Source organism: Talpa europaea (genome assembly GCF_964194135.1).
Source record: "Talpa europaea genome assembly, chromosome: 6".
Taxonomy (NCBI): Eukaryota; Metazoa; Chordata; class Mammalia; order Eulipotyphla; family Talpidae; genus Talpa; species Talpa europaea.
In genome coordinates, this window is record NC_140072.1 from 36,921,881 (window position 1) to 37,066,059 (window position 144,179).

At 40.9% G+C, this 144,179-nt stretch overlaps 2 protein-coding genes across 2 annotated transcripts; both read right to left on the bottom strand.

Annotated features, from left to right (window-relative positions):
* Positions 1 to 34,783: 34,783 nt before the first annotated feature.
* IL1RL2 (interleukin 1 receptor like 2) lies at positions 34,784 to 64,735 on the bottom strand (the record flags this gene model as incomplete). Its single annotated transcript, XM_084234793.1, has 11 exons — positions 34,784 to 35,187; positions 36,821 to 36,982; positions 42,271 to 42,414; positions 44,700 to 44,836; positions 45,574 to 45,703; positions 50,949 to 51,023; positions 54,720 to 54,879; positions 58,866 to 59,061; positions 61,171 to 61,405; positions 62,232 to 62,301; positions 64,721 to 64,735. The coding sequence occupies 11 exons, from the start codon at positions 64,733 to 64,735 to the stop codon at positions 34,802 to 34,804; spliced, it is 1,710 nt and encodes a 569-aa protein (XP_084090919.1). The 3' UTR covers positions 34,784 to 34,801.
* Positions 64,736 to 78,174: 13,439 nt separating this feature from the next.
* IL1R1 (interleukin 1 receptor type 1) lies at positions 78,175 to 104,028 on the bottom strand (the record flags this gene model as incomplete). The annotated part of the gene is made up of 10 exons (XM_084234953.1): positions 103,727 to 104,028; positions 96,255 to 96,489; positions 95,958 to 96,147; positions 94,664 to 94,832; positions 92,660 to 92,725; positions 90,488 to 90,605; positions 89,723 to 89,874; positions 80,245 to 80,388; positions 79,090 to 79,257; positions 78,175 to 78,593 (listed from the first exon to the last, which is right to left on the bottom strand). The coding sequence occupies exons 1-10, from the start codon at positions 103,785 to 103,787 to the stop codon at positions 78,175 to 78,177; spliced, it is 1,722 nt and encodes a 573-aa protein (XP_084091079.1). The 5' UTR covers positions 103,788 to 104,028.
* Positions 104,029 to 144,179: the final 40,151 nt, after the last annotated feature.

Consider the following 144,179-nt stretch of genomic DNA (forward strand, 5'->3'; position numbering starts at 1 on the left):
TAATGAGAACTATGGTTTCAACAGTTTGAGAATTATGCTTTCACATTGGACACCTATTCTCAGAAATGAAGTTCTTACCACCCAATCTGCCAGTCAGAGAACATAAATGGAGAGTCTGTTCAGGTGCCACGAAGTATGGCCCAGGACACAAGAATCAATAGCTACTACTCAGGAGTCCTGGTATCTGCTAAAGGTTTTGCCCGCAGCATCCATTTAAAATCACATCTTTTAGGACCACCATCTACTTATTGGATATTTATGTACAAATCCGTCAAACTTATATTTTGAGAAACCATGCACACATTGTTCTGGAAGATTTCTGAAATATGCCAAACTTAATATAAATTCATCTCTAAGAAGCCAGTGTTCAACTATTCATATACTCTTTCACTGAAAGAAATTTCCCAAACCTAACTGATTTTATATACATAATGTGTTGTCGACTTATAATTTACATAAATTCATAGATTTTAACTGTATTTTGACAAATACATAAACCTATATAACCAACACCTTGATCAAGATATAGATCATTTCCATTAACCCAGAACTTCCCTATGCCCATTTACTTTAGTTATATCCTAAATAATAACAAATTACCCCCCAAACTTAGCAAGCATTCTGTTTTATTACCTTACATGCTTTCTGAGGGACAGGAATCTGTCAGGGACTTAGCTGAGTGGTTCTGTCTCAGAACCAAGCTCAAACTAGTGGCCATGACCACTTCATTTAGCATTTTAAAGATTGGTTCCATTATTTCCTGACCTGCATTGTTTCTGATAACAATACAGTTATCTTTATTGTGGCACATGTAATGCATTTTCCTCCCCTACATCTCCATATCACTGGTTTTCAACACTTTGACTAAATTATATCATTATTTTGTGTTTAATCTACTTGTGGTCATTAAGTATCTTAACTGTGGATTTGTTTTTGATCAAAATTTTTAAAAGTCCCATGATTATTTCTTTCAATATATTTTTACTGAAATCTCTTATTTCATTCTGAGACTGATTTCACATATCCTAAACTGCTTAATATTGTCCTAAAATTCCCTGAATCCCTTTTATTTCTTTTCTTTTCTTTTTTGCCTTTCCCCCACTTCTATGCTACAGTTTCTCAGTTTCTATTACGATGTTTTCAAATTCACCAATTTCTTTTTCTGCATGATTTAATTTGCTGTTATACACATTGATGACCTTTTCATTACAGATGTTATTTTTCTTAGTTATAAGATTTTCATTTGTTCTTGTTTCTTTCCTTTTAGCTGCCATTTTCCTATTTACAATAGTTGTCCCATCTGATAGCTTACTATGGGGTATATTTTTGTTTTAAACTTTGAAAGTAATTATAATAGGTATTTAAAAGATCTTTAGGTAGATAATCCCATCATCTTTCTCACAACTGTTTCTTCTATTGACTTATTTTTTTCTGTTGGTTGGGAGGGATCATAATTTTTTTTGTTTGTTTTTTGAATGCTTCATAGATTTTTATTGTATGGTGAATATTTTGAGGCTATCCTGTAGTTTATCAGAAATCTATTTACTTGAATTTCCAGTAAGAAGTAATTTGCTTAAGCATCAGCTTGATCCTTTGAAAGTTTGTTACAAATCTTTACTAGTGTGGGTTTAGAGTAGACTTTACTAATGGTAGATTAGCTCTTTATATGCAAAATTTAAACAAGGTCTCTCCATTCTGACTGATCAGAATTTGAAAATGCCTACTCTGAGAATTTTGGACTCTAGTTTTAGCCCAAAGAACTTCTCCATGCATGTTTTTGCTTCAAAGTAGGATTGTGCCAGCATTCTGGACCTCATTCTATGCATATACAGCTTGATATTCTGCCAAATCCCAAAATGTCTCCTAAGCAGATTTGTGTTATGTAGTGTACATCATTTCCTTTTTTTCTAGCATTCTCACTCCCAAAATTCAAGCCATCTCCAACCTCAAGTCATTGTCCTCTCAGCTAAGCATGGCCACAGTGATGTGCATCTGCTCTGACCTGCACCACAGTTTAGAAAGTGCCTCCAAGTGAAGAGCTCAGGCAATGTGTCCTATAGAGTTTTCCTTCTTTTGAAAGGTATGCATTGCCTGTTGTCCAAAGTCTAGAAGTTGTTCATAGTACTATCCACTTTTCTGATTTTTTATGATCAAAGAACTAGATCAACACCTACTACTCTCTTCCTATTGAAAATCTATTTTTAGTATAACAATTTCCCCTCAAAATTATTTAATAGATCACTGCTGCTAACAGAATAAAATTAAAGCTCCTTAGCCTGAAAATTGGGTCCCACATATTTTATCTTCTACTTCTTTTCTTACCAAAATATTCTCCACAAAAAGTATTTCATGTTTTTCAGTCCAATTGTTAGAATCACAGTCTTTGGATCAAATATTGCCTGAACTTTGGGTCTCTGATCTGTAAAACAGAATAATCATCATTACCTACCTCACATGAATTTTAAAGAAAAAAATAAAATACTATATATAGTATTTTTTAGTATTTTATATAGTATTTTATTATTTTATAATGTCTGTTTTTTAGTAGAAGCTCAACCACTCTTGATATTAAGGTATCCATTCTATTTCCTAGCTACACTGTAATTTCTCCTAAGAGCATATTTATAACTATTTCATCTCTTTATCTTTCCCATAACCTAAAGCTATGCAATAGACTACAACAGTTAAAAATACCAGCCTTGTAAATAATGTTTGTACTTTCATCCTGCAAGTTTGCACTGAGTAAGAGTGGTGTGAATTAAAGACCAAAAAGCAATGAAAAGCAGCAAGAATACCAATGGGAACATAATCAGGTATATTCTCAGCTTTAGCAGAGCACAAAATCTAATGCCGGAAACAGACACTGACCAAATATTTACAAAAAGAGCAAAAACAGACCCAAACATGAAAATTATCTCTATGTTCCTAATTTATTTTACATTCTGTTGCCAAATTAATTATTTCTACTAAAATGATTCAGTGACTTCCTATTAACTTCAAATAAAGTCCCAAATTCCTCTAATAGTGACAGCTGTCCTGTGGACAATTACGAAAGCTTACACAAAGAAGACCTGGCCTAGAGTCACGTGGTCAAGGAAGATCTCCCTAAGGAAGCATAATTAATCCGTTAGTTGCAGGAAGAGTTGCCATTAACAGGGTGAAGACAGGAGGAAAGTGCATTGCGCACAATGGAAACAGTACAATGTGTGATGGCAGGAAGGAGCATGGCAAAAACAGAACTGAAAGAAGGGCAGCAGAACTGGAAAATATAGCAGAACTGGTACAAGATGAGGGTGGAGATGCCTTGTAGACTCTTCAGGGTCACATACAGAATTTTGATCTTGAATACAGTTGGAGAGTTTTAAGTATGGAGGTTACCCAAGAACAAATCAGAAATGTGTGGAGATAAATGGTACATATCAGTGTTACTATTGCTGCATAACAAATTACCCCCAAACTTATCAATTTAAAATGACCTCTTTACTATGGCTGATTACTGTGACTGATAGCTTCTGAAATTTGAACAGGCCATGGGGGTGAAAGGTAGAGAGGGTTGGATTTGGTTTGCTAAGATTTTGTTGAGGATTTTTGCATCTGTGTTCATTAAGAATATTGGTCTGTAGTTCTCTTTTTTGTGTGATGTTGTTGTCTGCTTTTGGTATTAGAGTGATGTTGGCCTCAAAAAATGTGCTTGAAGAATCCCTTCTTTCTCAATTTTTGGGAAGCATTTGAGAGGGATGGTGTTAGCTCATCTTGATGTTTTGGTAGAACTCACTAGTGAAACCATCTGGTCACGGGCTTTTGGTTATTTTAGGAGATTTTTAGTTACCATTTCAATTTCCTTGTTTATAATTGGTTTGTTCAGGTGATTTGTATGTAGCTGATGCAGTCTCAGAATGTTGTATATATCTAATAACTTGTTCATTTCTTCCAGATTATTCAACTTACTGGAATACAGATGTTTATATTAATCTTTTATGACCCTCTGTTTTTCTAGGATGTCTGTTGCAACTTTTCCCTCTTTCATTTCCAATTCTATTTATTAAAGATTCCTCTCCCACTTTATTTCCTCTGTGAGCCTAGCTAGAGGTTTTTCTATTTTTTTTTTTTCCAAAACCAGAAGCTTCTGGTTTCATTGATCTTTTGGACTGTTTAATTTCTATTTCATTTATTTCTGCTCTAATTTTATTATTCCCTTTCTTCTTTGGGCTTCTAGGTTTCATTTGTTTGTTTGCTTGTTTGTTTCTTCCTCACTAGATCCTTAAGGTGAGAGGTAAGAGTATTTAGTTCAGTTCATTCTCATTTTTGATGTGGGCCTGTTTTGTTATGCTTCCCTCCTACTATTGACTTTGGTGCATACCATTGGCTCAAGGAGATTGTGTCTTCATTTTCACCTATCTCCAGATATTTTCGAATTTTTTTCTTTGATTTTTCCATTAACCTAGTAGTCATTCACTATTATGTTGTTTGCTCTCCACATAGTACATATTTTCCTGTTTTATTTTTTGGCTGATTTTTGTTTGATGCTATTTTAATCAGAGAAGACAGATAATTTCAATCTTCATGAATTTTTGACACTTGTTTTATGACCCAGTATGTGGTCTATATGGAGAATGTTCCATATGCACTTGAGAAAAATGTGTATTCAGCCTTTTTTTTTTTTTTTTTTGGTGGTGGGGGCAGTGCCTTATAAATGTTTATTAAGCTTGTGTGGTCTAATTCCTCATTTAAGGTTATTGTTTTTGATTATCTGTCTGGTTGATCTGTCCATAGATGAAAATGGGGTGCTGAAGTCCCCTACAAACTTGTGTTGGTGCCAATGTCTGTTTTCAGGTTTGATAAAGCTGGCTCCTATATTTTGATGCTCCTTCATTGGGTGCATATATATTGATGAGTGTTGTGTCTTCCTGATGTAGTGATGTAGTGTAGTGTGCCCCGATGTAGTTAATCATTATTTAATGTTCATTTCCTTCTCATGTCATTACTTTTTTTTTAGCTTGAAGACTATTTTATCTGATGTAAATATGGCTCTCCCTGCCTTTTTAAGTTTCCGTTTGCTTGTAGGATTGTTTTTCAAGTATTTACTTTGAGCCAATGTTTATCTTTGAAACTTAGACATATCTTCTGGAAGCAGCAAAAGTCAGGTTTTATTTTCTGATGCAACCAGCCACTCTATGCCTTTTGTTTGGTGAGTTCAGTTGATTACATTTAGATCACTTCATCCCGTGAACTGTGAATGTGAACATCAAGTAACAAATTGTATGCTGCTCCATGCATGTCTGTGAATGACTGCAAAATCTCCATGAGTAATGATTTGGGGATCTCAAATATATTTTTGCAAATAGGCAAACTCCCAAAAACCAAGTCTGTGAGTAAAAAGATGGACTGTATATTCTCAGAGTGTTGAACATAGCCTGAGTCTGCAGGCTTCCAAAACAATATGATGAGTGGATCTTTAAGCTACTTAGAGACTGTAGTAGCCCCAAGGAGCTGGAAAGACAAGATTAGGGGATCACTAGTATACTAAGTTTTAGGCAGAAGTCCTTAATTTTTCTTGCTTTCATTCTGTTTCTCATCTAGGAGTATACATTGCAAAAATTCTGAGTTCTAGTTTCATTGCCAGTCTCTCTGTTAGACTTTACTGTTAATGGGACTACCTCCTGCACTTGGGTGAGCTGCACACCAGCCCTCAAGCACAGGGGAACACTTTCTGCCTTGAACATTTACATTGATTCTAGATCAGTAGTTGCATAATTTCTGAAAAACTTGTGGGTTTCAGGGACCCAAACTGTGGGCTGAACCATTAGAGATTTTTATCAGATTTTTATAGAGTCTAGGAGAACTTATAACATAGTAAATTAGCCACCTTTGAGGTTGACATTAAAACAAACAAAAACCTCAACAGGAATCTAAAGGAAATTCCAAAAGATTTGTACTATTTCTAAGAACACTGTTGACTTGGACACTCAAGAAAAAGAAAAAAGAAGGAAAGAAAACTAAAAAGCAAGTCTTGACCCTGTTGTCAGAACAGATGCAGTGTTACATACTTTATGGTTTTTAAAAGAAGAAAAGAGCTCTAACACAAATGACTGGATGTTCACATGAATATTGCATTCAAGAAGAGAGGTATTTTGTTAGGAAGAAGGCAGGGATCTTAAAGGACAACATAGACCTGAAGAGAAGGGAAAGAGAGAAGCACTGGATTCCATTCTTCCTAAATATTAGGGAAGGCTTTTGAGACAACTCAGAAAGGGGAAATTGAAGATTACAGAATGGACAAGGATGGCACCCAAGAGGGAGCCCAGAGTTAAGAACTTCCAGGAGGTGTTTTCCTAAATTCACCATTAGGGCATTAAAGTATTGGAAATCCTCAGCTAAAGATAAATGAAGTGGTTTGTGCATATTTAGGCAGAACTGGAAGATCAGGGTAGAATCTTTTAAATGCTGTTAGATGGGGCTCTTGGTACCAAAGAATATAAGAAACAGTCATGGCTTGTGTCCCAAAACACACTCTGAGAAGACTGTGAGGCAAAGTCTTCAAAAGACAATCAGGGATAGTGAAAGGGGCAAGCAGGGCAACCAGGCAAGAAATCCCCGCAGGCCCCACGGGCAGCTTCACTGTCCCACAAAGTATCCATCTGCAAAGTAACTATAGGAGGGCCACTAGGTTTTAGCACAATGTATATTTGCATAAAAGGTGGGGGGAATAGAACTCCTCTAGGCTATATTCTCAGATTCACCAAGTAGAATAATAGTTTGATGTATGCATTCCCATAATAAACAAAAACTTCAACCCCCATGGGAACTCTCTGATTACACAGACAGACAGACAAGCAGGTAGGCAGGCAGACAGACATGTCCCCACACTACCCCTCACCCCCATTTGAAAGTTATGAAACTTTCTGAAGCTAAAATGTCATAAAACACAGAAGTAATTGCTATTTATTTAGGTGGAAAAACTTTTGAGTGTTCCCAGACCCAAAAAATAACCTACAAACCATACCAAATAAAACAAAATAACACTAAAGTCTAGTAAAAGCAGAAATAATATGTTATATACATAACATATTATGTACATATTATGTATGGGAGGTGTTTCAAGTAGGGGAGAAAGGAAGGATGCTTTGAGGAGTCAAGTCACTTATAATAGTGATTTAAACTTGGTCACAGAACACAATAATGAACATTAAGCTCCATTACCACTGGTGTGTCCTCTCACAAGCCTGAAGCTGTTCTTAACCTCAAAATGTCAAGATGCTGGCTGAAGTGCCAGCTTCGTGGACTCAAAAAAAAAAAAAAATTGTTGTTGTTTTAGGGACCAAGAAATTCCTGGAGAGCTGTTTTATATGTAAATAGCAAAGCTTGCTTTAGAGTTCTTTTTTTTCTTCTCATTTTTTTTTCCTTTTCATATTTTTTCCTAATTTGCCATATAAGGACCAAGAGGAGAAACAGGTTCAAGTGGTTTCAGGCTTTGACCAAACCACCTGTGCATAACCCACCTCTGTTGCTTACCGGCAATGTGATCTTGGGTGAGTTATTTAGCATTTTAAACCTCAATTTCCTCATCTATAAAGTGGAGGTAACCAGTGCATCTCCCCCAGATTATTGCAATGATACATGAGAAAATGTGTGTAAGGTTCTTAGCCCATAATGAAAGTACCACAAATAGTAGTTATTCCTTTATATGAAATAGGGTATGGTCTTTTTTTTCAGAAGTTTAGAAGTTTCCAACTCTACCTCTTAAAAGACAAATGATTATCATGGACCAGACTTTTTTCTCAAGTCTGCTCACTTGTGTGCTCTCACAGGCGTGCATGTAGGTGAGCTAGCAATCATTGTCTTCAGAGAAGAATGCAATAAAGTTACTTTTTAAACAAACTTGGCATCTCTGCACTGAAAGGGCTCCTGGGAGAAGTGACTGTGCCCGGGTAGAGAGGCTTGCTGGTGGACCCACGCAACACCCTCAAGGTGAGAGTATACACTCGTGACCAGTCCTCAGCATAGTGCTTGTCTGTTGGAAAACAATGAATACGTGGTACAAACCAAGGGCACCTCCAATGCCACTGTTCATCCTGACGGCAGTGGCTATCTCTAGCAATAACCAGATGTGGGGGCCTCCCCTGGTGGCGCAGCAGTTCAGCGCTGGGCTGCAAAGCTGCCCGCAGCCTTTGCAGCGCCGGTTCTATCCCCGGCCAATCCTCGGCCGCGGGCGAGGGTCCCACATGGCGTGCAGACCTCTCCTACCGCCCGCTGCTCCCCTCAGCAGTGTACTTTGGTTGATCTGCCTGTTCTGTTCCCCGCTCTGGCTTTGGTGAATTCTCTCACCCTCCCGTGCTTCTGACTGTACCCAGTGCTTGTATAAATAAATAAATAAATAAATAAATAAATAAATAAATAAATAAATAAATCTTTTTTAAAAAATTTAAAAAAATAACCAGATGTGGAATAGCATAGCCACATCAGCATCAGACTCCAGATCCCCTTGAACTGAGGAAACAGGCAGTGTCTATAATAATTGGATACCATTTTTAAAGGCAAAAAATGTGCCATTATTTAATAGCCTAATTCTGACCAAAACCAGAAATCCATATTGATTTTCCAGGGCCATTCAATGAAAAGTCCATGGTGAAGAGGGTCATTGAAGAATCGTTCCTTGGGCTCTCGAATCTTTATGCAGCATAGTTTGGTGCCTGTTATCTAATTGCTAGAGCAAGAATTGTTGACAACAGCCTTTCATTTGCAAAGAGCATAGGCAGGTATCTGACTGGAGCCAGGTTTTTATTCCTCACTAGCTTAGAGAGATTCATCATCATGGAAATATCAGACAAACCACTACTGAAACCCCAACCAGAAAACTGTTAGAGAATATACAGCAAGATTGTCCTCCCCAGTTCTTATTTTTTGAACATGCTACCTCATGTTCAACAGGAAGTCTTAGTTCCAGAGATTTATTAATAAGTTAATTTTTCAACTAATTCAAACTCAGTTGAGAACTTATAAAGAAAGGGAACGGTGAGGTTTCTTTCATGTTGAATTTTCAATCCTTGCCTCTTAGGGAATGGTCTTCTAAGGAGCTGGGGAGTTCTAAGGAGCTGGATGAGTGACTTGCTGCTGCATTCTTTAGGATCAGAAAGCTTATCATATAAGGCTGTTTGGCTAGTATGCAATGACATCAACACATAGACAATCAAGATGAGTGCCTTCCAGGGAAAATTGAGAAGATCCACCACAATTAGGGGCATCTCCTATAGAAACAAAGGTGTTGTGACTTAAGCTTTCCCTGAATATTCGACAGAGCCCTAGGCAGGAACTAACACTTTTGTGTTCAGAGCAGCTGCTAAGGTAAGTAAGCTCACATATTAAACATGCTCTAGTTTAATGCAAAGATAGCGCCACAGCTTCTACACACACACATACACACACACACACATAATAATAATAATAATAATTGGTGGGGAAAGAAGGTGTTAAACTTGGGGGTGGTATACTGCGTTCAAATCATAGTAGCCACCATTTATTGAGACTTTTCTATGTGTCAACCCTAAGCTCAGTTCTTCACATATATTAGCCCATTTGCATGCCAAAAGCAACTCTGAAATTAAGGTATTATTAGCACCCTTCTAATAGAGGAAACTGAGGCACAGAGAAGTAGTAGTCACACAGTAAGAGGGAGAGTCAAGATCCAAGTTCAATTACATGACTTCCAACACCTTAAGGTATTTCTGCCTACCATGTATTTGTGTTGGGGCCTCCCTGGTGGCCTAGGGGTTAAGTCTCAGTGCTATTACCGTATCCTTATACTTCCTGTCCATTTCTGTCAGTGTTTTAGGTGAGTATCTGTGGCTACAGGGGAAGGAAGAAGAGGTTAAGTTTAAGCAGTAATCTTACCAATAACAAAATTCTGTTGTTTACTTTGCTTGCCTTATATTTATAACTAACCTTCGGTAGCCTTGAATAGATTATATATGTAGGCATGTGATGAGAATGGTCACACATCAGATTCCTGCTCTCTAGAACTTTCCATTCCAAAACAGTCATAGTGACAGCATTTGTAGAGTCAAGGTATCTTAACATAAACACATATGCTTAGAGAAGTATATATATCATAAACCCACAGAATAGACTATTCAAGAAACACTTTTGAAAGCAAAAAGTCAATGTTTCTGGAAATGACAGATGGCCTCAGAGCTCTGTCAGCATTTTCTCAGATTTCTTGAACAAACTATATTTTTTAAATGATAATGCATTAACCCAATATTGTAAAAGATCATGAAATAGTTTCACACTTAAAATAAAATACAAAACAATGATGATGTAACATATTGTGTGGGAGACAAGGGCAATCTGAGGTACATGACATTCCAGTGACTGATTCAGGTTAGGCTAAATGGGTGATATGCTCAGGCCTGATGTCCCAAGGCAGACAATGGTGGTGAGGTCTTAAAAGTAGGGGTAGTTGACAAGGGGTATTGGGCCTCATAGGCAGCATGGAAGTAAGAGGAGAGAACATCTTTCTCCACCACACAGGCCCCCTTGTTGCCCTTGACAATGGAGGTCATTAGGCCCAGAAAGATTCTGGGATCACTCCTGACCCAGGGAGATCAGGTTGCTGGAAGGCCTCAGGGGCCACCTCCCAGGCTGTGAAGGGACTGCTCACAGGTATGGCCATCTAGGATCAGCCCCAAATGCAGCTTCATCTCTTGTCCCAAAGCAATCATGTCATTAACAACCCCAGTCAGGTCAACCGATTCAAAGGATAATAAAGAAAATGTAAGTTAAAGATGTAAAAGCATCTAAGAAAGTTTTCTGGTGAGAGATGGTGGGGGTGGATGAGCAGGTAGGAAAGAGAAAACTGGAGTATCCCCTGGGCCAACCAATCTGCAACTAGAGGGCTGGGAACAGCTGTTCCTGAGTGGATACTGGAAATTGGAAGGGGGAAAGCTCTGGGGGTGGGATGCGGGAAGAGAGTAGACAGTGACCAGAGCTATGGCCTCTGCAAAGTTGAGCATGGCCCAAAGGGGCTGTGCCTGGGTCAGGGGCCCAAGCTCCCCTGGACTTCTCCTAGTGACATTTCAATCAGGTAGACACCCACAGCAACATGGTCCTCAAGAGATCAGAACAGCCCAACTCTACCATCCAGCTCTAATAGTCTTCTCATCCCAGGAAGGATTTTCTCAGAGCTAAGAATCCTCAAGCTTTGGTGCAGTCCAGGAGTCCCTCAAACTCCTGGACATCACCATCTGGACATGAGAAGGATGAAAAAGACCCACAGGCACTTAATTCTCATCTATACCCACATTTGGGAACTACACATCTAGTATGAAGTAGCAGCTCTGGGTTGTATTCTTAGCAAGAACAATTCAACTTCTTTATATCTCCACAACTATTTTTAGTCCAAAAATAAACACTATATATCATCAATGATAGTAATATGACTGCACTTCCTATTAATCATAACTCTTAAGAATTCCCATTTTATTAACTGAGTCACAGAAGAAATTTTAAAGCAGGGTGGGGGAGGGGACCAATAACTACTCCATTCAGTGAATTATGTCTAGACTCAGGGCAAGTTTTTAGGGAACTGAGGGCAGTGTGGTAGCTAACAGGCATCAGCCAAGGCCTGGGACTGAGAAGCAGCTCAGGGCTCAGGCAGTGGATCACCATGGGGGAGGGGGCAGGTGATCATGGCACTGCAACTTCACTGGGCCCAGGTATTGGGGTGGGAGGGGGCCTGGGGAAGCCCACATGAACTGGCAGAATGTTCTATCCAGGCATGAGGTCATGGTCCTCATGTACTGGCAGCCTTGGGACCTGCCTGACAGGCAGTGTGGCTCTGAACCAGGACAAGGACTTGCAGGGAACCAGCTGAGCAACAAGCAGAAGCTGAGAAAAAAGACGGTCATTGACAGTAATCCCTGTGACTCTGGCATATTCTTCCTGCATCTGCTTTATACACAATAAAGTGACCCTCTTTTGAGAGTGGTGAGAAAATGACTCCCCTAAATTTTTAGGGAAACTTCCCAGGCCCAAAAGCTCCAGAAATGATAGGAGCCCACTAGTTTTCTAATTCCAAGTGAGGTGCTTTTTTACCATGACCCCAGCAAGTAATAAATCACTCTAAAGTAAAGGCACCATCCACTGAACATCACCTTTTATGTTCTACTATTGTTACCATCATTATTGTCAACTGACAAAAACCTGATAGAACCTTAACGTCATTATCTCCTCTAATCATATTATTTAAAACAGGGCAAAACCCTGAAGTTTAATAAAATGAAATAATATTGTGGTGTAAGGGGGACATGATGTGAAACCCAGGTCTCCCTCTTCAGCCCACATGATTTTTTTTAATGGGTATGATAACATATTCATAAATTCTAGGCTCAGGAGCATTAAGAACCTTCATGTTGTTGTACAATCATTACCACTGAAACTCTGTACCCATTAAATAATGATTCCTTGTTCTTTCCTCCCCCAGCCCCTGGCAACTGGCAATCTACTTTTTTTGTCTCTGAGTTTGAGAATCCTAGGCACCTCATGTAATGGAATATACAAATTTTTGTCCTTTTGTCACTGACTTATTTCTCTCAATGTCGTATCCCCAAGGTAAGGCAGCACCACGACAGAGGGTGATTTCCATCCCACAACCTCTGGGTTAGGGCCCAGCATTTTTCCACTGTGCCTCTTTCCACGTAAGCCCACACTCCTGATTTCACTATAGATGATGCTATGGCTGAATCGTGTCCCTCCACCGGTTCTTCAGCCAAACCCCCAGTACATATCAGAATGTGACTGTATTTGGAGACTGGATCTTGAAAGGGCTAATGAAAGTTAAATGATGTCATATGGCTGGGCCCCAACCCATGACCGGTATCCTTACTGGAAGAGAGATACCAGAGGGGGTGCCCACTGAGGAGAGACCCTGTGAGGACACCGTGAGAAGACAGATGTCTACATGTTGAGGAGAGAGCCCTCAGGTCAATCCAAACTGCCACACCTTGATCTTGATTTTGCAGCCTTCAGAATGGTGAGAGAATAACTTTCTACTGTTTAAGCCCACCAGTCTGTGGCACTATATACTTGAGGCTGACCGTGTTACTAAACGTGAAGAGCTGAGGTTGTTCTCTGGCCCCTCCCAACCAGCAGCAGAAGGGTGATTTGCGGGCATGGAGGCAAGTGGTTACTTGATTCTACGTTTATGTAAAGAAAGAAAAGGATGTGGTTTCTGAGCCTGCCCAAGACCTGGCAGTGGATGACCTTTCAAAGTTTTGAGTTTCCCCTAAGACAGCACTGCAGCCTCCCAGAGATGGATTCATTGGCCCCATTCACTTCATGGTCACCAAACTGCACCTACCCTCAGGGCCAGTAGCACCAGCCATGCCCCGGCCCCACCAGTCCTCTCCAGCCTGCTGCTTCTGGCCCTAGGAGAGGGAAAAGGCCCTCAAGAAAGTTCCATAGCCTGAGAAATAAGCTCCACCACCTGGAAAATAGCCAGGCTCCTTATTAAAATTACGAGACTCTTTGGCCTCAAATTCAGAGTAGTTCTATACTTTAGTGTCTGAAACTGTCACTTTCTAGTGCCATAATTTTGTGTCATTTTTGCCTTGCAGCAAACCAAATACAAAAATTCTTATTTTTTTTCCCATTCTAAGACATAAATTCTAAAAAGCAGCCTCCAGATGGGTAGGAAATCTAGTGTCCTTGAGAGGAGTCCAGCAGAGTGGAGACAGCTGAGTTGGACATGTGGCTTCAGAATGTGGACGAGAAGGTCAAGCTGAGCCTCAGGCATGGGACTGAGAGAACCTAACAGAAGCTGAAGAGTCTCAATGCAAGCTTCCCACGAAACTCAATCAGGAAGCTAGTACCCCCCAAAGTACGTAACCCGAAAACCAGGAAACTGAATGAGAATTCCCAATACTGGAAATAAGATTAATTAATTTTCATGTAAGGAAAGTTCAAAGGAGCATCAGTCACACTGTTGATGCCATAGGTTCCCAGGACTGAAGTTTCAACCAGAAGACAAAGCAGATAAAGATACATAGATTCCAGGAAAGAAGTTCATGTTTACTGAAGAGAAGGAAAATAAGGGACTTTAAGGGGAGTAGTCATGAGGCTGAAGAGAATAGATTGGAATGAAATTGGAGCATAAGAGGAGAACAAAAACCTAAAAGGCAAAATGTTATTGCAAAGAGGAAAGTCATAGAGCTGTTGCTGCAGCCTCTATGAAGAGCAATCACAGGGCTGGGTGATCAGTGGCTTCACACATCTGCTAAGCCTGAGCCCTTCTATGCCAGTGACTGCTGCACCCCCCCCCCCTGCAGTGGCCTTCAGGGCTAATGGCTGTTGCCATGGTCCCTGAGGTCCGGCGTGGGCAAGGAACCATGCGCGCAGGGGGAGAACAGCAAACTCCCTAAGATGCAGAGAAGCCGAATGCCTGCCAAGAGATAACGACCACCAGAAGCCGCCACAAAGATGGTTAAAAGAAATGCTGACCACCTGGAACCTTATCTCGCTTTCTCAAGGCCCACAAACTTTATTCTGCTACAACTGTCTCTCTAAAATCTTTCCTTTTTCTGGTCATTGATTGCTAATTAAAAAACATACATAGTTTAGGGCCTCCCAGGTGGCGCAGCGGTTGAGCGCTGGTTTGCGAAGCTGCCCGCGGCCTCTGCGGCGCCGGTTCGATCCCCGGCTGCTCCCCGGCCACCGGAGGAGGGTCCCACATGGCGTGCAGACCTCTCCTGCCGCCCGCTGCTCCCCTCAGCAGTGTACTTCGGTCCTTCTGCCTGCTCTGCTCCCCGCTCTGGCTCTGGTGAATTCTCTCACCCTCCCGGCTTCTGACTGTACCCAGTGCATGTATAAACCAAACAAACAAACAAACAAATAGATAAATAAATAAGACATGCCTCTAGAAAAATTAAAAAAAAAAAAAATTTAAAAAAAAAATAAAAATAAAAAACATACATAGTTTAATAATTAGGCTAATGCAAATGAAACATTACTAAACACTGCGTAATAATAGAATTGTTAGTTTAATAATCTTTCTATTATGTGCTTGACTTTAGTACCTATGATATTAACTGCATTATAAAATAAATTCACCCATGACAATTATGAGTAAAAATGAGTAGGTAATAGTGATAGTGCAACTAGAAAATAATTACATAGAACAGTAGAAAGAATTTATAGCCTGTCCAATTAGGAATGAGGCTAGGTCCAGATGTAACTTCGGACATAAATCACTGCCCTGTCAATTAAGCTAAGCCTATGAGCAAACTGATCTCTTTGATGTTCACTGTTCCTATGCCTTTAGAAAAAACATATATATACTGACCACTAGCTTAATAAAGGCGCACTCAGATTTACACTCTCTCTTGAAGTGTGTCTGTTTGTCATTTCTTTAGCCGAATCCCTGACCACCCTGCGCAGTCTCTCAACCCTGAGACGGCCTCATCGTCTACTGCTGTGCTGGTCCGCGGCAAGTGACTATCCCAGCCCGAGGTCACCTGTCTCCTCAGATACCCTCTGCGTGAATTATGGTACACAGGAAGGATTGCACTTTTGTAGATGGGCAGTTCTAAGAAGAAACTGACAAAAAGGGGAAAGTGGCAAATTTCTGTGAACGCAGGGCACGCTATCTCCCTGTTTAATCTTGTGAGGGTGTCAAAGGGGAAGTTAACCAGTATCAACATCACAGGGACCTTCATTTGGCAGTGGGCCCAGGGTGGAGCTCCCACTGGGCCAGGCATCTTCCGGTTCTCTGATCCTGTTTTCTCAACTGGTTACTAAATAAACACTAGTAGATGCACCTACTGATCAGCACAGTTACGAATTTATTAATTAAACAAATTAATTAAAACAAATTAAACAAAATTAAAATAATTTTTAATTTATTAATTAAAACAAAATTATTTGTTCTGGCCAGGCACTGTGTTATATCAAGGAAGCCTTTATCAGTGAAATAAAGTTTCTCTCCTGACAAAACTAACAAATCCTTGTTATCAAACTGCAATCAGACACCTGCCATAATGCTCACTGACTGGTCCATTCGCCCCAAGCTCATTTCCCCCGCATCCCCATGGCATCTTTCCAGACCTCTATTTGGTTTGAAAATCCATTCTCAAAAGGCTCTTAGGAGCCCAGGGCCTCATTTCCTGGCCATTACAAATGGCCATCATCTGACTGCCCCTTCTTTTTCCCAACTCAGATTCTCCCAGGATCTTCTACCATATTCTCCTTCTCCTCATTCCTCCTCCCTGAGAGGTACATTTTTTAAGGCTTCCTCCACAGTAAGCGCCTCTTGTGTGTGCTGGATTAGACCTCTCAATCCTTCCAGTTTCCACCACGTGTTACCTCGTGAAGGATTCTGTTTCGTCTCACTCATGCATCAGTCCCTCACATGCCTCCTCGCACTGCCTAAAGATGGTCTTGCTTCTCCCCATCACAGCCGACCTGCCTTTAGGTTCACTTTCTTATGAAACTGCTGCCCTTGCCTTCTCTGTCCGGTCTCGCCTTCCCTGTCTCTTCTACCACCACCTTCGCTACCCCCATTACAAGCCCAGGCTTTGGACACTTCAAAGCTATTTTCTGCAGTGATGCTTGCATTTCTCATTAAAAGGTAATAGAAGACCTTCCAATCAGTGTGCGAATGCATCTCAGGTCTCATCTATTCTCCACTATGATATTTGACACTGGACCACCTCTTTGAAACTTGACATCTGTGGCTCCCATGACATCCACTCCCTTCTTGGTCTCTCTCCCATCAGCCTGATTGCGATTTTTTGATTCCTTCAGTGAGCCTTCTCTCCACCCCCACAGATTAAATGCAGGTATTCTTGGAAGATCTGTCCAAGGACTTCTCCCTCCAAGGACTCTCAGGAATTCTCACAACTTCAACTATTAGCAAATACCAATGGCTTCAATACCCATATCAAAGTCCTTCTTCTCATCCAGTCCCACTTCACCCTACTTGCAAATTCTTTCCTGCTCCTACATAATTGCATGGTACTCAACCACATCTTTTATCTCTCACTTAATTGTCTTGATTCAGGCTTTTACCATCTCTCACTAGAACTATTGCAGTAGATTCCTAATTATCCTCCAAGCTTGCTCTGGTCTTAACGTACTCAATTTAGTTTCCTCCTTAAAAGCTGGTGATGGTTTACAAAGTCCATGGGATAATGTCTAAATTCACCACTTAAGAGTCTTTGCTCTGAATATATGTCCCTGTTCCAATTGAGCTGTGACTTTGGAGAAAGTATTTACCTGCTCTGGGCTTCTTTTGGCTCTTTGCTTCCCTCCCAGGTTAGAACTTCCTATGTAGTGACAATTACCAGGTACACATTTGGAATAGAACCAAGAGAAGAGTTAGGGGGGTAAGCATATATATCTGGAAAGTGCCAGATTAAAGAATGATTTTAAAATAATGGTTTTGACATCTAAGTATTCTACTTCATGATTTCCACTAAAAGTCTAGTTTCCATCCGCCACCTGCAAGTAACCTCTCTACCTAGGCCCCTCAGCCTCCTCCCCTCTGGTAGCTAACATTCTGTTTCCATCACCTAAGAGTTTGCTTTAATTTTGTTTTGTTTTATTGTTCCATTTGTTTCTTTATCTTTTTCTTGAACAGATGAGTGAAAGTATATGGTATTTGTCTTTCTCTATCTGGTTATTTCACTTAATAAAATACCCTTTAGGTCCACCCATGTATCACAAATGGCAAATTTCAGCTTTTCATTTTTTTTTATAAAGATTTATTTATTTATACAAGAACCGGGGTACAGGCCAGATGCACGGGAGTGTGAGAGGAATCACCAGAGAGAGAGCAGGGAACAGAATAAGCAGACTGACGAAATACACTGCTGAGGGGAGCAGCAGGTGAGACAGGAGAGGTCTGCTTTGCCATGTGGGATTCTCACTGGCTGGCCAGGATCAAACCCGCACTGCAGAGGCTGCGGACAACTTCACAGTGCGGTGCTCAACCGCCTGCGCCACCAGGGAGGCCCTCACCTTTTCCTAACTGAGAAGTATTGAGTATATATAAACACTAATTCAAAAAATATATATGCTCCCCTATGTTCACTGCAGGATGATTTTCAATCTATTTCAAATAGATTTTTCAATGCTATTTTCAATAGCATGATTTTCAGCATGATTTTCATTCAGTGCCCATAAATAAATGAATGAATAAAAATTAATTTTAAAACAAAATTAGCTCTGATAATACAAGTAACTTTTTCTTTGGGGGGGAGGGGAAATGTACACTTGTGAATTAAAATATGTCCCAGTAGCAATTAAATACAGTATCTTTGTGACTTTAAGAATTCTTAGTGAATAATAATAGGAAGATACAATTGGAATTTGTGTTTATTTTTGATTATATTTATTTCTTCAGGTTTAAGAAAAAATGTCACCTTGTGTGATGTGTCATTGCTCCAGGCTTGTTCACAGAGAGGAGAAAAGCTGTGTATGCTGGAGAAGCTGAAGGCCTTTGAGAGACCTGCTGAATTTGCAATTGCAACCAATGACTATTTGCAGTTACCATTTTACAAGAAAAAGTGATTTTAGCACCTTTTTTCTGAGAAAGGAAACCTTTTTTCTCAGAAAGGAAAGAAAAGTTTCTTGCTTTGTTATGTACGCTTTTAGGTACTACCCGAAATGTGGTTTTAAAAATTGCCTGCTAATTAAATCAACCAGGCCACTCCCACCAGTGAAATGAAAAGCGTTATTTCTTTACTATTCATCAGTCAATGAGCAACTTTGAAAAGAGCACGTCTTATCATTTCTGGAAGCAGCACCAAACATGGCTCAAGACCCACAGGGCTGAGAATATAGAAAGGAGGTGGGGGAGGGGGGAAGTGGTTCACGCACCTCAAGGTTCATATCTCATGCTCCAGGCAAGCTCCTCACTTCCCTTCACCTTAGCCTCGGATGATCGACGATTGACAATCCTGGCAGCCATTCTGCTCATGGATATAATTAGGCCAAAGAAGAGAGCAGTTAATAGGGTTCAGAGAAAACAGATGAGCCTCATTCAGCAGACGACCTCAGCCTTTGTGACAGTACTGATAACTCTTCTGCCTGTCTGCCCTATTTCTTCTTTTTAAACTAACAGATAATATTGGGCCTCCCTGGTGGCGCAAGGGGTTGAGACGCAAGCTATGAAGCTGACCGCAGCCACTGCAGCACAAGTTTGAGCCCCAGACAGGGAGCAGCCCACATGGCGCAGCAGACCTCTCCTGACTCGCCCGCTGCTCCCCTCAGCAGTGTACTTCAGTTGATCATCCTGTTCTGTTCCCCACTCTGTCTCTGGTGAATCCTCTCACCCCTGGCCCCGACCTCTGACCTGTACCCCAGCTCTTGTATACATAGAAATAAAATAAATCTTTAAAAAAAATAGATAATATTTATTATGTACTTATCATTTAACAAGCATGCTTTAAGTACCTTACATGTATTATTTCATTTAATTCCCCGAATACTCCCTAGGTATTATTATTTTTATTCCTTGTTAAAAATTGATCCAGAGAAGTTAAAAACTTAAGACCATACAATCTGTAAATGAGAATCGTGAGGTGGCCACACCTAGAGGCAATGCCACAGGTGATTCTGAGGGGTTCTCAACCTCAGCATGATCGACATTTTGCCCTGGTAATATCGTGTTAGGGGCACTGCCCTGGGCATTGTGGGATATTCAGTAATATCTTGAACGTTTACTCACAAGATGCCAGTGACCACCAAAATCCACCTACTTGTAACAAATAAAAATGTCTCCAGTGGGAAAATCCCCACCCCACCCCCAGTCCCCACACAGGGAAGCACCGCTGTTCCAGAGGAGAGCTCAGCTCTGGAGGCAGCTGGTGCCACAGGTGAGGAAAGCATCGCAGGTGGAGGCCTTGTCTGCAGCACTAGGGTCCCAGTAGTGGTAACAGCAATGACAATAGTGATTATCATTTGAGAGCCCATAGTCTGACATCAGACACTTGTTTTTATCCCAAAGACTCTTGTTTTATCCCAAAGCATATCCACAAGAAGGCATTATTTTATCTTGAAGACCAAAACACAAAGGCTAAGCAGTGTTCTTAAGGTCACCCAGATGCTGCAGCACCAGATTTGGATCTGAACCTGGTCATCCATGCTCTTTCTATTACTGTGGCAAGCTACAGAATGAATAGTGATAAGCCCTCCTTCATTCATTTATTCCAGAGATTTGGGGGAGAGGGCTCCGGGTAATGAGGGAGGAGCAGGGAAGTATACCATCATTGGTTCAACTTTAATTTCAATTTACTAACTATAGAAAGCATTTATTTGGCTAGGTTACACTGACTAGATATATAAAGTGTTGCTCTGAGTCACTGAGTCATTTTATAATTAAAACCAAAACACAGACATCATAGAAGTCCCAAAGCTAATGTGACTCTTTTTATCTTTCCAAGGTGAGAAACTTAAAACGTTGATCAAATGAAAAATATGCATTGCTTATGGTTGTTATCAAAAGAAGTATCTGAAAGAAGAAGAGGCTTCTATTTGCCAGAATTCTTTCAAATGCAAGAAACTAAAGGGCAGTTTAAGCAAAAACATGGAAGATTTAACTCCTGAGCTTAAGAATTCCAAGAGAACTGAGGCATGATAGGATGCAGAGTCCAACCATGTTACAAGTCTCACTTGCTCTTTCCGCTTCTCTCTCTTTCTATGATTCTGCTTATCTCTGTAGCTCTTCATTTTGGGCAGCATGCTGACGAAGTCCGCTTGTGGACTGGCAACTGGCAAAACTACTTCTGAGAGAGAGGTGAAGGTGGGATAGGGAAGGAGCAGGCTATTTTCCCCATTATTCTAAGGAAAAGAATCTTAGAGCTTTCGGGAATCACACATGCTGGGTTACAAGGCTGTCTTGGAGATGTGTGCAGACCACACTATGTTAGGGTTGACCAAGCCAGGGTCATAGACAGCAAGATGGAAGATGGAGTTTCCTAATGGAATCAAAAGGAGGGTAGGAAAATGTATTGCTCAGACTCAAAGTACAGTCAACCACAAACCTGAATGTAGCCTAAAAATAATCTGCACTAGGAGGTAAGAAGAAAAATCACCATTTGGAGCATCACAACATGCAGAATTTTGTATTCAACTTAGACATGATTTCTAATAAGACATTATATTTTAGAAAGATATTTAAACTCTCTGAAAAATTCAACTCACCCAGTTGCAAAATGTACATCAGAAGAGTGGTATGAGCATTTGTATGGCGAGTTCCTGGCACATAGTAGTTGTTCAACAAAATATCCCTGTATTCATCTGAAGTATCATTTGACAATACCAGGTAGAGTTCACTGTGACACATTTATGTGTTCACACAAAACACCCACATTTGTTCAACCTTGCCCTGCTTTCTCCTGGTTTTAAAGAACATACACTGCCCCCATGACATCCCCATTAATATTCTTTCTCCACAGCAGCTCAAACTGAATAGTCAATGAATAGGTAGTAACTACCATTCAAGTTAATAAGAAGCTTTTATTTGGAACATAACATCGAGGTCTTTGGTGTGCAGGGATAGGCCTTTCCCAGAACATTGAACCCAGAGTGCCTGACAACAATCAAAAGATCCTACATTAGTGCTCAAGGTGAACCAGATGCTGATAAAGTCACAACTAAGTCACCTTGCTTTGTTTTACCAACATAGTATGGGCATTAAGGGGCAGGCAGAGTCAGACTAATTTCAAGCTTTTTTTTATGGTAAAATATACAAACATAAAAGAGGTAGCTTTTAAATATATGGTTCTGTAACACTAACTACATTCACAAGGTTGTACAGCCACCTCCACCATCCATCCCCAGCATTTGTTCATCTCCAACTGAACCTGTACCATTCAAATGTGGCTTAATAATAAAATGTTTCACACATGTAATAAAAAATAAAGAAACTAATATATTGAACACACATGCACCCACCACTCACTTCCCCACATTATCACTTGTATACTTGCTTCAGATTTCCTCCTCCTCCCTTTATCCCTTTTCAAAAAATGATAACACAATTGATACAGCTACAGATACCAGATCCATTTCACTGTCTTCCTCCCCAAGGTAGTCACAATGTTCATTATTTTTTAACCTTTATAAACATTCATAAATCATATATACGATCATTTGCATGCTGTTATATTTTACTAGATATATAGCTAATATAAATATTGTGTGTATCCTGAGGCTTTTTGTCAACATTGCCTTGAACTTTACACAAGTGAATAGATTTTCTCATATTCACTCTTCTTAAACTATAAAAAAACTGTCAATGTGGAGGTTCAAGCATAGCTTACGCGGTCACCTATTGGTGGCTATATTGAGTGTGTTTCCAAAACAACGCATCAGTGAGTGCTCTTACACCTATGTCCCTGCTCACAAGTTACAGAATTTCATTCGGCTACCCCTAGGTCAGCATCCTTCACCTCACCAGCTATTGCCAAGTGCTCTCCAGGTGACCCATCAGTGACGGAGGAGTGTGCTATTGCCCCAAGGCTTCGCCAATAGTGTCAGATCTAAACTCTTCTCGTGTGTGGAAAAGAAAAATACTGGATGGTGTCACTAATATGTGGAGTATAAAGGAACTAAATTAATTAGTCAGATAAAGACAAGCTGAAAACTACCCTTGAGAGCTAACTACAGAGCTGAGACACCAAGGGTGGAAGGACAGGGTGGGAAGAAGGAGGCAAAACAGTCTGTGGTGGTGGGGCCTGGGCGGTTGGTGGTGACTGAACTGTGGTGGTAATACCCGAGGGGGATACCCCAATGCTACCTCGTTAAAAATAATTAAAAAAAAAAAAAGTACACTGTGCTCTGTGGCAGTTCCCGGTTCACAGGTGACACTAAGCTTTCCCATGTGGCTCAATCATTTGGTTTCCTGTCCTGGTTTGGTTTTCCTGTTTATATCATTTGCCCGCTTTTCCACTTGCTTTTTTTCTGTGATATTTAGAAATTCTTTTCATATTCCAGCTATTTATCCTCTGCTATTATGTGCAAGTGTGTGTGACCTAGATTTTCTGTTTTTATATCACTTTTGGGAGTAAAGAAATGTTTGTTCTTAGGAAAGTTAAATTTTCAATATACCTCATTTAGAAATCTTCCTTTTGATCGGTTTAGGTTCATATCCATATTTATAAATGACTCTGGGGAATCCTTTATGAAAACCCACTTTTCCTTTTGATGACTTACGATTATTATTAACACCTTTTGGGGCCTCCCTTGTGGCCCAAAGGGTTAGGACGCAACCTATGAAGCTATCTGCAGCCTCTGCAGCACAAGTTCGATCCCCAGCCAGCCAGGGAGCTACCCACATGGTGCAGCAGACCTCTCCTGACTTGCCTGCTGTTCCCCTCAGCAGTGTATTTCAGTCATTCTGACTGTTCTGTTCCCCACTCTGTCTCTGGTGAATCCTCTCACCCCCTGCTCCTCTGGCTGTAGGACACACCTTTTATGGTGTGTCCTCTGTCAGAGAATTCATGTATATTAAATTGAAGCCTCATAGCAGCACAATAACGTAATTTGTCCCCCTGTCGCAGATGAGGAAAGTTATGCCCAGTGCTGATAAATCATTTGTGCAAGGTATCACTAAGTGACCATCCATAAGGCATACCTGTGTCTCTTTGTTTCTGCAACTTGAGAGATCAGTGTCTTTTCATTCACCACCTTTCCCCTTTGTCTCTGGTGAGGTGCTTTCCCAGTCAAGCCTGCTCCAATCTGTCAGGACTCCCCATGAAACTGGCTTCCAATCCATGACCCTTACCCCCCTCCTTCCCATCTCTTTTCTTACCCAACTCTGGTTCTTGAGAGTTTAAACTCATGCCTGAGTGTGGGAAAGAGCCAGAGGCAGCTGGTGTCTCGGGACAGAGCTGTGCTCTCTGCCAAGCTGGCTGGACTAAAACCCTCCAACAGGCATGTCCATTTTAAGGTGAACATTTGGGTGAACAGTGGGTGACTGGGAGGAACAGTCACCCATCTCATGCATCTCTGGCATAGCCCCTGGTGGGGGTGTCCAGGAAAAGCAGTGGAGCCGGCCTACTCCTGTGCCCTGGAGCGCCCACCGTGCTACCTGAAACCTCCTGTGCTTCCTCATCTGAAGATCTGTGAAAAGGAATCCAAACCAGATTTTTTCTCTTGTTCCTGATTTTCACTGAGTCTGAGGCGAAGAAAGGAGTTATTTCCCCACAACCCAAGTACAGACAGCTCCACCCAAAGGCCCACAGAGGCTACAGCGGGGCACTGGCACTGCCCACACCACTCCAGTGAACAACCACGGCACCTCTGGAGAGAGGCACAGGTCACCGTTTGTAGAAAAGAGACCTTCCTCTCTACCCTCCCTGGGGCACGGGGGCAGGGGGTATGTTGAGGGAATTATTTCTAAAACTTGGAATGTCAGCAAGAAAGAGGGATTTCAATCCCTGTCGTGCATCTGCTGGGCTAGTAGCTTTACCAAACTGCCCCTGTGGCTCTGAAATACAGAAAAGTAGACTTGAGGAGAGGTGGCTTGGCGGGGTCTGTGAGGAGGACCAGGGCATGCTCCCCCTCACACGTCCGCACAGCTGCAGGGGTTCTGGATTCTAAGCAAAGAAAGACAGATCCATGGCCACCTACGGACCTGAGAGCAGACCATGGCAGGAAGCTGGGCCAGGAGCTCCAGGTACAAAAAAGTGCAGACAGTACGAATGTGATATAAGGACGCCCTTGTGTGACCCCCCCACAACCAACCAAAAGGATAGCCACATCACCCCCAGGCCCACCATTGCCAGCACTTTTGCTAGGTGTGAGCTCCTGTGGGTAAGACATGAAAGTGTCCCCAGCCACCCACCTGAGGTCAGGGGATAATGAGCAAGACTGTGGTGACGATGCCGCAGTGGGAGAGGGGCCACTATGTGTGGTCAAGGGTATAGATACCTTTTTTTCCATCTTTCTCGGCTCCAACTAGGGTAGGAGAGATGGAGCCAAAGGAGCGAGAGGCGCAGTCAGCACCCCACACCCACCTTTATTCTAACCACCGCGGGCTCTGAGAGGGAAGACAAGGCTGACTATGAACTACAGCTGTGTCCTATAACCTCCAAAGGACTCTTCAAAGAGCCAAAAGTGACTACAAAGCTATGAAATCTGGCGAGACTATCTTTAAGGGAGCGTCTGCCTAATAGGAAAGGGGTTTCACCTTTGGGGAAAATGTTTTTTTTAACCACTCTCATTGAGCTCAATTACCTGGGCAACACCTCTTCTGCCTGCTGCAACAGTTCACGGAGTAATAAGATTTCATTTTACGCTTTCCCTACCTTGAGGGCCATCTTTAGAAAAGCCCGCAGCAAAATGCTTACCAACCAATCATGTAAAAACCTTGGGGTTGAGTGTTGTGTCTTAAAGGATCATTTTTGGTGTGTTTCTGGGGCCTGGAAGAATGTAGTGTCCCTGCACCGGTCTGTTCTCAGCGATGTACTCAGCAGCATGGATTCTATTGCGTTGGGTCAAGTCAACCTTACAATTCTTTCTAGAAATCCTTTGAAAAAGAGACAAATTACCAGAGCGCCCCCTACAGGACACTTAGAGCAATTGCGGGAGTCACTTGCGCAGCCTCTGACCTCACTGATTTCGTGCCTTTGTTTTAATGTGCTGATCTTGTAATTCAGGTTAGATTAGCAGATACCTCCCGGGAAAACCTGCAGCGTTCACTGCATGGCAGGAAAACCTTGTGAAAACATAATTAACGGCTACTGTTGATTTGGGTGGGGGGTTGTGTGTTGGGGGGTGAGGGCTCTGGAGCTAAGTAAAACAGCTGAGGACAAGCCATTCTTCAGATTGCTCTCTTATTAGCAAAGCAGAAACTTCCCCTCTCCTGAACTCCTACCACCCCCCACCCCTAAAAGGCGACCCAGAGGCCCCCAGGCCTACTCTCTGTGCTCATTTTAGGTTGTCCTGTAGAAAAACCACTCTGAATGATTCATTTTACAGTACTCCAAAATGACCTCTCAAATGGGCATGTCTGGTGAAGGGTTTAGCCTTGGGTTTAATTTAAGCTAGCCAGCTTGGCAGAGAACACAAGTCTGTTCCAAGATCCCAGATGACCTCTAGCTCTTTCCCACACTCAGGCCTGACAGCGGTGGGGAGCCAGGCCATGGGTGGGGGTGGGTGTTCTGTTTGGGTCAGTGCAACCTTTTCATTTAGGGAGGTCACATGCAGGTGACCACATTCCCTTGTGACTATTGATCTATCTAGTTGAAACTAGATAGCTATACATATAGGCATATACAGATGATGCTATAAATATAGATACACTGATGACAGAGATAGAAATAGAGGTTGAGATACAGACACATACAGATACGTAGGTAGATTAGTGATTGCTAATCAATTTATTTTCTCTTCTGTGAGTTCCTTTTATCACTCTGCTCTGTAGTTCTTGCCTCCTCTGTCCACCTTCCCTGCTCTTTCTTTCTGCTACCTCAACCCTCCATTAGGACATCAGAGCAGAGACCATGCTGTTTTGCTCATCTTTGTAGCACATGGGAGGCCCATTTCCTGAATGAATTGAAGGGGACGTAAACTACAAAAGGCAGTCTGGGGCATTTGTCACAGCACTATTAAATGATACCACGATGCTCTCCAAGTGTTTTCTGAATTATCTACGGGCATATCATGCGTGGGTGCGTTTCACTTTATTGTGCTTTGAAGATATTTATTTTTTTTACAAATTGAAGGTCTGTGGCAACTGAGGGTTGAACAAGCCTATCAGCTTCATTTTCCCAGCAGCATGTGCTCCCTGAGAGTCTGTCACATTTCATTTGGGTACGGACACTTTTTCTTAGACGTAATGCAATTGCACATGTAATAGACTGCAGCGGAATGTTGTCATTACTCTTTTATGCCTGAGGAAATTAAAATATTCATGGGATCAACTGTATTACGACATTTGATTGATTTCAGTCCTCCTCATGCAGTCGTAGCTCCAAGGTGCATCTGCACAGTACAGGGCACTCACCTTTGCCTTGAAAGGTGAAGTTTGGAGAAGGTATTTGTAGGAGGGGAGGTGGAAGCTTCCAGAAACCCAGGCAAAGAATGTCTTTTGGATTCAGTTTCTATCCTTGAGAGACACTTGGGAAGGTCACACACTCAGTGCTGGACTGCCCTCTCGGATTTCTGGGAGCTGCACTAGGCAAGGTCCTGAAGGAAGATGGGTGTGAGGGAACAGAAATCTGCCACCTGTTTCATATTTGCCCGTAAACCCCAATCTCAGATGATGGATACAAATAAAGTCAGGCCAGAATATCCTTATCTTGTGCAGGGTCACACAACAAACTTGGAGAGAAGAGAGGCCAGTAGAGAGGTCGTTGATGCTCCTGCTCCCCACCACCCTCGTTGCCAACATTCATCCATGCCACAGACCTCTTTGGGACGCCCACTAGGAGCCAGTTATCTGCCCATGGGTCCTCTACATAAGGCAATGGCTATAACCTGATGCATAGACTGGCTGTTGGACTAGTTAAATGCTGGGACACTATTTTTACCCAGAAAAACAGAGACCCCGTCTGTCATCAGTGAGTCATTTGTGAGCATTTCCAAAACTAACCGGTGTTGCTTGAGAGAGAAGAGTTGAAAAACTGAGGAGGGGGGACCTCCTTGGGGTGTAGGGGTTCAACACAGTGCTACCAAGTTATCACCAGCCACTGAATCACAAGGTCGATCCCCTGCCGGCCAGGGAGCTACCCACATGGTGCAACAGATCTCTCCTGACTCACCCGCTGCTCCCCTCAGCAGTGTATTTCAGTCATTCTGCCTGTTCTGTTCCCCACTCTGTCTCTGGTGAATCCTCTTCCCACCACCCCCTGCACCTCTAGCCTGCACACCAGCTCTTGTGTGCATAAATAAATAAATCTTTAAAAGAAAAACTGAGAAGGGGATGGACGTTCAATCCCTTGCTATTGGCCACCTCCTGCCCCCAATAAAGTCCCCAAGCATCTGTTTTCAAGAGTATCTACACCCTGTCAACTATGGGTAGCGAAATGAAGTCAAAGAGGGTGACATCCAAGCAGAACCAGGAACATTCTCAAACCGCAAACCTCTACTACTTTGGGGGCTCTCAAACTCCTCTCCATTGCAGTCTGCCTGACTCAATCCCTTACTCCATCCTCTTCCCATGGGGCCCTCAATATAGAAAAACCCACAAACACAACATCAGCTCTTTGACTTTGGTTGGGGTTGGGGAGAAAACACAGTCAGGTTTTGCTGTTGCCTTGTTTCAGCAACTTATTCCACGAGAGCAATGCAGGAGGCGAAACGTTTCTCCCCTTGCATTTGGAGCCCAGGGATGAAGAAGTATGTTACTGGGTCCTTTGACAATAAAAACATTCCACCCCATCTTGCTAATCATTTCTTTTGAAATGTGCAAAAACATAAAACAAGACATTGCCCATTGCCATCACTAAAATAGGAATTGAAACTTGAAGCTAAGGTTTGTCCCTGGGACTCCCTAGAACACTTCACTTTCTGGCATCTTACAACCAACATGGTGTGAGTCACAAAAGGTACCAGCTCTGAGGGGAATTTGGACGATGTATCAGATATCTGAACCTGGGAGTTCTATTTCCAGTCATTTTTCCTCACAAGTCATCACATGAAGGTACTATATTTGCAAAAGTAACAATTGAAAACAACCCAAAGAATTAGTTACATCAGTTTGAATATATCTAATTAGTATGCTATGCAGCCAATAAAAATTTCAATATGAACTTATATATTTCTTGGTTTGTATTTTTGACATTGGTAAGTCAGTATTTTATTGGGGAACAATTTTAGGTATGTAGTGCAAAATCAAATTCATATAAATATCTATATATACACTGAATAGTTACTAAATAGTATTATATTTGATGTATATTACCACACTATATAATTGCCTGTTTTATGGATTTTTCCAATGAGCAAATCAAAGGAAAAGAAAAGTCTACTTTATCTTCAGCCTTATTTTCTGGAGATTTTCAAACATACGCAAAATTGAAAGAATAATATAATGAAGCCCTGTGAACTTTACTCTTCCATCAATTCTCCCATGCCTTCCCCTTTTCCCTGCACTGAATTATTTCAAGGCAAGTCTCTAACATCCTAGTATTTTATCCATAAACATTTCACAACAATGCTACCACTATTATATCAAAAACAAACAACAAAAAAACCCTTACAGTAATATCATGAATTATAATCTACAATATATAGATGGAATATATACATTATATATGTATTATAGGTATCACAGAGCAATAATCTATCAATTAAAAGAGAAAAATAAAAATCACTCCCTAATGAGTTTATATTTTTATAGAATCGGGTTTTTCTTTTTTTAAAAAAAGAGATTATTTATGCATACAAGAACTGGGGTACAGGCCAGAGGTCCTGGGGGTGAGAGGACCCACAGACAGAGTGGGGAACAGAACAGGCAGAGTGAATGAAATACACTGCTGAGGGGAGCAGCAGGCCAGTCAGGAGCGGTCTGCTGTGCCATGCAGGTCACCTCCCTAGCTGGGGATCGAACTTGCGCCGCAGTGGCTGTGGATTGCCTCACAGTGCTGAGTCTTAACCCCTTGCGCCACCAGGGAGGCCACAGAGAATCGGGTTTTTCTTAAGATGGAACTACTCTGTGAAGTAACTCGGTTATATAAGGTAATCTGGGCTTACCATATCCATAGTAATACCAGTAACTTTAAGTAGGATCCCCACGTCCCCATTCATTGGACAGATGGCTGCAGTCTCTGAAGCCCAGGATTAGAAACACAATGGCAAACTTAAAGATGGTTTTATCTCAAGCTTTCCACAGGGGAAGAAGAAAAATAATCTAGTCCCCTTAGTTTGGTGACCCGCAGAGGCTGACCTGTGTGCCCTGCAGGCACGCGCTAGCCTTCTGTCTGTTGGTCTGCCCCAGTAAGTTCCAGCCCGCAGCCCAGCGGGGACCACGATGGAGAGGCCGGCCCCAGCGACCAGCAGAGGGCGCAATGGCGCCGCGGGGACTTGAGGAGGCCCGGGGCCCTCTAGTATCTTGCCAAGGTTTGATTTCAGTCTCAGGAGAGAAAATACTTCACTATTTCTCATGGATCTTCACCACAGGGTTGCTTTCTTCTCTTGATGTCATTCTTTTGCACAAACAGGAAGTTTTGTTTATGTTCACTTAAAATCTTGCTGCTAGGAGACTTCTGCTTCCCTGTGGGCACTTGAAACAGAATTGACCCAGAAGTTAGATAATCAGAAGAGTGAAGTAAGTTCTTGATAAAGCCTTGACTGAAAAAAAGCAAAATATCGTGACTGACTGGGGTGACCAGTAGGCTGGGAAGCTGGAGCTGTGTTTCTCAGACTGTTTTGGAAACATGAAAGTTGGTCATTAAGCACTTGCCTGGGATGTGACCAATATTTTGAAAAACTGGAAGAAGCTAAAACAAAATAGAATAAAACAAATAACGTAGAACAGATTCATTTTTAATTCATAGTGCGTGGCCCAAGATTCATTGCTTATAAACGATTTTATTTTCCAGAAAGATGCTAACTGGAGTGGGGAGTATAACTCAATCTTATTGATGACAACAAAGAGAAGGGCAAGAAAATACAGAGGAAAAAATGAGAATCAGAGAGGTGTGGGGACATAAGACCTTGGACTCCAGATTTCCCCGGGCTTCAGTTAAGGGACAATATGTATAAATCAAATAAAGCAGTTGATGCCAGTGACTCAGATTGAGAAAAATTGCATCCACGGAGTTGAGTAAAGGAAAAGAAAACATTATACCACATCATCCTCACATTTTTCTGTAACTACAATTGCAGTTTGGTTTTACCCGATTTTTCAGTTGACCCCATTACCAGGGCGATGCTACAAACCTCTAAGTATTTCAATAGTGACAAATGGTTAGCTAGTTGCAGAAAAACAGTTTTATTTGCTAGATTGATTTTTTTAAAAAATACTAATTTTCACATGAGGCTGCTAAATAAACAAAACTGATTTATGTTTCAAAATTGAGAATGAAATTGATTTCAGGAACTTCTAATATTTGCAACAGTTTAATTTTTCATGGTGGTCACAGGGGAAGGGACATGGAACACTTACGCATAGGTTTCCAAGTGGGATTCAGCACCCCCATGACCTACAGGGATGCCCCCTAGTCTCTCCATCCAATTTTTCTTTATGAATGAACTTAACTGGGTCTCTGAACCCCAAGTCCAGCCCAAAGCTGCAGCAAGGAATTGTTGGTATGGAATGAAGACAAGGCGTAGAGCCAAGCACGTCGCGCTCTGCCAAACATTTGTGTGCAGTGTGTCCCAGGCAGATGTGTGAGACTGCTGCTGGCTCCCTTAATTTCATTCTGGGCCTGAATCAGAAAACATGCTCTTTCTCCCCACCAGGGTAGAGGTATGGAGGATTAAGAGGTCTCCTCCTGAAGACAAGAACGTGTTCATCCTGTTGTTCCAATCATCTAGTGGTATATCCCTCTGGATCCCATTCCTTTTTGTTATCCCTTCATGTCCAGTAAAGTCTTCCTGGTAGTTGCAGAATTCAGCTGTATTTCTTAGAATTCAGAAGGTCAGGCCAGTGTATCAAACATGGGCAAACTATCACTCATGAGAGACTCTCCAAAGGATGGCGACTCTGGAGGACAAGAACCAGGACAAGTTCTAATTTTCCCTTCCCAGATGGAGAATCTCTCAGAGGACTAAGATTTCATTTGTAAGTCAAATAGCATCCCTGTAAAGCTCTCTGGGTATTGGTGGGGGAAGGTGGGAGAATGCATGAGCACAGAGCTGCAGCCATCAAGGACTCAGACACATTCCACTTGAGATGCGTGACCTCCAGTAGTGTAGACCCACCTTCTGAGAGCCAAAGGCACATCTAGTCACTTATTCCAGATTTTGTGGATTTGTCATATATCAATGTAAAACAGACTTTATTTTAAGAAGAAAACTAGGGAGGAACGCTCCACTTTCTTAATTTTCCAGACACAGCTCTGGATAAGTCAATGTGTGTTGGAGGAAAATTTATAAATATGAAGCAGAATCAAGAACTAAGGCGGGACACAGCAGGAAGGCCTCTGAGTCACTGCTGGGCCCTGGCAGGGACAGAGGCATCCAGGGGCTGTGGCCCCCCGTGCTCCGTCACCCACAGTGGCCAGATGGCCCCTTGTGGTACCCTGGTATCTCTCAAGCACTTTCACACATGTGTCTTCATCTCAGTTTATCTTCTGAGAAAAGACCAGACCTTCCTGGACCCTTTATTTCATTTGACTCAGTCTTTCCCATGGCATTTGTAAGGAGAGACCAATGAAGTGGGTTTTGTGACTGATTCCATTACTATAAGCAGGTGAGCCAAAGGTAATTGAGGGACTTAACACCTGCATTGCATCTTCAACACCCACCTCTCTCACCCCTGTCCCGGTGTTACTTCCCAAATAATGTTTCAGAGGACCCCACATGACTCACCCAAAGTGCTTTTCACTGGGTCACTTCATTGAATCTTCGAAATGCTGAGATCACATCTTATAAACACAGAAATTTAAGACTTGAGGGCAGGGGTCCTTATCCCAGAGCCTCTGAACTTTCTATATGGTCCAATTATAAGCTTGACAAATCCTGTCAATTTCAGAAACTGTGGCCAAAATTTTGAGTGTACGCTTAATTTTTGCAAGAGAGATCCACAACTGCCCTCACACGGCCAAAAGGGCCCACGTATTAAAGAGGCAGGATTGACTGCTGCAACACACACAGTGTGGCTATATTTCACAAATCCCAGATTTAAGCATGTGGTTTCACAATAGGAGAATATATTCAAGCCTGGGAACCAATATACAGTGTCCAACTCTGTGAAACGCCACTGCTATTGAGAAAAGGGACTTCTTGTGTAGAATATAAAATACGTTTTAATAACAACAAAATTACAATGTGCTGATATAATGATTGATATAATAGCATTAATAAAACATTCCTGTATGCTTTACATACTTTAAAACTAAAAGAAAATAATGTCCTCTGAACATGGTCTTTTGTTAACAAATGGTTTATTGCCAGAAATGCATTTTCTCAAATTAACAGGCACATCAAGAGCCCCTAGAGAAGACACATTCCAGGATCTCACTGTCCCTCCTGACATTCAGGCTGCTCTGTCTCTCCTCACCCTCTGGAGGAAAAGGGCTGGGAAGGAAGGGGGCAAGCTGTGGGATATGATGATAAACAAATGTATAACACTAGGTCACCTTGGAACATAAATCCTAAAACATCAGCCTGGGTTCCTCATCACTTAAGAGCCCCACACACACCACTCCATCCACAGCCTGTGAAGGACAAGCCCAGCTCCCCTCAACCCACCAGTCTCCCTGCTCTCTCCCAGGACCACTATTCTCCCTGTTCACACCTTGCACTCCCTTAGCCTTGCGCACCTCTCCAGGCCTGCACAATGGCTGGCCCGCTCCAATCTTCACTGACTCTTTATTGGGGCCACTGCAATATTCCTTAGTCCACTGGACTATACCTTAGTCCACTGTAGCTGCTGTAACAAAATGTCACAGACTGGGTAGCTTACAAACAACAAAAGTTTATTTCTTAGTTCTGGAAACTGGAAACCTGAGACCAAGTGCCAGCCTGGTCAGGTGAGGCCCTTCATCCAGATTACAGATTTCTAGTATCCTCATGTTTCGGAATGTGCAAGGGAGCTCCGTGGGGGCCTCTTTCATGAGAGCACCCATCCCTGCAGGAGGCCTCCTCCCTTATCCCATGACCTAATCACCTCCCAAGCCCCATGTCCTATTACCATGACATAAGAGTTGGGGTTGCAACATGTGAATTTGGAAAGACAAAAACATTCAGGCCATAACAGGGCACTTATTAAGGGTCACTTATTAAGGATCACTGTTGTCAACCACTGAATCAAGGGATTGGACTGTATCTCACTCCTCAGGTTAGGGTCTTTGAAAGTGGTGACAAAAAGTTTTGTGGCTTGTTAAATCATAAATTGACCTGAGATGAGGATGTTCTAGATAACTGAAAGGTTATTTTGCTTTACTTGGACTAGAATTGCATCATCTCAGCAGGGCACTTGTGATGCTCACATATTGCTCAGATTCTGGCTGACATAGGTCAGTTGGAAAAAGAAGTGAATGTTTAGTTATTTTGATTTGATTTGACAGATAAGGACTTTAAAAGCATGGGGCTGTGTGGGGAGGTGATTTCTGGGCAATCCCAGAGGTGCCTCCATTGGTCCCCACTGATCTAAGTAACCTCTAAGTAATTTCCAGTGCCAATGTGTTAAGGCTGTGGCCACAGTGATTGATTTTCACTGAGAAGTCAGAAGAACTCATAAACACAGCAAATATTCCCTCGTGGACACTGGTCAGGTGTGATTAAAGTGCTGTTATCCTTGCCCCATGCTTACAGTCTGTGGTCCCCTGACCACCCAAGCTTTTATCTCGGGCCCACAGGTGCCACACCAAGTGCCAAGCTTCTTGACATCTGAACTGCAACTCAACAGCCCTCAGAGTCCCATTCCCTAGGGGCACAAATGCTAAAGCTGCTCCATGTTCAATGTGTGTTCATGAGTCTTCAGAACCAACAAGCCAATAAGGGTCTTCTGGGAAGGTGGTACTAAAGAAATATCTCCCACCAGGACAAGCAAACAAGCACAGGCCCTCTCACAAGGACACAATTGCAAGCTTCAAGCAGACATCCCAAGTGAAATGCATTCTATGTTCAACTTTGAGCCACCCCATGAAGACAAACTCTCCATCAGGGGGTGCTGAGCCCACTTGGCCTTCCACTAGCCAGCTGTGAGGTCACAGGGCATGTGTTTGAGCAACTGGTTAGGAGAAGACGGGGGATACCTTTTGGGTGGCATGTGGTATCTCACTTTTTTCCAAAACTTTGTCTTTGCACACTGGGACTGCTCAGTGAAGTCCCCGCTCCACTGTAGAGCCCCATACTTCTGTTTGATGTACTGGATTGACTCTGGCATGACTGTGTAGTCCTTGATCTTCTCCAGTTCAATCAGAATAACCTTTATTCCATCCTGGATGAGAGCATTGTAGACTGCAATTTGTTCTTCTGACATGTTGTTTAACAGGTCAAAGCTCAGCAAATCAGGAACTAAGACTATGATTAGTCTCCTGCAGAGTTTAATGTTTTCATCAATGGCATTGGCCACAGCTAGAAATAGAGAAGAAAAAGGGTAACTCACTATGAAAACAGTTTGGATTTTAATGCAACTGAGGAATAAGAAATGGGTAATGAGAAGATAAAGTGGGCTTTTTATAAAACATGACATTCAGGAATGGATTAACAAAATTATTTTTAACCTATCTCCTCTTCTGTGTAACCTTTCTGATTGATCCTCTACATTCATGAATCACATCTTTTGGCAGCAAATGGTTGGAAGATCATTTTCTTCAGCCCACTTGCTCCACAGACCATGACTGCTCAGAACAAGGATGGTATTGTGACTTTGTATTCCAGACTTAACTGAAGGTCTAGTATATATTAGATACTGAACAGAATTTAAAAAAAAAATAGATCTTGAAAGGATAAGAAAAAATGTTGAATGTTGTATTCTTTATTTGTATTTCCCTTTTGTGCTTTATAGCTATTTAAAAGACCAGCGATACTGGACTAACCCAGAAACTAAGTATATCCTAATGATTTATTGGAGAGGGGAAGGGAGAGCTCTCCTATCAAAATATACAGATACCGTGTGGTTCTTTAATTGCCTCCCATAGGATATTAGAACAGACTCACCAAGAGCAAGTTCTTTAATTTACTTTTATATTTCTAATACCTAGAAAAGAGCAGCTTGTCAATAAAGATTTGTTGAATAAGTGTGTGAATGAATGAATATTGACATACTTTTGAAATGAGGACTCTTCTACATGTTTATGACAAGCACTGGATAAAATTTTTTATTTTCCCCTGGAGGATGATTTCATAACTTGAAATATGTGAGCCAAATACAGTTGTAGCCTCACCATGAATCTGACAAACCTACAATCCAAAGCACATAGAAACTTTTTTTAATGACTCAAAGTATATCCCTACCAACTGCTAGTTATCTTGATTTCCTGGTGACTAAAGAAAAGGATGTTTATTTTAATTCACTTATTCACTATACAGCATTCAAAGAAAGAGAACATAAAATACAAAAGGGAAACTTTCATGCACTAAGTGTCTAATATGTGCTAAGCTCCATGTTCAGGTTTTACCTCATTTGATTCTGTAAATTAAGTCAGAGAAGTATTCTTCCTCACTTGACAGATGAGACAACTGAGGTTCAGAGATGTCATAAATACATGTATATGTATAGAACAAATTAAATACAAGTAAATAAAGAATTTCTATTTTATTTAGATAGGGAAAGATTGGATGAGTTGAGATTATATAAAATTGATATTAAACATGAGCTGATTTACATATTCAAACCAACAGAAAACTCAGCCCTTAATCTCAAGTACAGGAGGACAAATAACCACTTATCTCCTTTCATTCTCTTTACTAAGACTATGTCATAAGTAACCTGTTCATGTGAATGGGTTAACCATATTCTTATCCAAAGTAAGAGTCACATTATATTACCCAGGAATCCCAGTTATGGAAATGAAACTAAGGAGAAAAGAAAGAGAGGTAGGTCCTAAACCCCTGAGCTCAGCGGCTATGGGGCAGGAAGGTTCTAGTAAAAGTTTCCCTGTGGTTTTGTGGGGAAGGCAAACAGAGTCCCCATCATTTGTAAAAAATGGAGACAATCTTTCCTTTTTTGTTTATTTGCTAGTTTCATACCCCATTTAAAACATACCTTGTCCAGGAAATTCATCCCTACCAAAAATGAATAACCTATATCCACACTGCCTCTCCAGCACCTCGGGCAGGATCTTTAATACCAGTGTATCTACGTTGTGGCTTTGAATTTCCCTTTGAGTCTTGGGGTATAAGACATAAGCATCATATAGTTTCCCATCTGAAAAAGAAATAAGTTTATTGAATTTTTGGTAACAAAATCTCTTATGATAAAATGAAACTTGATATCATGATGCCCTTTTTGTGTGAGTTTAATGACAAACATTAAGGTTCATTGTCACCTGTGTCTCAATCCTGCTACTGATGTCTGTCTTCTTTCTGTTCTCCCACCTCACACACTGTGTCTGATTTTAAAAGAAGACAAAACAAAACAACGCCATTTTTGCTAAGTGAATTCTCTCTTGGTAGTATTCGATGTTCCTGATTTTTTTTTATTTTTTTATTTTTTAAAGATTTATTTATTTATTTATACAAGCACTGGGTACAGTCAGAAGCGCTGGGAGGGTGAGAGAATTCTCCAGAGCCAGAGCGTGGAGCAGAGCAGGCAGAAGGACCAAATTACACTGCTGAGGGGAGCAGCGGGCGCGGCAGGAGAGGTCTGCGCGCCATGTGGACCCTCCACTGGTGGCCGGGGAGCAGCCGGGGATCGAACCGGCGCTGCAGAGGCCTCGGGCAGCTTCGCAACCCAGCGCTCAACCGCTGCGCCAGCAGGGAGGCCCAATGTTCCTGATTTTTAAATGAAGCATTGGAGATAGATACTCCTTGCTTTGCAAGGTACAAACTCTGGGACAGAGGGGTTTGTGTAGCAAGACAATCTCACACCTTTTAAAAATACTTCGTATAAAAATATTGCAAATTTTTTGGGTCATTTCTTTTTTCTTCCTAAGCCTTGGAGTAGAAATCCATCTTCCTGACTTGTTCTCAAGATGCAGTAGGTTCTCATCACTTTCAAATGACCAGTTCATCATTTACTGATCAGTATAACAAAAGATCAAGCTTAATCATTTGTGTTTTGCTTCAGCCCACTGGTTTTGAAGGGCCCTGTTTGGCAGTGGCTCCAGTACTGTGGCTTTGTCCCTCACAGTCAACTGGGAGAGCCCCATTTAGATCCTAGATTACAGATAAGGAAGCTGAGACCAATGAGGTTGCCAGGCTTTCCAAAATCTCCCATCTGGGAAAATCCAAGCCCACCTCTCCCTTTGGCTGACTGAGATAGTAATTAGGAGCAGGAACCATTACAAAGTGTATCTCTGATTAGTCCTGTGCAGCAGAGTCAGACAAGATTTTCCAAAAAGAGCCGGAGCAATACTTCCAGTCCATGTGCTCTTTCAGAATGCTGCCACACCCTCACTAAGAAGGGAGTCTACTTCCACTGCCTTAGACCTGGGGAGGCCCATGGCAGCCTGGACGCATAGACTGTGGCAGAATTACACTAGAAAGCCAGGGGCTAAGTCACAAAAGAAAATATGACTTTTGCCTGGCTTTCTTGCTTTTGAAATTGCTTAAGCCAGTCACTCTGCTGTGAGGAGGCCCAAAGGAGCCCAAAGAGAGATTGTGGGGAGAGAACTTTATGGATAGAAGCTGAAGCCACCCATCAGCAGCCAAAAGCAACATCAGTCATACAGTTGAGCCCCCGGGGCTGAGACTAGTGTTCTACAACCATCTCAGGACAGATAGATTCACTGTTGATTCAGGCAGTTTAAAAGAGAACCTTTGGAGCCTTTGGCACGATTCCCACAGTTTTTCTAATAGGACGCAGGTGAAACAAGCTAGCAGGGAGACAGCAACTTGGGACCCCAAGAATCTCTTAGCCATTTTCTACCTCTCTCCAGCACACTCCCCACACATTGCCTCTGATGCACACCATCCTCTGTGACGCCGCCCTTATATGCTCAGTCTCCGGGCTCAGGTGTGCCCACACCATACCCCAGCTGTGGGATATGCATCAGACATGCATACCCCAAGCCCACGCTCCCAAGCGCCTCCTGCATTCAAGTCCTCAGGTGATAGCCACAGTGGCCAATGGCACCAAAGCCTGAGCAATCTTCATTTATTATCCTACTCTGCATGTCCATGTTCCTGACCAAATCCACAAGCCACATAAATGGTTGGTTTCTGCCATGAAGTTTTAAGGTAATTTGTCATAAAAACCAAAATAGCAATTAAGGAAATAACAATGAGTATAGCAAAAAATAATGAAGAGTTGGATACCTCCCAAATGTCTATTTCGAGAAAATTCCAGAAAAGCAGATCTATTAGTGAGCTTTCTGAGAAAACTGGGCTCTGCCAGCAGATATGCACACAGCTGCCTCTATATAATGGTGTGACCATTTATCCAAGGTCTGGCCAAGCTCCTTTCATTTTCTTAGGATAGTCAACCCTATTTTTGGTGTTAAAGCCTCTGCATGTGCTTATCTTGGCTGTTAGCAAAAAGATAGAGGTTTATTTATATAAATTAATATTTATGAAAGATTGCTTAAGATAATTCAATTCCCTACTTTCTCTAAATATGATATAGCTGAAGTTTAAACCTAATCAAACTGGACTAGTGTAAAAATCAGAGAATATCAATTTGACCTTCATATAAGTACTTTTATTAAATTGTAAGAGGTCTGGTGTTTAGGACCTAACATGCAAAGAAGACACTCGAAGAGACATAAAAATGCTATTACATTTATCATGGGAAGGTTGATGCAGACAAGTTGCACATCACATCCTTTTAATTGAGCACTCCCTATAAAAAATTTTCCTTGGGGGCCTCCCTGGTGGCACAGGCAGTTGAGCACTGCATTGCGAAGCTGTTCACAGTCTCTGCAGCACGGGTTTGATCCTGGCCGGCCGGTGAGAATCCCATATGGCGTGGCAGACCTCTCCTGTCTCACCAGCTGCTCCCCTCAGCAGTGTATTTCATCAGTCTGCCTTTTCTGTTCCCCCTCTGTCTCTGGTGAATCCTCTCACCCTCCAGTGCATCTGGCCTGTACCCCAGCACTTATATAAAAAAAAAATTTCCTTGGAAAATTATCCCAGAAAAAACCATGTGCTTTCCTGAACAATTGGGAGGTTTTTGTGATCAGCAACTACCAATTGCTAAATGCTCACCGCTTCTGCTTTTGCTTCTAAAGCAAGTTCACCTTCAAAACTGTCTGAGACTTGTCATTAACTCTGCCCCAGATTTTATTTTACAACTCTACACTGTATCCCTTCACTTGCTATTCTTATTTTGTTCTTGTTTTTAGTTATTCTGTTTACATAAATCTCTTTGGAATAAGGTGAGGCATATACTAGTAGACTTGTAAACCAATCCTTATATTTTTGTACATGCATGCACACGTGGAAGAAGAATTTTTAAATTCCCTCCAGTGAACTAATGGAGAATAAATAGAACCCCTCAACTTTAACCAGTCTTGTGGGTGACTTTTAATAAAATGGGTAGTTAAATTCACCTATTAGTCATGTTATAAAACTTGACTAATCTAGTTGGAATAAAACATGTCACAAGAAAGAAAAAGTTTCTCTTCTGGTTTATATTTGCCATCCACCAATCATCCCACATGTTCCCAAAATAACTCAGAAAATCTCAAGAGACAAAAAACTGGAAGCACTAATCTTGGAGTCTCGACACTAGCTCGCCAATACTCAGTGGGGTATTATAGGATAGTCTCACAGACTGAGTTGTAGAGAATTTAACCATGAACTTAAATTAAAATTTTGAATTAAAAACAAATAGGGCCATTGGCTGACTGGAGACTCTGATCTCCAAACCTTCACTCCACTGGTTCCAAATGTGCCTGTATACCAGCCTCAGTGGAGGGTGGGGTCCCTGGACCTCTACCCCCCCTGCTCAGGGTGAGTCACTATTCCTTGTTTCTCTTCCTGCTAAACTTGACCTCACCAACAAGCAGCTTCGCCGTGCACTCAGCTCTCACCCTTCTGGGAGTGTCAGTGAGTCAGTGAGTGAGGAACATTGTGAGCTAGAGTTCTGGGAACACCACCTAAGTCTACACCATCCTCTGTCAGTCAACACACAGAGCAGCTCTGTCAGAACAGACACGTCATGGAACACAGAATTCTCTGCTCAAACCACACAGGCAGAAGCCATGACACGTAGGCTTCTAAAAAGCTTCTACAGGGACCACAGGGCTGGAGGAATCACCACAGCGCATCTGACATCAGCTTTAGGCTGCACGGGATGTGCAAAGCCAGATTCCCACAATTGAGTTTAGTCATCCAAAGGGCTCGAGGGCTGCAGATTTGAATTCTTAGCTTTAACTTAGAATAAAATCCAAGTTAGGACATCCAAGTTTTATCAAACATGTGTACAACACTTGACTTGTACTATGTTTTTTACATACAAAGGAGAACAGAGTCCTTTCTCTGTAATAGGCGCTGGCTTCCCAGTTGTCCTTGCTCCTAATCACAAGTTTTTGAACATGAAAGGCATAAATATGTGAGTTCCACAGACTTCTCTTGGCCTTGTATTAATTTTTTCATCCAATTTGGGAATATTAAAACAGATTTATTATTGATTTCAAGGTATTAATAGATCACATCCATTCTGAGGCAAAAAAAAAAGCACAGACTTAATAACACATGGTAGGAAATACCTGCTCCTTGGATTTTCAACACCACAGTGAGGCATTTCTGTGTGCAATCACATGGGCAGGCCTTGGGTCTACAGACTGGGCTGAAACCCTGGGTCAGGAGTAGCCTGCCCGGCTCACTTTGACCTCCAGACAGTGAGAGTCCCCTGTGCCCCTCGGGAAACCTCCTCAGTGCTTTCCCAGACTTCATTGCTTCCAAGCACTCTGTGAGACAGGATATGACCTTTCATCTCCCTCCCTCCCTTCCTCCTTCCTTCTACTTCATGTTGAGAACAAGAAGAAAGTGATATGCCCTTCTAAGATGTCTCAGGGAGTAAGTGGACAACTCAAATTCCAATTCATGTTTTTCTCTCCAACTTGATCAAGAGTTGGAGATATAAATCTTTCCAGGTACCAAATACAGGGCCTAGGAAGAGGTGCAACCACAGCCTGCTCATGCTTCTTCATAACATAAACTCTGTTCAGGCACCCACTGTCTTGAACATGTATCATGGGTGGAGAGCACTTTGTTTCTGGAGAAAGTTTCTTCTTTTGCAAACACTCTTGGTTAGGAAAACCTTTCTAAAATGGTTGCAGTGGGACCCACAAGATGCTCTGTTCCTGCTGCTTAGCAACTCTTAACTTGGCCACTTCTAGCCTGCAAGCCTCATTATACTGTGCCATGCCATTAGCCATGGACAAGTCATTTCTCTGCGGTATAAAAGTTCCAGGTAGATTACTTCTTCTAATTCTCCAGCGTCACGAGAGGTGAGCAAGCATAATATGCCATGTAAAGGTACAATGGTGATATGACAGAGGAGTGGACACCAATAAAGAGGCACTTCTCTCAGGTCTTACCCACACTTACCTTCTGTGGTTCCAGCAGAATGGAAGGTACTTCGATACCAAAGTACAATGTCAATCTTAAAAATATTATGGATGCACACAACAGTGGCCATCACACATGTCAAGATAAGAAGCCCACCTATCAAGTAAGCTTGAAAATCTGGATCTACAAATGACAACAAAAACAAAGAAATATGTAAATATATACAAACAAGAGTCAAGTATATACTTCTCACATACAGATCACATACCAAATGGAAATGTATTTGATGTCAATGAAGATGCCTTTTAATTATTTCTTTAGAGTTAAATAAAAGGTATGAGGAGAATAATCTGATGCAGATCATACATTTTAAGAAACAAATGGATGCTTGGGAACCTGGGGAGGAAAATTCTAAAGAACCCAAGCTCCAGGTAAGGGGTACAGCACACCTGCTACTGCATGGGGACTACTGTGGAACACTTGACCAAGTGCCACCTGGTCAACTCTAGACTCTTCAGAGCTGGAGCCTAAGTAGGTTAAGTTCCCCAGATGCTTCTGTTGCACATTTTTTAAAAAAGATTTATTTATTTATTTATTTATACAAGCACTGGGTACAGTCAGAAGCGCAGGAGGGTGAGAGAATTCACCAGAGCCAGAGCGGGGAGCAGAGCAGGCAGAAGGACCAAAGTACACTGCTGAGGGGAGCAGCATATGGCAGGAGAGGTCTGCGCACCATGTGGGACCCTCACCGGTGGCCGGGGATTGAACTGGCACTGCAGAGGCTGCGGGCAGCTTCGCAGCACAGCGCTCACCGCTCAACCACTGCACCACCAGGGGAGGCCCTGTTGTACATTCTTAATTAGATTACTGTTAGAACTGCTTAGTTCTAACAATTAGTCAAACTTGAGCAGCAAAACTCTCATCAGAAAGAGCAAGCCATCAGCTGCATCCCTTGGAAAGCTCTCCACTGGCTCCACAAGGCTGACAAAGCCAAATGTCCACCTCACTCCTCCCAGTACCAACAGAATCCAGGCTGAGTACCTGTCTGCCAGACGCAGTGCCAGAAAGGGCTTTACACCCTGTTCTGCCTCATAAGCAGAACACACAACACATTATGGCAAAAGCAGGGGCAGGAGAAGACCAAGCAGCAGAACCAGTTCTTCTGGAAATCCAAGTCCTTGTAAAAGCAAGTTCCTACAGATTACAGAAGAGGAACAGCACAGCTTTTGCCCTCACCACAGCCAAAGAAGGAGGATCCAGAAAGGAGAGAATTAGAAAAGGGAAGACAGAGAGAGGAAGAGAAAACCTCCTCATTCTTAAAACCCACCACACACACCGCTTCCTTCGCCACTCTTCCTGATTTCCAGGCCCCAACTGAAGGTGGGGGGAGGACAAAGAAGATGGGGGTATTCTCTATTGTTTGAATCCCCAGAGCATTTTCATTTTTTTTAAATACTCATCAGAGAGTTTTTCACAATCTTCCCTAGGCCACATCATGTTGCAAATATTTTGAGGCCAAAGACATAAATACATACTAATGTGCCTATTTAAATACATAGCACATGAAGCACAATAACACTTTTTTTTTTTTTTTTTTCTGGCCGAAAGGAAAGATCAGTCTATTGATCGCATCCCAGTTCAGTTGAGTGAATCTGCTCTGCACTTTGGGTCCAGTCTAATCTGACCACTTCGTTGAACTTCTCACTCCTATTAGAGTGTCCTTCCTCCACTTCTCCATCTCTCTGCACTTTCCTGTTTCCTGCAGCAACAATGCCGCTTCTCCCTTTGGAAGGACTGCATCTGAGAACCTTTAATGTATATTTCAGGGATCTTGGTATCATCAACTGCCATGATAGCAAGACCATGCCCACAATCTTTATGAGATTCAAAAACTTCTTGTAGGTAGACTGGGGTGATGGTCTGAGATTCCTAAGTGGATCAATCATGGCATTCAGGAGTGCTGGTATCCTCTACTCTGTGAATGAACTAAAAGACAATATACTCTGTTCAGCGTAAATATGCAATCTGTGTATACACATGGCATTGAAGTCTTTCTGCTCACATATCAGAATTCAGCCTCTATTAATAACTTTGTAATTTTACATGACAAAGTATACATAAGCATTTTATTTTCACATCTAATTATGTATAAGAAAGAACCTAGAAGCTGAAAATCATAAGCAAATGATTTAAAAAGTTGAGCGATCAGATTTAAGAAAGGAAAAGTCCTATTTTCTAGATTTTGAGGCATAAAATCTTAAAATGTGTTAATAAGACACTTTCAAAGTACATAGAATGAAGTCATAGTCTTACTCCGAGAACATCATCACCTACTGCGCCAGCTTTTCCTTAGACTTCATATAGAGTTTCTCTGTTTAAAGTTGCCTCTCTGAGCATTTTAAGAAGACTTATGAGTCCTTGCCACCACTGAGAGCACTCTAAACAGTATGGAGCCCCTGAAACATCACCTGGGAGTTTTAATATAAAGTAAGCTGCAGAGACTCCAGCATGGCATGTAAAAGGGAGGCCATAATCTTCCATTTTCACTTCCAAGAATGTTATGTTCATCGTATAAAAATTATGATCCTGAAAATAAGTATAGTTTCTATAAAAGAAAAGAATCAATCATTACTACGAGTCATATTTACCCAACATATTTTATATTCTTTATTCTGGAGGATAAAATTCCTTCCTGGAAACACTCTGTAACATCATTTTATCCTCAGAATACATCATTGAGTGGCTTGATGGAGTATATTGGTGGAGCATTCTAAATTTGAATTTTCTCTGGACAGTAAAAGAAGTGTGGTTCTGCTCAGCATAGACACCATCCTCAACCCCAAAAAGTCTTCCCCCATTTCTTCTCCACTTATCTGTCTACCCTGAAAGGTCCAACACAGGGTCTTCCACCCACTGGCTTCTCTGAGCTTACTTCACACCACTTCATTGATACCACCATAAAATGAGTTGGCATCGCTCAACTAGCTAAACATGATGGACTGTTTCTCCTGTGAGTCCCTGGATGTTAGTTAAGCTTTGAAGAATGATGGTTCATGATTTAACTAAACAGGAAAGAGATTGGTTTTCAACATTAGCTAAGTGACATTGATCTTGATGCTTTAAGGCACACTTTAACTTTGTCTCATCTCTCTAACTAGGTTGGAAGCAGAGCATCTCACACTTGTTTGAACCAGTTATGTGGCCACACACAGTGTGATCGCTGAAATGAGGAGTCAGGAGGCAGTGAGAACTGACTAATTAATTCAGTACCAACACCAGAACCAACTCAACTGAAGAGATTCTTGCTAGCTTTTAGATAAACCAGAAAAACAAAACACCTACTCGATGCCTTCTCTGATTCGTTTGGATTCACTGTAGTAAACATCCACCAAAGTGTTATTGACTCTCCAGCACCGCAGATTTGTATTCCCCATCGTGTCTGTTATGTTGCAGTCAACAATAAGGGTGGATCCTGTAGAAATCAAATCCACAAAGCAAAATGAAAATGCTTTTTTAAACGACCTGGTTAACAAATGTTCTTCCTCTTGCTAGATTGTACCAGGTCGAGCACCTTTTAAACTTTTATTGGTCATGTGGATGTGCTCTGTTGTTACCTGTCAAGTGGTTTGTCTATCCTTCCACTAGGTTTTTTCTCATTGCTTTAGAGGAATTCTTCATAGATTCTGGGTATGACACCTTTGTTCACTTATTGCAAGCATTTTTTCCATGCAATGGCTTGTCTTTTCATTCTTTTTTTTTTTTTTTTTTTTTTTTTTTTTTTTTTTTTTTGTGGGAGCCTCGCCGGTGGCTGGGGATCGAACCGGCGGTGCAGAGGCTGCAGGCAGCCTCGCAATCCAGCGCTCAACAGCGGTGCCACCAGGAGAGGCCCCTCATTCTTTTAATATCTCTTCATTACCAGAAGTTATTATTTTTAATGTAGTCCTACTTATCAGTTTTTTCCTTCAGTTTTTTGCTTAGATTTTTTTTTTTCCTGTGTCAAGTGTCAAGATTTTCCTGACCTAATAAAAAGAATTAAGGACTATTCTGTCTTTTTCTACTCTCTCGAATAATTTGTTTTAAATTGCTGGCATTCCTCTATTAAATATTTTATAAAATTCACCAGTAAAGTCAGCTGGATCCAGAATGGTACCTCCTTTCATAATCAGTCATACAAGGGTTTACAATTTCATTCCATTTGTTTAAATCATTCCTTAGAAATGTCTTGCCAAGTTTCAGAATAGTCAGTGAAATTCAACTGGTCCTAAAATAAACATGTATATTAATTTGGGAGAAATCACCTATTTTTGATGTTAAGAGTTGTTTAATATTTTTCTATTTCTATTGTAATTATAAATGTTACTTTCCCCTATTATATAACATACATGAAAATTTATGCTGTAAAGTTTATGTTGAAACTTTTTGTTGAAACTTTGTTGTATTGGAATAACCTAATTGAACAACTACTAGTGATTAGTTTTTTTGGGGGTTTTGTTTTTTTTTTTTTTAAAGATTTATTTATTTATTATTTATACAAGCACTGGGTACAGTCAGAAGCACGGGAGGGTGAGAGAATTCACCAGAGCCAGAGCCGGGAGCAGAGCAGGCAGAAGGACCGAAGTACACTGCTGAGGGGAGCAGCGGGCGGCAGGAGAGGTCTGCACGCCATGAGGGACTCTCCTCCGGTGACCGGGGAGCAGCCGGGGATTGAACCGGCGCTGCAGAGGCTGCGGGCAGCTTTGCAACCCAGCGCTCAACTGATGTGCCACTGGGGAGGCCCTCGTAATTAGTTTTTAAACTAATTTACTTAGAATTTCTAAGCAGATATCTGCAGATGTTTTAAAATAATTATAAGCTCCTTTTACAAGGTCTACATCTCTTATCTACATCTCTTACAAGGTCTACATCTCTTATCTAACTACATTGTCAAATTTTTCAAAGACAGGATGGAGGAACAGTTTAATTAAGAGAGTTAATTGCAGGTATAGTTATCTTTTCTGTGTGTATTTGAAATCCACTATTCACATGGTGAGTGTTATGTAGACAAATATCTTTTATTATGTGCATTATTATTTCCTTGAAAGTTTTGTTAATTATATTTTTAACACAATTAAGGAGTATTTTTAACTTGTTTATAATTACAAGCTGAAGATGTGTCATATGCTTACCTCAGATAAATTATGATACATAAAATTTAAAAACAGATGGTTTGTTTTATGCATATGGTATTGAATATATTAGTCTACAAATCATATTTTAAGTTGGGCAGCTTCTAAAGATCTTCCAAATAGTCTAATGAACACACACCAGATTAACTACATGTATATGGAAATTGTGCTATCTCTGCAGATCAATGTCACGGGTACTTTATAATAAACTGCTGCAACAAAATTGCGTCCCTTTCAAAGTTAGAGTTCAGTTGAAGTCGAAGTCATTTAGCTCAACTCCCTCATCCTTTTCTGGATAAGAAAATTAGTTCGGACAAGTTCAAACCTAAGTGCATCAAGCAGTTACAACCAAGAACCCACCAGCCATCTCCTTATGCTTCTTAAACCAGGGTTATCTACTACAACACCCACTAGGATATCTCCTCTGAAAAAATCATGTTTTTTTCTAGAACATGTTTTAAGTGATCACTTGGGTGATCATTTCTAAAGCCCTTTAGACTTAGGCCAAATTTCACTTGTTTATTTAATAATGGATAAGTCTTAGAAAGATGCTTGAAGTAATATGAACACCTGTTTCTCCTATACTTTAAGCAAAGAGAACAAAACCTGGTTGAGAAAAACAAAAAGGAGAGAGGATCCAAGATCATTAAGACCCAAAGAAAACTGGCAGGTATTTGGTGCAAGTGTATTGAAGGCATTCAAACTAGGCAGAAATTTGTTTTAATAAATATGCACATTATTCTAAATACTCTTGTGGTAAAAATGACAACTACTAATGGCAGTGCAGACAGTCCTGCATTCTACAGAGTCCCCTGGACCAAAGACACACAGAAGCCAGTGCTGTGGGAAAGCACAGCCTGCCCCTGTGGAGCCCTCACAGAAGGTCAGGGGGTTTCCCTGATATCATAAAATCAAGTTGAGAGATGCTGCAGGGTTTACACTCAATCTGAATAATTTAGGTTGGAAAGACAATTTTTCTTAAGGGTTGGGTTAATCTTTGTCCTCAAACCATTTCTTCACCTTGTTTACACAGCACCAATTAACACCTAAAGATTCTTGAAAATTCCACAATTATTTTTCTTGACAGTTGTTTTCTTTCCCCCTCTTTTGGAAGGTTAACAGTACTTTGCTTCTATCTGAGCTGGAAAATTGTCCATTTCCTTTTGCTTTTCCTTTCATATGGTCTGAAATGATAGCTTTCAAGTTATCAAGTTATGTATTCCTTCATCAAGTCCCAGCTTTTTCCTGTTCATTTCTGCTTCTTTCGCCCCTTCCTGAGCCCTCCATTTCCTATCATTCATCTTTTGCTACTATCTTTCACAAAGGCGTTATAGGGTGGGACCTCTCTGGCATCGATGGCTTGCTGAGCAGTGCTCCTCATCCTATGTCTGTGTAGTATACACACAGAGGACCCCACAACCTGGTCCATGTCACCTTCAAGTTCAGATGGTCCTATTTAATATCAATCAGCCAGGTCTTCTTCTGAAACTTTGTCTATCTTCTCAAATGCCTGAATGTCCTCCAGAGAGATCTCTTTTGAAAGATCTCTCCAATACATCTCCCAGTCTGGATCTTGATTGAGTACAGCAGGGTCTTCTTCACTATTCTCTGCTCCTCATACACTGCTGTTTTTTGTCACTCAGAACTGAAGACTTTCTGAGAATCTGGAAGCGGTGGGTGACATTATCCTTGTCCCCCTGGCCCAACCGGTCCAGGTGCACCTGCAGGAACACCTTGTGGTAGCCTTGTTGAAATACCTGTTGAGGCCTCACATCCCATGCCCAGCACTTAGCAACAGTTGGGGGAGCAGTTCCCCAGTGGCTCCAGCAGCTCCAAGGCCTGCAGAGGTGCCTAGTGGGTGTGTCCATCCTGGCAATGCTGGCAGAGGCCCAAACTGCTTCCTTTCCCCAGGCAAAAAGCCCAGGGTGCCTGCTTCCTTCAAAGTTTATTAAAAAGAACTCTCCTTGAAACATATGGATCCAGAGCCTTTAAACAGATTATATCTCCTTTCATTTCTATCTTTCTCTATATTTGGTAGACTAGATTTGCTGGAAGTTTTTCTATCTTCTTTTTAAAAATGTATTCCCCACCCCCTACCCAGTCTTTTTACCTTAGAACTAATCCTGTAAGTTACCAATTTTATTTGTTGTTTTTTTTTCTTTGTAATAAATTCATTCATTTTTACTTGTATCTTTGTTATTTCCTTTCTCCAAGTGGTTATTTCAGTGGTTATTTCAGTGGTTTTTATAGAGTTAATGTTAACATATATTTTTAATTATTTCTACACTTATTACTAATAATAGTGATATTTAAATGTGCAAACTTGTTGACAGCACAACTTCATTGAAGTTTGATTTGCTATAATTTAAATATTCTATTACTATAGTTTTCAATTGATCTCTCATCAAGAAAGCAAATAATTAGAAGATGAAATTTTTTGTTGCTTAATCTGTAAACAGAGGGTTTTGGGAGTGGGTTCATCTTTTTTTTGAGTTCAGCTGTAAATTTCTAGATTTACTACATTGCATTGGAACGACACTATCTATATAACTTCCTCTTTAGGAACCCTGAGTGGTTCATGGATGTTTATGAAAGTGATCTGTTGAATATATTATTTATTATATTACTAGAAACTTTTAGATCTCTATTTGACTAGCAAATTTGTCAAAGCCAGAGTATGTTAAAATCTCCCACTATAATTGAAACAATTGCATTGTCTCAAGTAATGTCCTTGTATTTATGAGAGTTTTAACTTTCTGTAGTTTGAAACATTGCTTTTTGGCATGTAATTTTTTTTTGGGGGGGTATGTTGTAATTTTATTTAGAATAAATTGATCAATTTGTCATTTAATTTTTTGCATTTAAAGATTAATATTGCCAATCTGATTTCTCTGCATTAATTTTACAAGACACACCTTGCTTATGTATTTATTTTTAATCTAGGTCATGAATTTTTAGATGTCTGTTGTGATAAGCATATAATTGAAATTAGTATTTGACTCAACCTGAACATGTCTTTTAATTTACTTTTTTTCTTCAGAAAATAATCAATCATGCTTTTATTTTACTAGTGATGACCTTCAAATTAAAGAAAATAATTTGCCCCCTTTTCATCTACTTAGATCACAAGTTAAGGGAATGTTTATTGATCCCTTCCTAAGTTAAATAAGGAATATAGCATAACTTCCCCTACTCCTTTAAGACACTTTCTTGGATAAGATAATATAATCCATGATCAATGTTATTTACTAGCATTTTATGGACCATCTCTTTCAGGAATTATTATGCCATTTTCTTTGTCTTTACATAAACAGAGATAAGGTAATCATTCAGACCCCTGCTGCTCACTGCAAGGGCTTTGCTATAACAGGTTCCCCTGCTTCAGCTCGATTTTTATTTTGATTCCTGTCCTAATGAGCCAGGTGTTCCCAGAACTGGAAATTGGATATATATGAGATTTGTCTTCATCCTGGAAATTCAAAAAATTTACTAGGGTATGTGGACCTAACAGTTTCTGTCCTTACTGCTTTCATGACCAGTAATTTTACTCACCAGGTTTTACTTCAATTGAGTTGTTTTTTGGATAAATGATTTTAGGGATTCTTCCTCCAAATACAGGTTTTTCTGCTAAGAAATCATACCCACATGAAATGGCATTAAAATCACTTATGAAACATTCCCAATTACATTAATGTAGTAACAGTATAAAGAAAACATGTTACAGAGCAGAACTTTGATAAACATTGGTCAAGAAAAAACAAAATTCATGACAAAATTTAACTCCATAAATGCTTATTTTAAACCAGAAATGATTAAATTGCTAAGGAAGAAGTCAAAAAGCATCTCTCTATCTGCAGTGCACTCATGTTAACTGTGTGTACCTGATGTCTCACCTGTATTTCTGCACCTCTATTCTGCCACTCTCAACTCTGCAGATCATTGTGTGTACAGTAGCCATACTGAGCTTTCAGAAGGTAAGTCACACCATGCTACTTTCCTGCTCTCAACCTCTCTGAATGCTTACCTTTGTTCTTGGAATAAAATCCATATTTCCTACTTTGGGTTGCATGTTCCTACCAAATCTTGGCCCCTGACTACTTCTCCAGCCTTATACCTGTCATTATACCCCTCACTCGGCATTACTCCAGACAACTCGCATATCTTCCACCCATCAGATATACCATGGTCTATCTTTTTTTTTTAAAGATTTATTTTTTATTTATTTCTGCATACAAGAACTGGGGTATAGACCAGAGGTGCAGGAGGGTGAGAGGATTTGCCAGAGACAGAGTGGGGAGCTGAACAGGCAGATCAACTGAAATATACTGCTGAGGGGAGCAGCAGGCAAGACAGGAGCGGTCTGCTGTGCCATGTGGGTTAGCTCCCTGGCCAGGGATCAAACTCATGCCACAGTGGCTGTCATTGGCTTGATAGCTCTGAGACTTAACCCCTGCACCACCAGGGAGGTCCTACCATCTTATAATAATATAAGAAATTCAAAAAAATCACTAGGGTATGTGGACCTAACAAATTCTGCCTCTAGTAACATTATGACTTCACTTTGGCAGCTCCCTCAAGAGTCTGGAACAACTTTAACCATTCCATCACTCAGTTAATGCTTGCTGCTTATTAGCATCACTATTGTCAGGAAGCTGCCCTTGACCCAGTGCCATTTCAGCAGTTCCTTGTCTGTTTGATCTCATGTTTTCCTTTCCTTCATTGCATTAAGTTCTTTGGTAACTACACATCTTATTAGTGAATTATCTGATTTCTCTGAGCTTTCCCTGTTCAGGTTCAAAGCCCCATCAGAGCCGTGTTCATGCTGTTTTCCTCACCATCATGCTCTCCCTGGCACAGGACCTGGTCTTGTTACACTGTTAGTCAATAACTGTGAAGAAGAATCCCTTATTGTCTCCAAGTTCAGATTACCAGAACTTCTTTGGATATTGTGGCAATCACCTAAGGGGGCTCAAGGACTCATCTCCTGTTCAAGTCATCTAAAGACTGTTTGTTATTCACTCATCACAAGTGCAACCACGTCACTTTGCATTTCCTACCCATTTTAGGGCTCTTCACAACTGCATGGTGAAGCCTGCATATAATGGGCCCCCTTGACCTAGCCCCCATATAGCTCTATGGTCTCAATGCCCACCACTCTTTTTTTTTTTTTAAAGATTTATTTATTTATTTATACAGGCACTGGGTACCGTCAGAAGTGCGGGAGGGTGAGAGAATTCACCAGAGCCAGAGGAGGGAACAGAACAGGCAGACCGACGAAGTACACTGCTGAGGGGAGCAGCGGGCGGCAGGAGAGGTCTGCGCGCCATGTGGGACCCTCGCCCGGTGGCCGGGGATCGAACCAGTGCTGCAGAGGCTGCAGGCAGCTTCGCAGCCCAGCGCTCAACTGCTGTGCTACCAGGGGAGGCCCTCCCACCACTTTTAGCCTCTACTTAACTAATGCTGTGACAAAATTGGTTTTAGAACTAGCATAAGCTATAGTGGTAGAAACTTCTACCCTTTGCCTTACACTGCTCTCCTAACTCTTCCCCACTCTGCTTTGCTTCCATAAATACATCTCAGTCTTCAAAGTTCAGTGAGTAGTCATTTCCTCTTATAACCCTTCCAAGACCATTTACTCACCACATCTGAAGTTACTTCTGATTTCCTGCTCCCCAGACATTGTTTATAACTCTCCCTTGCCACATCATATTGTAATTGTTTGTTTACATCTCTAGCTCCACTGCTACCAGACTGAGAGTTTTTCAATTAAAGAAAAACTTTTTCATTTTTGAATGATCAGGTTCTAACATAACATGGTGCATAATCAATTATAAATATTTACTGAAATGACATGAAATACTATTGCACTCAAAATCCTCTTATAGTATTCTTCAATTTGTCTTTGAAATTTCACCTTTCAAAGAATTCCCTCAATGACCATGTGAAGCTAAAGCATGATGGCAATCACTCATGCAGTTAATATATAGATCTGTTCCCCATCTAAGCCAGGCACTGGGATAAGTTTAGGGGATTCAGTTGTGAACAAGACAAAGAGGTACTTCCAGAGAGATATCAGTTAGCATAAAGCCAAAGCACAAAAATCATAAAGTCTAATCAATTAATTGTTTTAACTAAGGGGTTCCAGATAGAAAGCAGGAAACCCATGTTGAAATATGTTGAAATATCCTTGAAAGCCTTATTAACATTGTATCTCCAAGTATTTTGAAGTCTGATAAAAATTCATGACAAACATGGAGGTCCAAGATAAAGAAATATTCAGGCCCCAGTTCTTTCTGCTTAGATCAGTAAGTATAGAAAAGAGATCTTTCCTGAAAATAGAGCAAGAGGCAACATAACAAGAACTCCTTTGTGAATATGTTAAGGAGCAAAAATACTTGAAGGTGGGCCTCCCTGGTGGCGCAAGGGGTTAAACACCACACTATGAAGCAATCTGCAGCCTCAGCAGCATGAGTTTGATCACCAGCCAGCCAGGGAGAAACCCACATGGCGAAGCAGACCTCTCCTGTCTTGCCCACTGCTCCCCTCAGCAGTGTATTTCAGTTAGTCTGCCTGTTCTGTTCCCCACTCTGTCTCTGGTGAGTCCTCTCACCACCACCACCACCACCCCCACACACCTCTGGCCTGTACCCCAGCTCTTGTATGCATAAATAAATAAATCTTTCAAAAAAACAAATACTTGAAGGTCCAAGTTGTCGCTCTCTTCCTGTTGATAAGCAACTTTTTAAACTTAAGAGTCATTCCTCTTCTGGGCTTCTATAAAAGGAATGACTTGACCTAAATCATGTTTAAAGTTTCTTTTACCCCAAAGATCCCGTGTTCAAATGTCCAGATTTTACATTCAAGAAAGGCAGTCTCTTTGAGTCAAAAACTGAAAGCCCATGAACATTAGACCACCATGGAACCAAGTCCTTGAACTCTGCAGCCTCTCAGGCAGGGAGGTCAAAGCTGAAATGACCCATTGAAATGATCACACTACTGATGGCGAAGGGAAATTAGAGTAATATTAACTCTATCTGTTGTTCACTGAATTCCTGCATTTTGCCAGGCACCCAGTAGTTACTCTATGTACAAGATCCCATTTAATTTTCGCAAATAAGTTTTGAGTAGTCTGTTTTTTCAGATGAGAAAACTAAACTATTCATGTGCTTTGCCTTACTCTTTCTATTATCTGATTCTAATAATGAAAATTTTGAAAGCGTGCTGACCCTCAGGAAAATCAAGATCAAGAATCACTTCTGCCCGGAACCAGTCACCTCACCCAGAGTCAAGAGGAAGTCAAGGTGATGGAAATGACATACTTACTCACGGTCACCGTAATGCTATTTAACACACTGTACTGTTTGCCTGCATGTGTTAGTCTCGCTAGACATGCATAGTTCCCTCTGTCTTCCACCGAAACATTTTTCACTGAAAGCTTCATTCTTAAAGAAGTATACCGCTCTCCTTTAATCTCTTTACAGTCCTAAACAATAAAAAAGAAACAAAAAATTGGGGTACCTGTTAGTTTCCTAGTTACCACTATCCAGTGACTGTGGGGGAGATTCAAAAAAAGTCTATATGAGCCTTAGACTTTAGATTACTATGATTTATTAGATACAAATTAGTCTTTTTATTATTTATTAGATACAATTAGTTTATACAATCTTTAATAATAATAGTTTAATACAATCTTTATTTATTAGCTACAATTAGTCTCACATCATATATATATATCTCCTCCAGAAAATTTGACAAAGAATATTTTAAATGAGTGCTATAAAAATTAAGTCTATTAGGAATTGACAGGAACGAGGCCCACATAGGCTAGAAGGAAGATTTTGTGGAAGAGGATTGAGGCTGAGCCATAAAAAGATTTCAGAGGAAGACATGAATAGGCAAGGATGTCTGTCACAACGGGGACCCATCTCTCCCGAAAACCACCATAGTGGCTTCAAGGCCCTTTGCCAAGGTGAACATGACTGCTTCAACTATGTTACAGGCCTAATTACATCTTCTCCCCCTATCAGGGGTTGGACTTTATAGTGGCCAAAACAACTCCTCACCACCATCCAATTTGAAGGCCTGAGCAATAATAAAGTTGGCAGGGTAGACTTATGAGGAGCAGATGTCACTTAATTTCTTATGCCACCAATGTTTCTACTGTATCAACAAGGAAACAGTCTCACATCAAACCAATCTGAACACTAGCTAACCTTTCTCACTTGCCAACCTCAGTAAATGCCCAGAGGACTGACCTCAACATTCACCTGTACAGACATAATAAGCTCATATCTTATACTAAAGGTCATTTCTTCCAGCTCACAGGTCCATGTCTAAGCTTTATCAAACCTTCTCCCCTTCCTTAAGGAGGCACCATTCTACAGAGTGACTTCTTGGATAACTGAGTTTACTTGTTCTCTCAAACATTTAAGTTTTTGTTCTTCCTACCACTGTGAGAGGCCCTGGTAATGCAGGAATTAAATGCAGTAGCTGTCCTCAGAAAGCTCAAAAATGCTACAGTAGATGAAACAAACATGGAAACTCTTTATTAGATAAAAATCTAACTGTTCAAGTTTTGAATTTTCTCATGACCATATCAATTGTGCTCAGACAGAATCAGACCTTATTCTCCATCATCGTAAAAGTGAAAGCAATTAATTCCCTCCACTCACTGCCTCCTCCCCTTCCCCATTCTATTATTTCTACATCATATAGTCTCCTAAATGACTCCCATTTTGAACTAAATTTCTAAAATAGTCATTCTTAAACCCTTCTAATGATTTCATACCTGAAGACTCTACGAAAATGAAAAAATTGATCATGTCACTACATTGATGTTGGAAGTAGCTGTTAAAATCCTTTAAGATCATGCTCAGCGAAATAAGCCAAAAAGAAAAAGAAAAATACCGGATGGTCTCACTCATAGCAGGAATCTAGAAAACTTAAATAAGGGACCAGGAAAATGAATATAAGAAAGTGAAAATCAAAATCAACAAAAAACTATGAACCAGAGACACTTTTAGGGGGGCGGGGGCGGGAGGGGAGGTATTGGGGTCAGAATGGGGGGGCTGCAATTGTATGGGGAATATAACAATAAAATGTTATATAAATAAAAAAATAAAATAAAATAAATCTTTAAAAAAATAAAAAAAAAATCCTTTAAGTGGGGAAAAGCCTAGTATAGGTTAACATAGATGGTCTTCTACTTTCTAGTATCACCACACCCCACTCTTGAATGCACCCTAAATTTTAAACACTGTCCCTAAACACCATTCTCTTTCATAGCTCTGTATCAGCATATAGTTCAGTAGTTACCTTGCCTTGGAAGCATTTCCTTCCAGTGTTTAAATGCTATTTAAAACACTGTACTGTTTGCCTGTGTGTGTCAGTCTCACTAGACATGCATAGTTCCCTCTGTCTTCCACCAAAACATTATTCACTGAAAGCTTCATTCTCAAAGAAGTAACATCAATGAAGTTGAATATTTCATTCATTTGCATATCCTATAATCTTGCAATTCTAAAGCTAGTCATGAGGTACCCTAAAAAATTCACAGTGGCAAGTGTTCATTCAAAGACAAGGATAAGGGTTTTGTCCTTAGCTTAGCTATTGTAAATAATGCTGCTATAAATATAGGGATGCAGGTGCCCTTTGGAATTGATGTTTCTGTGTCATTTGGGTAAATACCTAGGAGTGGAATTGCTGGATCATATGGAAGCTCTATCTTTTGTAGGTCAAGAAATCTCCAAGTAGCTCTCCATAGTAGTTGGATCAGTTAGCACTCCCACCAACAGTGCAGGAGAGTTCCTTTTTCTCCACAACCTTGCCAACATTTGTTGTTGCTAGTTTTTTTTAATATGTGCCATTCTCACTGGTGTAAGATGGTATCTCATCAAATGCCCCAAAATAGATGACTGGATCAAGAAGATGTGGTACATATACACAATGGAATATTTCTCAGCAATCAAAAAAGATAAATACATGCATTTTGCAGCAACATGGATGGAGCTAGAAGGGATCATGCTCAGCGAAATAAGCCAGAAAGAAAAAGAAAAATACTGGATGGTCTCACTCATAGCAGGAATTTAGAAAACCTAAATAAGGGACCAGGAAAAAGACTAATTAATACAAAGTAAAAATCAAAATCAACAAGCAGCTATAAACAAGAGACACACTGGGGTGGGGGATGGGGGAAGCGAAGGGGAGAGGAAGGACTAGTGTCAAAATAAGGGGGGTGTGACAGTATGGGGAATATAACCAAAATAATAATGCATACATTGTGCAAAAATGAAAAATGATGTAAGAATTATATAAAATAAAATATTAATTAAAATTTAAAAATTAAAAAAAAAATAAAGGCAAGCATAAGGACACTCATTGCCATACTCCTTATAACAGAGAAAAAGGGCAACAAATTAAATATGGTGAAACATAATAGAGTGGCCAAAAATTGATTTTTTAAAAAAGAGTAATAGAACGAACAAATCTCTTAGGAATCTAATTAAGTAAATGTGTATGTGTGTGTGAGAGAGGTCAAGAGAGACACACAGGGAGAACAAATGTGTTATAAAAAAGTTTAAAAGGGAAAGCCTTTTATAGAAATGGCATTAGAAGACATGATAAATTCATGCCAGTATTTAAAATACTTAATGGGTTGGGCAATGTCCTAGAAAACAAAATCTTACCAAAATTCATTCAAGAATAAAAAAGAAAATTGTATATTCCCAATTACTATGGAAGAAACTGAATCAGCAGATGAAACCTTTCCACAACAAAAACTCACAACCCAGATGATTGAAGCAAGTGCTAACAAGCCCAATTAGGGGGGAACTAACTCCAGGCTTAAATCACTATGATCACTATGCTCTTCCATGCCAAGGATGATACTTTATGTGTCATCCTCTGCAAGTATAGTCAAGAAAGAGAATGTTTGAAGGTGAAAACATAAGGTGCAGAAAAGTGAATACAGGACACACTGTTTGCATTAAAAAGGAAGAATTAAGACATGTGGATGTATTTTCTCATATGTTGTACAGAAATAATGCAAAGAAAGCAATAAATTAATGATAGTACCCATATGTTAGGAAGGGGGTTATGGATCCAGGGCAGATATGGAGTAGGAGGAGAATTACCAAGAGGTGACTTTGTAGATTTTGTGATTATTGAATCATATACATGTATAGCACCCATTCAAACAGACTAATTCATCTCTTAGAAAAATAGAAAAACCAAAGATAGCCTGAAAAATAAGGATAATTGGAAGACATGGTAGATACAAAAAATACAAAACTATAATAACCATAAATTTAAAAATAATCAGCAGGATAAAATTATCAAGAGCAATTATTTAATAAATCTAGCTTAGGTATGCAAATCTCTTCATCACTTCTGCCTAAAATCCTGCCTTAAACTTTAAAAAACAAGTAGGTTTTGAATAAAAGGAGGAAAATAACAACAGAAAACAATTACCTTATACCACTCTATTAAATCCAAATTCCAACTCTTGGGGAAGTTCAGATGACATGTAAGACTGTCATCTTTTCCAACATATAATATTTGTTTGTACTCATCTGCTAAATCCAGTTGACCTTTTCTGGAAGGGCCACACCATTGTTTTTTTAAAGCAGTTAGGTTTACATGTATGCTATGACACATGTTTGTATCACTGCAAAAAAAAAAAAAAAAGGCAGATTGAAACCTCATAAACTATCCCCAAATCAAATGATTCTGTTCACCTTCAAGTTTTTCCAAATCATCTTCAAGGTACTTTGCAAACCCTCTGCTTCAAACAAGACAATACGCAGCTCACAAATCAATTGCAAAGGGGAAGAAAAGTATGCATATAGTAAAAACACTAGACAGCACCTTAATTAAGTGAAAAAAATGAAAATCACAGAAGATGGGCAATAGACACCATGTCCCTGAGCCTAGGGTTGAAAGACACAGCCCTTAGTAAGTCAAAAAGGCCAAACCTGAACCAGCTCATAGAGAAATATCTAGTTAACCCAAATTAAGAAACATAGAAAAATAATTGCCTGTTCTCTTTTAAAAATGCCAATATCATGAAAAACAGACAGAAAACTGTCTGTTTAATAAATTAAAAATATAGGACAACTGAATGAAATTCACAATCTTGTATTAGATCAGAGTGAAAAGGAAAGAAAAAAAAGAGTAATAAAGGTCATATTACAAAAGGACTGATAAAATTAGACTATGGATTGGAGATTAGATAAAAGTGATAGTTAAATTTTCTGAATGTAATATAAGAGAATATTCTTTTTGATAGGGAAAATACATTGAGACAGTAAGGGGTAAATGGGCATAATGGATACAACTCAAATGATCTGGAAAAAATAAACATGTGGGGACAGAGAATGATACGGTAAATGTGACAAAATGCTACATAATGGGAATCTAGATAAAGGGTAGGGCGCGTTCCTTATACAGTTCTTGCAATTTTTATGTAAATGTGAAATTCTAAGTTAAAATATACAGTTTACTAAATAGGCCTCATATCTGGATATTAAAGGTTGTGCCAATTTCTTCCATAACAGAAAAATCTATGTCTGCTTTTCTACTTTCTGTGAAAGTGTTTCCCCTCATTTTACAGCTTCCAGATTTAAATATTTTAAATGTAGCTCTGACACTCAGAAGAAATTGTGTGAGCTCCAATCTCCAACTCTAGTTAATTCAGAGCCTAGAATAAAACAAGAGAACTGATCTCCACAAACTGCAAAAGCTTGATCTATACAGTAAGTGAAATTATGGAAAGGCATCAGACAAACAACTGACAACTACTTCCACTGGATGTCACTAAGTAATTTTGTACCCCACCAATCTCACATTCGGAAATGAGGAATCTGGCCAGACTCAGACTGGGACATGGGAAGTAGAGGGCTAATACCACCAAACCCAAGCAAGAGAGGAAGAATGCAACCACATTTCTGGAGGACCAACTTTGCACATGATCTCAGCTAATTTTCATTTCAAGCCTATCAGGTAAGCATTACTTCCAGTTTGCAAAGAAGACCAAGACTTGGAGATGTCAGATAATTTGTTAAGGTCAAGCAAGTTAGTAAAAGGATTACAAACTTGGAGCCCTCAAGCAACATTTGGTCCAGAGGTGTGTTTTATAAACTGAAGTCACACACTTGAGCACACAAGCATATACACACAGAACATTCACTCTACTTTCCAGGTTCCCTTAAAAAATTGGAAAATGGACTTGAGCTGAATAGACTGCCACCTTTGGTGAGCCATATACTTCAAGTTCACCACAGTCCCCACAAGGTTCAAATGTCTCTCCATGTTATGCTTTTATATCACTTCCTAGCACAGGATTTAGCATGAAACATATCTGATGCTAAGTCACTGTTCAATTCCACTAGCATTTAAATTCCATTAAATTCCTGATAAAAAGTTACTAGAAGGAGGTTTATTCCTATTTGAATGTACCACCTGTCACAAAAACTTGGCCTTCCAGGAAAGGAGGCATCAATATTGAGATAAACAGACTTTGTAAGTTGGTCAATGGGAAAAATTGCATTTCATGTTCCAGTAACTGATTTATAAATCTGTCCTGCTTAACAATGTGTTCTTTGGAAAGAGTCTTATAACAACTGTAAAAGTATTATTTATTCTCCCCATTGAGTTTCCTTCATTTAAGAATGTATTAAGAAATTATCTAAAAGAATTATAAATATTATATTTATATCAGATATCATTATATAGTGCTATACATGAGAGAGAATTCTATTTTAAATGAGGAACTTACTTTATAACACATTGATAGATCCCAGAGTCCCCCAGTGCCAGGGGGAGAAACAAAATCCAGTTTCGGTACTGGTGAATTCTAGACTGCATATTTTTGGATATTGGGGTTCTGTTGGGATATTTATACCACGTTACGTGGACTTTCCCAGATGTTAGAGGAGGATATGTGCAATTAAAAGCAAAAGGCTGGTCTACTGAAGGCGTCTCATTTTGCATACTAACATCGTTGCATGGATCTAGGGAAAGAAAGGGAAAAACAATCATATAAGAGAACTTAAATGCTATTATAAATTTAAACAAATGCTTCTTTAATTTTCTAGCCAAGACGAAATTTTATTCTGGAGTTTCCTAAGTGTGGGAATTACCTAAAAATAGTTTGTTGATTTGAAAGCATCACTGGAAGGTGTTTAAATGTATCCATAAAGAAAGGAACTTGCCAGGTTTCCTACTCAGAAGACATATTATCCCTACTCGAAGTGATTTCCCTCTTTCCCTTATATTCAAAGGACATTTAATTCTCTCTTATTCCGTCAAAGTCAGTGTTCTATTCTGAGACCTCCTTGTCCTTTTTTTCTTTTTCTGCTCTGCCACCAGTTGTTTTGCCCTATCTTGAATAAAAGGTATGCATTTCTTATACCAAAAAGGATTGTTAAAAAACCCACTCACTTTAAAGTTCATCTTCACCAAATTGCTTAGGTCTTCTTGGAAGAAATTTGTTCTGCTGATGGGGGTCTTTGTTTTTACATTTGTCATATACAACAAGCAGTACTATATTCACTTGCGCATTTGAACGAAAGCATTAACTGCAAATGAGCCTAACTAGTCCTTCTCTCCAAAGTCACCTCATGGCTCAAAGACCAAATTTGGCGCTGAGCCACAGACACTTGCAAGAGAAACTTGGCGCTTTCCCCATTCCGCGGAATTTCGCGGGTCGCACCGCCCAAAGCCTTTTCACCAAAGCTGGTTGTCCTGCCAACCCGAAGGCGCCCGGGGGGTTGGCGCAGAGCTGCAGGGGGGCACAGAGGTGAGGGCGACCGCCGAAACCCGGGACAAACCCCGTACCTGCTCGGATGCCAAGGGATAGAGCGCTGCACGCGCCGACGACCAGCAAGGACAGCATCCCCGCGCGGCACTACAAGGAGAAAAGAAAAAATTGGGGTGGGAGGCAGCAAAGCGGCTGGGGAGACACGCGTTGGCTTTAGCGCCCTTTGAATCTCAGAGATCCCAAACCAGGGCACCTTGCCTCTTCTTTACTTCTTTACCCTCCATCTTTGGACCTGCATTTACCGCACGTGCGCACCAAAAATTTCTGCTTACTTCCCTGGCGCCCACCCCACCCTTCACCCCCACCCCCCACCCCCATCTCCCCACCCCCACCCCCTGCCTCACTCCTGGAGCCGGACCTCCAGAATCCTGGGAACCCTCTCCGAGGGTGGGGAGCAGTCAGGCGAGTGGAGTGGAGTCGGTTCCGCCAGAATGCGCCTTCTCCTCTGGCAACCCCTGGCATCCCTTTCTGCCACCTGGCTCGGAGGTTCGGGCGGCGGCCGGTGCTGGCGGGGAGGGTCAGGGTCTCCTGCTGGCGCCGACCCCCGGCCCCAGCCCTGCTCAGCCCGCGTCCACCTTCGCTGCCGGCCCTTGGTCTCGGGATCCGCGCGGGTGGGGCGATGCAGATGGAAGCCGAAAGCACCTGCTCACTGGAGAGAGGCCAGCTGTTGCCTAACTGGCAAAGGCTAGGCCGGCAGAAAAAAGGCCAACGAGCCCAAGGGCCGCTGGAGAGGCCCAGGAACCCAGTCGGTCTGGGACCGCTTGGCAGTCCCGACCTCTGGCCCCGAGTCGCGCATATTTTTACCATTTCTTCCCTTCTAAACTTTCCCCACCCTCGGCACCCCAATCCCAGTGTGCTCATCCAGAAGACTCCCAGACTAGTGTTCACCTGCCTGTTGCGATTGGAGAGTGCAGGATTTCTTGGACAGTGGAGACTCCTAAGGCGTTTCCACTTCAGGCTCTTTCCTCACCGCTGTGGGCCGGGCAGGCTTACCTTCCCCAGAGGTAGGAAGAAACGTGACGTCACGCTAGGGAGTGGGTTGAAAGACTTTTTGCCTGGCTTTCTGGCAGCTAACAAGATCTCTATCACCGGTGATTGCTTCAATCTATTCCAAATTGCCCCTGTAAATGCATTATTCACTCCTCTCCAAATACTGTTTGAGCAGTTACTACATGCCCTGTATTGACAAATAGAAAATTCCCCAAAAGTGCAAGTCATCCCAAAAGGCCATAAGGAATTTCATTCATCTGCCTGAGTGATCCTTGTTAACCTTTGTAAGACAAATCTCTTAGTAATCCCCAAATACCTAAAATAGAACACTGTTCCTGTCTAAACTTCCAAATAGAAATCCTTCGCCCTGACCATCAAGCAACGTACTAGAGATATCCCTCAGGATCTCTCAGAATTCAGAACCCTAAATTTCAGGGCTCTGAAACTTGGAAAATAATACAAAATGTAATCCGCATTGAACAGGTTCTTGATCAAGCTATTCCTGTTGGTCTTTATGGGATTAGAGACAGTGAGACTTAGTGGCCATAGAAGCAGAGAAAGGAATGCAGTTTCTTTACCAGCAAAGCTCTCTGTGAGAGGCTGGAGGCCAGTGGATACAAATTTCTGCAATCTTGAAAATTATTGAGATTTCGGAAGTGCTTTTGTTTCTGTGAGTTTATGTATGTCAATATTTGCTATGTCCTGCATTAAATGAGGTTCCTGGGCACATAATTATTTTGCAAGTTTTATGTCCCAACTCAACACACACAAAAACAGGTGTTAATATTTTAAAAATGCTACTAGGATCTCTTCTGCACTGTTGGTGGGAGTGCAAACTGGTCCAACCACTATGGAGAGCTGTGTGGAGATTTCTGGACCTACTAAACATAGAGCTTCCATATGATCCAGCAATTCCACTCCTAGGTATTTACCCAAAGGACACAGAAACATCAATTCCAAAGAACACCTGCACCCCTATGTTTATAGCAGCAGTATTTACAAAAGCTAAGCTTTGGAAACAGCCCAAATGCCCAAAAATAGATGAATGGATCAAGAAGATGTGGTACATGTATACCATGGAATATTACTCAGCATTCAAAAAAGATAAACACATGCAATTTGCAGCAACATGGATGGCGCTGGAAGGGATCATGCTCAGCGAAATTAGCCAAAAAGAAAAAGAAAAATACCGGATGGTCTCACTGATAGCAGGAATCTAGAAAACTTAAATAAGGGACCAGGAAAATGAATATAAGAAAGTGAAAATCAAAATCAACAAAAAACTATGAACCAGAGACACTTTTTGGGTGGCGGGAGGGGAGGGATTGGGGTCAGAATGGGGGGTTTGCAATTGTATGGGGGAATATAAAAATAAAATTTATTATTTAAAAAAAAATGCTACTAGGCTACAAAACTTTTGTTAAAAGCAGGGTTGTATAGTGCTTTCACTCAACATTATATTTGTGAGATTCAAATGTTTTAAGGAGTATTATTCTGGTTCATTCAAGGTCACTACCTTGTAGTAGTCCATCTTGTGAGTATACCCCAATTTATGTAGCCTTCTCTTTTGGACATTTGGATTATTTCAAATTTGTGGCTTTTTAAAAGATTGTGTAGTGAGTGAAATTACAGGATCATTGGCTAGGTGTGTCGTTGACATAATTAGAAAATCCCTAATGTTCTCTAGATTAGTATCCTTTAGAAAATAATAAAAGGCTTCATGTTCCTGCCAATATTTGGTAATATCTGATAATTGCATTTTGCCAGTTTTGACAGACTGGTGATACAAAGGCTATCTTGTGGTTTTGTTTTATGTTTCCCTAATTACTAGTAAGATAGAACATTTTTGTCTGTGTTAGTTGGCCATTCATGTGTTCTCTGTTTGAAATTACTTCTCATATGCTTTGACCTTCTGTCCTGTCCTCTCCTTACAGGGAGCTCAAACCCCAGTATCACTCTTATTTGTAAGATAGTGATGATTGGTCCACATTTTAGAGGTGACATTTCTAAAACCACCCTAGCAAAGTGTTTGACAAAAACATGCCTTTAATAAGCATAGAGTTTTATTTATCGTAATTGTCCTATTAACCCCTTGTCCAGTTTTTTCCCCAAAGGGAATATTCTTGAATGTTTAAACCACTAGTGATCAGCCACAGATAATGGACTCTTTTCAATTGACTTATGGGTTTATTTTTTATTAAAAAAAGTCACTTTCTGTACAGATTCATTGCCTTATCCTGAGAGCAGGAGGAAAGCAAGCATCTGTGTGTAATGGAGACATTACTGAGTTCACATTGATTGAACTTTACATTCAGTCTATATTGTACTGTTGGGGACAAACACAGGCTGCCACAGGATGCGCCTAAGCGTAGGCTGATAATTTTAAATTGGAAGAAATTAAGAGAAGGGCCTCCTTGGTGGCACAAGGGGTTAAGACGCAACCTATGAAGCTGTCTGCAGCCTCTGCAGCACTAGTTCGATCCCCGGCCAGGGAGCTACCCACATGGCACAGCAGACCTCTCCTGATTTGCCCGCTGCTCCCTTCAGCAGTGTACTTCAGTCCTTCTGCCTGTTCTGCTCCCTGCTCTGTCTCTGGTTAATCCTCTCACCCTCTGCATCTCTGGCCTGTACCCCAGCTCTTGTATGCATAAAAAAATTAATCTTTTTTTTTAAATATTTATTTATACAAGCACTTGTGGACAGTCAGAAGTGCCGGAGGGTGAGAAAATTCACCAGAGTCAGAGCGGGGAGCAGAGCAGGCAGAAGGACCGAAGCACACTGCTGAGGGGAGCAGCAGGCTGCAGGAGAGATCTGCGCTCAGGTGTGGGACCCTCCTCCGGTGGCCAGGGAGCAGCCGGGGATCAAACCTGCGCCCCAGTGGCTTCAGGCAGCTTGGCAACCCAGCGCTCAACCGCTGCGCCACCGGGGAGGCCCATAAATAAATTAATCTTTAAAAAAAAAGAAATTAAGACAAGATCTAAGGATTATGTTTTGCCTAAGTATTTATCTCCTTTAAAAAAAAACAGGAAATAAATCTTCAGTGAGGTTCTAGAGGTTGAAAGACAGACAGCCTTATCACCCTTAGCTAGCTAGGTCTTGCAAAGTCTGTTTCCTGAAGTGTGTGTAGATAAACTCAACAAAATCTTTTTTCTTTAAATCACAGAGTTCTTTGTTCTGCTTTACCCTCATAAATGTATTGTCCCCTTTCTGGAGACTCTATAACCTCACTGGAATGACCAGATAACACATTCAATTATTTCATGTATAGGCATGTAATTAAAATTTATCTTTTCTATAGCTAATCTCTCTTCTGTCAATTTTATTATTGTCCATCTTACAGAATTAGAAGGGTAAAGGAAAATTAGCTTCCTCCCCAGTAGTATTCAGACCAGAATGTGTAGATGCATATTCAGAAAGTATCAGGCCAATGTTTTTTAATTAAAGTTTTCATATGCAAATGTTTATTTATGTAATGCATAGTAGCTGTTGCTTGTTGTAACTAAATATCTAATAATTTTCCATTGAAAATAACCTACAGGTAAAGTTTCCCAGTGAGAATGAAGCAGAAATACGTTCACATCACAATCAAATCTTCCAAAATCCAGTATTAGGCTGGGGTGGGGGATTGGCACTTACCCTGCAACCATGGTAACCTGCCATCCCACCATTTTCTTGTTTAAGCTTTTTTACCCTATCTCTGCTTATCTTGCAAGAACAGCAGAGCTTGACCATAAAATTGGGTAACTAGAGTGAAACAAGGGGACAAATATTCAACCCTCGCCTAAGTAGGGGGGAGGAGAAGGGATCCAGATTTCTCGGAAATTGAGAAACTCTGTTTGAGATACAAGCCCAGGAGAGCATTTGCTGTCCTCAAGGCGACCCCTTGACTGCCCAGAATGAAAATGCCGCAGGAAATGGGATCCATGGTGTCCAGCTTATAGTTAAATGGACAGTATTCTGAGCAAGGGGTGCTCAGTTTTATCACAGTTCTAAAGCCAAATTCAAGTTACTTCATGATTTAACTGAAAACAACCAATCACACTCTACAAACTTGCATTTTTTTAATACTTTCTTTGTTCCCCAGACCCTTAAATATTGCCCCAAACCTCATTCTCAGGAAGACAGATTTGAGTAGTCCCTCCTATCTTCTTGCCAATAACTTGCAATAAAACCCTTTCTTCTCTCAAAGCTGGTGTCATAATTACCTCTATGCACACTGCAGCAAGCCCATTGCTCCGTACTAGTTGGCACCCAGGGAGAAATTACCCTGCCTCTCTGGGTTCTCCTCAGGCTGGTAGAGTGATCAAAACATCATCAGGTTAACAAAGGAAAAATCGATTCAATAACATGCTGACAGGGAAGTTTTCAATTGGGTTAAAGAGAATTTTAAATCATAAACTAAGAGGTGATTTAAGAAGAGTGAGGCACCAAGAGTAAAGAAGGTGAGTTTGTAACAGGATGGTCCCCAGGTTCCCTGCCCCACCCAAATGGAGGGTGGAGCTGAGCAGGGAGAGAAGAAGCTGCAGAGGAGACTGAGGAAGGAAGGAAGCAGGATGGAGAGCCAGAAGGAAACCTGGAGGAGGCACATGGGGCTAGAGACATGTGAAAAAACTGTGCTTACCTTTTGGTCATGGACTGGGTGACACAGATGTGGGTGAGAGACCCGAGGGGAGGTGATAATGGCGGCTTTTATTTTAATTTTGATTTTGCTCTTTTCCTTCCAGGCTTGTCTGGTTGTTTCTGACCCTTTTCTGTGGGTCCCCACTGGAAGATGCTTTAGACTTGTGGCAGGCTTTGGGGCCTTGCTCTGGACCAATCCCATTTGAATGGAGTTTTACCCACGAGGGGACGGGTAACTTTGGGTGCTTGATTTAGAAACTATATTCTTTGCCTTTCCTGTATAGTTTCCTAATTGTATTAAAGTTCCTTCCCATTAAAGTCTCATATGTTTTGTGTTAATGCGGCGGATGGCAGAACCCATTTAGAATAGGCAGATTTGGGGGCCCTGGGGGGCCCTCTCCCTGCCCTGTAACAAGTTCACTTGATAAGAAGGGATGACTTCATCTTTAAAAGGAAGTGATACCGGAATTGTCAGGCCTAGTCTCTCAGCCAGGAACGGATCCCAGGCTGCAGGGGCAGCACAGAGCCCCAGCCCCTAGACCCCCACGGGTTGGTGTCTCATGAAGCTGCAGCAGGAACTTCGCAGATGCTCAGGCAAGCAAGCGAGAAGAGGCAGGTGTTTTAGAGAAAGAATAAGTTTATTGAGGAGAAAAAGAACAGAAATAAAGTGGGACTCCCAGGCCTGGGAGGGCCAAGGAAGCCAAAGTGGAGTCGTGTCTCAGGGAATATATACCTTCTTTCCCTAATTATTCTAAAGCTCCACCAGTCTCTTTGTGATTGGTTAGTTCTCCCGCTGTCTCACTTAATTTGCTACTGAGTGGGGGATCTTCACATTCCTTATCTAATAGCTTTGTCTTTCCCCATTTGTTACATCTTTATCTTTATGGCCTAGTCTTCCGGGTAAGCATCTCTACACTTTATCTTTATCATCTGAAGAAAACCAGGACCACGATAACAGTATTGTCTGTGGTCCTGGGATGTTTGTTTTTCCCAGTGGAATTGGTTACATTCCCTTGGTTGTCCTTATCTCTGAAGCCTCCCTAAATTTTTCAGAGGTCCCCTCCTGCACTGTCCCTAAAATTGCCTAATTCCTAGCTTGCCCTGTGTCTCAGAAAGATGAAAAAAATCAAAATCAACAAACAACTATGAACCAGAGACACTCTTTTGATGGGTTGGGGAGGAGGGATTGGGGTCAAAATCAAGGTTGCAATTGTATGGGGAATATAAAAATAAAAAATAAATAAATAAAAGGAAGGATGAGGGCCTCCCCAGCGGTGCAAAGCACAGCACTATGAAGCTGTCTGCAGCCTCTGCAGCACGAGTTCAATCCCTGGCCAGCCAGGGAGCTACCCACATGCTGCAGCAGACCTCCCTGCCTCGCCTACTTCTCCCCTTAGCAGTGTATCTCAGTCAGTCTGCCTGTTCTTCTCCCCACTCCGTCTCTGGTGAATCCTTTCACCCCCTGCATCTCTGGCCTGCACCCCAGTTCTTGTATGCATAAATAAATAAATCTTTAGAAAAAAAAAAAAAGGAAGGATGAGTTTCTCAGGTAGAGAGGACTTGTTTCCTGATCTGATAAGCCTACTTCAGAATCACATCCCCCCAACACACACACACACACTACATTCTTCTAGGTTACTTCTTTGATTAGGTGTAGGTCAAATGAATTAGGGAAAGGAAAGAACTACTCCTTAGCCTCCAGGGTTTTCATTGTTTTCAGCTCAAAATAATCTGCATACCAAAACAAGGCATATTGAGCAGACCAACTCTGAAGATCTTGAGGTATTTTGATTTCGGTACCTTCAGGCTCTGCCAAAGTCTTTATGCCTTTAAGGTTCTTAAGTTACCACATTTTTCTTCTCTGAGAGACTTGAGAATATATAGCAGCAGTTTTGTGGTAGACTAGCTGCTAGGGTGAAATGGACTTCCGGAGATGGAAGGAGCATCAGGATGACAAAAAGGTGGAGCTAAAAGTATTTGGTTTCTTGAAGTCTTAGGCTTAATCTCTCCCTTTAGCTCCATTCACCACTTCATTATTTCACTCCTTAAGCATTTCTACAGTTCCCACCATATGCCAGATGACACTGAGTACTACTTCAATTGTAAGGTTGTAGAACAGAAGACACACTCTCAGAGCTTGTGTTCTAGTGTCTAGAGTTTGGAGGAGGGGGCAGGAGACATGGGAAAACTACTGAATAAGAAATCTTGAGATGCATGAGTATTTCCTTCTTATTTTGTAATAAATATGTGTGTATATTTTAAAAAAAAAGCAACAAATAAAAGAAAACCTGAGATGATTTCAGGTTGGTGAAAGCCATGAAGGATATGAAATATGAAGTGATACCAAAGATACCAGGAAAGAATTTACTACAGAAGTAATAGTGTATCTGAGGCGAGTATGACAAGGAGTCTGTAACAGGGTGGTCCCCAGGAAAGGGGGAGGTTCCAGGTTTCCTGCCCCACACAAAAGGAGGGTAGAGCTGAGCAGGGAGAGAAGAAGCTGCAGAGGAGACTGAGGAAGGAAGGAAGCAGGATGGAGAGCCAGAAGGAGACCTGGAGGAGGCACATGGAGCAGAGAGACACGTAAAGAAACTGTGCTTGCCTTTTGATCGTGGACTGGGTGACACAGATGTGGGTGAGAGACCCGTGGGGAGGTGACAATGGAGGCTTTTATCTTAATTTTGATTTTGCTCTTTTCCTTCCGGGCTTGTCTGGTTGTTTCTGACCCTTTTCTGTGGGTCCCCACTGGAAGATGCTTTAGACTTGTGGCAGGCTTTGAGGCCTTGCTCTGGGCCAATGCTGCTTGGGTGCACTTTTACCCATGAAGGGTCAGGTAACTTTGGGTACCTGATTTAGAAACTATATTCTTTGCCTTTCCTGTATTGTTTCCTAGTTGTATTAAAGTTCCTTCCCATTAAAGTCTCATGTTTTGTGTTGATGTGGCAGATGGCAGAACCTATTTAGAGTAGGCAGGTTTGCCTGGGGTCTGGGGTGCCCCTCTCCCTGCCCTATAACAAGTCTACCAGGTAAATGTCTAGGGGAAATGCTTTCCTTGTATAAGAAATAACTATTAATACTACAAAGTTCTCTGAAGTAGGAAACAATTAGGGAACTTCAAAAATAACAGAAATGAAGCCAGTGTGACTAGAATACAGTGACTAAGTGGGAATATAGGGTAAATGAAGTCACAGAAGTTGGTAGGCACTAGATCATGGGGAAAGGGAGTTCCTATAGGCAATAAAAAGAGGGTTATACCTTATTCTAGGTGAAATTAAAAGCTACTAGAAGTTTTAAAGCAGAAAAGAGATATAATCTTAATTACATTTTTAGATGTCATATTGACCATTAAAAATTCACCAAAATGACTAAAATTATACAAATTGCCAATACCAAACCTTGGTAAGGATGTGGAATAACTGAAGTGGCCTATACTGCCAGTGGGAGTATAAGTAGCACAATCTCTTAGGAGATTTTTTATACAGTTTCATTGCAAGGTTGATGAGAAAATAGAATACTGGCTGACATTAAATGAAACTGAATGAAACAATGTTTTGTTCAAGGAACTGGTTTCATTGTACATCATAAGACTTAAAGTCACAGTTTCCAAGCAGCTATGGATGACATTAAGTGAGGACTTACTGCATCTACTAAAACTAACGCAGCAAATCCAGTTTGATCCAGGATACAAGGAATTGAAATGTGTGCTTGTGTTTATCAAAATAGACATTGGATAGAATGCTCATAACAGCAGCGGTCATAATAGCCAAACTAAAAATTAGCCAGATGCCTATCAACAATAGGTTAACATAATATAAGTTTACACAGCCATGAGAAATAACTATGTATGAATACAGGCAATAATATGGATGAATCACACAGATACAATGTCAAGCAAAAGAAAATATTTTTTTAAAAAATCTATCATACTGGGCCTCCCCGGTGGCGCAGCGGTAGAGCGCTGGGTTGCAAAGCTGCCCACGGCCTCTGTGGCGTTGGTTCGATCCCCGCCTGCTCCCCGGCCACCGGAGGAGGGTCCCACATGGCGCACAGACCTCTCCTGCCGCCCGCTGCTCCCCTCAGCAGTGTACTTCGGTCCTTCTGCCTGCTCTGCTCCCCGCTCTGGCTCTGGTGAATTCTCTCACCCTCCCGCGCTTCTGATTGTACCCAGTGCTTGTATAAACAAAACAAACAAACAAGCAAACAAATAAATAAATAAAAACATGCCTCTATTAAAAAAAAATTAAAAAAAAAATCCATCATACTACATGAGTCCATGAGTCCAGTTATATAAAATTCAAAAGAAGGCAAAATTAACATATGCTGTTGAAAGTGGGATAGGGTTCCCCTTGGGATGGGACAATAAGTGACTTAGGCGGTGGCGAGGGTTAAAGACATGCATTCTCTTTGTCAGTCATCATCATCTCTTGACTTGGGTGCTGGCAGCTTGCATACATTCTGTCTGTGATACTTCATGGAGATGTTCACTAATATGTCCTTTTCTAAATGTAGGTTGTTTTTCAATAGAAAGTCACAGAAAATTTGTTCTAGGTGCTGTGTAAAGAATTGCCTGTGAGTGGTGAGTGACAAGATGAGAAACATGGCCCCAGCTTAGAGACTACTGTAGTAGACTGAGGAAGAGATGTAGTGGCTAGGTTTTAGGCCTACTTTTGGAGATGAATATAGGGACACCCAATTTGGATTCATTTGAATGTGTCTTTTTTTTTCCCAAATATTTATTTATTTATGCATACAAGAGCTCAGTGTAGGCCAGAGGTGAGGGGGGTGAGAGGATTCACCAGCCAGAGTGGGGAGCAGAATAGGAAGGTCTACTGAAATACACTACTGAGGGGAGCTGTGGGTGAGACAGGAGAGGTCTCCTGTGGGTCACCTCCCTGGCCAGCAGCCTGGGAAATTGAACTCGTACTGCAATGGCTGGCAACAGTGCTATTGACAGTGCTATTTTTAACACTTGCGCCACCGGGGAGGCCCCTGAATGTGTCTCTGTTCTTTTTCAAAAAAAAATCTTACATTAAATTTAGAGAATAAAAAAGCCATAGGGTTGGAATAGAACCTAACTATGTCTTGGGTAGAGCTTCCACTCTCTTATAATGGGGCACAGCATAGTGCAACAATCAAGACTTGGAAGCCCTCACAACCTGTGGTTTTAACATGTTGCACACATACACTAAGTGGTAATAGCACCCCTGTACTCACCCAGCACAGCACCCCACCAGTTTAATTCCACTTCCAGTTTTAGGATCTCTTCATAGACCTGCCAAGAGTTTATTCATCTTTGTTAGGCTTGAGGGCTGCTTCTGTGGCGGCCCATTCCAAATTATAGGCCTACTAGCAAATCACTCCTTCCTTATGGGAAGAGGAAATCTCACCCAGTTAGGGATTCTTATTGCACCCATTGGATGCATTGAAAGAAGAATATAGTCTTCACGTTGCCATGCATCTAATGTTGCTGAAGTTCCTGTGACAACCCTTTTCTCCAGACCAGAAAAATATCTTGCCTTAGGAAATTGTGACAAAGATATTTTGCCCTACCTTTAGAACCAAAGAGTCTTTCTTAGGAAGTCATTTTTAATGACTTTGTTTGAAATATTTTATGTTTAGTTTTCTTTTATGTCATTGAGCTATGATCTGCAGTGAGGGTAAATTGAGTCTTTTTTGTGAATTTAATGTGTAAGCAAAACTGAGACATTTACTTTCTATCTTCCCTGATACTCCAAAATGTGAACTTTATAAGTATTTATAGTTTTCATAGCAATGTGTTTATTTGCACAGATGCAGTAAGATTCTCTTTTTCTAATACATTATGGCTCACAAGGGGATGGGCAATTTGGAATGTTTTATTGAGAAACTGTTATTAGGAATATCCTTTCTTCTCTTTCTATGCACACTACTTTTTTTTTATGCACACTACTTTTATTAAAGATATTTCATACTAAGAGTCACTTTGTATACAGATGGTGGATCCCTTAGAGCATGTACCCCTTAAAAATTTGGGGTCTCTGGGTGCCCCTCAGTCACGCACTATCATTAGTCACTTACATTTTGAAGATCAAGCTAGCCATTTTGTTCATTTCCTACATCAAAGGCAAAAATAAATGGAAAGTTTTGTAAAATGTAAAAGTCTATACCAATAGTGCTCCTGTCTTCTTTTGGACAAGTAAAGAATTAATAAAGGGCCTCCCTGGTGGTGCAAATGGCAGTCTCAGCATTATGAAGCAATCCACAGCTACTGTAGCACCAGTTCAGTTCCATCCCCCGGCCAGGGAGCTAACCACATGGCATAGCAGACCTCTCTCCAGTCTTGCCCGCTGCTCCCCTCAGCAGTGCATTTTAGTCAAGCCGCCTGTTCTGTTCCCCACTCTGTCTCTGGTGAATCTTCTCACCCCCCCCCATCCACCCTGGCCTGCACCCCAGCTCTTGTATGCATAAATAATTCTTTTTAAAAAAGAGTTAATAAGACACTTTAATTCATTTAGAAACAAGCAAGCAAATGGAGTACAGTTGAGGCTACTGAGGCTACAGATAGAGGACTAGAGTTCATGTTTTGTTATCAGCCTCTGAGCTCCCCCTGCAGAAGATGTCCTTGCCCTACATTAGACAGGAAGTGTGTCGTTAAGCCTAGGAGAGGATAGTCAAAGAAAAAGATATTGATGTTGAAGTGGCCCAATGCAGAAGAGAGGCTGAACTCTACCCCATCAGGTCTAGACACCTCCCAAGCAAGACAGAATGACGTCTGTGCAAGTGCCATGGTCTGAACTTGACCCCTAACATCTTGAGCAAGGGGGCTGCTAGCAAGAGAAAAGAACAGAGCATCCATTACATGAGCCTTTTTTTTTTTTTTAAGATTTATTTATTTATTTATACAAGTTCTGGGTACAGTCAGAAGCGCGGGAGGGTGAGCTCTGGTGGCTCCACCAGAGCCAGAGCGGGGAGCAGAGCAGGCAGAAGGACCAAAGTACACTGCTGAGGGGAGCAGCGGGCGGCAGGAGAGGTCTGCGCACCATGTGGGACCCTCCTCCAGTGGCCGGGGAGCAGCCAGGGATCGAACCAGCGCTGCAGAGGCTGCAGGCAGCTTCACAACCCAGCGCTCAACCGCTGCGCCACCGGGGAGGCCCTACATGAGCATTTTAAGGGGAACTGTGAATGTGGGCTTGCGCTGCCATTGGAGCTGCTATCTACAAAGGCCACACTGCAGCTGGGTAGGTGGCAGGCCATGGTCCCCAAGGGGGAAACCCAACTCACTTCAGCAGTGCAGACCTCTGCCACACCTTGCTGACTCCTCTGTGCAACTCTACCTCATATCTTTTGTCAGTAACTGGACTTAAAACTCTCTTCTTTTATCCCATTGTTTAGAATAATAGTTTTTCCTGCACCAACAGCCCTTTTGTTTGTATCTGTGGTGGGAGGTGGCTGGACCCAGAACCAGTAAGAGAAATTCTGACCCAATGATAGTTTTCAGATCCTTTGCCCAGTAACCATGACAATACTCAATACTGAATACCAGGTTTTAATGAAAACAAGTATGGTACATTTGCTGTACATGAATCTGGTGTTTTACTACAACAGAAAAATAGTTGATATTTGCTGAATTATACAAGGTAAAAAAAAAAACCTTCATTTTATCCAGTACAAATACAATTTATCAAAATGTCTTTAAAAAAAAATGGCTCAATACCTTTTCTTTTATCACAAAGTAAGCAGAGGCAAGTAGAGGAAAAAATAAATTCTGCTAAATCTGTTTTAACAACTGGAAATGAAACACTTTGTTACATTTGCAGCTTTTCTTGAACACTTAGGTTGACAAAACAATTCCCATCAGATAAGGCAGTGAAATCTAATTAATGGAAAAGGCCTAAAAGGAAGAGGTTTAAAAGGCTTGGACAGAAAACAATAAAACAAAGAAAGTTCTAGGGACCTGGGAATGCAGCTTCTTCCTCTTGACTCCTCCCTCAGTTGAGCATGAGTGTGACTAGGTGGCACTGCACTTTCCTATTGGGGCTCCTCTCTCCACCCCCATCTTGTTTGTGTTCCTCCCTAAGTTCCAACTCTAATGCCACTTGTAATTCTTGGTTGTTTCCTTCTCCTTTACTTTCTGGCTAATTTTACTGCTAGTTCTAAGTTTTGAAATGGTTTTCTTGGCACTACAAGCAACACACTAATTCTATTAAAGTTCTTTTTACATCTTTGCTTCCAGTTTAGGAGTCAAGGGGTACCCCTCAGTCTGTGCACTAATAGACAAACTAAAGTGTTGGCCTTTCGGGGCTATGTTAGCCCCCAGTTCATCCCCCCAGACTTCTGACTGTAATCTATGTGAACCTCCAAACTTTCTTTGAAAACAGCAGCTCCCTAATAGCACTGCTACTCAACGCCATCCGATCAGATCCCAGAGAAAACAGGGAGAGAGAGAAGAGTAAAAGTATTAAATTCTGTTTTTGTCTAACTAGCACAAATTTGCAGGGGGGTGGAGAGAGGAAATAGCAAATAAAAGTGTGTATTAACCTATAATATTAAATATTAAAATTATAAAAAAAACAGGAGGCCTGCCTCTGTTTATACAACTTTAACACTGCATTTGCCTTTCACTAAGTGGCTCATGAACTTGGCTTTGCAGTTTTCCAGGGTTCCGCTAATTAGCCTGAGGACTGTCAAGTTATAAAAATATTTTCCATACCACATAAAATTTGCTTTCATTTTTAATTTACTAAGAAATATTTACCTTTGAGGAAAGAATATATGGTAGCAGGAATGTTTTTCATATAATCTAAATATTATACGATTTTTGTTAATTCCAATATTCAGAAGTTCGGAATTGGTTTCTTAAATAAAAGCATTCCTAGACTCAGCCACCTTCCTAGAAAACTATAATTTCTTCTCACAAAAGTGAGAGCAGTATAGCTGAAGGGGATATTTATTGACCTGAAATCAACTATGCAAAACAATGAACTAAACGCCAGCGATGGAGATGCCAGTTTTAATTTCCAAAATATTAAGTGCAATTTTTAAAAATAACAGGTAACTTGCTTTCTATAAAATTAGGATAATTGTTAAAAATTAAATAGTCTGTGAACACTTTTAAACAATAAAGCACTACACAAATCTTTGTCATACGTGCAAATTACTTGTGAGGGCACCTCGGAGAAAAAGACATACCCACAGCCCCTTCCTGGGAGTGCAGGATCCTTGCTGGAGACAGAATGACCAACCTTCTCACATGATAGCTAACAGCTAACTTAGAATCAGACTGATAGGAAAAAGTAACTTAGGGCAGTCTCTTAAAGAAAATGGAGTTGGAGAAAATTTTGAATTTCAGTATATTTCTGGCTGGCCAGAGAAAATTGTAGAAGGCAGCAGAGAAGAAAGGGCAGAGGCAGAGTTGGAGCAGACCCAGGGCCAGATCCTGGTTGTGGGAGGCTGACCTGGGAATTCACTAGCAGGGCAGAGGGGGCAGGTGTGAGGACGGGCTGTAGCGAAATGCTACTAGAATAACTTGGGCTCCTTTAATGAGAGGAGTCTGGAGGAGGTATTTTAGCAAGAGTAAGATGAAACCAAAGAAATGTTTTATGAAGGATGGGCCATATCTGGGTCACGTTTGTGAGAGAGCAGAGGGAAGAAGTGACTTGGAAGTTATCCTTCCAAATAATGGCTGAGTCAAGTAAAATGAAGGAGAAAATAGAACAGAATGGTCATTGCAGGTGGAAAACAGTAAGGTCTCACCAATTTTCCACCACTCTTACTGACATTCTCCCTCTCCAGTGAAAAGCCATTATTTCAAAACCTTGGAATGCTGGAGAATCCCTTAGTTTATTGAAATGGTAGTTTTAAAGGTCTGCAAACTGAAATTCAGATTTGGAAACTGCTAAATGCTGACACCTGTGCTAATGCAAAGCAAATGGAAGTGGAAGAATACTTCCACTTTCCTGGGTGAAATATTGGCCTCACTTGCCCAGCTGCACTGCTCAGAAGGGCCCCTCAAGGGCCTGTTGCCCTGCAGTCCCCAGACTGGGTCACAGCTCCACTCTGGGACTTCAAACAGCTTCATGAAACCTGTCCATGATATATCTCTCCTGTATGTCCTTTCCTCGTTTGCTGCTCCAGTGCCTTTGCTCAGCAGTTCAAACATTAAGAGGGCCTTTGTTGCCTTTCCAAACCCTCTGTTCTGAATTGTCCTGACCTATTGTCACCATGTTCTGCTCCCTTAATCCAATTCAGGTGACCTTGGGTATAAGGGAGCATGAGGTGCATGTAATGACTATCTCAGTCACTAGGGACACTGTCCAGTCTGTAATGCAATAAACAGGAGTCACCCGAGGACTCTGGGCCCAGCTTGCCCCACTATCCAAGAGGCACTTGGACGTCCCTTTGCAGTTCCTCCTTAGAGTCTGGCCTAGTGCCTGGAGACAGTAACTGATGCTTAAGCAAAGGCCGCTGCTGCCGGACTGGCAGTTGGTACCTGACCTTTTTCCAGAACCGTGTCTTTGCAGACTGAGACTCAGCTCTAATGTCCCCTGACCAGCGTATGGCCCCCTGTTTCCGCTTAATGTATTTAATGGATTCTGGCATTTTCTCATAGTCTTGGATTTTCTCCAACTCAAGCAGGACAACTTTAATTCCATCTTGAATGAGAGCATTGTACATTGCTATTTGTTCTTCAGATGAACTCGTCAGCCAGCTGAATCCCAATGTCTCTCGAACCAAAATGATAATTAGTCTTCTGCTTTTCTTTATGTTTTCATTAGTGACCTCAATAATGTCTGAAACACATAAAGCACAGCATGGTAAGTAAAATTAGAATTTATAGTAATTTTCCTAGAACCAAAGCCAACATTCCTATGCTTCCTACTGCTTTTTTTCTCACCTTAAAATTAAGGGAATTCCCCATTTTACAGTCTAACTCAAATATTGGCCCATCAATGTTGAATATTTCATTTAGAACTCAGAATAGTTTCAGCAGAAGTGTAAAAACCTTGTTAAATCATGTGATCTATACCATTCCTATTACATTGTATATCAGTTGTAACATAACTATTGGATCAATCTTGTGGCTAAGTTTTCCAAAACTAAATTGAATGAAGCTAGTTAAAGTAGAGGATTTGCATTAAATAAATGTGAAAACCATCATCATACACCCACAGAGGCTGTTAAGATGATCAAATATGTATACCTATGTTTGTCTTCCAGAAAGATGAAACCCAACATTAGTGATTAGTTTAACAGTAAGACTTTTGCTTTATTCCATTACATACATACCTTCTCCAACATCATCATCCCTTCCATAAATGAACAGCTTATATCCACACTGTTTTTCCAAGACCTCAGGCAAGATTTTAAACACAAAAATATCTGAATCAGAGGTGGACCCTTCCCCAAGGGTCTTTGGGTATAGTATGTATGCATCATAGGTCTTTCCATCTGAAGCTAAGAGTGAAATATGATCAAAATAAAACAAGAGATTTGGTAAAGTCAGTATTACAAATCTGCATTAAAGAATGAATTATTATGGGGCCTCCCCGGTGGCGCAGTGGTTGGGTGCTGGGTTGCGAAGCTGCCCGCAGCCTCTGCAGCGCCAGTTCAATCCCCAGCCGCCGGGCGAGGGTCCTACATGGTGCGCCGCCCGCTGCTCCCCTCAGCAGTGTACTTCGTCAGTCTGCCTGCTCTGCCCTCCCCTCTGGTTCTGGTGAATTCTCTCACCATCCCGCGCTTCTGACTGTACCCAGTGTGTTTATAAATAAATAAATAAATAAATAAATAAATAAATCTTTTAAAAAAAAGAATGAATTATTACTTTTTGAATGATGGTATAAATGAAGCAGCGATATCAAAAGTATAATATCTTTTAAAGTGTTTATCCCTTCTAAGTTTCTGTTTATTGTGTTTTTACTACAAATCTGTTCTTACATCATTTGATGACCAACTCACAGAAAGAGACACTTTTTCTCTCACTGTGGGAACTATTCTTATCTCCCTGTTCTTATTTTCTTCCCTAAATGTCTCAGCCCTGATTTCTATCAGTTCTTCCTTTCACATATTAATGTTGTTTTAGCCTTTTGCAATATTTAAGCATAAGAGAAAGGCAGCACTTCCTTGCTGCATGAAAATGGAGTCCTTTCTTTATTTGAGGGCAGACTGTATGTATGTCCTACTCAGCATAGAGTGGACTTTCAACAATGGTTTCTGAATTACTGGATTTATAAAGAGATGGTCTAGATGCCTATTTATCCACCATTACAAACACTAAAGCAGTAATTTGAAAAACAATGTTATTCAGTCATGAAGCTAATTATAAGAGTAATGTCTAATCTTATACATGTCACATTAAAAGAGTATATTCTCTTAATCATCCTCTATATCTTAACAATCCCCTCTCTCCAATAAGAAAATATTGCATAGAATGCAAAACGGTACCTTTTGGGGGAAGGAAATCATAGCAAGAATCCCTGTACCAAAGCACAATATCAATCTTGAAGATTTTATAGATGAAAACAAAGCATGTAATTACTACTGTTAACATGACCAGTAGACCAATTGTATGCTTCTGGAAATCAGGGGCTATAACAGAAAAGAGGGTAAAGTTTTTAGAACCAAAATAATTAAAATTTGAGCACAACAATTTAAATATCATCCCAGAGAAACCATATTTGGAATTGAATTGGTCTGCAATTCCAAATCTGAGACAGTATTTACCCAGTCATTATCATCATTTACTAATGGATACTAATGTACAAGGCAATCTAGAATGGATACCATATACAACGAATGTGTGCTGAATTAAATTTCTACCTTAACAGTATAATACACAATAATAAAGAAAAAATGCCAAACATAGGATACAGCACTCCATAGTAAAACAAGACAAAGTCAAAATCACTCAAAAGCCAACAAGATGGCCTCCCTGGTGGCACAAGGGGTTAAGCACCGTACTAGGAAGCAGTCCGCAGCCTCTGCAGCACCAGTTCAATCCCCACCTGGCCAGAGAGAAACCCATATGGCGCAGTAGACCTCTCCGGTCTCAACTGCTGCTCCCCTCAGCAGTGTATTTCAGTCAGTCTGCCTGTTCTGCTCCCCACTCTGTCTCTGGTGAATCCTCTCACCCCCGCATCTCTGGCCTGTACCCCAGCTCTTGTATGCATAAATAAATAAATCTTAAAAAAAAAAAAAAGCCAGCAAGAGATGCTGGAGTTATAACAGTAGAGTGGGGGAGTTGAGAGCTAGGTGATGGTAACATAAGCTTTTATCTTTATTAACACTCACCTCCTGCTTTCATTTGGTTTATTTAGCTTTTCTTTTTCTAATTTCTGGGGTTATATACATTAATCATTCTGTTTTGGACTTTTTTCAGCATTACATTTACTATCATATACAGCTATACAATTTTCTATAAACATTAGTTTGATCCCCCTGGTTTTGTTCAGGAAATATTTTCTTTGTTATTACATTTGAGAACATTTGTTTTTTAATGTGGTTTCCTATTTGATTAAGGGGTTATTTATTAGAATGTTCCTCAATCTATTAAAAAAAAACATTTTTGGTTTACTTTTCACTGTTGAACCAAGTTTTATTGGATTCTGTTGAAAGAATACAGTTTATTAACTCTCAAGTTTTGGTAAATTATTAAAGTTTTCATTTGACCAAGTACATTTTTAAACTTTTGGAATGTTCCACAGACATTGTAATAAATCCTGTTTTCTCCTCATGGAGCATTGCATGTGTATGTGCTTATGTATGTGCCAAATAACCAAATTTTGATTGTATGTCAAAAAAAAAAAAAAACAGTGAGTGAGGGAAACATAATGGAATGATTCAAATGACCACATTCTCTTGGCTTCACTTTCTAATTATCCTCCCAGTGACTATAGTTTAGGAGGGGCAGGAAGAAAGACAGGAGAAGAGGGAGAGTGATGGAAAAGAAGGAAAAAAGAAGAAAGTACTTCTTAATGTTAGAGACAATACAGGCAACCAGAAAAGACTATCAATTAGCTTTTATTTTACTTTTCCAATTTAGGTCTTTGATCCATCTGCAATAGATTGGAATCTGAAGTAGAAATCAAGCTATATCATTTGGTATCAAGTGGCCCAACTGAACTCCAACATCCAATGAGCCCAACTGCAGGTTCACATTTACAGTCTTAATTACTATTGTTTCATACAAGATTGTGATATCTGTAGGATAAATCTTCCAGATGTATTGCTTTTAATCAAGACTATTTTGACTATTGTTGGAACTTTACATTTCCATATGACTTTTAGAATAAACTTGCCCCCAATAATATACCCACACTTATACAAATACTGCTAAATTTTGATTGGAATTGTTTTGAAACTATAGATTCATTTTGGAAGAACTGGTATCTTTATAACATTGTCATTCAATCCATGTGACTATCCCTCCATCTATTAGTTCTCGAATTTATTGCAATAAAGTTTTTTGTGTTTTAGAGATCTTGACATGTTTTGCTGGATTTATTTCTAACTATTTTATATTTCTGATGCTATTCTAAATGGTATGTTTTAAATTAATTTCTATTTCTTTGTTCTTGATATTTACATATATACACAGAAATATTATATAGACATATAGACTAACAATCTTGTTAAATTTACTAATTATGATTACTCACATCTAATTAATTCATTGACTAATTCTAATCATTTGTAGATTATCTTTCTTTTTTTTTTTTTTTTTTTTAATATTTAAAGAGCTATTATCTATTTATTTATTTTTTTTTTTAATAAATTTTATTGTTATATTCCCCATACAATTGCAGCCCCCCATTCTGACCCCAATCCCTCCCCTCCCGCCCCCGCCCCCCTAAAAGTGTCTCTGGTTCATAGTTTTTTGTTGATTTTGATTTTCACTTTCTTATAGTTATTCATTTTCCTGGTCCATTATTTAAGTTTTCTAGATTCCTGCTATGAGTGAGACCATCCGGTATTTTTCTTTTTCTTTTTGGCTTATTTCGCTGAGCATGATCCCTTCCAGCGCCATCCATGTTGCAGCAAATTGCATGTGTTTATCTTTTTTGAATGCTGAGTAATATTCCATGGTATATATGTACCACATCTTCTTGATCCAGTCATCTATTTTTGGGCATTTGGGTTGTTTCCAAAGCTTAGCTATTGTAAACAGTGCTGCTATAAACATAGGGGTGCAGGTGTTCTTTGGAATTGATGTTTCTGTGTCCTTTGGGTACATACCTAGGAGTGGAATTGCTGGGTCATATGGAAGCTCTATGTTTAGTAGGTCCAGAAATCTCCACACAGCTTTCCACAGTGGTTGGACCAGTTTGCACTCCCACCAACAGTGCAGAAGAGTTCCTTTTTCTCCACACCCTCGCCAACATTTGTTGTTGCTAGTTTTTTTAATATGTGCCATTCTCACTGGTGTAAGATGGTATCTCATGGTAGTTTTGATTTGCATTTCCCTGATGACAAGTGATGTTGAACATTTTTTCATATGCCTGTTGGCCATTTGCATTTCCTCTTCAGAGAAGTTTCTTTTAAGCTCTTCTGCCCATTTTTTGACTGGATTATTTTCTTTGTTGTTGTTGAGTCTCATCAGCTCTTTGCAGATTTTTGTGATCAGTCCTTTATCATTAGTGTTGGGTGCAAAAATGTTCTCCCAGTTGGTGGGGTTTCTCTTTGTTTTTGTTATTGTCTCTTTTGCTGTGCAAAAGCTCTTTAATTTGATATAGTCCCAGCTGTTTATCTTTGCCTTCACTATCACTGCTTTGGGTGATGTGTCTGTAAAGATGTCTTTGATGTGCAAATCATGTAGTGTTTTGCCTATATTTCCTTCTATATATTTTATGGTTTCAGGTCTTATGTCTAGTTCTTTAATCCATTTTGAGTTGATTTTTGTGTATGGTGTGAGGTGATGGTCAAGCTTCATTCTTTTGCATGTAGCGACCCAGTTTTCCCAGCACCATTTATTGAACAAACTTTCTTTGCTCCAATGCATATTCTTTGCTCCTTTGTCAAAGATTAGTTGACCATAAATCTGTGGGTTTATTTCTGGATTTTCTATTCGATTCCATTGGTCTGTATGTCTGTTCTTGTTCCAATACCATGCAGTTTTGATGATTATGGCTTTGTAGTATAGTTTAAAGTCTGGGAGTCTGATGCCTCCATTCCCTTCTTTTTTTTTCAGGAGAGCTTTGGCTATTCGGGGTTTTTTGTGATTCCATATGAATTTCATCAATAATTGTTCTATTTCTTTGAAGAATGACATTGAAATTTTGATTGGAATAGCATTGAATCTGTATATTGCTTTTGGAAGGATGGCCATTTTAATAATGTTTATTCTTCCAATCCATGAGCAGGGGATGTCTCTCCATTTCTTTGTGTCTTCTTCTATTTCTTTTAACAGTGTTTTATAGTTTTCTTTGTATAGGTCCTTTACCTCTTTTGTTAGATTTATTCCCAAATATTTGATTTTTTTTTTTTCAATAACAAAAGGGATGGTCTTTTTGATTTCTTCTTCTTCAGATTTATTGTTTGTGTATAGGAAGGCTACTGACTTTTGCGTGTTGATTTTGTATCCTGCCACTTTACTGAACTGATTGATGAGTTGAATTAGCTTTTCTGTGGAGTTTTTGGGGTTCTCTATGTATAATATCATATCGTCTGCAAATAGTGATAGTTTGACTTCTTCTTTTCCTATTTGGATTCCTTGGATGTCTTTCTCTTGTCTTATTGCCCTGGCTAGGACTTCCAGTATTATATTGAAAAGCAATGGTGAGAGTGGACATCCTTGTCTTGTTCCAGATCTTAATGGAATAGCTTTCAGCTTTTCACCATTGAGAATGATACTGGCTGTTGGCTTGTCATAGATGGCCTTTATGATGTTGAGGTATGTTCCTTGTATCCCAAGAACTTCAAGGGCTTTTATCATGAATGGGTGTTGCACTTTGTCGAAAGCTTTCTCAGCATCTATTGATATTATCATATGGTTTTTATATTTCTTTTTGTTGATGTGTTGGATAACGTTGATTGATTTTCGGATGTTAAACCATCCTTGTGCCCCTGGAATGAATCCAACTTGGTCGTGGTGAATTATCTTATGGATACATTGTTGGATTCTGATAGCTAAAATTTTATTGAGGATTTTTGCATCAGTGTTCATTAGGGAGATTGGCCTGTAGTTTTCCTTTTTTGTGTTGTCCTTGTTCGGTTTTGGTATTAGTGTAATGTTGGCTTCATAGAACGTGTTTGGTATTGTCCCTTCCTTCTCAATTTTTTGGAAGAGTTTGTGAAGGATAGGCACTAATTCGTCTCTGAATGTTTGGTAGAATTCATTTGTAAATCCATCAGGTCCTGGGCTTTTGTTTTTGGGGAGGTTTTTGATTACCATTTCAATTTCGCTAATTGTAATTGGTCTGTTTAGGTGTTCTATTTCTTCTTTATCTAGCTTTGGGTGATTGTAGAGTTGTAGGAATTTGTCCATCTCCTCTAGATTGTTAAACTTGTTTCCATATAACTGTTCATAGTAGTTACTGATTATTCTTTTGATTTCTGCTGTGTCCGTTGTGATTTCTCCTCTTTCATTGATGATCCTGTTTATTTGTGCTTTCTCCCTTTTTTCCTTTGTGAGCCTGGCTAGGGGTTTGTCTATTTTATTTATTTTTTCAAAGAACCAGCTCTTGGTTTCATTGATCTTTTGGATTGTTTTTTTAGTTTCAATTTCATTTATTTCTGCTTTGGTTTTTATTATTTCTTTTCTTCTACTGGTTTTGGGGTTTTCTTGTTGTTCTTTTTCTAGATCTTTGAGCTTCGAGATTAGGTTGTTTCTTTGCGTTCTTTCTTGTTTCTTGATGTGAGCTTCTATTGCTATATATTTTCCTCTTATTACTGCTTTTGCTGCATCCCATACATTTAGGATATTGGTGTCCTCCTTGTCGTTCAATTCAAAAAATTTTTTAATTTCTTCTTTGATCTCCTCATTAGTCCAATGGTCTTCCAGTAGTGTGGTTTTTAATCTCCATGAGGTAGGAAAGTTCCTTGCCTTCTTTTTATGGTTTATTTCTAGTTTGATGCCTTCATGGTCAGAAAAGATGGTTGATATGATTTCAATCTTGGTGTATCTGTTGATGTTTGTCTTGTGCCCCAGTATGTGATCGATCCTGGAGAATGATCCGTGTGCGCTTGAGAAAAATGTGTACTCCGTTTTTTTGGGGTTTAGTGTTCTATAGATGTCTGTTAAGCCCAATTGCTCTAGGTCTTTATTTAGAGCTTTGGTTTCTTTACTTATTTTTTGTCTTGTTGATCTATCCATTGTTGATAGTGGTGTGTTGAAGTCTCCCACTACGTATGTGTTTTCTCTGATGTCTGTTTTCAGAGAGGACAACAGTTGTCTGATATATTTTGGTGCTCCTTCGTTTGGTGAGTATATGTTAATGAGTGTTATTTCTTCTTGAAGTATTGTCCCCTTGATCATAATGTAGTGACCATTGGGGTCTCTTTTTATCTTTTTGAGTTTGAAATCTGTTTTATCTGATATAAGTATAGCTGTTCCTGCTTTCTTTTTTGGCCCATTTGCTTGTAGGATTGTTTTCCATCCTTTGACTTTGAGCCTATTTTTATCTTTTGTAGCTAAATGTGTTTCCTGGAGACAGCAAAAGGTTGGGTTTTGTTTCTTAATCCAGGCTGCAACTCTGTGTCTTTTTATTGAAGAGTTTAGTCCATTTACATTTAGAGTTAATATTGATATGTTAACATCTGTATTTGCCATTGTGTTTGTCTTTCCTTTGATTTTATTTATTTATTCTTTTAATAACTTTTTTTTTTTTTGGCCTTCTTTCATTGTTATTCGTCGCTCTGAGGTTCTGGCTTTAGGACTCCTTGTAGTATTTTTTGGAGTGGGGGTTTAGTTGCAATGAAATTCCGGAGTTTCTGTTTGTCTGGGAAGGTCCATATTCTTTCTTCAAAGAGGAAGGAGAGCTTTGCGGGATAGAGTATTCTTGGTTGGCATCTGTTTTCTTGGAGTCTGTTGACTATGTCCCTCCACTCTCTCCTTGCCCGTAGTGTTTCTTCGGAGAAATCTGATGTCAGCCTGATTGGTTTTCCTTTAAATGTTATCTGTTTCTTCCCTCTTGCCAGCTTCATTATTTTTTCCTTGTCCTGGATTCTTGGGAGCTTTACTATTATGTGTCTTGCTGTATTTTTCCTTTCGTCATGGAAGTTTGGTGTTCTTCTTGCTTCTTGTATATCAATTTTCAGCTCCTTCTTCATATTTGGGAAGTTCTCTTCAATTATCTCTTTGAATATTTTCTCTGTTCCTACATCTCTCTCCTCTCCTTCTGGTATTCCTATAACTCTTATATTTCCTTTCCTCATGGAGTCAGATAGTTCCCGAAGTCTTTCTTCGTTCTTTTTCCTTCGTACTTCTCTTTCCTTCTCTGTTTTGGTTCTTTTTATTTCTGTGTCTTCAAGATTACTTATTCGTTCTTCCATTTCATCTATTCTGCTTTCATTGCTTTTCCCAGAATTCTTTAGTTCTTCCATTAATTCTTTGATCTCCTGCATTTCTTTTACTTCCCTCTTTAGGGACTCAATTTCTTTCTTCTGACCATTGTTTTCCCTCTCTAGGGACTCAATTGCATTCTTCTGATCGTTGATTATTTTTCCCTTATCATTGTTTTCCTTTATGACTTCTGTCAGTTTTTTAATCACGGCAATTTTAAATTCTCTTTCTGGAAGGCTCAGAAATTCTTCCAAGTTATTGTCGTTGCAATCTGGGGGCTGGCTTTCTTTTTGTGGTGTGCTTTTTCTCTGGAGAGTTGCTAGGTTGCGTGTGGTTCTTCTCCTCCCTACTGTCTGTTTTCTAATTTGCCGTATGCGTTGGGACACTGTGTTGTTGGGACTTGCCGGCATCTTGGGTGGGCTTCTCTGTTCCCCTCTGGTTCTTCCAGGAGTCATCTGTCAGTTTCAAGCAGCCTTTACTGGAGAAAGGTCCCTGTTCTAAAATGCCGATGTGGGGACACACTCCCCTGTGCGCCTGGTCTGCCCCGGCGGTGGGTTCCTGCTCCCCTCTGGGCTTGGACTGCAGGCCAGAGGGGGTCTGGCGTGGGCGAACTTCCCCCGCTCACCTCTGGCTCCTGGGGAAGCCTTCTGCAGGTAGTCTTTACTGAAGAAATGTCCCTGTTCTAAATTGGTGATGTGGGACACACTCCCTGCGCTTCTGGTCTCAGGCACACTATTCTGCGCGCCTGGTCTGCCCCGGCTGTGGGTGCTCGCTCTCCCTGTGGGCTTAGACTACTTGTTCAGAAGGGGCCCGGTGTGGGCTAACTCCCCAGCTGGCCACTAGCTCCTTCAGTAGCCTGTGCTGGGGTCAAGTCGCTAGGTGGCACCAGAGATCTCTCCTAGAGCCCTTGGGGAGCTGATTTTCCACCCCGTGGGACAGGGAGCAGAGCGGGGATGGTAGGGTACACCTCAACGGCTTTGGGGTGCTGTGTCTGCCTTGTGCCCCACCGTCTTGGGGAACCCACGCCCCTAATTTCGTGCCCCGGGTCTCAGTTCCAAAGCCCTCAGTTCCAGGACGCGGGCTGTAGCCCAGATCAGTGGCGCGGGAATGGCGCCTTTTGAATCCCGCTCCCCTGCCTGGGCGCCTTGTTCCTGCTCACTCAGGGAGGGCCTCCGCCCGGGTCTCAGTTCCAAAGCCCTCAGTTCCAGGACGCGGGCTGTAGCCCAGATCAGTGGCGCGGGAATGGCGCCTTTTGAATCCCGCTCCCCTGCCTGGGCGCCTTGTTCCTGCTCACTCAGGGAGGGCCTCCGCTGTCTCCCCGCAAGCCTAGGTCGCAGGCGCAGGGCCCTGGGCAGCTGCAATCCGAGCGCCGCTTTCGCGCAAGCTTACCGGGCGGCCGGGGCTGTGTGCTGGTGCTGGTCTCCTCCTGGGGGGCGGGGCTCTTTAATGGCGGCTGGAGCTCACCTCCGCGGGGGGTCCTGCAGGGTTCGCCTCAGCTCCCGTTCACGGGGTGTGGTGGCTGAAATAGTTCCTTTCCACTCACAGTCCCGCTTGCTGCATCCGTTTTTCTTGTTGGGCGTTTTGGTTTGTTGTTTCCCTTGTCTCTGCCGGTCGGAGAGTGCCGCCTCTGTGGGCGGGGGAGGGGAGCAGGGTTCTGCGCTTCCCTCCCTTCTCGTCCTCTTTTATGGCAACTTTCTTCTTCGGGCAGTTTGCTGGAGTCGTCCGTCCGTTTATCTTCCGTGTCCCAGTTCTCACTGGGACCTGCCGCTTTTCCTCCCTATTAACTTTTTTTAATGGGAGATCTTACTCGCAGCGTCTCCTCGCCGCCATGTTGCTCCGCCCCCCTCTCTATTATCTCAGATTATCTTTCAATTGCACAGTCATATATATCTTGCTTTTAATTTAACTATAATCTTAAAATATTTCACAAATGTTTTCAATACTATGTTTGATTATACAATTCTTAAAAACTGTAATATCTGATATCCTCCCCGGAAACTGGATATATAGGGTTCCCCTGTGCAGCCATCACATAGTCATTTACCTAAAAAAATTTTTTTAGGTACCTACAACATCCAAAACTTAAGCTGATACTAACTCTGGAAATAGTTATTAATAAGATAAATGTGTGCACATCAAGAATTTATCATCAAGTAAAGAACACTAAGTCTATGGCACCATCAAGTTCGGTAAAAGAGACCCTAACCTCATTTATTTGGGCAAAGATCTGTGTTAAGCACAGGCCATGGGACACAAAAGTTTCCTAGAAGATAGTTGTGAAAGAAGACAGAAGTGGAAGAGGAATAGAAACCACTCAGTTTAAGAGGAATTTAAGATTGTCGTGGGCAGAGGAAATAGCATTGCAAAAACAAGGTCATGCAATAAAATAATACTGCAATTCAAATAAACAGTTATGTTGTTTACCTGGATGTATTAATTGGATATATGCTACATCCATACCCTTTGTATTTTTGGCAAAGCAGATAAATGGGTGTACATAAAATTTACTTTCCACTGCTGAAATGTTAAGCTCTGTTATGATTATACTCCTTTTTTTGTCTGAAGGATTTTTTATCCTGTTCAAAAAAAAAAAAGAGAGAAAATAAATAAGGTTGTTTAAGGAAATTGCACAACTATACATAAGAAATATATACATGGTTTATCTCTTTATTTGTCACATAAATTACAGCAAAATTTATCACCAGCCCTAAGCACAGTATAACAATAAGGCTGTTAGTAATAATAGGAGCCATCAGAGACTTAAGCCCTACTATTACTGATTTTGGCCCCACTTAGTGAATGTTTTTTAAGGAAAACATTCAGTATTTTAAGGAAAAGAATAACATGAAAAATAATTCGGGAAAACTGCTTCATTGGACTGTTGATACATATGCCTGAATTAATATTGATATATACATTGCACACACACACGTATTTAATGATTTAAGAGAAAACCTTCCAAGTAGCCTGGATTTTGTACCAAGATTACATGAATTTTTACCTTAAATGTTCAAGATCTTATAAATCTTATTTCACTTAGCAAAAATTCAAAAAGGGCAGCAAAGGATTAAGAACCAAATAACTGCCAACTAATCCTTGCTATTAGATTAAACCATCAAGGTTACAGAGACCATGACATGGAATTTGATATCAAAACTTTATCACATGATTGGTTCTCAGCATACTTACTGTCTATACTCCTCCACCAGTATTGGATCATCATCAGGAATAAATGAGTTATTCCACTTCCAGTAAACATAGTCAGTCAACTGGCCAGTGACATTGCAGATCAATTGTAGCTGAGATCCTGCAAAGCAATGTATTGTTAAACACAACATCAATTGATTTTCACCTGATCTATCTATACAAATGGTTATTAAATAAAATTTTCTATTATAGAAAAACACAAAGAAAAGAAAAATTTCCTTTAAAATACCATCCAGAGATAACCACTATTAGTAACTTTATGTATCTCATTTCCTAACTTTTTCATATACAAACAATTTTTATAATGGAGTGTTATTGTTTCCTGTATGTAATTATTGTATATTGGAAATTTCAGATCACATGGTTACCCTTCCAAAATAGCTGGTTTCATGGCTATGTAGTATTCCATAATAAAGATATATTCTGATTAGATTTTTCCTAATGCTAAATAATATTTCTAATTTTGGGTGATGAGTAATATTCCAGTGAACATTCTAGTTTGCAGATATTGTACATCCTGAACTATGAATTAAAAATCTGAAGTACAGGGCCTCCCCAGTGGCACAGCGGTTGAGCGCTGGGCTGCGAAGCTGCCCACAGCCTCTGCAGCAGCAGTTCGATCCCTGGCTGCCGGGAGGGTCCCACATGGCGCAGACCTCTCCTGCCGTCCTCCTCTCCTCTCAGCAGTGTACTTCGTCTGTCTGCCTGTTCACCCTCCCGAGCTTCTGACTGTACCCAGTGCTTGTATAAATAAATTAATAAATCTTTAAAAAATAAATCTGAAAGTACAATCAAGTTAAAAGACATACATATTTTCAAAACCAAACCCCTTTCCCAAGGGAAGCTATCAGTCTATCTTTGTCAAACAGGGCATGTGAGTGCCATTTATCCCCAAAACACCCAGTACCCAATATTTTTGGTTAACCATTGGATCTTATCAAATGTCTATTTGTCACCCTTCAGGATAATCAATTGATAGGGAGATGTATACATCCATCACATTTATTAAAATAACTGTTAGATTTTTAATTTATATAAACAATTACTTCCTTATATGAAACTATTTAGATTTGGAGATCAATACAACCTAGGATTTTGAACCTTAAATTATGCAAAAAAAAAATCTTAGTCATTGCAATGATTTGTGCCTCTCCAAGGGCCATTATACTACATCAATAGATATACAATATATCTGAGGGATTAAAATTTCAAGATAGGGGAGAAATGTATTCTAAGACTCTACAAGGGGACAATAATAATAAAAAAAAGATTCTGAGAAATGTGCTCTAGATTCAATTGGCCTATATTTAATATTAATTTTTCACATCTTTGTTTATATATTAGAATGTCTTTATATCATCTTCTACCATAATAACAACTTGGTCAAGTACAGAATTCATACAGTTATCTATGTTAATTCAAAGAATTAACAAGAACACAAACTTTTACCATCTAATTTTGTACAATTTTTCATTGTCTTCATGCAGTCACTATTACAGAAGAAAAATCTATATCCATCCTGATTTTTTTCTCCTATAACACAAGCTATTTTTTATGTTTGGACCAGTGGTATCCAACAGAACTTTCCAGGTAGCAGAAATATTCTATAGTTGTATGTGGCTATTAAGTCCTTAAAATATGGCAAATGTGTCTGAATAATTTTTATTTGAACTAAGTTAATTTACTTAATTTTTAATAGCATATATATAGCCACTGTGACTGGTGACTATTGTATTATACAGCATAGATCTGAAGACTTATAGAATTATGTCTTGTTCCTGAAACAAAAACTTTTATTAACTTGAAAGTATTTTTCTAGGATAACTTTTAGGACTGTAGCTTATATTCTGCTTCAAAGCTTACTTTTCATAAGAAACTCATCCTACTCCTAATAAATTACACTTATTATTCTCAGGTCTGTTGAACTCAGCCTTTGATTGCTGCTTTCATGGGTAATAGTGTTCATAGGAAAGTAAAGGTGGGCAAGTCAAACTAGAGGCAGGAAACCCAGAGAAACGTGAAGACTTAACTGCTGCCACTTTCCCTCTAATTATAGATACAGTCTGTAAACTGTTCAGGTTTTGTGTAGTAAAGATGGAGTTTATCTTAATTCAGAATAGTGATTTCAGCACATCCTGATTGGATTCTACTTACCAAGGCCAACTTCCAATGTCTCATTAGCAGGACTAATAATCACAGGTCTCCTAGGTTTGTTGTCCTCTGAAAGAAAAATATCCACAGGGCTTCTCAGTCTCGTATAGATTAGACTCTCATGTGACAACAACTCTAGGCAAAATATACCAATGTGTATCCTCCATGGCATCTGGTCAGATGTCCTTTGAGTACCCAAAGCATATATGGCAGGAGACAGAAGGCTGGGCGTAAAGATGGGAGGTCAACACAGAGACCACCACAAAACTGTGGCAGCTGCTACAAAGTGTAGGTCTCTGTGAATCCACCGAGTTTGGTGCTACAAATAAAACACACATATTGCCAGGGCCTGGGGTCTCCAGACAAGTGTTTCTATTAAAGCAAATGAAGAAAAACCTGAAGTCACAGAAAAGCAATTCCCTGGATGGAGTATTACTAGCCAAAACAGCTCAGTGCTAGGTAGGCCTATATTTAGTAACTTGAGCAATATCCCAAGAGTGAAATACACACAGTTATTGAAGAATGCCAAGCAATTTGGCATAATTTATTAAAATTCATAGAAAAGTATAAGGTTGATCTTCAATCAATCCTGAGAAACTACAAACTTGAATGCTAAGAAAACATGAATGTATTCTACTGTAATCCAAAAAATGTTTACTCAGAGTAGGATGTAGGCTCTTCAGTTCCCTAATGTAATCCTAGAATAGTGTCTGGCACATAGTAGGTATTCGTAAATATTTTTGGATATACCTTTAAAAGAAAACAAAATATGACCTCACCCTGATTATTTTATGTTATAAATATATTTATAATATTTTTATATTATTTCTATGTATGAGATCAGAAAAGGAAAAGGAGAATATTTAAAATATATTTGACCTATTTTGTTAAATTTCCTTGGTCTCCATTTTTCCTAAATTTCTATCTGCTGGTCTGGTTGCTGCATCTCAAGAAAATCAAGCTAGCACTGCACAATGACCAAAAGAGGCAACTGGAGTGACAAGATGGTTATAACACAAGGTCTGTTGAAAATTATGATTCGCTGATGCCTATGGGATTTAGGCAAGGAATTAATTTTGATTCAATAAAAATATTATTAGAAAAATGTAATTATAGAATTAAGAAAACTTCACTCTCTGCAGGGTGATCATGTTCTGGATTTACCTGGGATACCCTTATTTATGCCTTAGTCCCACCATATAATTATTGATAGAGGTCCCTTTAACTTTCAGTCTTGGTCAGAACAGCTCTTCTTATATTGCTGAAAGCTTACAAAATCCTGATATTTACATAAAGCATTCAGCCCCTCCCCAGGTAATTTCTAGGAGTGCATTTTGATTTATTTTGTTATAAAGTTATTTTTAATACAAAGCATCATTAATATATCATTGAAAGCCCCAGAATAATTAACAAGAAAAATCATCTTACACCTATTTGTTGCTCATCTATTTGATACCAGGTACATGAGCACCAGCGAAGCACACCTGATCTCTCATCTTCCCAACAACCTTGGGAAGATGCATGCTCTCCTCACAGAGGAGGAAGCAGGACAAGAGAGGTTAAGTAAACTAAGCTAACATGGTACTAATGAAAGGAAGATTCTGGGAGTGTAATTTATTTAAAAGTCCACTAGCATTCACTGCACTGTGCCAGTGATGCTCACTGCTAGACATGCAATAGTGAAGATTCCCAGAGCTTATACACAGATCCAAGGCAGGCCCAGTGCAGTCTCAAAGAACCATCTGTAGGCATGGCAAAGAATAAGCCTTGGAGCTCAGCTGGAAGCATAACTCATTCTTTCTGTTTAGTTAGCACTGCATTTGAGCAGAAAAGAAAAACATTCACATAGTATTTAGCATCAAAAAAACTAAACAAAAGACATGGACATTTGGCAAACCTCAAACTTCCCTTGGATTTAGTTCCTTCATGGAAATTGAAGGTAATATGAGAACCACAGTTTCTGGGCCTTCTTGGATTTCAACTACAAGGGACAGAACTATGACTCACCTACAGTAGTAAATTGTATTGCCCGGGTGATGTGATACTGCTTCCCCAAGTGTATGTAGGTTGCATGACAAGTATAGTGTCCTCTATGTGCTTGAGTGACATTCCTTATGAGGAGCTTATTCTGTGATCCAGTGAAATTTACATTGTCCAGAAGTAGAGGTTTGCAATCCTAGATAAAAGGAGAGGGAAAAAAGAGTTGTTGAAAACCAATGAATCACTTTACCCAGTCTACCAGCTAAGAAACTCCACTTTTTCACATTGGCAAGTGCAATATATATATAATTACCTATATAACTTTCATATATACATATATATAAAGATTCCTTGCATATAAATTTTATATTGTATTTTTTGGCAAAAGTTAATTATATTCCTAGGATATTAAATTTTTGTGTCTATGAGTTTTGCATTTCAAAGATGAGTACAAATTTATTTTGCAAGAGGAACATATTTGAGGAAATATAGTTCCTTAATAATCTATACTTCCTTCTTCACTGATATTTTGTACTTTGTATTAATCAATCTCTACCAGATGATTCTTCATGTAAATTCAAACAGACTAAGTAGATCAAAGGTACAAAAACAGGATGTGTTTCACTGAGTGCTAGCCAATCTGTTTTTAAAAGTTATAATAACCATTAAATTATTTAAAGACTACTTAATATTTTTAATAAAATACAAAATAACATATTTTATAATAAATAGCTATCTCTTAAAAATCCAAAATTTGTAATCAGCCTTATCTTTAAACATCTTTTATTTCTAGTGTACTTTTCTCATCTATAGCTTATTAAATTAAATAAAAATAACAGAAAACAAGACCTTTGTTGAGCTTTAAATCAAATGCATGCAGTGTTAAAATTTTTGCAAATATGGGCCTCCGCTGGTGGCACAGGTGGTTGAGCACAGCAGTGTGAAGCTGTCTGTAGTCTCTGCAGCACAGGTTTGATCCTGGCCGGCTGGCTGGCGAGGGTCCCACATGGCGTGGCAGACCTCTCCTGTCTTGCCCGCTGCTCCCCTCAACAGTGTATTTTGTCAGTCTGCCTGTTTTGTTCCCTGCTTTGCCTCTGGTGAATCATCTCACCCTCCCGCGCATCCAGCCTGTACCCCGGTTCTTGTATAAATAAATAAATATTTTAAAAGATTTTTTTTCAAATGTTCATAATTTTCCCCTCAAAAACAAATAAAATGCCAAATTAAGAAGTACTTTACAGACTTATTCAATTGTCTATGGCAGAAAACTATTTCATTTGCTGGGAAAGTAAAATGTCAATTTCTTTTAAAATGAAATTACCTTATACCACTGTATTTTGGGAAACTCATTATTTTCATCTTTAAATAGATCCAAATAAGGACACACAAGTGTTCCATCTCCTCCAATGAATAGTTTCTGTGGAAATACAGCTTCTGCATTATAACATAAGTGAGGCTCGTTCTTCACAAATTTTGTAGTTAATTTGTTTTTGAGGCAGTAAGTTGAATTTCTAAAATAAATCAAACAAGTGAATTGAGCACTAAAAATTTTTTTTTCTGTTCTTAACTACTCCAGATACCTAGAACACCAGTTTTTCATATTTAATTCCTTTCTTACCTTACTATACAATAGAAATGTCCTGAATCTTCTACCTTTGCAGGAACAAACCAAAGCTTATCTTTGTACTGATGAATCCTGGAGTTTCTTTCTGCAGATATTGGTGTTGTACTGTCATTTTGATACCAAATTATAGTGATGTTGTTTTTCATTAAGTTAGGAGAACATGAACGAATATCAATTTCATATGCAGATGAAACTAAAATCCTACTTTCTTCATGTTCTTCACATTTATCTTTAAAAGAGAAAATGGGAAAGCAATTTTCATTTCTATAAAAAGTTCATGTTTCTTAATGTAGAATCTACATACATCAAATATTAAATACATCAATTCCTATTACATAAGAAAGTTTAAAGGCCTTATGATCAAGAGCTTTATCTTGGGAGTCTGAAACATTTAGATCCAAATTCAGTTTTGTCACTTACTCTCTGTGTCCTTCAGCAAGTTAACCTCATTCATCCCCTTTTTAGTCCTCTAAATATTGAGGATAATATAGAAGAACTATCTACTGTAGTACAAGACAGAGTAACAGGGACTGGATTTACCCTCCCACCTAAACAATGAAAAAATGAACAAAGCATATTAACAACAATGTTCAAGACCGTTAACACCAGGGAACACAGGACAGAAATACAGAAAGCTGGAGGCAGGGGAAGAAGGTGAACTCTACAACTTTCTCAAATTAATGCCTACAGAGGTTCTAGGCTATGATGTTATAATGAGAAAGTGTAGGCAAAGTCCAATGTTTTTGTTGAGTTGAGGAGTTAGAGCTAGAAATCCAGGTAAACCAAGAGTTTGCATGTTATCAAAGAGATAAGATCTGCTTACACAGGGTGAGAAAGTGTGCTTTGCAGATATGCAGCAAATCTCCAGCAAGATTGTAGCTGAGATTCAATTAGTTTAAGCATGTAAGAGAGCTATCCAAGGTCATAGTGAGACATGCCAAAAGATTTAGAGGTATAATATCTGGAGGACACATAATGCAGGGAATAAATACTGTTCTCAACAGGTAGAATGAAAAAATCTTATTATTCATGGGGCATCAATTAAAAAAATCAAAAATAAATAAGTAAAGCTTAGAAAGAGTAAGGAATAGAATTATGTGAGGTAGATGCCTGAGCCACGAAATACAAATATTGCAAAATGTCCTTTTTATTCTGGAAATAGGGGAGGTTTAAGTTATAAATTCTAACTCTAAAATCTTCACACCTGACTTTCAGGATGCACACTTTTCTATGTAGACCACTTTCCTCTCAGTTTCTTTACTTGTCAAAACTACATGTTCCTCTTTTCTAGTATATTGTTGCTTGTTAATACATTTCTTGAGCTGTTTTCATATTATTTCTCTACTTCCTATGAACTTAAAAAAACAAACAAACTTTGGACCACTGAATTGTGAAGTTATAGTTTTTACCTGACAATTATACCACAGGTGGATCATCTGATTATGTTGAGAAGTGTGAATCAATAGCTGTGCTTGTTTTTAAAATTAAGTTAAGCCTGGATAAAAGTTGCTCTTCTTTTTAGTTTCTAACCACTAGTTTGATACTATCCCTATTCGGGTCACATGTTTCACTTCAGGCCTATTATTCTCCATGAGTTAACCAACCAGATTCCAATGGCTATAATGAGATACATAGATTTTGCAGAAGTATTCCAAGAAAATTATTAAACAAATGAACATCAGCTGCAGCAACAACAATAAAAAATCAGCTATATATAGATTTCTAGAGTTGCCGCATCATGCTACCTAAAAAGTTCAATCTTCAGCAAAACTCCAAAGAGAAGGAAGATATTCCCCATCCACAGGAGAAAACTCAATCAGTAGAAACTCCAAAAGGGTCTAGACATGGCATTTACTAGAAAAAGACTTAAAAATCTGTTGTCCTAAACATGTTCAAAGAACAAAAGAAAATCATGTCTAAGGAATTCAAGAAAAATATGGCAACAATATTTCACCAAGTAAATAATATCAACACAGAAATAAAAGAACCATTGAATGAAGCAGAAAAGTCAAATTACTAAAATGAAAACTTGACTAGCAGGGCTTAACACCAGATTTGAACTCACAGAAGAAAAAAATGGTAAACTTAAAGATTTGTCAACTGATTATTAGATTATCCAGTGTGAAAAGAATTAAGAAAACTTAACAGAGCCTTAAGGACATGTAGGGTATCATCAAGAATACCAAATGTGAATAATGGCAGTGTGTCTGAAAAAGTGTCAATAAAAGACACAATGGTTAAAATTTCCCAAATTTCATGAAAATCATTAATCTATACATACAAGAAGCTCAAATTACTTCAAATATTATAAACAAAAAGAATACACCTAGACACATCATAGGCAAACAGAGAAAGACAAATAAAAACAGTCTTAAAAAGAGAGAAGAACAAAAATTCCCTCATATACAAGGGGTAATCAATAAGATTAACAGCTGACATCTCAGAAACCATACAAGCCAGAAAGCAATGGGATGACTTATTCAAAGTGCTAAAAGAGAAAAAAATGATAACCAAGAATTCTTGTAAAATAATGCTTCAAAAGTAAAGGATAAATGAAGACATTCCCAGGTAAACAAAAACTGACAGAGTTCAACATGAGTAAAACTAATCCAATAAGACACAATAGAGGGAGCCCTTCAGGCTGAAATGAAATTAGAGTAGATGGAAATTCAAATCCACATGAGAATGTAAAGAACATCAGTAAAAGGAACTACATAAGTAATTATAAAAGTCAGTGTGGATATGTTTTTAGTTTATAACTTCTCATTTCCCCTAAATGATTTTTTTAAATAACTATTTAAAAAGACTATAGGGCCTCCCCTGGTGGCGCAGCAGTTGAGCGCTGGGTTACCAGGCTGCCCTCAGCCTCTGTAGCGCCGGTTCATCCCCGGCCACTGGCGATGGTCCCACCAAAAAAATAAATAAATAAAAAGACTATAAATCCATCTAAAAGGGTATATATAACTAAATCTCAATAAATAAATCTATAATACATCCAGAAGGAAACAGATTTCCTTTATTAAACAATAAAGTTGTTTAAAAACATAAAGAAGTGGCCAGACATTTAGAATGTACCTACACAGAGTGAGGACTCTGAAGTATTTAGATAATAAGAGTAACAGAAGCAACAAAAAGAATAGTGATAAAGAGTAAACCTTAGGTAAGATTTAAGTAATGTCTCATCTAGATAAACCCTTCTATTTATCTGGGGGGTTTGTTCCAACATTCCACCAAATTGTTCTAATTCAGGTTCCTTTTAAGTTGCTAATTAAAATAAACATTTCTGAAACATCATCTAACTTAACATATCTGTAATGACATTAACTATTCTCCATCCTTGAAACATTTTTCCTCACTTGACTCTCAGAACCCTTGGCTGATTCTCCTCCTACATTTCAAGCTAGCATTTCATCAGTTCTGTGAACAACAATCCTTTCAGGGCTATGAGTTTCAGTTGTTTAAGTTCACATTTTTCCTAGCCTCAGTTGCTCCCAAGGGTATACATTCTAGTCTCATGGATCTAATATGAGCTGCTTGCTGAGGTCTCCAACTTTTTATCTGCAACCCAGACTCCTCTCAGTCTCTAGACAGCTTAGTCAACATCATCATGTAGACATCTAAGGGATGCTAAACTAAAGATGAACAATCTGTACACTGAATCTTCCCCCAGCCCATCAATGGCAACATCACCTTACATTTTCTCAGACTGAGATCCTTAGATTGTCCTTGAGTTTTCTCTTTCTCACACACCCACCTCCAGCCTATCGTTAAACCATATGGAGTCCATTTTTTGCTGTGCAGAAGCTCTTTAATTTGATGTAGTCCCAGCTGTTTATCTTTGCCTTCACTATCACTGCTTTGGGTGATGTGTCTGTAAAGATGTCTTTGAGGTGCATGTCATGTAGTATTTTGCCTATATTTCCTTCTATGTATTTTATGGTTTCAGGTCTTATGTCTAGTTCTTTAATCCATTTTGAGTTGGTTTTTGTGCATGGTGTGAGGTAGTGGTCAAGCTTCATTCTTTTGCATGTTGCGACCCAGTTTTCCCAGCACCATTTATTGAACAAACTTTCTTTACTCCAGTGCATATTCTTTGCTCCTTTGTCAAAGATTAGGTGACCGTATATCTGTGGGTTTATTTTTGGGTTTTCTATTCAGTTCCATTAATCCATGTGTCTGTTCTGGTTCCAATACCATGCAGTTTTGATTATTATGGCTTTGTAGTATAGTTTGAAATCTGGGCGAGTGATGCCTCCATTCCCTTCTTTTTTTTTTCCAGGAGGGTTTTGGCTATTCGGGATTTTTGGTGGCTCCATATGAATTTCATCAATATTTTTTCTATTTCTTTGAAGAATGACATTGAAATTTTAATTGGAATAGCATTGAATCTGTAGATTGCTTTTGGTAGGATGGCCATCAGAAACCCCACCAACTGGGAGAAAATTTTTGCACCCAACACTAACGATAAAGGGCTGATCACAAAAATCTACAAAGAGCTGATGAGACTCAACAAAAACAAAGAAAATAATCCAGACAAAAAGTGGGCAGAAGAGCTAAAAAGAAACTTCTCCAAAGAGGAAATACAAATGCCACCAGACATATGAAAAAATGTTCAATGTCACTTGCAATCAGAGAAATGCAAACAAAACTACAATGAGATACCATCACACACCAGTGAGAATGGCACATATTGAAAAAACTAGCAACAACAAATGTTGGTGAGGATGTGGAGAGAAAGGAACTCTCCTGCACTACTGGTGGAAGTACAAACTTGTCCAACCACTATGGAAAGCTGTGTGGAGATTCCTCAACATACTAAAGATAGAGCTTCCATATGATCCAGCAATTTCACTCCTAGGTATTTACCCAAAAGACACAGAAACATCAATTCCAAAGAACACCTGCACTCCTATGTTTATAGCAGCACAATTTACAATAGCTAAGCTTTGGAAACAACCCAAATGCCCAAAAATAGATGACTGGATCAAGAAGATGTGGTACATATACACAATGGAATATTACTCAGGATTCAAAAAAGTTAAACACATGCAATTTGCAGCAATATGGATGGAGCTGGAAGGGATCATGCTCAGCGAAATAAGCCAGAAAGAAAAAGAAAAATACCGGATGGTCTCACTCATAGCAGGAATCTAGAAAACCTAAATAAGGGACCGGGAAAAAGAATAACTATAAGAAAGAAAAAAATCAAAATCAACAAACAACTATGAACCAGAGACACAATTTGAGGGGGGGGCTGGGGAAAGGAGGACTTGGGGTCAAAATCGGGGGTTGCACCACAGATTTATGGTCAACTAATCTTTGACAAAGGAGCAAAGAATATGCACTGGAGTAAAGAAAGTTTGTTCAATAAATGGTGCTGGGAAAACTGGGTTGCTACATGCAAAAGAATGAAGCTTGACTACTACCTAACACCATGCACAAAAAACAACTCAAAATGGATTAAAAAACTAGACATAAGACCTGAAACCATAAAATACATAGAAGGAAATATAGGCGAAACACTACATGATATGCACCTCAAAGACATCTTTACAGACACATCACACAAAGCAGTGATAGTGAAGGCAAAGATAAACAGCTGGGACTACATCAAATTAAAGAGCTTCTGCACAGCAAAAGAGACAATAACAAAAACAAGGAGAAACCCCACCCACTGGGAGAACATTTTTGCACACAACACTAATGATAAAGGACTGATCACAAAAATCTACAAAGAGCTGATGAGACTCAGCAACAACAAAGAAAATAATCCAGTCAAAAAATGGGCAGAAGAGCTAAAAAGAAACTTCTCTGAAGAGGAAATGCAAATGGCCAACAGGCATATGAAAAAATGTTCAACATCACTTGTAATCAGGGAAATGCAAATCAAAACTACCATGAGATACCATCTCACACCAGTGAGAATGGCACATATTAAAAAAACTAGCAACAACAAATACCGGATGCTCTCACTCGTAGCAGGAATCCAGAAAACTTAAATAAGGGACCAGGAAAAAGAATAACTATAAGAAAGAAAATATCAAAATCAACAAACAACTATGAACCAGAGATACTCTATGGGGGGTTGGAGGGTGGGGAAAGGAGGTCTTGGGGTCAAAATAAGGGGGTTGTAATTGTGTGGGGAATATAAAAAATAAAATTTAAATAAAATGTGAAAAAAAATCAGGGGGTTGCAATTGTATGGGGAATATAAAAATAAAAAAAAAATTAAAACAACAACAACCAAAAAAAAACCCAGAAAACAATATGGAGTCCAACTTCAAACTTTATACAAAGCTTGACTACACATCATTTCTCCCTACCATGTCTAAACAGACAACCATCATGGCTTGCCTGGATTATTACAATAGTCTCCTAACTTGCCTCTCTGTTTCTGCCTTTGCCTCCCTGTGATATGTACACAATATAATAATCGCAATGAATCTCTTAAAATGTAAGCTGGATCGTCTCTCTAGTATTGAACAAATAACCCAAAACTGCAAGTCAAGACCTTTAGAAAGGATCTACAAAGTTCTACATAATCAACCCTCCACCCTTCCACCACAACCCAAATGACCTCATCTCTTATCACGTTTCCTGCCTCTCACTCTCCTCCAACCACATTAGTATTTTAGTTCCCAGAACATGTCAGTATTCCCGGCCTCCAGGCACATATTGCCTAGAATATCCCCCACCTCCACCCCACAGACATCTGCCAAGGCTGATATCTATAGAGCTCCTTCCCTGCCCTTTTTCAGGTTGAACTCAGAAGTTAACAGCTCAGAAAGGCCTTTTCTGGTCATACTAGCAAAAAAAAAAAATTTAACCTTATGCCTACCTAATTCCAAACACTTAAACTCTCCTTTCCTAGATTTTTTTCTCTACATTTAATCACAATATAACAAAATTTCTTTTTCACCTAATGTATTGGCTTTCGCCCATGCAGATATGTAAACCCCACACAGACAAAATTATCCATTACTGTATACTGTATTCACTGAGTAAAGGCTCAATGCATTTGTATTATGTAGTCATGGCAGGCAAGGAAGGGGGAAAGAGAGAAAGAAGAAAGAATTGTCTCTGGATGGCTTTCAGCCATGCCCTCATAAAGGTTACATTTATCACCTCTTCCTATGAAAGCCAGGATTTCCCATATCACATTCTGCAATCAGCAACAAAGCAGGAAAATGCCTGAGCTAGACATTGGAGACCTGCTTCAAAACTACGTACATGACTTTAGGCTCTTAACTTCACTGGACCTCAGTTTCTAATGTGTAAGTCAGAAAATAAGAGGTTAAGATGCTGAGAGGAACATTCAGCAGTGTATATCTATGACCAGAAAGTTCTGTGTCCTGGGATTCAACAAAAACAGGTAAGAAAAACGAGTCTGGTAGGAAAGGTAATTCATGTATTCTAAATAAAACATTTTTTTAGCAGACAAGAACACAAGGACATACTTAACTTACCAGCCTCCAGAGAAGAAATCAATAGAGCTATGAAACAAACCAGGCTGGGTAACACTTTCATATTCTCCTGGGAAAAAAAGGAATGGAAAAAAAAAAGAAAAATATTATTATCCAGAAAATCTCTAAAACTACATGCAGCTGACACCCCACTTGTCTCCACTCTCCCGCCACCCCAAGTCACATCTGTCTCCTTCCATCATCTGTCCAATATGCATTTCCAATGTTGAATGGTACTTAAATTTCCTCCAAATCTAACCTATGCCATCTTCAATATAGGCTATTCCCTAGACCCCCAGACCAGTTTGCTTCTACTTAATGTAGATTTGTTCCCCACCTGATATGCAGTTCCCATCCCACTGCTAGAACTTACCTTAGAACTCTTGTTTTCATTTTATAAGAAGACACTAAATTGAATTGCTTTTGTAATATGATACAGCTATACAGAAATGCATCAAAAACACTAAAAGAGGGCCTCCCCGGTGGTGCAGCAGTTGAGCACTGGGTTGCGAAGCTGCCCGCAGCCTCTGCAGCGCTGGTTCGATCCCCAGCTGCTCCCGGTCCTTCTGCCTGCTCTGCTCCCCGCTCTGACTCTGGTGAATTCTCTCACCCTCTTGCACTTCTGACTGTACCTAGTGGTTGTATAAATAAACAAACAAACAAATAAATAAAAACACTAAAAGAAATTACAGCAATATGCTGGTTGGGTGCTGTACCCCTTCTTTGGGACTTTCTATATAAAATTTCTACAATGAATACGCATTAATTTATCACAAAGAAAAGCAAATACAAAAATACAAACTCCACAGTCCCTGTGAAGTATTTTGAAGCCACATCAAGGGAGAAGCATCCATTACAACAGTTATCAGCCAGTGATAGGGCTACATCTTAAAATGAGGTCCTGGCAACTTATGATTTTCTGTTACATAACATTTTGTGTACACAGATCAGGGAACCTAATCAGATTGGGCACTTGAATGATGTTGCAATGAAAACATACTCATTGCTTTATCTATAAAATGACATCACTAAAATAATATCAGTTGAATGTGAAAAAGGGGGGGAAAATCAATTTTCCCTCTTTTCCAAAATTTCTCAAGTCCAAATGAAGTTAAAGTTCAATGTAGTGTCTTTTCCTCTGTGTAGATTCTGTTAGGGTGTTTTACAATGGAGACCCTACAATAATGTGTAATAAATTCTGGTCTTTTACCTCCAGCAAACTTTGCACAAATCTACTTAGGGACCATGAGTACCTTAAAACTCAATTAGAGGACCTCCCTGGTGGCGCAGCAGTTGAGCGCTGGGTTGCGAAGCTGCCCGCGGCCTCTGCAGCGCCGGTTCGATCCCCGGCACTCCCCGGCCACAGGAAGGTCCCGCATGGCGCACGGACCTCTCCTGCCGCCCGCTGCTCCCCTCAGCAGTGTACCTCGGTCCTTCTGCCTGCTCTGCTCCCCGCTCTGGCTCTGGTGAATTCTCTCACCCTCCTGTGCTTCTGACTGTACCCAGTGCGTGTATAAATAAATAAATATTTAAAAAAAAAAAACCAACCCAAAAACCTCAATTAGATCCCAAACCAAAACTCATCCTACCCCCTGTGCGCCCCACTTCAGTGATAGGCACAGCTCAGCCCACACCGGCCATGTAAACACCCAGTGAGATACTTGGGATCAATCTTCCCTGACACCATCACTCTTCCCCAAAGCGACTCTCTCACACAGCCCTGGCTGATGTGTCTCCTTAGATTGTCAAGCTGACCGAGTTCACTCACCCCACTGCTGCTGCCTGCTAGCTAAGTCAATCACCAGCTCCTGCCTGGATTAATTCCTGCTACAGGCTCCATGTTGGACTGTCTGCCTATGGACATAAGACTTCCATTCAATCCAGAGAACCTATAAACTCGATAGCTACAAAACGATTCATTCAAAACACCTTTGCTGTCTTCCCACTGCACCTGAAAAAGTGCAAACTCATTAGTTAAGCCTATAGATTCTTTGTGCTAAAGCTTTGACCTAACTCTCCAGACTCTATCCCTCAACTCCTCTTCCTCGGTCCCTGCATCAGCCCTCACCTTGACCTGTTCCCCAGGCCCACAGTCTTGGTCTTGAGCATTCCCTCTGCATGGTCACATCTGAGACTGGGTCACTCTCTTCCCACCCTGATCATGAGACTCCAGGCCTATTCCTCACCTGGGCTCCTAGAGGAGGCTGTGTTTCTCCCTATCATTGTCCTAAGCACATTTTACTAGCTGTCCCAGGATACGAAGCCTCATGAGGACAGGACCATGACTTGCTATCAATGAGCCCACAGCATCTAGCACTGTGCTTAGAACTGTGAGTTAATTCAAGGAATTAATGTAAAAATGAACAAAAGAAACAGTTATCCCCACCCGCCCCTACACAACCTCAGGGGAATGTGCCGAGTAGACCACGTAATTTCATGCTTTGACAACATCTGTCTCTTAATTTTTGTAGATCAAATTTGCCTATATTCTTCTCTATAGCTAGAAGTTATTGCAAATGCACACGAAAAGTTTACTAAGGCATCACTAATTCAGACTCTGATGACCTGCATTCATTTGAATATTAGCTGGGAAATGTTCTATTTAAGAAGTTATATTAAAAGATATAAAAAGGGCCTCCCTGGTGGTGCAAAGTGTAAAGACGCAGCCTATGAAGCTATCCGCAGCAACTGCAGCATGAGTTCAATCCCCTGCCAGGGAGCTAACACACATGGCGCAGCAGACCTCTTCTGCCTCACCTGCTGCTCCCCTCTGCAGTGTATTTCAGTCAATCCTCCTATTCTGTTCCCCATTCTGTCTCTGGTGAATGCTCTCTCACCCCACAACTCAGGCCTGTACCCCAGTTCTTGTTTGCATAAATATTTTTAAAAATTAAAAAAAGGTATAAAAATACTGTAATGTGCTTTATAAATAATTACAGGGGGAAAAAATGCTTTCTAGTATGACAGACCTCCTCACTCGTATTTGCTTCAGTTTATACCCACCTAAGGAACACAAATCCCTACCTCTGGTTCAAGCCTACCTTATAGCAGTGAGAAAGAATTCCTTAAATATCCTGTAATTCTGATATTCCATTCATTGCACTTCTCCCAAACTAGTGTAGATGAAAGGTATTATATTATAGTGGCCTTTGATTATTATACAGATTATTAAATAAAATAGAAACCTTTGAAGTCTTGCAGTCTGGTTTATTACCTCTCTATAAATGCATGGAAATGAGTTTAAAATCTTTACGATAGGAGGAAGAAAATAAAGTGCTAAAATGTTTCCCAGTTACCAATTCCAGGTCAATCAATTACTCATTTTAGTTTATCAAAACAAAATAAAGGCACCATGAAATCAATTGAACACTGCCAGCTGTTTGCTCATCCATTTACAAGACCCAACTTGTTTGATTCCTGGGGGAAGAAGAAGAAGGTGCAAGATTGAATTTTAGAGAAAATATCTCGAGAGATAATTCCAAATCAATTGTTGTCAAATAAAATTTAATTATTACAAGTGCAAAGTCAGCAGTGAGCACAGGGCAGTGTGATCTTGGACATGACCCTGGGCATCAGTTCCCTTACCTGTATAGGGCAATGAGCCAGCTAATCTCAGTTTCCTTCCTGCTCTAATTATCTGTAAAACATGGGAGCCAGGCCCCTAGTTTCCAGGATCCACTTCACCGCCCCAGAACAGCACTGGGGGAAAAAAAAGGGGTGTTGGAGTGGGCCTTTCCCCTTAGCAGAGACTTTCTGCATATGGACCAGTACCCAGGATCCCAGGGGTCCCCTTCAGGTCAGGGGGTGGGTTAAGAGTCACATAACCTGGGCCTCCCTGGTGGTGCAGGGGTTAAAGACAGTGCTATCAAGCTATTGCCAGCCACTATAGCATGAGTTCAATCCCCAGCCGGCCAGGGAGCAACCTACATGGTGCAGCAGACCTCTCCTGCCTTGCCCACTGCTCCCCTCAGCAGTGTATTTCAGTGGCTCTGCCTGTTCTGCTCCCCACTGTCTCTGGTGAATCCTCTCACCGCCCCCTCCACCTCTGGCTTATACCCCAGTTCTTGTATGCATAAATAAATAAATCTTTTTTAAAAAGAGTTACATAACCTAAAGGAGAAAGGACAGCAGAAGAGAAAGAGGTAAAGATGTAATGTACTTAGTCTCAAACATTCACTAGACCAAACAAGTACCCAGCAAAAGTCAACACAACTTGCATTATAGCCGCAAACAACACAAAAATTCCAAGGAAGGAATCTGACTTGCTTTCATACTGCAAATCTTTCATACTTGCCAAATCTGACTTGCTTTCATACCGCAGGCAGTAGAAAGGCTGGTCAACTCAGGAAGTCTTTTAACATTTGTGTTCTACTGTATACCAGGCAGAGTGCTGGTGCCAGATTAAAAAATAATAATTTTTAATTAAAATAAATTAAACAAAAAAAACTAGAACCTGCTCCAAAAAAATGGTCATGATTTAAACACAAGATCTATCCCATGCACTCCAGTGATGGCATGTTGGATAAAAGCTCAGCCTCTGTGCCTCACTAAATTTACCATTTGACAAAATGGGGGAGATAATAGTACTGTTCTGTTGTTGACAGCTGCTATAAGAATTAAATGAGCTGTGACATCTGAAAGGCTAAGAATACTGTGTGGCAAATGGTCACACTCAAATGTTAGCAGTTACATATTCCCCTGGGCTTTGACAATAAATCTGAGTGTTGGCAAAATGTCTTCAGATAGCCATCCATTTCTTTACTCATGCATAGCCACATTCAGCAATTGTATATTGAGTAGCTACACATGGCTGAATCTATAATTGGCTCTGAGGACAGAGATAGGAATAATGACCCAAATCCTGGCTCAAGGGGCTCATCAATCAGCAGGGAGCCATGGGGGTGCCACAGAGTTACACAGCAGTGGGGAAGTGTTCATGGGAGAGGAATGCCTGGACTATGAGGGAAGATGTAGCTCTGCCTTCACATGGAGGAGGGCCCCTGGATGAGGTTTTTCCTGAACATGTTGGGGGGGGAGGGGATCGGTAATGTCATGTTCTGGAGATCAAACCAAAGGTGGGGTGCCAAGAGGCAAAGCTGGAGAGGCTGAAATTGCCCAGTGTACAAAATTCTTGCCGAGGAGTTAGGATGGCCATTTGTAGGTAGAAAAAAAATCTCATAAAGGTTTCAAGCTATGGGGTAGGGCACAGTCAGGTTTCCACTTTTTTATAGAAATTTTGGCACCTGTGTGAAAAAATAAACTAGATTTGATAGGTAAGGAGGGGCAAGGAGGTTGCCATGGAGGGGATGTTCCGATGAGAGAGGGTGAGGGTAGGAGCAGGGCATCAGTGCAGGACAGACAGGAAGGGAGCATACCTGAGCCACCCTCAAAGGCAAGAAAGAAAAGGGTGACTTCTCTCACCAACTTTGATTCAATGAAGAGGAACAAGTGAGGAGAAGGTCAGGTAAGGCCAGCAGGATACAGCATCCACAGACAGCCAGAGGGAGTCACTCAGAGCACCATGGGGGCAGGGTCTCCTGGGACTAGGTGAGCTGTGTTGCCTCCAATAGAAATCAAGAATCTGAGTGTGAAGTGAAAAGTGACATGGTTTCAGGGCCTGGGGTGTGCTGGGACTGAGACAGTTGACACCACTGTAGGGGTAGTCACATGACTGTGTGAGGTGACCAAGGGACAGCGGGTGAGCAGTGACTATAACTGAGTCACTGATCCCATTAGAAATCAGATAAAACCATGGAGCTGTCCCCAAGAATAAAAGACAAGCAAAAATAAAAGATGTTTGTATATGATAGGAAAGAGTCCAGGATGCCCCCCCACCCCCCCTCCACCCCAGAAACTGAGGTTGGAAGCCTTCAGATGTTTGGCTGGTGGGCCCTGGAGGTGAACCAGTCCTGTTACCTGGAAGATCTTTTCTTGTACAAAGTGGTCCTGCTTCTCAGGAGAGAGTCACCATCTTTAAGGTTCACATCAACCTGGGGGGTTGGGGAGGGTAGAGCACACAGGGGTGTAAGTTTGACTGAAGAAACCTAAAGTCAGCCACTGTCACAAGCACTACAAGATGTGTCCAAAAAATCAAGCTTACAAAAATAAGTCATATGATTCAAAGTCTGTTTCCAGTCCTTTCAGACAGCCCTTTGCAGCAAATCAAGTTCTAGGGATAACAATTCAAACCAGTAGACAACTTTCAACTCTTTCTTTTTTTTTTTTTAGAGGCATGGTTTTTATTTATTTATTTGTTTGTTTGTTGTTTATACATGCACTGGGTACAGTCAGAAGTGCGGGAGGGTGAGAGAATTCACCAGAGCCAGAGCGGGGAGCAGAGCAGGCAGAAGGACCGAAGTACACTGCTGAGGGGAGCAGCGGGCAGCAGGAGAGGTCTGCGCGCCATGTGGGACCCTCCTCAGGTGGCCTGGGAGCAGCCAGGGATCGAACCGGCACCGCAGAGGCCGTGGGCAGTTTCGCAACCCAGCGCTCAACCGCTGCGCCACTGAAGAGGCCCCAACTTTCAACTCTTTTGGGGTACATACACACCTGCACATCGCTAAACACAGGGATATAGAAGTGAATCAAACCACCTCTAGGGTGTTCCTAGCTTAATGTACTTGGAAAATAAAGTTCAGAGAACTACACCAGAGGAAGGGAAAATGAACAGGGCCCTTTTAATTATAATTTCTTATTGAAGAAACATTGTATTGTAACACTGTATAAGTTTCAGGTGTGCCTCATTATAAATCAACATCTGTATAAATTACATTAAGTTCACCACTGAAAGTCCAATTCTACTTTCCCCCAATCTATTCAGCCCCCTCTTCCTCCTTCCTTTCTGGCAACCATTAATTTAGTCTGATAGTCTAAAGGTTTCTTTTTGTTGTATTCAGTTCATTCATTTACGTGTTTCTTTATCACCCACACATGAGTGAGATCATACAGCAATGGTCTTTTTCCATCTGACTTATTTGACTAAGCATAATACTCTCCCGGTTCATCCACATTGTTGCAAATGACAGAATTACATCTCTTTTTTAGAGTGAAGCAGTATTCCATTGTATGTATATCCATATCTTTCTTATCCACCCATCTGTCCATGGGCACTTAGGTTGTTTCGAGCTGTTGGCTACTGTAAATAGTGTGGCAATGAACATGGGGGTGCAGGTATCTCTTCAAATTAATTTCTGCACTTGGGGGGTAAATACTCAGAAGTAGGATTATTGGCTTTTGTGGAATTTCTAAGTTTTTGAGAAATGTTCAGGCTGCTTTCCATAGTGGTTACACCAGTTTACATTTCCATCAATGGTATGCAAGTGTTCCCTTCTCCCCACATCTTCTCCAGCACTTATTTCTTGTCTTTTGGATAACAGCCATTTCTCACAGATGTGAAGTGATAATCTCATTGTTGTTTTGATTTGCATTTCCCTAAAAACATGAAATAATGAATATCTTTTCATGTACTTACTGGTCCTCTGTATGTCTTCTTTGAAGAAGTGTCTGTTCAGATCTTGTGCCCATTTTTTTTAATTGGGTTACTCATTTTTTTGTTTCTGAGTTTTATGACTCCTTTATATATTTTGAATATTAACCCTTATTGGATGTATGATCTGTAAATGCTTTTGCCCATTCAGCAGGTTGCCTTTCATTTGGATGATGGCTTTTTTTGCTATGCAGAAAATTTTTATTTGTCCCATTTGTTTATTTTTGATTTTGTCTTCCTTGTCATTGGAATCAATGACTTTGGGGAAAGTCATCTCTAAGGTTAATGTTGCTGAATATATTGCCTATGTATTCTTTTATGCATTATGGTTTTGTGTCTTATATGCAAGTCTTATTTCATACCACCATCTCTTATAACCCTTTGATTCTTTCTTTCTTTCTCACTCTGCTTAATCTCAGAAGCCTCACTTTACTTATTAGTATCTGCCAGTTTTTATAAGCATTTTCCTTTGTCAAATAATTTGCTATATAAATATTCAATATTTGCCTTTGTCATTCTGACCTGCTTTATTATAAATTCTCTTGAAATTCTTTCATTTTTTTGTAAAAGGGAATAATTCATCTTTCCTTCAGCTGAATAGTATTTCATAGTATGGAGATACCACATCTTCTTGATCAAATCTCCTGTCATTAGGCTTTTAGGCTTTTTACCCACTCTGACCCATCATAAATAATGCTGCAATAAGCATTGTAGAGCACATAATTTTTTGAGTTGATGGTTTCTTGTTCTTCCAATAGACACCCAAGAGTGGGTCATATGGAATTTCCATTTTTAGGTTTTTTTAAAGATATATTTATGTATGCATACAAGAACTGGGGTGTAAGCCAGAGGTGTGGGGGGGGTGAGAGGATTCACCAGAGAGAGTGGGGAGCAGAACAGGCACATCTACTGAAATACACTGCCAAGGGGAGCAGCAGGTGAGGCAGGAGAGGTCTGCTGTACCATATGGGTTTCTCCCTGGCCGGGTGGGGATCAAACTCATGCTGCAGTGGATGTTAATAGCTTCACAGCACTGTCTTTAACCCCTGTGCCATCAGGAAGGCCCTCCATTTTTAGTTTTTTAAGATAAATCCAGACCACTTTCCAAAATGGCTATACCAGTTTACATCCCCACTCATGGGGTAATAGGCTTCTCTTTCTCTGTAAGATCCTGTTAGCACTTATTAGAAACTTTTGTTTAATGTGTGCCATTCTCACAGGTCTGAGATGATATCTCAATGTGTATATCCAAGTCTTTAATCTATTTTGAATTAATTTTTATGTATGGTGTGAAATGGAAGTCTAATTTCATTCTTTTGTATGTTCAATTTTCCTGACACCACTTATTGAAGAGATTTTCCTTGCTCCATTGTATGTTCTTGGCTCCTTTGTCATAAATTAGTTGGGTTTATTTCTGGGTATTCAATTAGAACAGATACTTTTTAAAGAATAGGTCCTCTCCCTTATACCAAGCATATTAATATACCTGCATTCCAAAGTACATATTTGAAATACATCAAAAAAACCTGATTGTGATTGTCCTACCTATATCCTATAGATATTTCACCATTCATTTCCTGATTTTGCAGTTTACATTTAATATCTTAGAGTCTAATATTTTTTCAGGTCTGATTCATTTCCTTAGGCCTTTAAAAAGCTTGTAAAACCTAAGCATTAGACCTTTCAATGCCCAGTCTATAAAACAGTCTGACTAATTTGACACCAAACATTCTGTTCAAACTAAACATGCTAAATATCATCCTCTTATTCAATTTAGACTTATGAGAAAGTATACAGCTTAACCTGAAGGTGTCAGAAGAACAATGGCTCATTAGCATGAATCATAACATCCCACAAAATCAAAGAGAAGCCTCCCAGCTCTTTCTGCTCCCAGCACTAGCACAGTGACCTCCCAACCTCCAGTAGCATGTCCCAGAAATGACCGCAGGTGATGAGAATTATGCGGAGACCATCACAGAGAAATCACTAGGGTGACGGGAGGGGGGAAGGATGAACAAGAGGGATGAATATATTTGGAAAGTCCAGGAAACATTTTGCAGAGAAGTTGATGCCCCGCTTCTCCCTAACTACTTCACTTTCCCTCTTCCTCTTTGTTTCTTATAAAAATATTTATCTTCACCGCCACTTCTTCTCAGCCACTGCTAGGCAACCCTGCTGCTGTCTCCTATGCACTGCCCATGCCACCACAAACTCCTGCTTTCTAGATGCAAAGGGGCTCTCCCTCAATCTCCATTTTCCTGAAGAGTTCTACAACACCTGGCCCTGCCACTATCCTTTCTTCCTGACTCCCTGGGATGAGGGTCACCTCCACTCTGCTCTCCTGCCTTCACTTGCCATCTTGCTGTCTCCTTCACAGGCTCGGCTCCTTGAGCATCTGCAAGCCTAGTGTTACTCTGCCACCATGTCCCCCACATGCCTCCTTGACTGTCTTTCAATTCTACCTATCCTAGTCCACCAGTTGCTTCTGCAACTTCTGACCAGCTATGGGCAGATTCTGATCAGAAGCCTCACCCAGGGCGCCTGCTGATCCACAGGCAGAAGTACCAAGCACATAGGTTCTCCTGGCATGCTGTACCTCAGGCTTCCAGTAGACAGACAAGAGGGATAGATTTATTAACAAGAGAGGGAAATCTTTTGCAGAGAAGGTGACTCCAATCTGCCCCTAACCACTTCAGTTTCCCTCTTCCTCTTTGCCTTAGACTTCTGCTCGGAACCCAGGTCTCTGCCAGCAATGGGTGGCTCCCCTGATTTTGGGCTCTGCCTACCTGAGCCACGGGAAAGAAGCACAGAGTATAGGCCTGTGAGGAGGGCCCTGTTCTCCACATCTTGGATGTGATAAGAGCTCCATAAACACTTATGATAGGAGGGAAGGAAGGCAGGCAGGAGAGAGGAAGGGAAGAAATGATAGGAAGAAAGAAGAACAGGAGAGAGGGATGAAAGAAGAGAGACAGGGATTGAGGGAGGGGAGAAATTTACCCAACCACCTTTTTTTCTTTTTTTTCTAAAAAAAAGATTGATTGATTGATTTATGCATACAAGAACTAAAGAACTGGGGTTCGAGTCAGAGGTGCGGGGGGTGAGAAGATTTACCAGAGACAGAGCAGGGAGCAGAACAGGCAGACTGACTGAAACACACTGCTGAGGGGAGCAGCGGGTGCGACAGGAGAGGTCTGCTGCACTATGTGGGTTGCTCCCTGGCCAGTCAGGGATCAAAGTCATGCTGCAGAGGCTATGGATAGCTTCCTAGTGCTGTGCTTAATCCCTTGTGCCACCAGGGAGGCCCAGCACTGTGTCTTTAATCCCAGTGCCAGCAGGGACCCCCCCCCCTTATACTAGATTACCATGAACAAAAATCTGGCCTAGAGTCAAGGTGGGAGGGGGCCCAACCTGGAACAGTCACTTGGGACTTGGAACAACAGGAGGCCTGGGGCTCATCACCCCCACTGCCAGCAGCCTGGCTGGCTCACAGCTGCACTAAGATATGCGAGACAGGGATCATGACCTTCTATGAGAACCACTTGGAAAAGCAAGCTGTGGGTATGTCATAGCACAGTTCCCATTGTTTCTTGATGATTGCAACATATTTGGAAACATTGTTATATCACATGACTAAAGTGACACTTGAACATACATACAAAGCTACTTTATCAAAGCTACTTTATCAAAGACAAAATGGAAAAGCACTTTTGAGGCATGAAACAATTTCCTACTAGGCCCACATGAGAAATTTTAATGTGAACTAAATGACTAAATTAGACATTAAGAATAGAAATAAACATTGGCCCTCAGAAATCCCCTTTCAGGAAAGACCAACTTCATCGCTTGCACCACCCTGTCTGCAAAGAATTCCACATCCAGTGCAGACACAGGAAAAGTGACCACAGGGGGACAGCAGAGGGGCCCCCAGGAATGCAGGGGGTCCTCCTCAAGGCATAGACCCCAGGGCAGGGGGAGGGACACTTTTCCAACTTTGTGGCCACATTGCCTCTTGAGGTATTTCCTACCACCTTGTCCTTCCTATTCTGAGGAATTCCCCCACATTGTTAATTTTGCCTTCCCAGCCAGAAGCCAGGCTCAGGGCAGAAATGGCAGACATCAGACATACCCCAGGCATCTTGAAGACACTTCTGGGGCAACAGAGAGCAGAGGCACATGGTCCTGGGGCTTCTGGGGAGACGCTGTCCTATCAAACCAGTACTTCTGCAGGGAGCACCCAAGCCTCACTCCCCAGCTCCACCCCATATTGTGAGGGGTGCTGAATGTGCATTTGGGTAGCCCCACACTAGCAAGCAAAGCACTGGCTACTGCACAGGCCAGGGAAGCACACTGGTGGGGAGGGAGGCTGACCCAGAAAGAGGCTTGAGGCATGAAACAACTTCCAGAGTAGGCTCTGGAATTAGTGTCCACACTGATTGAGCAAGGAATTCCAAGTTCCCAGGTACCTGAATTATGGTCAAGAGGGAGGTGTTCGTGGGGCACAGGGTTCAAAGTGGGCACATATCCTGGCTAGACAGACGTGGGTCATGTCAAGGAGATAGGGTTGGCTGGAAAGGAGAGCAAACCCTGCAAAGTCCAGGCCTGGGTGGAACCTCTCCTGCCTGGGTCTGAAGAAAGTTCTATAGCAGCCAAACTTCTGCAGAAATGTAAGATTAGAAAGGAAACAATGATAAGCAACCCCTCCAACCCCTCCTTCTTTCTGGGTCATGATATAGCAAAATCCCACATTTAAAATTTAAAAGGGAATCCAAATGACACGTTCCACACTTCCATCTCATACCAGCTCACTCTTCACACTGAGAGCCTCAAAAAGGCATTCACAGCATCATTGAATACTTTTATTTTCAAACTTCAATCAACTCGTGTGTCTTTATGTGTTTGTGTGTGTGTGTGAGAGAGAGAAATGTCACTTAACGGAAACCATTAGAAGAATTGGGCTCCAACTAATTTGACTATATCTAAGAATTGACTGATGAAGAATTCCTGGAAAAAACAAGAAAACAGGTTTTTTAGCTCATGAAAGTCACAACCAACATTTTCTATCAAAATTCAGTAAAGAGAATGTTTCGTAGTCTTAAAAATGAAGTTCATGATTATCATCTTCACCAATTACAAGTATTCCAACAGTTATTAAACAATCTGTAAGAGTAAGACCATAAATAAGATCTTTAAAGCCAAGGCAAAAATGACAAAACCTGTGATTTAACTTATAAAATCACAGAAGCACATTGGCTGGAAATGCTTCAGAACTCTGTATTTACACAAGTCAGGATCCACTTAAGCCAGGACCCACAAATCCCCAAGGAGAACCCAGAGGCTGTCTTCCTGGGGTCATAATTTCACTCAGACTTTCTGGGAAGGAATGATTATTTTTATATTAGAGAAAAACATAGCTTTATCATGAAGTGGAAAAAAAAAATCTCCAAAAGACAAAACACAAGTCATCAAAGAAATAAGTTAAATTACCTCAGAGCATACACTCTTCATGTCCCAAAAGGAAACTTTTGGTGATAAAATCCAAGAGGTGCAGTCCTAGGAAACACTGTCACCTCTATTCATCTCAGTCATGAGAAATGGAACATCAATACCCAACAAACTCACACCCTCAAGGCCAGACACACAAAGCAGCCTAACCCCAACCACTGTGGAGCCCCCCACAATGGTCCTCAAAGGAAGGAGAACATGGAAATGACTCCAGATGGGCCTGGGGGTCACCAGGGCGTGCCACAACTGAATATGCCATGACTGTTTCCACCAGGGTCTATACACATACATTCCTTCAGCAGCGCTATCGCTGATTGGTCCAGAGAAAACCTTCACCAAACTATGAGCAAACAAAACCACTCCCACGACAGACACACACAACAGAAACTCACTCATCATCTCAAAAAGTCCAAGAAGCCTGGAACTTCAGTGACCTCCCTCTCCTTGGACAGATGTTAAAGCCTAGCTCACAGGACTTTTGTTTGGCTTATTTACACATCAGATTGGGTGAGGAAAGTGTTTTCATCACCAAAGGATACCATGCATAGGACATAAAGATAAAGTGAAAAATAGCCCCATAGGTGTTAGGTGTGGCAATGAAATCTACATTTCTCAGGTGTTACAAGACAAAGTCAGATTGGTGGTTCCACATGGGGATTAAAGACAAAGAAGAAAACAGGCACAGGATGTCATGAGAGAGCTACAGCCAGGATGGGCCAGAACTAAGCCTCTGGACTGCTAAGTGGGGGGGTGTTACAAGGTCTCCACTTTGCCCCCACAGCCCCCACCTTGGACTCTTGGCCCATTGACACCAGAACCGGAGCTGGAGTGGGTCTGGTCCCCTGTCCTCTGTCCCATCACTTTCCCAGCCACTATCACTGGCTGGCTCTACTTCAGCCTCTACACTTGCCAAAGACTGTGTCATGCCACAGGGGGTTGTCAAAAAATTGACCATGAGGGTGAGTGTTCCTGACCACTGCCTTCCAGTCAGGCAACCACAATTCTGCTTCTTGAAGTATAAAGTATCAAGGTATTAGACATTCTCTAGTCCACAGGTAAAGTCTCAGAGAACTAGATGTTCTCTAGAGGAATTATGCATTGTTTTCACTTATTGGGGGTGGGAGAGCATTGAGGTAAAATATGCATACAGTGAAACAAATGCAACAAATCTGAGTGTATGATTCCATAAACTGCGACAAACTGCACACACTGGGAATATTGCATGTGACACTCTCCTTCCCCCAAAAGTTCTCTGGTGTCCCTTAGTAGTCACCCCCACTGCGTATGCCTCCACTGTTCTTATGTCTGTCACCACATTTGTAAGTCTTTGTTTAGTAGAAGTACTTTATTCTCTTTTATAAACTTTCTATCTTGCTTTATAAAGTTATAAAGTTTGCAGCGTTATACCAAAATATAAGAAGACTGCTTGTTTATAAAACACTTTTGCATCAGAAATCATCTGATTTCATTCTTCTAACTCATATTATAAAAGAAATTAATATTCAGACACCACATGTACTGGAGGCAACCTCTAATTTCCTCTAATAATGAATGTGAGTGCCCCTGGAGGGCTAGTTTGGCCTATCAGGGCCCTTCCATTTTGGATGCTCACTTCTGCATTTGTGCTTCGATCAACTCCAAGAAGTATGTCGGAAAGCAGTGCTTCTCAAGTGGTCATTGTGGACCCCCGGGGAGCATCTGAAATTGTGGGGAATGGGACACTTTGGGAGATCACAATGACACATTTAATGGCAGAGGCCATGGATGCTGGACATTTGTGACAAGGCAAGGAAGTTCTACTCAGAAAAAATCTGTCCCTTGTCCTGTGCAACTTCCAGGCATCTCACAGACATAAGCATCCATGGAAACCTCGCTGATCCATTTTGGAGCTACTGCCAGATTCCATTCAACAGGTATCCACCAGGACTCACCTGCCCCAGACTGTCCCTTGTACCCTTGGAGGGTCTACCTAGAGCATTTGATGGCCTCCCTAATTTGACTCTGCCCAAGCATCCACACAATGAAATACATAATTTTAAAATTTTAAGTGACTTTTATTTATTCTTACATTTAGGTATTATATAGATTTGGGGGTAAATAATGTTGTAGGTAAGTGTTATTATATCATTTCAGAATTGTAAAAGAGGGTATTTATTTTTGTGTGAGGTGAACAAATACTGATGTAGAGTCAGTCTCATTGGCTATGTAAGTTCTCCAGTTTGGAGGCTAGATGTGCAGAGCCCAGGGTACCCCCACTACCCACTCCTATTAGCACCCTGAGTCCATGCAGTTACCAAAGGACACTTTCAGTAGGGATCATTGCCCAGACAGCTCAAAAGCTTCTCTTTGCACCTCCCAAATGGGGACCAGCAGAGGTAAGTTCCCCCCACTGCTCTCTGCACCAGGACAGCTTTCACTGCTGCTCAGCCCTACTTTTTCATCTGAAGGTACAGGAGACTGTGTTCTACCGATTTCCTCTCTCCCACTACCTGCAAGCTGGATACTGGTGTTAGGATGGGTTAAAACTACCTGGGGGGCTTTAAAAATACCAGTGACCTGAGAGGAGCTAGTTTGTTTGCTCTGGATCCAGTTCTACTATTTCTCAGAGTGCCTTGGGCAGTGCCAAGGTGTGGGCAGGGCTGGTGCACTGGTTTCCTCCCACATTTGCAGCCATTCAGGCAACTTAACAAGTGTAGAGGTGATTGAGGTCAACATTTTATACATTTGTAGATTCATTTTAGGCTCCACTTTGTCTCCACTGCATTTTTCTTTCATTCAAGTTTTAATTTATGGCATCTTGTAAATCTTTTCTGGAACAGGTAAGAATGAAAAACTGTCTGCATTACACTGCCAAGTGCATGAAGAGAAGAGACATCCCAGAATCCAAAGCACAGATCACACAGGTGACCTTGAGCCTTGAGGAACCCAGTCCTCAGGCATGGTGAGATCACACCAGTGCCAAGGCTTCCCATGCTGGGCATGGCATTTCCTGGGGCCATGGCAGGCAACCAGGGAGGAGGAACAAAGACATTGACAGTAGAGATCCTGTCAGCCCACATGACAGCCTTGAAGAGAAGAAAATACAAACCAAGTACCTGCTAACAACAGCAGCTGGGCCACTACTCAGGAAGAGTGCCCCTGGTGGCTTCCATCCTGCAGAGCAGCAAGGTCACAGTGGGTCAGTGCGGTAGCATGATAACATGAAAATCTCTGTACTTCCCTGCCCTCCACGCCATGGTAGTTTCATTGCACTTTTCCAGCTCTGCCATTTTGATCACTGAGGTACTCTGTACCACATTTCTACCTGTGTTCAGGTGGACACCCACCTCCCACTGATGCATTCCAGCCACAGGTATACATCTGCCCTGGTCCAAGTGCACAGTTGAACCCCAGATTATATCTCAGCACCCCTGCTATTCTTTTTTTTTAAGATTTATTTATTGATTTATACAAGCACTGGGTACAGTCAGAGGTGCGGGAGGGTGAGAGAATTCACCAGAGCCAGAGCAGGGAGCAGAACAGGCAGACAGACGAAGTACACTGCTGAGGGGAACAGCGGGCGGCAGGAGAGGTCTGCGAGCCATGTGCGACCCTCGCCTGGAGGCCGGGGATCAAATGGGCGCTGCAGAGGCTGCGGGCAGCCTCACAACCCAGCACTCAATCGCTGCACCACCAGGGAGGCCCACCCCTGCTATTCTTTAGGGAACCACAGAGTTGCATCTGTGTCCACAGCTGTCATGTCCTCTCCATTAGAGACACTGAGTGGTATCTGACCTGTGGGTAGTTATGGTGCTCATGCTCTGTCAAAAGGAGGAAATGTCAAAGGACTCCCTTATGCAGAAAGACCACAGATGTCCTGTGACTTCACCAAGAGGACTCTCATCCATTAGCAGACAGGGATTTTCATCCACCTTAATCAAGGTTTTATCCTCAGTACTTGGAACAATGCTTGGCCCAAAGTAAACATTCAATAATAAGCATTTGCTGAGTGAATAAGTGAATATAATATTGAGTAGTGTTTCGTCAATAGTGAACGAATTACTCAAAATATGCTTCATGTTTCAGAGCCATAAGGAAAGTCTTGATGCCACTTTAGGCCACACAAAACTCAACACAGCTGATTAGAAATAAAAGGTTTGGTCCTGCCCGCCAAGGTCATAGAAGAATTCAGGTCAAATGTCCTCTCTGGAACTGTATGGAGGTCTCCTGTGTGTCAGCAGGTACACATAATATTCCATACCCAACAGAATAATGACCAGACAAATAAATAAGACTGAAAATAAATCAGGGGTTCTATATCCCTTCTTTTATTAAATCTCATCCAAAGTCCCCACCTTTTTGTCTAACAAAATATAATAGAGGATATGAATACAGAAAATCACATTAAATGTTAAATAGCATATTAAATGAGTGAGAAATGAAAAAAAAAAAAAAGGTGTCCACAGCTGCTAAGTAAGTTGGGTAGAAAACGAGTTAGCCGACTGCTCAACTCCTGGCTTTCCTTAGCTCATCAATAGTCACAAAGTCAGTGCTAAACTTTCACCTTCTAGAAGCCTCACACTAAGACAGGCAACCCAGGCATCACATTCCAACAGTTGCTGGATCTCACCTCACCTTTTCTCTACAGCATCAATGGTCCAGAGGCCTCCCCCCTGCCTCCAATCCTAGGCAGTGGAGTTAAAACCTCTGGGACACACCTGTCTGATGAGTATCTCCTGCACCAGGACAGGCTGGAGCGCCCTGTCTCTGGAAGAAACCTGCACACCCTCCTGCATATCCTTCCTCCCCTGGCCCAGCAGCGCAGAGGAGAAAGCCCTGGTGGACAGGGAGGCCTTGGGAGCCAGCGTGCAGAGAAGGCACAGGATGTGAAGCACAAGATCCCACTCTCATGGGGCCACTCTCCCACATGTTAGTCATCTGCCTAAGCTTCTGCTTCCTCCACTGCAACAGGGAGGTAATAATAATGTGTCTCTCAAAAGACAGCTGGGAGGATGAAAGTAAGTGTAAAAGGCCTTATGAACTGTAAAGTGCTGAACATGCCTGTGGTAAATAAGGAATCCTCTTGGAGTCTCTTTACAGCCATGGCACAGGGCATCATCCTTCTGGAGGAGGTAACTCACCCTCTCTCCCCGTCTTTAGGGTATACAACCCTTATCTTGTTAACCAGACTCTGGCGAGCCCAGACCCTTAAGAGAGAGACTCCTGAACCAGTTGAACTTGGCAGGATTAAAACACCTGGAAGCAATTTATATGTACAAACAGGCACGCCCCTTGAGCAACACGCCACTGAGATCAGCAAGTTTCCCCAAAAACGAATTGGAGCAAACTTTTGTCCTGCTTCCCACCCAAATAAAGCCAAACACAGATTTAACAGCCTTCTTACACAACAAACTCCAGCAACCTAGAGTAACCGATCAAGGACGCCTTGGCGCACCGAGCTGGCGCCCCGTGAAATTGGCAAGGCGCCTCGGGTCCCTCAGGCCCCAAACCCCAGAACGCTCCAGCTTTGTCCTACCTGGGGTGAACCTTTTGACATGCGGGGTCTCAGTCCCGGGCGGAACCCGACCCAGCCCGGAGGGGCGGCACCCTGGGAGCTGAGCGAGGGGTGCTCCGGGGCGCGGACTCACGGCGGTCACATTCCCCCCCGCTCCCCGGGGCCAGCGGGGCAGGCGGCGCCTGCACTGCCCGGCCCCGCGGCGGTCCAGCTCTTCCCGGCCGCGGCTCCCTCTCTCCAACTCTGCTCCCGGCCGCGGCCCAGGCTGAGCCCTCCCAAGTGCCGGGGAACTGCCGGGCGGGGCTCCAGCTCCGGTCCCGCCGCTGCGGGGGCGGGGAGCAGGCGGAGACAGCTCGGCGGGACCAGACCAGGGGTGGCGAGCGAGCTGGCTGGGTGCCCCCACCCCACCCCCAGCTGCATCCAAGGGTCAGGAGTGACCCGACGGTCCCTTCCGGACGCTGCCTTGCCCTGGGCATCCCCGCCGCCGGTCCCCGGCCCCTCCTGGAGCCAGGACCTTGGAAGGCTGCCAGGTGCTCCCAAACCATGACTCATCTCCTGGAGGGGTAGTGACCTGAGGTGTTGATCCTACCCAAAGTGCGTTGGGACAACATATGACCTGACTACCACCCAACTGTGGGACCCCTTGGCATGAGTGCATATTGGGGCCCTCGGCTTTCAGGCCCAAAACACACACTCACTGTGGTGCCTGCAATATTGAGAGGCAAGACGGTGTCTTCGGCTTCGGCTGCCTGAGAATGGGTCCCAGACTTCCCCAACTGGCTCTGTGAATTTGGACAAGTCACTAATTTCTTTGTACCTCCTTTCCTCTTCTGTAAAAAGGGATCATAACAAAAGCACCCACCTCTGGAGTGGTTGGGGAGATTAAATGATATGACCCTACTATGAATAAATTGGGAGCACTTCCCTGGTCTAGCAGGCAAAAAAGCAAAAGCACCTACATAGGCTTACAGCCTGTTCTGACAGCCTCATCCTGTTCTGTGAAGCAGCGGGTGAGGTATCTGGTGCCTGAAATAAAATTTGAATCTCCTGCTTATGACCAGAGAAGTCAAGAAAGGAAGACCTAGCTAACAGGTAAGCAGCCTTCCTGGTCTCCAGGATACAGTCATATTTAAATGCTGGCATTTGCCTCCATAATTTAGGAAATGGAGAATTCTAAACCCACAGAGGAAAACCAGGAGGTCCTGTCAATAATAACTGAGTTTTTGACATAAATAATTCACTGTTACTTTTCATGTGCATGCGTACAACTCTGTAAAAGGCATGTGCGATGAACTCAAACTTATGAGTTGGAGCAGTTGTCTCAGAATAAAATCTATCCGATTATCTCCAGGGTTCAAGTCCTTGCTCTGATTATCCATACAACTCTGTCTATCACCGAGAACTTTTATTTCAGTTGACTATGAGCTAATATTTGTAAACCAGTGCCCGGTACAGAGTCCCTACCAGTTTTATTATTTCTATTGTATGCAACTCACAGTTGCATAGAAGAGCAACTCACAGTCTTGAGCCCAGACTTCTTAGCCAGACTGGGTATCCTTTTAAGCTTAAGCACAGTTCCATCAACTCACTTTGCAAATGAGAATTCTCACTTAGAGAAATGCCATGGGGAATGGCCAAGACCACACAGCAAGTGCCTGACATATCACACCTGGACCTCACCAGGGACAAGAAAGAGGACACTAGGGTCCTGGTAGCAGTCACTTGGGTTCCAACTCCAACAGCCAGGAGTTTGAAGCCTCCTCTTCGCCTTCCATTCCACCCCTTCAGCTTGCTTGAAGGACTTAATGGACCATCTTCCAAGGAGACATTGAGTAAATGATGATTGCTTCCTTCCTTCTAGTACCCACCACCACTTCGTGCATTCCTTCTAGACTGAACAGGTATTTGTTTCCCTAAGCTATCCCTTGACCAAATGCATCTCAGAAACTCAGGAATTGAGGTAACCCGAACCCCATTAAGCCCTGACAATTCTGGTCTGGGGGGAAGCATAAAGGAAGGAGAATCAGTAACTCATCAGCCCTAATGCTGCCATGTGACCTGGCATGATGGCAATTCTCTTTTAATTTATCTAGTTCTAGAAGTTTCTATGGTTCCTCTTTCTCAGAGGAACTATTCAAATCTGGGACTGGTGACATAGTATTATGAGAATGCATCAGCTATTCCACCTGCTAGTATTCCTCCACAGAGTGGAAGTTCTGGAAACACTGACCACAAGTTAGAATCATAGGGCGATCTGGAATGCCAATGCCCAGATTAGTCACATCAGAATCTCTGGGACAAGGATCTCCAAACTCCTACTGTGATGCCCTTACTCCACAGCCCCCTGCTAAGCTTCTTCAACATGTGAGTCCAAGCAGCAGTTAATATTAAGTTGTAAGGGGTGGGCTGGACTCCATGCTGCAGAACTAGCCTAGAAGTCATATGTTGGTGAACATAAATTCGTCTTACACTGTATGTGAAGAAGAGTTTTAAATAGCTTACAAGTGGAAAGTAAAACTGATTTGTACAATAATGTGGAAATAAAAATCACAATCTCCTTTGATTTTTCTTTAAGTGCTGACATCTACCACCCACCCCTATCCCAACTATCCTGCTAGACACAGAGGCCTCTAGACCAGGATGGAACTCTCCATTACCCTCCCTTATCCCCATTATGGGAATGAGATTTGAAGACTTTCCCTTCTCACCATAACCACTCTTCTATTTGGGACCTTACATTGACCTCTGACCTCACTATACAAAAGTCCACATTCCCTGACTATGCCCCATTGTTTTGGTTATTGTCCCCAGGGTAATTCAAATGTTCACTTGCCTTGCTCCAGCCCTGGGTTGGAAATTCTGTCTGGCAGAGACTGTCACTTCTGCATTACTCTCTTTCTGATGTTGGCACCAGGCAAACACTGAATAGGACAGGGTGCTCTGTGTAAGACAAAGAGCTTGACAAAAACTTACAAGAAACAGAAATAATAGCCATATTAATTCAGATACCTTCTGAACTATGTTCTCTTGCCATTTTTCCTACCTCTGAAACCCTAGTCATTTGGGAGCCTGGACTATATGCAACCCCCTTACAAGAGGCCAGGTCCCCTGCAGACTTTCAGTCTCCCCACTTATCAGGCTGCTCAAATCACAGGCCCCTTATTGAAAGAAAATCCATGATGCACATGAAACAACACCATGTTGACCAGGACAGCATTATTTGATGACCTGAAAAACAAAGCATTTCCCATGGCAGGACATTTTGAAGGACTGTCCATTACAAACATAAATAGTAGACTTAAACATTTTAAAGAAAAATCATTTTTGTACATATTTCCTTGAATTCCCAAAGTCCTAGAGTTGGAGAACTTTGAGCACAGACCATTGAGTTCAGAAGGATGTATGATAACGTGTAAAGGTATTTTTCCCACCCAAATGCTCAGAGTTGACCAGCAGGCACAAACTTTAAGTTGCTCCAGGCCCTTCACCTCCACACCACTCCCAAAGAGCACCCCCCCTTACCATGCACAGGAAAATAAGAGGGCTGGAAAGGGAAGAATTCTGAATAGATTGTGCTGTTACCCCAGACACTGAATCTTGAACCAATAGAGACTACAACTCTGAATTGGCAGGATTCTTTTTCTGACACCATATGAGCTAAAGTGAATTCACTTGTAGAAATTAAGTAAATTACATCTTTGCACCAGAATGCACTCTGTGATTCTTGCTGCACCTATTTTTTTTTTTTAAGTATTGCCAGTAACCATTCAAAACCACAGTGTTGCCTGAGAGTTTTAAAAACCACTGTCCTAGATGGACTTCCTTCTACAGCCTAGTTTTTTGGGGTTTTTTTGTTTTGTTTTGTTTTGTTTTGCTCCTTTCACACATTTTCCATCTACTGGCCTCCAAATAACCACCTTTTAAAATCTATATCTCTTATTACTTCCCACCATTGCAACTTCTCAGTTTTAATCAGTGTCACACTCCCTTCCTCCAAGCACTTGTATGTGGGCTTCTATGATCATCTTTCTATTCAAATTCCTCTGATTTTATAAGCTACATGTGAACTGGGTTGAGAGTTGATGAGAAAGTGTTGAATATCATAAAACTACCACAGGCAATAAATTATCCCTCAACTTCCTTTAGAAGAGGTGAAAAAACACAGCAGGCAGACCTGACAAATTTAGGTTCTAATTGCATATTTACTCCTGCTCAATGAAGGCAAAAGACCAAATAGACTTCCTGGGCCTGTTTTTTTGGGTTTTTTTGTTTTTTGTTTTTTCCCCTCATATTAAATATAGAAAATAAACACAAGTTCCAGAAGTAAGCAGACCTGCTAACTTCCAAGATTTGCTGCACCTAGTAGAAACAGACAAGTGGCTTCTCTCCCTCTAATGCTGGCTAATCTGATTTGATAATTACTTCAGCACACTTCAAGCATCAGCAATCAACCACCCATCACCATCCAAAAGCCAGCCCTTCTCAGCTTCCCCATTTCACAAGGTAAGTTCTTATTGAAACCTTGGGCTTTAATCATATGCAAGACACATAACAAAAATACTGTCTTCCTTAAACTCATTATTAAAATCCAATCTCCTTTAAATCTAATACCTTGTAATTCTACATGGTGCCATTATATTTGTTTGTCCGGTTTTTTTTGCAAGTTTCTGTAATTTGTATCTAAGTTTTGTCCCCTATCCATAAGTACCTGCCAAAATCCAGACTTCTGTGTTATAGATTTTAAACTATTGGAGCATTTCAAAATGGCACTATAAATTAGAAATATAACTGTCAATTTATTTTCTCTAAGTGGTTTCTTTTTAATGTGATTGCTATAGTAGATTAAAGAAGGCTGTACCTTATTTGCTCCTCCTTCAGTGAAGAAGGAGCTTGAATCTGAACTGACTTCAGTTACCTACTCAACCAATGTCAACTAATAAAAAGAAATTGATTTGTCTTTCTGGGACTTCTAAAGCCAGATCATCAATAAATTTTCAGCTCCTTTCAGGATCTCTTTGAATACTCACTCTTAGTGCTTAAATCTTCTAGATAAGTATTACTATCCTGATACTACCATATTACTAGAAATGTCAAACCGCCTGGAGGCTCTCCAATCTACAGCCCCTACTGACAGTCAGAACCAACTCTTGCCATAGAAGAGCACCATCTTCCATCAGCAGTGCAAGAGAGTTCCTTTTTCTCCACATCCTCGCCAACATTTGTTGTTGCTAGTTTTTTTAATATGTGCCATTCTCACTGGTGTGAGATGGTATCTAATTGTAGTTTTGATTTGCATTTCCCTGATTGCAAGTGACGTTGAACATTTTTTTCATATGCCTGTTGGCCATTTGTATTTCTTCTTTGGAGAATTTTCTTTTTAGCTCTTCTGCCCATTTTTTGACTAGATTATTTTCTTTGTTTTTGTAGAGTCTCGTCAGCTCTTTGTAGATTTTTGTAATCAGTCCTTTATCATTAGTGTTGGAGCTGGAAGGGATCATGCTCAGCGAAATAAGCCAGAAAGAAAAAGAAAAATACTGGATGGTCTCACTCATAGCAGGAATCTAGAATACCTAAATAAGGGACCAGGAAAAAGAATAACTATAAGAAAGAAAAAATCAAAATCAACAAACAACTATGAACCAGAGACACACAATGGGGGGGGGTGCGGGGAAAGGAGGGATTGGGGTCAAAATAAGGGGGTTGCAATTGTATGGGGAATATAAAAATAAAATTAAAAAAAAAAAAACAAGAGCACCATCTTGGATGCTAAACCAATCAACCCAAGGCAGTCACTAAGTACATCCCTAGAAGATATCCCAAAGGACAGTCTCCCACTTGAGCCCCATAAACCCTCAGAACCATGAGAGATAATCATGCACTGATATTTTAAGGTCTCTGAGTTGGTTGCACAAAAATAGATTAAAAATACAATGATTATACTTAGGAATGTGTCATGATTCACTGTGACTTGTATCAGGTAGCAGGCAAAGTCTCTCAGCACGAAAAGGACCCATCCTCCTTCTCCAGCATCTGCCCTGAATACTAGCCAGTTCTAGATTTCCTTAAGATTATTGTTGTGACTATCTCACCAGCAAACTAAGGGAAAATGGGAGCGATGAGATGCTCAAATAGGGGTTTAGCTTTAAATATTCTATTTTGAGTAAAAGAAGTAGATATAATCTTATACTTTTCAGGGGGTGCTCTGTTAATGGCAAGATTTATTTAGTTTTGAGCATTGTTATTTAATGATTTCTCCAAAAAAAGAAAAAAATAGTTCAACCCATTAGACGTAAGCCTTATTAGCAAAGGTACTCAGAAGAATAAACAGCAGGCCACTGCTGCTGTCAATAGAAGCAGAAGAAAAATATCACCAGATTCAGGAGTGCTATATTCATTGAATCATTTTTTCTAATGTCCAAAGATTACACAGTGAACAGTCTCCCAAACAGAAGGTGCCCATGGAGAAGAGATATGTGTGCCTCAGAACCCAGACTTTCCTAAGAGCGTGGAGAATGGGTACCAGTGCTTAGGATTGTGAATGCAGAGAAAATCTCTAAGTTCCCCAGGAGGAGAAATTTTCTTCTGATGCTCCTCAGAAAAAGGAGAGAATCTCAGTCATAAAGCAATGATGCTACGATAGTAATGCATGGTTTTTCTGCTTTCTTCTGCTATAGATATACAAGTAGTGAGGTAGGTACCTGGAAAATACATAAAAGCCAGCAATTTGGGAAAGATCCTGAAACAGACTCTGCAGAGAGAGAAACCTAAGCCAGGAGGATGGGTGTGGGTATGGGGAAGGGGTAGAAATCACAGACAAGAACCGTTCATGTACACAGGAGCTTAGAAGCAGAATAGTAGTATCCATTACTCACCTCATGCACTGATCTAACACATGATGCTTTGGCTAATTTAGCCCAGGTTTTCAATAGTTATGATACTATTTTAAAGGTTATTGCTTTAAAAAAAAAAAGGTTATTGCTTTTATATTTCAATTCTTACCGGGGCCTCCCCTGGTGGCTCAGCAGCTTAGCGCTGGGCTGCGAGGCTGCCCACAGCCTCTGCAGGGCCGGTTCGTTCCCTGGCTGCCGGCATGGGTCCCACCAAAAAAAAAAAAAAAAAAAAAAAAATTCAATTCTTATCTTCTGCTTTCCTTGGGTAAAATTCTTTTTTTTCTAGTTCTTTAATTTAGAGACTGAGGTCATTGATTTGACACTAATCTGCTTTCTAAATTAGCCATTTAGTGCTGCAAATTTCTCCATAAGTTATGATCATTCCACATCTAAGAACCTTAAAAATGCTATTTACAATAGCTGAGTTCCAGCAACAACCTAAATGCTCAATGACAGAATAGTGGATTAAGCAAATATGACACATATACAACAGAATATTAAACTACAAAAACAATGAAATTCTGCCACTGTGACAACATGGAAAGAACTAGAAATGATTATGCTAAGTGAAATAATTCAGAAGGAGAAAAACAAATACCAGGTTATTTCACACATATTGGAATAAAGTAACAAAACAAAAGAACATACAAAAGCAAGCCCTAGAAATCGGTAGAACTGAGAAAAGAGATGGAGGTAGAAGATGGGGAGCAAAGGGGAGCAGGAGCCCACTGAACTCTGGTGAAGGAATGAGGTCTTTATGGTGATGTGATGTGGTAACAGACATCTGAACCTTTCCCTCTGAATCACATACAGTGTTTTACACCAGTATTACCTCAATAAAGGCATGACAACAACAACAACAAAAAAATACAGCTGATCATAAACATGACTAAAATTGTTCCCACATCTCAAAATATTTTTCCTTTAATTTTGGTTGGAATCTTTTTGAAATATTTATAAACATAGTCTAGAATTTTAAAATGTTAGCCCAAAACAAGTCTTCTGTGAAAGGAATTAGTGAATGATGTCAAGTAAAGAACAGCCTGGTAACTGTGGGGTCTTAAAGACAGTGATATCTGCTGTGAGGCACCAGCCTGGTGGAAAACACCCAAGATTGTGCAACTGGCAGTGGAAAGGAAAGATAGGGAGGGAGAGAGAGACTAGGAGATGGAAGGAATGAGGGAGGGAAGGAGGATACAAGTATGATTTCCAATTACTTCACCACAGTCTTCTGACTGTTCATCTGTGATCCATGCCTAGTCATTGGCCACTGATACAGGGATGGAATGGGTAGTATCAGGGATCCAGTATGTGTGTGAAAATGAGTGAGACACTTTAACAGGACATCACGTTTAATGATCACCACACCACTACTGGTAGCTATAGCCTCTTTTTTATAGACAGGAAGAGATATTCCAGGGAGCTTAAGGAACTCAGCCAAGAATAATCAGTGAAGGAAATAACCAATCTGAGACTCAACTCATCCTCCAAAACGGATGCTTTTCCCAGTCATAGTGCTGCCTTCTATTTCTCACCATTTATCACTGTCGTGGCATCATTTGTAAAGTAAAGAGCACCCTAAGTTATAGGAGTCATGAGGTCTGCTTCTAGAACTAGAAGGAGTAGAGTCTGGTATGGTTAGGAGCCTAGACCCACGCAACTGTTGGGTCCCAGCCCTATCATGTACTGGCGTTGTGGCACTCAGCAAATCACTTAACTTCTCTGTGTCTCAGTTTCATTGATTGTAAAATAATATTATTAATTTATTGAGTTGTTTATTGCGTTGTTATGAGGACCAACTGACTTAAAATATAAAGAACATTTTGACATCATCTGACACATACTCAGTGGTAAATATGATCATTATTTGCCAGATATTAGTTATATTTGGATTCTTTGAACCTATGAAAGTGTCCAGTTACACAAGAGTAATTAGAAAAAGTTACAAATAAATAATGGACCTGATAGTATTTAGCTGATTGATATTATGCAAACAAGCAAATATTACTGAACATTGATGAAGCATAAACTCCTAATAAGATGTCACTTTGGAATATAGAGTTGTCCAGAAAAGAGAGAGTTTATATTTCTGGCTAAGAGAGTATACATTTGTCACCATAGCTGATTCCAAAAATTCCTCATTCTGAAAGCACCAACCAAAATCACATTTAAAAAGTAGGGTATTTCTGCACACACACCAGTCTAAAGTAACCTAGTGTGAAAAGTCTAAATAACCTGGTCTCCATGTGATAGGAAAGTGAACTTAGTCACTATCAGAAAGAAATGCCAGGAACTAAAATCTGAACAGTATTCAAAGAAAATAAAATACTTCAAGGAAATAAAAGGTTGGTTGGCAATGAGAAGCTTCACAACATGCTTGACATAAACTCAGAAATGTAATTATTGCCATGCCAACATGGTTCTTTTCACTTCATTTCTTACTGTTAAAAAAAAATTTACCAAATTTGAATCATTTCCTGTCTTCACAATGGCAATATCACTTTCCAAGTTTTCCTGCACTACTAAACTCCAAATCATTATTGCCGAAGAAATCTCCCTTCTCATTGTCAAGTAGGTTCCCCAGCTGTTAGGTGCCAAACATCTGAAGTTCTACCGCTGCTTCTTCCTACATGTCACCACTTAACTTACTGGACATTACTCTAGGTTCTTGTTTACTAACATCTATCCCCACAAGAATGTAACACTCTTTTGTTCCCTGTTGTATTATCATTAACTAGAAGAAAGTCTGACATATTGTAGATTTTAAATCATTGATTGATTGACCTAATATGCACCTTAAAAAATTCCTGTTCTATATTCCAGTATTTTTCATCCCTTTCATTGAATGATATTTTATCTTCTTTGCCCCAACTCTTCTACAACCAGTTAGACTTCTCTCAGTTAACGTGGTTTTGTTATACCATGCACTGTTCATAAATATGCTGGTCTTTAGTTATAGGACAACTCCTCTGTCCTGGATCCTTCTACAGGAAGGTAGGGCACTAAATCAGTCAGTGGAATTCCAGGAGATGGAGACCTGGAGAAAGTGTTCCTCACGCTTGACAAAGTGGGAGGATGAACAAAGCAGAGACAACTGAGGTCCAAATCACCAGTCATCCATCTCCAGGGCTGCTATACACAAAGGGCCCCAGAATAGGTATTTACATAGGAGTTTAATCAGCTGCTCCAATTTGTGCAATTCATGGCTTGCCTTCTGGGCTGGCAAGCATGCTGGGAAGGTAACTGACACTGTTGATACTGTTTATTGAAATATGACTTCTTCGAACCCTGGCTAGATAGCCTCTGGCTCCAGATATAGGAAAGAGACCTCATAAATCCAATAATGGGATGATTGGGTTAGGGGCTCCAATGCTGGCTGTGAAAGAGGTCTCCTCAGCATCCTAAACTCCTACCTCCTGAGAAGAATCTCTGCAAATGGTGCCTGGAAATCTGTATATTTAGAAAGATAATTATCTTTTTTCTTTGCCATGTCAGAGGACTGACTTTTGATGGAAAACCCCTAGGCGGGAGCAACTTTGGCATTTTTCTGAGCTCTTAATTAATGCAGGCAACCCTTAAAAGCTAGATACTTGGAACACCAGACAGAATGTTTTCTGTCACACAGTGTCCTTCCAACACAAATGCCATTGCTGAGAAACCCATATCACACATCCCCAGGGGACTGCAGACTCGGATACACATTTAAAAAAGCAACAAGCTGCCTCTAGTCTTCTTTGGAACAAGATTCATCTAAATAAATAAATAAGCAGGAAACATTCCAGGAAAAAGTCAGGGTGGAGACTTAAAGATGGTTCTTTGAGTAGAGAGCTGACTGAAAAGAAATGTTTTCCGCTACTTAATAATCTGAGAAGTGGGAGGAAACTATCAATAATATATGCAACCAGTTTATTTTGCAGTGTCAACAAGAGAGCTAAGCAACAATGTCCATGTGTGAGGATGCCACAAGCAGCATTCAAGCACAGAGAGGCGGGGCCTGTTTGCCTCCAGCTCTAGTCTTTTCAGTTCCGCTTCTTCAACTTCAGATCCCTTGTCTGTCACAAGGGGAGAAGCGAGTCCACCTTGCCAGGATGGTGAAAATACGGTGGAAGTCTTCATTGTGGTCATTGGCACATAGTAGGTGCTTTGTGTTGTTATTTTTGGTTTCCCAAAGATGGGTGGGGAAGGAATTACAATTTCAAGTGTACTGTAAGCAGAATAAGGGTGTCTTCCCAGTCCCAAACTGGACATGTGTTTGGTGAGAAAAGATGTAGGTGTGAGACAAAACTAACCAATATTTAAAATGAAGATGTTGATGTTGACACTAAGACCTTTCAATAGTTTATTACCTTACTTTGTCATGTATTTAAGACTCCTACGTAAATTAGCATTACCTTTTTGAAGTAATTTTTCTTCCTTCCCATTGATCATTGTAAGTCTTTCCAACTGCGTCAAAATCTATCACAATGGACGATGAATTAACATAAAACAGTAAGACGTAGACATGAGAAAAGATAAATATGAAAGTTGTTTTCTGAAATATGTCATTTAGCCTGAGAAAACACTGGGACCAAATGTGGAAAATCTGCTAACATGATTTCACCTGTTTCTTCCGATGAAAAAAAAAAAGAAGCAAATCCATGAAATGTGGGATACAATATTCAGCCTTTTTTTTAATAATCCTCTATGGTATCTAACACAGTGCAAAGCACTCAATAAATACTTTCTGATACTTTAAAAATAGACTTAAACTAAGGGATCTCAACTACAAGGAACTTGTTCTCTCTCTTCCCCTTTTTAGGTTGAAGCACTAGCAACACTTATATGGACTTTTTTTTTAAATATAAATAAGATTCTCTGAATACTTTGAAGAATATTTTGTTGCAATAAAATTAGTTCAGAAATTTCATTTGCAAAAGTGTATTATTGGCCATTTGTGCCAAATTTTGACTGACCTTTAAATAAAAAACAAAAAATAATATTTAAAGGTCAGTCAAAATTTGGCACAAATGAGCAATAATACTTTTTTACTTAAGAGACTATGCAAATGAAATTGCTGAACTAAACTTTAATGCAACAAATATTCTTTCAAGTATTCAGAGTTTCACTGTTACTACCTGAGACAAGAAGATGACGTGTGTGGGAAGAGGGGAACGTTCTTAAATTTCTCCCTTAGAAGGCAGAGTGGGGAGAGACAAAGAAAGTTAGAAGTTAGAGAAAAGTAGAAAGAACATGGTAATGATTAGGAAAAGTCCGAACCACCCTAATGCAGCACACCCACCTGGTCCATGCAAAACTGACCAGTGCAACCTACATGGGTTTTTTCTCCACCTTATCAAATCAGACAGACAAAAACATGTTTGTTTTAAACACCTGAGATTAACTGGATAGATTGAGGCCAGTCCCTACCTGCCCATTCTTAACCTTGTCACTGCAAACCTGGGATGCGGGGTTCCCCGCTGCCTCTGAAATAAACCCCAGATCTCAATTCCAGTTTCAGACCTGCCTTGCTCTCCTCTGACCCTGGCTTTTGGTCATGTTCCCATCCTTGCCCTTGATGCCTCTTGACTTCAGTCAAATTATGTGCCAGTCTCCTTGCTGTTCCTCCAGCCATTACCATTTTCCCTCTACCCCGAATGTCATCCTTCTTCCTCCTCACCCTTCTACCATAAATGCTGTTCCAGCCCAAGTATGCTAGGGTTTCCCCAACCCTTCAATCAGGGAAAATGGCCACTATATCACTCTTTTCTCAACCCCTGGCTCATCTCCCCCTCTTGAAATCACTGGCAATCCCTGAGGTCTTCTCTCTCCTTCATTCAGTCAAGTGCTTAAAGGTAAGTTCTGTCCCTGATTGACTATAGGGTGAACAAAGCAGAGACTTGCATTTTTACCAAATGAATAAAAAGGGCTACATTTACACAACTTATGCCCCTCCATGGCTTAGAAAAGCATACTTACAGGACAGAGAACTTTGCTAACTTCCTGGGACAAGGTTTTCCAATGGACCTACATGTCCCTGGCAGGCAGGTGTTAGCAATCACTCTGGACAATCTTGTTCTAGCTAGTTTCTTGTTTACTTGAAGAACTTATTGAATTTATGACCGTCTACTTCCCGGGTCAGTGGTTCTCGGCCCACATGACGATAGCTGCACAGCACAATCACCTGTGAGTGTTTAAAAATCCCTCTGCCAAGGCTGCACCCCAGACCAATCACGTCAGGACCTATGGGGGTGTGGCTCAGGCATCAGTGGTCCCTAAGGCTCTCCAGATGATGCCACCATGCAGGCAGGACTAGCAACCACAGTCCAGACAAGGCAGGGTGATCGTATTCAGCAGACAACTGTTCTATTTGTACATATCTGGTAACTGACAGAGTTAACTAATACAGCAACTCCATTTTCTATGCTGACCTGGAAGACTGGGACCAAGTAAACAGAGAGTTCAGCTTCAGGAACTTGTTCACAACAGTAGCTTTCCCCAAAACAATTTATGGTCTGGACAATCAGTTCCCCAGACCCCAGTATTTTCCACTTTCCCACAAACCCATTTTCTACACACTAAGAAACATTACCTTACCAAATTTCTTAAAACTTACAACTGGGAAAAATAATTTAGAATCCTGATCTTGCAGTTAAATAAATCTCAGAATTTGAGGTCGATGATCAATAGTCACACAAGGTGAGTGATGTTGGGTGTAATTTCCCACATGAGTACAATAGCAAAAATGTAACCTCCCTTTCTCCCTGAGTCAACTCAGTAACCCACTGTGTTAATCTGGAGACTTCTTAAACCTTGAGGGAAATTTGTTACAAAGAGATAGTCATGGCAAGTTCTCACCAGACTTTTAAACTCAGTGAAGTCTCAGAATGCATGTCACAGTGGACTATAATCATATATTTTCTCTCCAGGGAAGAACTTCTGTGAATCTTTGCATTTAGTTTTATGTATTATTCTTTGGTAGATTCTATTTGTGAAACCTGGTTTCTCCCACCTACATCTACCAATTCCCTATTATATTTGAATTTGTATGAGACGGCATGTCATTGTGGTTTTGATCTGCAGTTCTCTGATGATAAGTGATGATGAGCATATTTTCATGTGCCTAAGGGCCATCTGTATGTCTTCTTTAGGGAAGTGCCTACTTATGTCCTCTGCCCATTTCTTAATTAGGTTATTTATTTTCTTTTTGTTGCATTGTATGAGTTTGTTGTAGATCTTTGATATCAGCCCTTTGTCAGATGAATGTTTTGCAAATATTTTCTCCCTTCTGTCTGGGCTGGACACGTGGAATTCACCTACAGAACCCATCCTTCCCTTGGATAGAGATAAAGCTCACAGACTTCCCATCTCCTGTCCACATGTTCCTACTTCCACCAAAACTTGCATTTCTTAGCACCTCCTTAGGCTGACCAGTTCTGAGGCCTCCATCCCAGATACCACATATACATATACAAAGTAATCCAGATTCTGCTCTGATCACAAATGACCAGTTGTGTCATCAAAAAGGGCCAAGTACCCAATCAACAATATTTTGTTTTCGTCCCCTGTGTTTCTTCATATGATGAAAGAACTTCTCAGCTTAGAACCTTAGCATCAGGCAACATTGTGTGCCCCCCCCCTTCTACAATGTCTGCCAATGCTACAGACACAAAGCAAAGCGGCCCTGTAATAACAGAGCCAGGGAGGCCAGGGTAAAAAAGGATGTATAAGAGAAAGAGTTCTTCTCAGTCTTCCCAAAATGATGAAAGTTAAGAATTTTGCTGTATTTTGGAGCACAAAGGGCTGTGACCACAGAATTCAAGGGACAGTTCTAGTTCCACTTCTTACCACTCATTGGTCTTAAAGGTGGCGTTAAGGAGGGGAGGTCTACAGACCTCTAGAGTAGAATAACCCTACCTCACCTCCAGAGAAGTGCATTAGAGAAGCCACACCTGTAACTCTCTCCTTGGCCTCCAGCCCATCAATTTCAAGCAGGCTTCCAGGTGGATATGAAATTGGCCTACACTGCAAGGCCAGAGTTCTTGCGTGAAGTCCAGAAGTTGCTGTGCACTCATCACTGTCCTCAGCCTTTCTTCTTCCCTTTCAATTGTTGACATTTGATTCTGTGTTGAAATTAGACTGTACACCACTGCACATTCCCTTTATCTTTGTATTTTCCCTTCTCCCTCCTCCTCTTCTTCTACCCCATAGTAACTAGCCTTAGCACAGGTTGACACTCAACAATAATTTGTCAAGTTTATCAGTTAACATAGTAACAAGTGAGACCATGAATGAGAAATCCCATCATAAACTGAGTTTTATTTCTGGGACTGTTTTATTTCTGTGGAATGTTCCCATGGCCATACGTAGGCAAAGTGTTTATCACTTGTCACACACGCAGGAATTCAGGGCTGGACAAGAGAGTGTACTGAGTGTACTGGAATGTCACACCTGCCACAATCCCTTGTGGCAAATACAACCATGGCCCCCTCCCAGTGCTCATGTGAGGGAACTAAGACTCCCTAACATCATGCAAGTGAATATTCAGTCTATTAGGTAAAATTTGACAGACTAGCAACATCCTTCCAGTCTATGACTTAAGGTTACCTGAAGATCAGAATAAAATACATGCTTGAAGAGTCCAGCAAGATGGCAACAGAGTAGAGGTATTGGGCTCACCTCTTCCATACACTCACAACTAGATTGCAATAAAGTAGAGATAAAAATACCTCGAGGGAAAATGGATAAACACAGCACATATTAGTAGCAACAATTTAGTGGAAATGGGTAGGAAAAGCTTTAAATGAGCTCTGTAGTGATAATGGGGTGGTACAACCCATGAGAGGGAAGGGTAACTGCTGTGCAGAGCACCCTAAGTTGCTGGCTCTGGCACACACCCAAATTGGGGACTCCTAAGACCCTGCACTATACTAGATAAGGGGGTTCATGAGTTGCCATCCAGAACAGAAGGTACATTATTAGAGAGATGATGAAAGCAATGGAAATACCAATGGCCAGATGAGTCACACTCTTGGGTATATATCCAAAGAATATGAAACCATCAACGCAAAAACCCGTATGCTTCACAATGCTCATAGAAGCAGTATATACAATAACTAGGACATGGAAACAGCCTAAATATCCACTCACAATTGGATCAAAAAGATGTGGTAGATCTGATCTATGAAGTATTATAAAACCATTAAAAGGGATGAAAAGTATGTCCAAACTTATGAAAAACAAAATGGAGGGCATTTGGGAGAGTTATGTATAGTAAAGCATATCAGAATCATAATAACAAATAACGGAAATTTACATAGCAGACAAATTGATAATGTAAAACACTTTCAAAAACAGTAGACATCAATAAGTACTATGAGGACTCTGAGGTTAAGAGGGAGGGGAAAAGGAGAGGGGATATTAGGGTTGATGGAAGGAATAAAACAACAAAAATCAATCAATTGATCAATAAATAAAATCCAGACTATTTGTTGTGGCCACAAATGCACACAGTGATCTGGCTTCTGCCTCTGTTGCCAAGTGCACCTCAAGCCTCCCTCCCAGTTACTCATATAGACAACACAGGCTTGTAGGAACCTTCTGTTGCTCCAAGAGGGCTCTACTGCTCTCCTCCACCTGTCTGCCTCAGACTTCATCCCTCCTCCCCAAAGATTCCCATCACCAGGCTAACCCATCTCAACCCCTTAGTCACAGTCACAGCAGTGGCCAGGCTCTTCCATGTTGCTTATCCCACATGTGCACCTCATGCTGAAGCTTGGCTTCTTTGCATGGCCCTTGCAGGCAAAGGCAAGATCTCCCTCACCTACTATGATATTCTATAGTTGGGTACCCAGCAAACTCTAAAAATATAACCATTCATCAAATCAAAGTTATGATCACAAATGATTTTAAGACAAACTCAATACTACAACATACCTGTTAGAATGGCAAAAATCCAGGGCCTCCCTGGTGGCACAGGGGGTTGAACACAGCACTGTGAGGCTGTCCGTGGCCTCTGCAGTGAGGGTTTGATTCCCAGCCGGCTGGGGAGATACCCACAAGGGGCGGCAGACCTCTCCTGTCTTGCCCGCTGCTCCCCTCAGCAGTGTTTTTGGGCTGTCGGCCTATTCTGTCCCCCGCTCTGTCTCTGATGAATCCTCTCACTCTCCTGCACCTCTGGCCTATACCCCGGTTTTTGTATGCATAAATAAATATATCTTTAAAAAAAAAAAAAGAATGGCCAGCCAAAACCTGGAAGACAGATAACATCAAATGCTGGTGAGGTTCTGAGCAGCAAGAACTCTCAGTCATTACTGGTGGGATGTGACCATTGGGAAGACAGTTTGGCATTTTCTTACAAAATTAAACATGCTCATATCATGCAATCTAGCAACTATGCATGTTGGTATTTACACAGAGGAGTTGAAACTTACATCTACATAAAAACCAGTACATGGATATTTATAGAAGCTTTATTTGTAATTGCAAAATCTTAAAAACAACCAAGATATCATTCAGTAGATACATGTATAAATAAACTGTGGTATATCCAGATAGTGGAATATTATTCAGTACTAAAAAGTGAGCGATCAAGCCATGAAAATACATGGAACAACCTTAAATGCTTGGTATTAAGTAAAAGAAACTGACCTGGAAAAGCTACATGCTATGATTCCAATTACATAGCATTCTGGAAAAGGCAAAGATCTGGAGAGGGTAAAAAGATCAGTGGTTGCCAGGGGCTAGAGGGTAGAAAGGGAAGAATAGGAAGAATACAGAGAATTCTCGAGGAAGTTAAGCTATACTGTATATTATAATGGTGTATACACGTCATCATACATTTATCCAAACTCACAGAATATACACCACCAAGAGTGAAGCCTGATGGAACCATGGAGTATAGGTCATCATGATGTGTCAATGTAGGTCTATCAATTGTTGACAAATGTACCACTCTGGAGAGGGGAGCATATTGATAATAGAAGATGCTATGCATATGTAGGGGGAAGGGAGCATATATGAAATCTCTGTATCTTCTACTCAATTTTGCTATGAAATTATCAAATATTATTCTATATTTACTCAAGATAAGTTCAAACCATTGCTAAATATCAGTTTGGTCCTGATTTGAACCAAACTAGGGGTCAGGGTGGCATTCTGTACCCCACACCTCTTTTCATATTCAAACCAAGTCATGAGACTTGCTCTTACAAAAGCTATGGCCTCTGTTTCCTGGTTTCTACCCTTGGTTGCTATTTATTTGATTGATACCCACTTAAAGTGTTAAAGATTTACTCAATCAAAACTGAAACCAACCCAAACTAAACTAAGCAAATAAAATAACCAAGGTGCCTAGAAAAGTTCCATTTTCTTAAATCTCCTATGATTCCTTTTTGAAATATTCCTTCTCTGTACAGTTGGGTTGATTCCTTCAAGAAATATTTACTGAGCCCCCACAGGGTGTCAAGCCCTAAACCAGTCCCTAAAGAGAGAAATACGTAAAACCAATCCCCCATGAAAACTCTCATTGGGGGTCTGTAGGGTAAGGAAAAATGTCAGGCTTTTCTGCCCTCCCACCATCAGAATAGATGACGGATCCTTGTGGTCCTGAATGCATGCCTGATGGATTAGGGTGTGGGCATAGGTAGATGGGATTCACCTGGGCTAAGACTGTGCTTTTAAGGGCAGCGTCACCGGGACGCCAGTAGAAGCCAAAAGAGAAGCCAAGAGAGAAGCAAGAGAAGCAGAAGCTGAGAGAAGGCCAGAGAGCCCAGAGTGAAGACCTGCTGGGGGCTGGGAGGACTGCGAGCCTCCCGGCCCCCCAGCACCCCTGCCTGCCATATGCCTGGTGAACCCCAATAAAAAACCTGCAAAAAACCACTGAGGACTCTGACTCCTCCTTTACCTGGTCTGCATGGGATCAGAAAACCTGCACCGTGTCCTGTCCTGACCCTACAGGGTCAGAGCAAGGCTGGTGGATGGTGACCTTGAAACAAGAGAAGAGTGCACATTGTCCTGTCCGCAGGTGGGATAAATAACAACAGAAAGCATTTTTAAGGTAAAGTATGTCCATGTGCAGCTGAAATACACTTGACACTGCTGCTGAATCTATGAACCAAGATCTATGTTGTAACATACTTTCCAAATTTAGAATTAGAAGACACTTAAAAAATTCCACTCGCAGCTTTCTAAAAGCTACCTATTTTATAAGGTGAGATTATAAATAAACTTCAGTAACAATAGTAATAGCACCATTTTGTGTTTTTACCTTTTTTTCTACTCAAAGAATTTCCCTCTTTCAAGGTCCCTTGTTTTCTTTACAGTCTGGTGGAGGAGAGGAAGGTCAGTCCTTACCGTACAATTTTATAGATAAAAAAAGATAAAATCATAAAGATGAGATTTGCACTAGGTTGGTGAAAGCACAAATGGTGAAAAGGTCAGTGGAAAAGTGTCTGATTCCCCACACTCAGCACACTTTCTGGGTGACATCAAATGAGGTCAGAAGCCTCAGAAATTAATTTGGCAAGTTACTGTAAGAAATGACTGCTTTCACAGTGAGTAACCAAAGAGGTCAAGAAGATGAACCCATAGGGGCAGAATAGGAAACCAGAAGGTTTGACAGAGGGTTCCTAGAAGCAAATTAACACAACGAAGCTACAAAAACCTTTAGCTAGTCATCAGGTCAGCACACTTTTTTGAAAAACTACAAAGCCCAACTCAGGGGAGAGTGCTATTCACCCAGTGCTGCAGCGGGATGCAAATTAATAGCATGTTCCTCGGTTAGTTCAGTAGCATGGCTCAAAACTGCAAAAATGCTCACGCCTTTTGACCCCCACAAGTCTACTTCTAGAAAGTTACCCCAAGGGAATAATCACAAAGAGCTGTAGAAGTGTAGCTACAGGACGTTGTTTTTAGAAATGTTAATAATAGAAAAGGAAACAAGTAAATTATTACCCATGTGAATTAATAAATTAACCATGTAATGTGATTTAAAAGTTTTTGTAGAAAGAAATGTATTGTCACAGCAAGATGCTCACAATAAATTGCCAAAAGGGAAAAGCAGCCAGTGTTGTACCAGCTTTTTTTCAAAATGTAAATGTGTACAGCGAAAAAATATCTACCATCATGTAAACAGCATTAACTTGTAATGACAAGTCTATGTCCCATCTCTTCTGCTTATCTGTGCATATTCTTCTTTAATTTTATTTGTGATAGTGAGCATATGCTACTTGGGGACATCTTTAAAGGATCTGCTTTAGAAGTGTGTGTCACACATGACTTGACCGTGGCTGTCACCTCTTTGTCCTACGTAACCTAACAGGCTGTGCCCAAACAATGTTTGCTGGGTGGAAAATCAACAACTGCATCACCTGCATAGTTGCTAACTATCTCTTTAAATTCCTCATCACTATTGAGATCTAATTTATCTCATAAGTGCTCCCCACCCCTTCTAGGAAGCACCATCTCCTCCCTTCTCCCATCAGGTCCATACATTGAGAGTAAACACGAATCCTCCATGTTCCTCCAATCAGTCCAGTTGCCAGGGACTGACCCCCATGATTCACCAAATCAGTGAGCAATGAGCCGCATCCTTTGAAACATCCTTCCCACTGCCCACTTCACACCTCCCAGCCACAGTGCAAACTAGCATTTGTGTAAGAGAAGTTTTAAGTTGAATAGAATTGAACAGTAGATTTCCTTTTGTTCTCCTTTTTATTTTCATTTTTCCTTCCTTTTTTTTAAAAAAGATTTATTTATTTATTTATACAAGCACTGGGTACAGTCAGAAGCTCAGGAGGGTGAGAGAATTCACCAGAGTCAAAGCGTGGAACAGAACAGGCAGACCGACAAAATACACTGCTGAGGAAAGCAGCGGGTGTGGCAGGAGAGGTCTGCACCATGTGGGACCCTGCCCGGCAGCCAGGGATCCAACCGGCACTGCAGAGGCTGCAGACAGCTTCTCAGCCCAGCGCTCAACCACTGCGCCACCAGGGGAGGCCCTTATATTTCCTTTCTTTAATCTTTCCCATTCCTGTTTTCTCATTCTTTCCCACACATGACTGATGGGGATTTTAGAAATCAAGCATTCCCAATAAGAAATACAAGGCAAAGTTTATAATGCCTTCTAGGAGCACACAGTTTTCTTAAAATTATAGGAGTAACATTTGCACAGCTTGTTAATATGACATTTTAAGCCCTTACTGAAGGGAGCACACAGGTCTTGCTGATATGTAAGACTTGCAATGCAGTCAACAGAAGTCTGTTGATGATAATGGAAAGCCTTCAGTCAAACATTGGGCCAGATTATGCCCCTCTAAAACTGTAGAAACTTAATGGAAAACAATAAAATGCTTTCATTCTAACATCAATGATTACATTTTAAAAGGACCTTGTTAAAAAGACCCTTCATTTAAACCTCAAGATTTATCATGTCACATAACTATTGATGGCTGGTAAGTAGTATACAGTTACAAAATATATTTCCCATGTATTTCAGTGACACCTCCATAGAATAAGACTTATGTAGTCAGAGGCAAGCTTTTTGATTTGGCTCACATTTACCTCTGAAGGTTAAATATGCATAAAGAGTCACAGAAATCCAAGAATACTTACACTCTTGTTTCAACAAGCAGCATTACCAGTTATATCAGATTTCATGAGTCCTTCCTAAATACTTCAGCAACAACACACATGAACAAAAAGAAAGGAGGAAAATTACAAGGGAAAAAAAAACAACCCGATCATCTTACCTTCTCCTTTCTGCAACATCAGGGCATGTGGCAAAGGGGGGCCACCTTGGGAGGGAAGGACTCCCAACTAAGCCCCTCAACTTCTTCCCCCAAATGAAGCCAGCTGAGTTGATATCGGCTATTCGAAACAAAAGTGCATTTTGAAGCCAGTCGGATAGAGTTGCTGATTCCTACTCTGCTTTCCCCAAAAGGCTTTCGGCCTGGGCTGGGAAACGTGAAGATGATGCCTCCCACCTTGTCAGACCACCCAGCTGGTGCGGACAGTGAGAGTGGAGAAAGTGGGCTCCCCCGGACCTGTGAGAGAGCCCTCTCACGCTTTAATTCTCAACAATGACACATGCAGGGAGCTATGAACAGG